This window comes from Muscardinus avellanarius, assembly GCF_963383645.1.
Source record: "Muscardinus avellanarius genome assembly, chromosome: 2".
NCBI lineage: Eukaryota > Metazoa > Chordata > Mammalia > Rodentia > Gliridae > Muscardinus > Muscardinus avellanarius.
In genome coordinates this window covers 138,963,522-139,092,071 of record NC_137787.1, presented here as the reverse complement: position 1 = coordinate 139,092,071, position 128,550 = coordinate 138,963,522, and the positions used below count along the sequence as shown (strand labels likewise).

General features: G+C 44.8%; 2 protein-coding genes and 1 pseudogene across 4 annotated transcripts; 2 read left to right on the top strand and 1 right to left on the bottom strand.

The window, feature by feature from the left end:
• Positions 1 to 15,239: 15,239 nt before the first annotated feature.
• CCDC70 (coiled-coil domain containing 70) lies at positions 15,240 to 18,243 on the top strand (the record flags this gene model as incomplete). Its single annotated transcript, XM_080688945.1, has 2 exons — positions 15,240 to 15,296; positions 17,495 to 18,243. Exon 2 carries the CDS (start codon positions 17,575 to 17,577, stop codon positions 18,241 to 18,243), a length of 669 nt encoding a protein of 222 aa, XP_080545071.1. The 5' UTR covers positions 15,240 to 15,296; positions 17,495 to 17,574.
• Positions 18,244 to 70,757: 52,514 nt separating this feature from the next.
• Positions 70,758 to 127,614, bottom strand: ATP7B (ATPase copper transporting beta; the record flags this gene model as incomplete). 2 transcript variants are annotated; one of them, XM_080689949.1, is made up of 21 exons in its annotated part: positions 70,758 to 71,031; positions 71,804 to 71,906; positions 73,580 to 73,697; positions 73,777 to 73,980; positions 75,406 to 75,548; positions 76,982 to 77,125; positions 78,243 to 78,360; positions 79,441 to 79,623; positions 81,468 to 81,662; positions 85,704 to 85,838; positions 86,053 to 86,207; positions 86,316 to 86,443; positions 90,237 to 90,328; positions 91,059 to 91,292; positions 96,983 to 97,157; positions 98,660 to 98,736; positions 101,086 to 101,247; positions 104,012 to 104,175; positions 105,694 to 105,951; positions 110,586 to 111,801; positions 127,378 to 127,614. In XM_080689949.1, the coding sequence occupies 21 exons, from the start codon at positions 127,612 to 127,614 to the stop codon at positions 70,758 to 70,760; spliced, it is 4,515 nt and encodes a 1,504-aa protein (XP_080546075.1). The 2 variants fall into 2 exon arrangements, with proteins under 2 accessions (XP_080546075.1, XP_080546076.1); XM_080689950.1 differs by having other exon boundaries at positions 76,982 to 77,119.
• Positions 120,096 to 120,677, top strand: LOC308279859 (high mobility group protein B1-like; annotated as a pseudogene). The gene has a single exon. The product of its transcript is annotated as a high mobility group protein B1-like (transcript).
• Positions 127,615 to 128,550: the final 936 nt, after the last annotated feature.

Below are 128,550 nucleotides of genomic sequence, written 5' to 3'. Positions count from 1 at the left end.
AACCAACTTTTGTCCCCCCCCCCACCCCCGCCTCCACTGGAGATTGAGCCCAGGGGCATCTACCTCTGAGCCAGACCCCCAGCCCTATTTTATTTTGAAGCAGGGTCTTTCTAAGTTGCTGAGGTCCTCGCTAAGTTGCTAAAGCTGGCCTCCATCCTATGCTCCTCCTGCCTCAGCCTCCCAATACCGGATTATACACCCAGCTGACCTTAATGGTTTTGTTTGCCCTGAGATGACAGGACATAAACCAACAAGCTGAGCAGAGGGTGGCGAGCCCCCATCCCTTTACCCCAGGCCATCCCAGGTGCCCTTCTGCTCCTCCCACCTACCCGTCTAGAAGCAAATGTGGAGATTGTGTGTGAGTCTCTGGTTCCCTGACATGTAGTAGGTCTTCAATATGTGTGTGTGTGTGTGTGTGTGGTACTGGGGGTGGAACCCAGAGACTTTCTACCTCCAGACTATACTCCCAGACCTATTTCATATTTTTTATTTGGAAACAGGGTCTCACTAAGTTGCTGAGGGCCTCACTAAGTAGCTGAGGCTGGGTTCGAACCTGCGCGATCCTCCTGTCTCAGCCTCCCAAGTGTGGGGATTACAAACGTGCGCCACCACGCCTGGCCCTTCAATGTGTTTAATGAACTATTCTACAAGCCACGGCTCAAATGGCCCTTCTTAAGGCTCTATTTTTTTTTTTTTTTTAACCACAATGTCCGTGAAAACTGGCTCCATGGTGTCCTTAGCCACAGAAAACCAGGGAAGCTAAAGTCCGGAGTGAACGATAGCCTCCTCCTGCATCCTTTTGGCTTCAAGCCCTTTTCTCGGCTTTCTAATGATCAAGTGCGACTGGATCTGTTCACCAGGGAGCATTGTGTTAAGCAAACCAAGCCATGTGCAGAAAGTTCAGGGTTGGCCGGGTGTGGTGGTGCACCTCTGTAGTCCCAGTAATTAGGCAGAGACAGGAGGACCGCAGGTTTGAGAACAGCCTCAGCAACTTAGAGATCCCATTTCCAAATAATATAAAAAAAGTAAAATAAGGCTGGGGGTGTAGCTCATACATAAAATGCTTCTGGGTTCAATTCCCAGTACCCAAAAAAAAAAAAAAGTAAAGGGATGTATGTTTTATTCTTCTGTGGAAGCTAGAGAGACAAAAAAAAAAAAAAAAAAAAAAAAGAAAAGAAAAGAGGGAAAGGGAGACCAGCCAAGTAGAGGAAGGAAAACAGAGATGTAGGGAGGAAAAGGGGAGGTGCTGGGAAATGAAATTGCTTATGTGCATGTGCAAACACATAGCAAGGAATCCCATTGTAATAGCTAATCATAGCACTCCAACAAATGATGTCTTTAAAAAAAGCAATTAGAATAGTTCTCTGGCCTGTCGGGGGTCGGTCCCATGCATGTCCTTCTGTTAAATAGAAGGGGGCCCTAGTCATCGACAGCTGGTTGCTGTATGGATTACAGATTAACCGCTGGGCCCACACTTAGTGCAGTCAATGACCACAGCAGTGCCACATAAACAAAGCACTTGAAATTCTGCACGGAAACAGCTCTTCCCGTACCGAGGACAAGCCCAGCTCCCTAAAGGGGCAGGTGGGTCCGGCTGTCCAGGGTCCTCTTGGTGGTTGCTGGGCTCGCCCTTGGGTGAGGAGGTATCTTAAGTACAGAGGGGGTGCGTCGTGTGTTCCAGCACAGAGATCGTTCCTCTCCATCCTAGGGAGCCTCTGCTCTGTCTGCTGGAAGACCAAAGGGTTTATGGAGAGAAGCCACACATGCTGTGTCCCTGGCTACATTACAAAAAAGCGCCTCTCTCCCTACATCTCAGCCCAGACACGACACACCCCTGCTCTCTTGAAGGGCCCTCACGGCACTGTAGAAGCAGCGGGTTCCACAGCACAGGACGGGGTACCTTGGAGGCAACAGCTAGAAGTGGTGAAACTTTCTTTTCAGGATGGTGTGGAGTTCACATCCTTTGGCTATGGGCTACAACATTATCTTCTCAGATCACAACCAGGAATAACAGGGAGGAGACTCGAGGACTAATTGTATTCATACCATGGACTTGTCACAGGTGTATACACTGCTTTGAAACAGGGTGAATTGTTTCTCTCATAACCTCAACCCAAGACACTTGGTCTTTAAATCCACAGTAGCTTTGTGGAAACCATCTGTCCTTCTCTATGTCGCAATCATGGCGTGCTCTTGCTTCAGCTTCCTGTGAGTCTTGAAGAACTCTATTTTACTACAAAAAGTCACGTGGCAGTGCACACTGGTAATCCCAATACTTGGGAGGCTGAGACAGGAGGATCGCAGGTTCGTGACCAGACTTGGAAACACTGAAGCCCTCAGCGTGGTGGCGCACGCTTGTAATCCCAGCATTCTGGAGGCTGAGATTGAAGGATCGCGGTTCATGGACAGCCTCAGCTACTTAGTGAGGCTCTTTACAACTTAGTGAGACCCTATTTCAAAATAAAGAATAAAAAAAAGAGCAGGGGGTGTAGCTCAGAGGTTGAATGCCCCTGGGTTCCACCCCCAGACCCTCAAAAAAAAGAAGAAGTAGGGCAAGGAGTGTAGCTCAGATATAGACTGCCCCTGGTTTCAATCTCCATTACCAGGGGGGGAAAAAGCCACATAGGGTTGACTATAGACTTTCTGAAATTTAAGTATTTCATATTGATAGATCTCTTTAGCCACTAACTGCAAATAATGATAGAAGCATCAATTTAAAAAAAAAAATCTCCTTATTGGGGATAATGCCAGACCTAATGAGGTGGCAGCCCACAGAACAGGTTATTAGATTCATTTTATAAATGACACTGCTCTGACTCCTGCCAGCTCTTTATTTTCATAAACCAGCAAGATGGATGAGAACTAAGAAAAGAATGATGTGCTGTGAATCCTGCCACGCCTCAAAGAATGTTCCCTAAGAGACAGGCAGCCGGCTGTGACGGGACCGAGCACCGGCTCCCAGCCAGGAAGGGGAGACGGGATTCCCGCCAAGAGTCCCAAACGCTGGCTGGTGACCTCATTATCTTGTGTCCCACCTCACTTACAAGAAATGCAATGTTCACTAAAACAACCATGATGCGTCATTTTCTACCTGGTGTATTGACAAAGATTAAGCCGTGTAGGATTTTTGAGGGAGGAAGGGAACAAGGCAAAGGGTGCATTGTTTATGAGACTGTAACGGTGACACTTCCTTGGAGGGCAAATCAGCACAACCCATCACAATGATTGTAGGTAGGGTGATACATATATATGAAATTGAATATGCATATATGCAATTTGCATATATAACCTATATAAATATGCATATACTATGCAATTTCATTCATGTGACAATGTCTGCATATATATGGAAATGGATAGGAAAAGATCAGAAGAATACTCACCCAACCCGTTAGTAGTCATTCCCTATGGAGACAGGTACAGGGAAATGGGCACAGGGGACGGGGCACGAAGAACAGTGTTAGAGGCAGGCGCACAAAATATTTTCATTTGCTCTTCCTACCCTAGTATTACCTGACTCTCCTCCGCCCCCATGAGCATTACCTTTATAACTTACAGCTTCTTATGTACGGCTGGGCTGTAGCTCACCAGAGGAGCGTTAGCCTAGCAAGTGCGGAGCCCTCTTTGATCCCCAGCATCGTGGGAAAACACACGCGTGTAAGTGTATCTGTCTGTGCACTGGGCATGACACTGGGGTCCCCAGAGACACGAGTCCAGAGGTGGCTCTGGGAGACTGGCTGGATCACACGGGCTCTGACCTCTTCAGTGGATTATCCGCTGGGGGCTGAGTGATCGACTGGGAGCTGGGCCCTAGCTGGAGGAAACAGGTCATGGGGGACCGTGGCCGGAAAGGGTGTTTCCTGCCCTCGGCCCCTTTCTCTCTCTCTGCTTCTTGGCTGCCAGGAGATGAGCATCTTTCCTGTACCACCACACCCTTCCACTATGGCGGTTCTCCCTGGAGCCAGCTGACCCTGGACTGAAACCTCTGGAATCTCTCTCAAAATAAAGCCTATTTCCTGTAAGTTGTTTCTGTCAGGTATTTAGTCATAGCCATGAAAAGCGAACACAGCACGCACATACACATTTAGATGCTGCGATCATCAGGCATTCGGCATGTTAAATGAACACTTCACCTTTTAACCTAAGAAGTTTTTTTCTATTACTCTTCATAATTATTATTTTCACAGCTGCACCATATTCCACAGCCTTGGCTATGTCACACTAGCTTGTGGTTGGATATTTACTTGTCATTTTTCACTATTATGATTATAATCCTAAGAGACATATCTTTTTATGAAGATTGCTTTCTTACGTATTATATAGCTCCTTAGAATAATTAGGCATAGGATTCAATAATAATAATAATTAGAACAATGAATAATTTTTAAAATTTTGATATAAAATTGATTTCCAGCTGGGCATAGTGGTGTATGCTTGTAATCCCAGTACCTGGGAGGCTAAGACAGGAGGATCGCAGGTTTGCAACCAGCCTCAGCTACTTAGTGAGGCCGTCCACAACTTAGTGAGACCCTGTATCAAAATAAAGAATAAAAAATATAGGGCTGGGGATGAAGCTTGGCAGTAGAATGCCCCTGGGTTCAATTCCCAGCATCCCAGCAAATAATAATAATAATAATAATAATAATAATAATAATAATTTCCAAAGGGAGTTGTAGCTAGTTACAGTGTCACCAGCTAAGTACAAGAGTGCCAGCCTCATCACACCTTCTTTCCAGAGGGCCCAGCAGTGACTGCCCGTCCCGCGTGTGGCTGTGATCCGACCGCATGTTGCACACTTCCCTCTGTGTCAGTGAGGGAAGTGACAACAGCCCCTGCTCCTTCTTTCCAAGAGGCTCGGTGATAAAGGACAGGAAGGAAATTAACAGGTAATTGCTAAGTGACATTCTCAATATACTTTCTGTGTTCAGACTAACTGATGTATCGGAGGGGCTTTCAACCAGGCGGATCTGCCTCCCTGGGGGACACTGCTAAATGTTCATGGCTTTGGCTGGGGAGGGGGCTGCAGACACTAGGGACTGGAGGTGCTGTTAGAAGTCCAACAAGGACCAGCAACTTAGTGATGCTCAAAGCAGCCCAGTGAGACACTGTTTCCAAATCAAATATCAAATAGAGCTGGGGTGTATCTCGGAGGTAGAGTCCTTCTGGGTTCAATCCCCAGCACCAGAAAACAATAAAAATAAAATTTAGAAAATCCCACAAGGAACAAGGTAGCCCCCACCACAGAGAATTATGCAGTCCAAAATAGCAGTAGCACTGAATTTGAGAAATTCTTTCTAGTATCTGTCTAACATTCCTAGTTTTAGTGTTCAAATCTGTAGAATATTACTTTCTTAGACCTTAAAATGCATCATGGAAATCAACACTGAGCTTGAATGGGAGAGTTCAGCTTTCACACTTAGCATCTCCTCAGTATTAAGCACTAGTGATTTTTCACCCAAAGCTCTAACCTGAAGCAAGAACACCTCTTTGCCCCGGTGATTGTGTTCTGAGTGACTGGCTTGGTAAATCAAATTATTAAATTAATTAATTAACTTAATTAAATTAGATGTGAGGGGCCCACCTCTTTGCTTGATGTTGAATGACAGTGAGTTTGTCCACCATTAGCTGTCTCCATACTTGTTCCTCCAAAGGCAGGTGCTAACAGGCCTCAGTGCTGGGTGCTCAGGACACAGTCTGTTCTTTCCTGGAGCTCTCTAGGTATCCTGTGCGGTTTCCTCTTCTAAGTATTTCCTTAGCAGACTTCAGTTAAGGTTACTGCATACCTACTATGCACCAGAGTGATTCTACCACCCCCCTAGGATCCCCTCACTGTTTTGTTTCTATGAAGTGAAAAACGCCCCTCCTTTGAGCTCTACCGCACTTTTGATTTTTGGTGCTGTTATGAGAGATTGAACCCAGAGGCATCTTATCTCTGAGCTACACCTCTAACCTTTAAAAACAATTTTTTGTTGTTGTTTTGCAAAAGGGTCAGGTTATGGTGCTAAGGCTGTTCTTGAACCTGTGATCCTCCTATCTCAGTCTCCCAAGTACCACACTTTTAAAATAACCAAGTCGCTGGGCGAGGTGGCGCATGCTTGTAATCCCCACGCTTGGGAGGCTGAGACAGGAGGATCGCATGAGTTCGAAGCCAGCCTCAGCTACTTAGTGAGGCTTTCAGCAACTTAGGGAGACCCTGTTTCCAAATAAAGAAGAAAACACATCTGGGAGTATAGCCCCGAGGTAGAAAATCCCCTGGGTTCCACTCCCAGTACCACAATAAAATAAAATAAAATAACCAAGTCAAAGCCACCTGCACAGAGACCCACCAGGTAAGACCTGGAGGGAATTTCTGCGACCCCCACCTTGCCTCTGTAGTTAGCAAGTGGTTTCCAACCACCCTCAATTTCACCCTGCAGTTCATGGTTTCTTTAGGATGGTTCTCTCCACGAAAAAAACACGCCTCTTGGGCTCCATGAAGATTAAGGTTTTCTTTTCCTGCACACGATTAAGGAAAGCACTTCTACAATTCTGTCGTTTTCTTTCCGGGGAAGCATAAATCGGCACGCTGTCATCTTGCTCTGGACGCATCCCAGAAACCCTGTGCTGGGAGTGTCTCTCCAACTTTAAGGCTGCACGGGGCTGTCCTGACCACTCACCTGTGAGGAGCGCGGAGCCGAATCCCAGCTAGCCCGCAGGCTCTGCCACGCGGGATCCGGCTGGTGCGGGGCCAGATCTGCGGGGCTCCTCTTCCCTGGAGGCTGCCTTCCTTCCCTCCTCTCGCTTTCTTTCTCTTTCTCGCTTCGCGGCTCTCTCCTGCTTTTCCTCCAAGGGGCGGGCTGTCTTTTTGCCCACTCCCACGCGCACTCGCGGAGCGCCGAGCCGCTGCAGCACCTGCCATGGCCGCCAGGGGGCAGCGGAGCCGCCGGGAAGTGGAATCCGGGCTGGAAAGGTTTCCTTTCGGCGTCTGCCGGGAGGCGCCTCTCCCCACTTCTTGCTCTCCGCGTGTGCTCGCGGCACGCGGGGGAGAGAGGACAAACAGGGACCGCTCGGTAAAGAGGGTGAGCGACTCCAAGCGGGGCCAGGAGAGGTGCCTACGCGCTTGGGAACTGCCACGTAGAAGAGGACTTACAGGTGGTAGAATCGTGGCCTGCGGAATAAACTTTCAACAGCTGTCATCTTAGGCCTGGAGCAGACCAATGTATTGCAAGTAAGCATTCCATGGCAGATGTTCTCAGCAGCTAATGTATAAAGTGCCCCCATACCCTTTATTAAAAGGCAGGTTTCTGCCCCACCTCCCGAGTATTCTGAGCCTGTAGGTTTGGGCTTCGGGCCCAGGAATCTGCATTTTAGACCTTGCTAAGTCTCCTGTGGATGTTCCATGAATCACACTTTGAGAAGCGGTGGACTCATATGCCGTTAAAGGCGTTCTCCAGCTGGGCATGGTGGCGCAGGCTTGGAATCCCCGCACTTGGGAGGCTGAGACAGGAGGATCACACAGGTTCGAAGCCTGCCTCAGCTACTTAGTGAGGCTCTCAGCAACTTAGTGAGACCCTGTTTCCAAATAAAGTGTAAAATAGGTCTGAGAGTGTAGCCCGGAGGTAGAAAATGCCTTGGGTTTCAGTTCCATCCCCAGTACCACAATAAATAAATAAATAAATAAATAAATAAATAAATAAGAAAAAAAGGGGGGGGGGCTTCCTCTAACACTGGCATCCTAAGCTATTGTTTTAATGGGAAGGTCCAGTTGAGAGGGGCTGGGCTAGGGTGAGGCACCTGTTACACAAAATGTAAGTAGTTGCTCCTCGGAAGGCCACCTCTGCTCTTAGGGGCCCTGGAGTGAAACCTCCGTAAATCGGGTGCCCTGGGCCCCTCTGGCGCCTCGCTGTAGCCCTGGCCCTGCCAGGCTTGCAGCTCGGAGTCCAAGCTGAGCCCTTCACACCCCGCGGGCTGGGCGGGGCAGGAGGGAGGGGCCTGCTGGAGCACCTGAGGTTTGGGAGGCCCTGAATCTTTACTACACTAGGCCACACCTCACGCTGAGCCAGTCAAAGCGGAGTGGTTGTGAGCCGCCGGGGCAGAGGTCTAAGAATTCCCCACGTCAGCAGTGGGATCTGGAACACAGAAGCCAGGAACCGACCTTCTGAGTGTTTCAGTCCAAGGATCAAGGATCCGTGCTTGGAAGGCTGAGATAGGATCCAGGTTCTTAGCCAGCCTCAGCTATTAAGGCCCTGGGCAACTTAGTGAAAAGGGGATTAAAAACAATAGGGCTGGGGGTGTAGCTCAGAGATAGAATGCCCCTGGGTTCAATCTCCAGTACTGGAAAAAAAAATAATAACAAGAAAGAAAAGAAAGAAAGCAGAGGGGATTATGATATGGGAAATTAGTTACAGAAGCCATAGAGGAGTAAAAAATCAGAGACCATAGAAAGGTGGTGGTGATGGGCAGGGAAGCCAGAGACAGGCAACCAACAGTGAAAACCGCGGATACTCTAGGGGTGAGCAGAGGAGACTGGGGCTGAAAATCCGCTCAGAGCGAGGTAGGTGCTGCTAACGTCTTCACTTCACAGATGAGTAGCATGAGGTATGCGGAGATTAAGTAGTTTAAATTCGTTACTAAACGTGTAACGAATTTAGTTTTTTTTTTTTTTAACGGTCTCACTGAGTTGTGGAGGGCCTCACTAAATAGCTGAGGCTGTCCACGAACAATGATCCTCCAGTCTCAGCCTCCAGAATGCTGGGATTACAAGCGTGCGTCACCACGCCCGGCAAGTGTACTGAATTTAAACCAGACAGTGGGGCCCAGAGTCCCACTCTGGGACCAGAGTCTGGACCATTTCACTTATAGCCTTTATTCATAAAGGTCACCTGAGGGAAATGATGTTAGAATTGAATGAAAGTCGAATTGCAAGGATAGATGGCTCTCAGTCCTGGGGTTGACAGGGCTCAGCCAGCGCTCTCAGTCGGGGCTCTCATGTAAAATGCAGACTGATGAGGCCAGTTTGCAGGCCACCGGACAGTGTCCTCTGAAGAGGCATGTGTATTTGGTGGATCTACCCTTCACGGAGTTCACCTAACTACTGGAGACACATGCTGGCCTGATCTCCCTGTCAACCAGCGGTACATTTCATTAGAGATAAGACCTGGTCTATGTGGCGTTAATGTGGGACAATATAAACATGTAGTTAGTTCTCCATTGACCATGCATCTAGTGCTTTCAAGACCACTGGATCACCTTTTAAATCTATCATTTAGTAGGTATGTCAAATGATTTCTTTTTTGTGTGTCTGTCACTCTTTCTACATACATCAGTCTGGGTTCTCCAGCAAACCTTCCCCACATCACCTGGGACTATTTTGTATTATTCAATTTTCTCCTTAATTTTCAAGTGTTTTTTCAATTTAAAAATTTTCAAGGAAAAAGTTAAATAGCTCTAAGTAGCCAGACATAGTGGTGCATGCCTGTCTCCCAGTACTTTGGAGACTGAGACAAGAGGATCACAGGTTCAAGACCATCCTCAGCAAGTAGTGAGACTTTCATCAACCTAGTGAGACTCTATTTCAAAAAAACAATGTAATTGTCACCTTAAATGGTGACATATGTTTTTTTCTTTCTCTTTTATGATTATGGACTCACAAACTCTTAGATTCCATGGATTTCAAATAGAAATCTATAGACATTCTTTTTTTGGTGCTTAAATTCTCACAATCTATCAAGGCGATTCCATTAAAATAGATGCCTATGTCATATATATATACTGGGGATTGAACCCAGGGTCATTCTACCTCTGAATTACACCCCAGTTCTTTTTTTTATTTTAAAATAAGGTTTCAATGCCGGGTGTGGTGGCACACGCTTGTAATCCCTGTGCTTGGGAGGCAGAGACAGGAGGATTGCACTGGTTCAGAGTCAGCCTCGCTGGCTTAAGAGACCCTGTTTCCAAATAAAAAATAAAAAAATAGGTCTGGGAGTGTAGCCCAGAGGTAGAATGGTTTCCAGGAACCCCAGTACAACCAAAAACAAACAAACAAACAAACAAATTAATTAATTAATTAATTAAATAAGGTTTCACTAAGTTGCTGAGGCTGGTCTTGAACTTGTGATCCTCCTCTAAGCCTTGTAGGTACTGATATTTCAGGCATGTGTCAGCATACTTGGCTCCTGTATTGTTTTGACTAGACGGGAAAGTGCCCCTGCTTTCCAGGTTCACTGTGTACTTTCCATCTTCTGTGCCTAGAAGCAGTCACTTATCAGGGAATCTTGGTTCCTCTTGTGGGAACCAAGTATTAGAGTCTAAGACCTGTGTACAAGAGATATACATTGCTTCAGTGACAATGTTGCTACCAGTCCTTTTCATTATACAGAGCTCTATTGTATATGTTTTCTTTAAATCATGAGTTCAGTGGTGGCTCACACTTCTAATTCCAGCATTTGTGAGGCTGGGATAGCCTCAGCTACTTAGTGAGGCCCTTTGCAACTCTTTGAGACCCTGTTTCAAAATAAAGAAGAAAAAAATAGGGATAGGGCATAGCTCAGAGATAGAATGCCACTGGGTTCAATGCCCAGTACTGCCCCCCCCAAAAATCATGAGTTTATTTTGATATTTTAAATTTAGATTCGGTGTTATAGCATTTTATCATGATCTGTTTAATTTTTATAATTGGATCCCTTTTCTTTTACAATGGAAATCTTGATGATTCTTAATATTATTAATAAATGCTTATATGCTTTATTGTACAATAAAAAGAATATTTCAGAATAATCAGCACTGCTATAAAAATAAAATTACTGAGTTGAAGTTTCAGATTTCTTTGAAGTTATTTTTGTCTTTAAAGTACATCTTGCTAAAGCGGCATGCACATTTCTTGACTTACAATGATTTGATGATTGAAATTTACAGTGCTGTAAAAGTGATATGCATTCAGAAGAAACTACTTTGAATTTTACATTTAGACCTTTTCTCAGACCAGCAACATGTGGTTCAACCCTCTCTCTCAATACTGGGCAGCGGTGGTGATCACAGCGCCTCGTTCAGCTCTACAATCACAAGGAAAAGAACTGAAGCTCTGTGGTGTGCTGTGTTGCTGAGCTTGGATGCTCAGTAGCTGGGTGTGAGGTGGCTTTTCAGCTTGCTGTGGGAGTATCAGAATGTAACCCCATCATAAGTTGAGAACATATATATAGAGTTGGAGCTCTGTGTTCTAAAAATCACTTGAAATGAATCTTTCCTGTCTATGGATATGGTATGTATTTAATGTCTTGTTATGTTTAGGTGAGTTTTTCCCCCAATTTTAAGATGTTTTGAAGTAGGCACTGTATTTACACTATTCAAATACCAAAACTTTCTAGAAAGATGTTCACAGAGAAACTCTTGCCCTTTCAAGAGTTTCTCCTGCTGGGCATGGTGGTGCACGCTTGTAATCCCCACACTTGGGAGGCTGAGACAGGAGGATCACGCAGGTTCGAAGCCAGCCTCAGCTGCTTAGTGAGGCTCTCAGCAACTTAGTGAGACCCTGTTTTCAAGTAAAATATAAAATAGGTCTAGGTCTATTTTATATTTTATACAAAATATAAAATAGCCCAGAGGTAGAAAGCCCCTGGGTTCCACCCCCAGTACCACCAAAAAAAAAAAAAAAAGAGTTTCTCCCATAAATAACCCATTTTTGTTAGTGTTTGCATTCAAGCATTTCTTTATGCAACTATCAGCAAATACATAGAAATGTATTTTCTGCCTTACACAAAGTACAGCACTATTCTATACCTTGTTTTTCTCTTAGTATATTCTGAAAATTTCTCCAAATGAGTATGAGACTTTTACATTTTTTATTTTTTATTTTTTATTTTTTGGTGGTTCTGGGGTTCCTGGAAGCCCTTCTACCTCCGGGCTACACTCCCAGACCTATTTTTTACATTTTTATTTGGAAACAGGGTCTCCTAAGCCAGCGCACGCAGCTGGCTTCGAACCTGCGCGATCCTCCTGTCTCTGCCTCCCAAGCGCGGGGATTACAAGCGTGCGCCACCACGCCCGGCCCTACATTTTTTATTTTACGTGTGTGTGTGTATGTGTATTATTGGGGATCAAACTCAGGGGCATTCTACCACTGAGCTACACCCTCAGCCATAGTTCACGTTTTATTTTGAAGCAGAGTTGTACTACATTGCTGAGGACCTTGCTTGCTAAGTTGCTGAGGCCAGCCTGGAACCTGTGATCCTCCTGTCTCAGCCTCTCAAATTGGGATTACAGGTGTATGCTACCACACCCAGTTAATTTTTTATTTTACATTTTCTTAGATTACATTTTATATTCATATTTTGCAGCTGCATAGTACTCTGCTGTGTGGATGGACTATAGTTTATTCAATTATGTCTTTCCTTGTTACTGCAAAATAGGATTGTGTCCATTCTTTTGGAATACAGACAGTACTACAATGAGTAATCTTTATAGGTGTCATTTTGTACTTAAAGAGCTGTATATGCCAAACATAATCTAGAAATGAAATTGCAGGATCAAAAAGTAAATGCACCTGTCATTTTGTTAGTTACTGACAAATTTCCCTATGTGGGGTTATAAATTTTTGTATCGCTACCAGTGCTGTAGAACATGACCTATTTTCTTACATCTTTGTTCGTAAAATGTATTGTCAAAATTTTCTTTGCCAACCTGACAGGTAAGAAATACAAAATGTACTTTCAACTTCATTTCTCTAATTAAAAGTGTGGCTTGGAATTTTTTCATGAATTTAAGAGCCATTTACATTTGTCTGCAATCAGTTTATTCACTCCCTTGGCTGTTGTCTAAGTTAGTCTTTTTCTGCTGAGTTTCAGCTCCTTCTGTGGGTATTGTGGATAGAACAGTGAACAAGACCAAGTCCCTGCTTTCCCAAGGCCTGCTTCCAGGGGACAATCCCCGTCCGAGGTCGGTGCTGCTGGAAGGAATGCTGTTCTTTCAGTCCAAAGGCTGGGACCACAGGCACGCATGATTGATCATGTTGCCATTGTTTTCATCTGGGAGCAATTTCCTGGCTTGACCTACCCGTCTGGAAAAATAACACATCCCTAATAGAGTAAATTAATTTTCCCAATTAGGGAAATGTGCACTCTTGAATTTATGAAGAATCATGTTCTCCAAAGTATTTAAAGAAATGGAGACATGTTAGTGATGATATTCTTACAGGGAAAAGCAAGTCACAAAGCGGTATACACAGCATAAAACCAACTGTTGAGGATCTATGTGGCCATAAGCACGGGAAAAATGCTAGAAGAATGTTTACAGTGATCGCCCCCGAGTATTGGGATTATGGACGATTTAAATTTTCTTCTTCAGCCTGGCGTGGTGTTGCACACTTGTAATCCTCGTGCTTGGGAGACGGAGACAGGAGGATCGCGCAGGTTCAAAGCTGGCCTCTTTGGCTTAAGAGACCCTGTCTCAAAAAAAAAAAAAAAGTATAAAAATAGGTCTGGGAGTGTAGCCTGGACATAGAAGGGTTTCCAGGAACCTCAGTACCACCAAAAAATAAATAAGCAAATTTTCTTCTTCGTCTTCACTCTTTTTTCTTTACAATGGACACATATTGCTTTAAAAATTGGCAAGAATACAGGGCGTGGTAGCACATGCTTGTAATTCCCGCACTTGGGAGGCGGAGACAGGAGGATTGCAACAGGTTCGAAGCCAGCCTCTTTGGCTTAAGAGACCCTGTTTCCAAATAAAATATATATATAAAAAATAGGTATCTGGAAGTGTAGCCCGGAGGTAGAAGTGTTTCCAGAAATCCCAGTACCACTAAAAAATAAAAACAAAACAAAACAAAAATTGACAAGAATGATAATGTTATTCAAAAAGTAATAACATTGAACAAAATTTAGGCTAAATTTCCTATCTTGAGCGAACATGATTTGGTGCTAAGTGCCTGTGTGCATCTTTTTCAATTCTGTGAGCTCATCAATGTAGAGAATCAATATGCTTTGTCCTCCAACATTCGGCAACAGGAATCTTATTTGCTATGTCCTCCAGAGGTTGTAAGTTTTGCCTAGAATAGGCAATATTTTATGAGTCATGAATCACTGAGGATTTCAAGGTTTCATATAAGATATTTCATCAGCCCATCTAAACTAACTCCATCTCAACCTCAAATTTCTGAATGCATGAATCAGTGTGTGATTACTTTCTAGACTTTTCCCTCCTTTTCCATTGTGTGCTGGAGATGGAACCCAGAGCCTTGTGTTGGAGACCATCGTCCACCATGCCCGCCCCACTTTCCATTTAGGCCAGGCATCTGAGATATAAAAAGAAAAAAGAGTGAAATGCATAGGAATGGAATAGAATAGTGGTTTCTAGGAGGGGTGTAGGACAGGAAAAAAATGGGAAGAAGTAAGTCAAAAGATCCAAAATTGCAGATATGTAGGGTGACTGATTCTAGAAATATAATTGTATTGCCTTGTGGGTGATTGTGGGTGCTCTTGGCATAAGTACACAGAAAAGGTAGCTATGTGAGATGATGGATATATTAATTTGACGGACTGCAGTAAAGATTCCACTATGTGAAAAAAAACCCACAAGTACAAAGTGAAAAACTAAATAAACTAAATAAAGGGGCTCAACAGAAGACTGGACTGACAGAAAAAAGTCCATGACTCAGAAAACAAGTCAATCAAGATTATCCATTCTAAGAAGCAGGAAAAACAAAAGAAGAAAAATGAATAGAGCCTCAGAGAGAGACCTGTAGGACTCCATCAGGCTACACACATAAGCATCATATAAATCCTAGAGGGAGAGAAGAGAGAAGGGAAGAAAAATATTTGAAGATAATGGCCAGTAACTTTCTCAAATTTGATAAAAAATGAAATAAAATTTGTATATCCAAGAATCCCAACCTACTCCAAAAGAAAAACTCAAGAGATCCACACCTAAACACATCATAGTCAAACTACCAAAAGACAGATTCTTAAAAGCAGCAAGAGAAGTAACTCATCACACACAAATCTCCGCCTGGAACTTGGTTCCCGGGAGCAGCTCCCAGAGACTATCCAGATGGAATCTGAGGTGACAATGGTTGCAGAGTCATCAATGGCGCCCCCTATTGGTGAAGTCAAAGATGGAAGATGGCCAAGTCCTTCAAACCTCTCAGGTGCTCTCTCCTTGGGGGCCCCCTCCATCCTATGAGTCAGAACTGAGAGGAGACAAAGGGATCATTGCAAACAGTATTGGGTGGGCCTGTGAGGACGCATCACCAGGGAGCTGACAGGACAATGACTGCCTGCCCTCTGAGGGCTACAGGACATGCCCAGTTGGGAAACAGCTAAACAGTAAGTAACTGTTGGCCTTAGATCGTGTGTCATTTATTCTACACATAAGGTTATATGTAGCATTCTCCTTAAAAACAAGCCCTTGTCTTGAGGTATGATTGTGAAGACCAGACATCTTTTATTATTATTATTATTATTACTATTACTATTACTATTATTATTATTTGTGGTACAAGGGGCATTGTACCTCTGAGCTACATCCCTAACTCTAGTTATTTATTTATTTTTTTTTAGTCTTTATTTTTGAAACAGGGTCTCACTGAGTTGGGAAAGGCCTCGCTAAGTAGCTGAGGCTGTCTGCAAACCGCAGTCCCTTGGTCTCTGCCTCCCAAATGCTGAGATTACAAGCGTGCACCACCACACCCGGCACCTTTTATTTTCGGTTTCATGTCTACCTAGATCTGCATCTACAGGTTTATATTGTACTTTATATCTAAATTTGAATCTGCCTATTTGATGTTCAGGATCTTAACCGTGAGGGGTTGATGGTGGACAAAAAGTATGATGAGGAAGAGGAGGAGGTGAAGGGTGAGCACCAGGTTTCTGGTTAGCGTGACCCTTGGGATGGGGATGGGGATGCCACCAGCTGCCCTTGGTATAGTCATTGGCTCTTTACACACACACACACACACACACACACACACACACACACACACACACCAGCCTCTTCCTCATGCCTTCCTCCCAATCCAGAGATGAAAAATAAAGGGGAAGTCTGGAAAGTCTCCCTGAAAGGCCTCATGCTGCTCCAGTGCGCTCACGTATAGATTTGCCCAGTGGAGTGAGAACCTGACAGCTTTTCTAGAAAGCAAAAAATGGAAGCCACTCTTAGTGTATAGTTCTTATATCTGATACCCAGATAACGGGAATATTTGGAGATTCCTTGTCTCCTCTCTCCCTCCCTTCCCCCTTCCCTTTCCTTCCTTCCTTCCATCCATTAGTGTTTGTTTATTGTGAGCGCATGTGTGTGGGTGGGTGGGTGTGTGTGACTGGGGATTGAGCCAATAGACATTCTACCTCCAAGCTACGCCTCCAGCCCTATTTTATTTTGAAATAGAATCTCACTAAGTTGCCGAGAGCCTTTCTAATTTGCTGAGGCTGGCTTCCAACCTGCCAGGGCTCCGGCGTCAGCCTCCCATGCACTGGGATTACAGGCGTGCACCACCACACCCGGCTGTGGACACATTTTTATAATGACCCATATGCAACCACCACCCAGGCAAAAAAAAGCCAGAATACTGCCAGCTCCTCGGAAGCCCCTCCCCAGTGCTCACCTAAGCACAACTCGCGGACCCCACCTGTCCCTGCACACACAGGTGACCGACTGGGACTTGCTTCATTGCTTTTCTATTTTGTTATCACTCAGGGATGTTTCCCTATCTGCTAGAACTCAGTTTTGCTTGTTTAGGAACTTCAGTCTTTGAAATCGCCTAATCCTGCTCTTGTCTTTCAACACTGTAAGATTCATCCATTCTATTAGATGGAGATATGCTGTCCAATGCATGAATATACCGTTTTTTAAATTCTCATTTTATTGTGATGGTCATTGGGTTGTTTCCAGGGTAGCGCTTATGCATCCTGATCACAATGTCTGAGTTTTCGGTGGGTTCATATCTGGGAGTGGAGCTGCTGGGTCATAAGGGTCTTCTCTATTGTGTGAGAGTTCCTCTTGTTCCACATCCTCACAACATTTTCCATCACTGCACCTTTTTGCTTTAAACCTCTGTTCTCAAAATAGACTGTTCTACTAAAACAGACTCCCCTGGGTCAGTGGGTCTCAGCCTCGGATTCCCAGATGGCTGATGACAAGGACACTCACAAGTGAGCATGCCCATCGGAGAACGGGAGCAATTCCCAAGTGAGACACCAGAACCTTCAATTACTTCTGAGGGCTATAACAAAAGTAAACCCTGTGGGGCTGCTATGCTTTATTACTTAAAAGCGAAACAGAACTATTTGTGATGCACCTCTCTGACTCCCTGGTTTAAAACCACTGTTGCTGTCTGACGTTCTGTTTTTAGCAGGCTTGAACTTGAATACAGTGATTAGTCCAAGGCCATGAACACACAGCATGTTTCTACCAAAATATGTCACTCAAAAACACCACCAGTGGAACAGAGAGCAAAAGTGTGGCCCCTGGTGCCCCCAACCCCCAGCATGTGATAGTCACAGACATGTTCTCTCTGGTGCCTCCACAGGGTCTGACCAGCTGCCTGGGACTTGGCCCGTGGCCCTGTTCTCCATCACAGCCACCTCGCCATCCTGGCTGACTAGGAAGATGTTTTCCTTCAAAGTGAGCAAGTGGATGGGGTTTGCCTGCCTCCGGTCGCTGGTGGTCTCCTCACCCAGTATTCGCCAAAAGAAACTATTCCATAAGCTGCAAGAGGAAAGGGCTTTTCGGGAAGAGATGAAGATTTTCCGTGAAAAAATAGAAGACTTCAGGGAAGAGATGTGGATTTTCCGATGCAAGATCCGTGCCTTTCGGGGCCAGATCTTGGGTTTTTGGGAAGAGGAGAGACGTTTTTGGGAAGAGGAGAAAACTTTCTGGAAAGAGGAAAAAAACTTCTGGGAAATGGAAAAGTCTTTTCGCGAAGAAGAGAAAAGCTTTTGGAAAAAATACCGTACCTTCTGGAAGGAAGATAAGGCCTTCTGGAAAGAGGACAATGCCTTATGGGAACGAGACCGGAACCTTCTTCAGGAGGACAAGGCCCTGTGGGAGGAAGAAAAAGCCCTGTGGGTAGAGGAAAGAGCCCTCCTTGAGGAGGAGAAGGCCCTGTGGGAAGATAAAAAGTCCCTCTGGGAGGAAGAAAATGCCCTTTGGGAGGAAGAGAAAGAATTTTGGATAGAAGGTGGCGGCCATGTTGCTGGGGAGCAGTTGCCGGAAGACGGGCCCTACAACCTCCATGGAGGCCCGCAGTCGCCAGCCTTTCCCCGAGGTCGGGCATAGTGAGCACTGAAGACACAGGGCAATGAGTGCACACTTCCTTGGGTTAGGGCCCAAGTCCAGGGTGATTCCATGTACTAGAGAAATGAGCTCTTATTGTCTCCTTGCTTTGAAAGACCTAATAAAGTCCTCGGGAGAACTTTGAGAAGTCAGCTCTTTGAGGTTTTGTGATTCTCTCAGGCTATATCCTCCAGACTGTCTTGCTGGCCATAGAGCTTTGTCTCAGGCAGCTCACAGTGTTCCCAGGCATGTGGGTATTTCTGAGTACAGTATCTATCACTCTTCAAAAGAGTAGGAATGGAGCCAGGCATGGTGGCACATACCTGTAATCCCAGTACTTGGGAGCCTGAGACATGAGATCACAGGTTGGAGGACAGTCCCAGAAACTTAGTGAGGCCCCCTGCAACTTAGTAAGACCTCGTTTCAAAATTAAAACAAAAATAGAGCTGGGAGTATAGCTGGGAGGTAGAATGCCTTTGGACTCAATCTGCAGTAACACACACACACACACACACACACACACACACACACACACACACACATGGTATCTGGAGGTATAGCTCAGAGGTAGATAGAAAGTCCCTGGGCTCAATCTTCAGTACCAAATAAACAATGAAAAATAAATAAAAGACTAGGCACGGGGGAGGAAAGGCTCAGATAATGCCACCTAAAGACACTAGGGACAGAGAGGGCTGAGATATCCCTACCTCTATCACGCTGTGAGAGCACTCACTTCTCCTTCACTCTGAGCAATCTTGGAGGCCTGCTGTGGGCTGACAGCTTTCCACAAAAGGCCATAAAGTGCTGTAAACAATTCATTTAAGCCTCTTCATCCCCTGGCAGGCCATTTTGAACAAGCAGGCAGAATCTCTTAAAGATCCACTCACCGACAGTTCTGAGTTCTCACCAAACCTCTCAACTAGCCACATTCTGTCAGCATGAGAAAGGGCCCTTGACATTCGGGTTCAGTAGCACCCCTCAAAAGCACTGGTCTTTTCTGCAGATGGGATTAAACTGAACCCACAGGATGATGTGTCAGGAATAGGGAACCCTCCTGTCCTCTGCCCCACATACTCACATAGGTCTCACTGTATTTGCATTTCTGTATTGTGAATTCATGCCTTTGGATTTTCTCCCTTCATTCATTTAAAATTAAAAGCCCTACCTCTATCATCTTGTAACTCATTAAGATGTATGACTACAATGCACCAGTACAAAATATTTTTTAAAACAACCAAACAAAAATATTTTAAAGGTCCCAGGGAGATAAATTCGCTAAATGAATGTACAGAAATGTGGTCAAGTAATTTACGTGCCCAGCTTTTCATCTTGAGGTGGTCTTCACGGGCACTGGTATGTGCTATGGATTGGCTTTGGAATGTCCCCAAAGCCTCATGTGTGCAGAGGTGGCTTTGTGGAAGTGGTTGGATCCTAAGGGCTCTGACCTTAGGATCATTCATCAGTGGCTCAACCCACTGATGAATGAATGGACTATGGGGAGGTGGAAGTTAGCTGGAGAAAGTGGGTCACTGGTAGCATGAGCTGGAAGGATTTATCTTATCTTCAGCCCTTTCCCCTCTTTTCTTTTCTCTGCTTCCTGTGTGCCATGAACGAAATTTCCTCCAACACATCCTGATTTGCTATGATAATCTGCCTCATCTCAGGCCCAGAGCAGTGAAGTCAGCTGACCATGGGCCGGAGCCTTTGTAACCAGGAGCCAAAAAAATCCTTCTTTAAGATGTGCATGTCAGATATTTTGGTCACAAAGATGAAAAGCTGACTAACATAGTATAAAATTGACCAGAACTGGAAGAGTAACAAACGCCAAGGCAAATGTCTGTTTTTCCTTCTCTTAGCTCTGGCCTTTGCCATTATTAACATGCCGATATACCTCACCTTTGTGATTTCCCCGCTCCTCACCAAGCACTTCATACTCTCCCACTCCCATGACTGTGGGCTGTCAGGGAAAGTGAGCACACCCATTGTACAAATGAGGGAACGGAGGCCTAGAGAAGAGATCACACATGGCCAGGCAAGTAACAAATGGGGGGGGGCTGAGATTAGAACCCGTGTCATTTGCCTCTGGGTCTTGTTTGTTTGTTTATTTATTTATTTATTTATTTATTTAGTGGGTCTGGGGATGGGACCCAGGGGCATTTGACCTCCGAGCTACACTCCCCTGCCCTATTTTTTATTCTTTATTTTGAAACCGGGTCTCACTAAGTTGAGGGCCTCACTAGGTAGCTGAGAACTGCGATCCTCCAGGCTCAGCTGGGTCTCATTCTTATCCAACACAGCCCTGGTTCCTGGTATGTGACCTTAGAGTAACTCACCTGATAATGGCTACAACACTGCGTGAGCCTTGAGTTTAGGAAGTTCACTGTGGTTTGGGTTGGTGGTGGAGAGATGGACAGTATAAGAAACTTTACAAAGCCACCTAGATCTGCCGAACATTCTTGGTACCAGGAAAGCTGGCCTGCTCCCAGGAGCAACTCTGTGCCTCTGATCAGTTAGGGAAATGCTGAGTCCCCCACAAGGCCTCGGTTCTCAAAGGAATGAGTGGGAGCAGCTCTTTCCTCCCTTGTGTAACCATTTTCAGCTCCCCGCAGGTCCCTGGTCACTGCTGCAAGTGTGGTGCCATCTAAACCAATCATCAGTTCATCACCTGTTTATCTATTCAACCACCATTGCACCTTCTGACATTGTTCCCTGTCTGGGGATGAGGTGATTCCAGGCTGCATGAAGCTTGGAGCCCAGTGGGGGAAACAGACCATCACATCACCACATGATGTACGTGATTTGACCCATGCTAGGGAACAGGAGGTGCAAGGGCTGCCTCTGAGAGAGCGCTCCAACCGTGCTCCCCACTTGAGTGTTTTAAACACAGGATGAGATATATCGTGATAAATAAACCCAAATTCTAGGGGAAAGATAATTAACCTAAGGGTAAGTAAGTTGTGTATACCTGACAACTGGGAACCACTTGACCTCCACACAGGCTCAAAGATGGACAGTGTACAACAGATCATGCCCATGAAAGCATCTTCTGACCTCTGGGTTACTTAGTTCTACTGTTTACACAAATAAAGATTGATTTCTCTACAACCTCAGTAGCAGTCAAAGCTGTTCTCCCTGTAAAGATGGTGCCCATGACAGCACTGCTAACCTTCTGAGAGATTTCCTGGGGTGTTTTTTTGTTTTGTTTTTTTGTTTTTTTGGGTTTTTTTTTTTTGGTGTGTGTGTGTGTGTGTGTGTGTGTGTGTGTGTGTGTGTTGCCAGGGATCGAATCTAGGGGCATTCTACTTCTGAGCTACACCTCCAGCCCAATTTTTTATTCTTTATTTTGAAATAGGGCTTCACTAAGTTGCAGAGGGCCTCACTAAGTAGCTGAGACTGGCCGTGAACCTGGATCCTTCTGTCTCAGCATCCCAAGTACTGGGATTACAAGCGTGTGCTACCATGCCCAGCTTTTTCCTAGGGTTTTCTTGGGATAAGAAATAGCCAGAGATCTAAGGGGCAGCTGGGATTCTTTGCCTTGATCTCCTGGTAGGGAGTGGCACAGATCTGCAATTCCATCTACTCTGGAGGCTAAGGCAGAAGAATAAGAAAATTGAGGCTGGCCTCAGCAACTTATTGAGACCTTATCTCAAAATAAAAAATTTAAAAGGGTTAGGAGTGTAGCTCAGTGTGCGATGCCCTGGGTTCAATCCCCAGTATTACAAGATGAGAGAGAGAGAGAAGAGAGAGAGAGAGAGAGAGAGAGAGAGAGAGAGAGAGAGAGAGAGAAAGAGAGAAGGGAAGAGAGAGAAGAGAGAGAAGAGAGAGAAGAGAGAGAAGAGGGAGAGGGAGAGAGGAAAGAAGAAAAGAGGGAAGAAAATTTATGTAATACCTAAAGTAATTGACTGTATTAAAAGGAAACAAACACTGCTGGGCAGAGGTTGAGGCTGAATAAGTGGTAAGTAGGGAGACAACTCAGTAACTGGGGTAAAAAACAACAGTTATATATTAATGTAAAACAAAGACTTGTGCAAAAAAGGAAGAATAGCTGTGGCAAACTACAAACACAGCTGTGACTAGCATTTGCATAGTTCTATGAATATGAATACCGAATAGCGATCTAGCCCAAATTAAAATACACAGCATTGGAATGTGAGCAGAGATGGGAAATCTGCTCATTTTTTGATTGTGGGAATCAGTATATCATACTCAACATTGAAAATTCAAAAAGCAGCCATATAGGCATATCATTTAAAGCAATGCTTCTGGAACTTAAGTGTTCTTGGAAATCTTCCAGAGGGCTTGTTAAATCGCCATTTGGTTGGCTCCATCTCCTCTGCTCCAGCCCACAGGCAGGCTCTCCCTGAATGAGTCCCTCTCCCTTGTGAAATTGGATGTTTGAAGGTGTTACTCCTGTTATCCTCAGCCTTCTCCTTCTCCATAAAGAGCCCACCCCCATCCTTCCCATGTCAGCCTTCATATCACCGACACTGGGGAGACTTTCTTGGTGAAAGTGTCATCTGGGTGAGGGATCTCTCTGGGCTCCTCTTCTTGAACTTGTGTTTTCCTGGGACCAGCAGTGGTCACCCTGAGATGTTCTCTGCAGCTTAATTGCCTGAATCCTCTAGCAGACTAGAAAGTTTAAGTGGGTAGAGACAATGCAGAGAATATGTAAAAAGCTTTGCGCTTCCCACAGAAATACCCTGCTTATGTTTGGGGTATTTCCCATTTTATAAGTGAAGGTCCAAAATTTATTTCCCAGCCTCCCTTGCAGCCAGAGCACAGACATGTGACCCAGGCTCCACCAATCACATGTATCCTCAGTGAAGAAAAAGATGTCACATGGAAGTCATTGTGTGAGGGTGGCAGTAAATGAAGCTTTTGGAGGCAGCAGGGCAGAGGCATCCCTGTCTAGTAGTGGTGTAAGTCTTGGAGTCTACTCCTGGCCACAGAGGCAGTAGGGGCTCTTTTGGAATAATTCAGAACTATATTCTGCACAATGTTCCTATTTGTGCAGCTACCTACTCTAACTCCCTTGCTATTGAGGAAATTATTCGAGTTACTTTATATCCTTCAAAAAATACCTCATCTAATAAGTCACTGGAATGATTCAGATATATAATATCCCCTGAGAGCTTATGGAGCATACACAGCTATGTTGGAGGCAAGGCTTGGTTGCTGAGGAATCCCTGGGGATATGTACTTGGGGATTATATGTGGTTTGCCCCTCCAGTCAACACCTCTCTTCTCTCTCTTCTCTCCTCTCTCTCCTCTCTCCTCTCTCCTCTCTCCTCTCTCCTCTCTCCTCTCCCCTCTCCCCTCTCCCCTCTCTCCTCTCTCCTCTCTCCTCTCTCCTCTCTCCTCTCCCCTCTCTCTTCTCTTCTCTTCTCTTCTCTTCTCTTCTCTTCTCTTCTCTTCTCTTCTCTCTCTTCTCTCCTCTCTCTCCTCTCTCTCCTCTCTCCTCTCCCCTCTCCCCTCTCTCTCCTCTCCTCTCCTCTCCTCTCCTCTCCTCTCCTCTCCTCTTCTCTTCTCTTCTCTTCTCTTCTCTTCTCTTCTCTTCTCTTCTCTCTCTCTCTCTCTCTCTCTCTCTCTCTCTCTCTCTCTCTCTCTCCCCCCCTCCCGCCCCCTACCTCGGTCTCCATGATGTGAGAGCAGAGCCTTGCCCTCTTTCTCGCTCTGCTTCCTGATTTCATGCCCTGAGTGCCACAGACCTGGCCTGACATGAAATGAATCTGAAATCTCAAAAAAACCTGTGAGCAAATGAATCTTCCTTCCTCTGGGTTGTGTGTGGTCAGGTTTGTTGGGTCCAACAGTGAGAATGCTGACTGAGATGGCCACCCAGAGACTATTTTTTTTTAACTAATAACCAGGATAGGAAAGAGAGTAAACTGCCTGCTTCCTCCGTGCTTAGCAAATCTTGGGCATATAGTAGATCTTCAGTATACATTTACTGATACAGATGAATGAATGAATGAATGTTTTAGGGAAGACTGGTTTCCCTGAAGTCGTGACTATGAATTCCGAGGAAGGGAGTGCAGGACCAAGGCAAACACTCCCCTCCTGACCCTTCCCAACTTGGACACATATATCCAGATTTGCACCCAGGCCATGCCACACCAGACCCAAACTTAGGTGAAGGCAGATGCACCCTTGGTCCTGGGAGCATACCACTCTGAAGATGTAAGATAATCTCTTTATTCTCAGGGTGGATACTGTGGGTGACTTCTCTCACCCCTGCAGGTGGCTGTGAGCACACATCACTACTTGTTTTCTTAGTGGAGCATCCATTCTTGAGTTCCCGCAGCCTGAAAAGCTGTTCATGCTCGTGCTTTATGACTGTGCTATCTGCGCATGTCTCCCTCCTCCTCCACAATTTGAAATGAGTTTTTAAGTCATATAAAACAGGGCTGAGCAACAGCCCGACTGAGACTCGCTTGCCAGGGGCGATCGCTGTGCACCTCGCTGCACATTTGCAGAATGCAGAGCTGGTTGCTTAGCAACAAAATGAGATGCTGGTTTAACTAGCTCAAGATCCACATTTCCCTAATCAATGCAGTTTTAACCCTTTGGTGCACAGCAGAAACCCCAGCAGATTATTCAGGAGAAAGAACCCTCACTAGTGTTTTTTAAAGACAGACACCACTTTAAGCACTGCTCTGAATGCTGTGCATTCTGTTATAAAGCAGTGGAGCTTCATGGCAACAAGGAAAGTGGCACTAGTATTAGCTCCAGTTACAAATGATGAAACTGAGGTGCAGAGAGCCCAAGGTCACACAGCTAAGAAGAGGTGGAGTGGGGATTTAGATCCAGGTGGAGTGGGGATTTAGATCCAGGTCTGGAACCCAAGTTTTCTTCAACTAAGTTAAAAAATCCCCCTTCAGTATAATCACTCAAACGTCTTTCCCTAAATGCAGCTCAGGTAGAAAACTCATCCAGTGGACATGTGTGTACTTTAGCTGCATAAAACGTTAAGCTATGGTACTCAGGTATGGTGGCACGCTCCTTAATCCCAATACCTGGGAAGCTGAGACAGGAGGTTGGCACAGCCAGCCTCAGAAATTTAGTGAGGCTGTCAATGACTTAGTGAGACTCTGTTTCCAAATAAAATAAAATAAATAAAACCCCAAATAAATAGGTCTGGGTATATAGCCTAGAGGTAGAATGCCCTGGGTTCAACCCCAAGTACAAAAAAAGAAAACGCCTGGGGGTGGAGCTGAGTAGTAGAATGCTTGCTTATTATGTATGAAGTGCTGGTCAAATCCCTAGCAACACACACACACACACACACACACACACACACACACACACACAAGTTAAGCTGTGCTTAACAGTCTTCTTACATTATCTCAAGTATTTTCATCAATAAATGACCTGGTTTTGATGTCAAGGCCTGTGCACAACATGACACTTGACCATGGAAGTATTTTGACAGCTTGGCCCCCTACCCCCTCCTCAAACCTGGAAAAGTGCCAATCAAATTGTGACTTGACCCAGGGGTCATTTCTTGACACCAACATCCCCAGGGGCTGGACCAGCCCCTCATCAGGGGGATGAGTGAGTGGAGCTATGCCAGGGGTCTGACTGAGACAGAGAACTGGGGAGGCAGGAACCTCCTTCTCCAAGCTGCTGACCTGGGCATGAATGCAGCCCTCCCCAGAGCCCATGTGCAGTCGCCTGGTCAGGCTGGGCTCATGGCTTGCCCATCAAACCCTTCCCAGGATGCCCTACACTGCATCCCCAAGTATGAGACTGAGGTTGACAGCCACTGCTTTCTCTCCAGCCACAAAAATCTGGTTAGTCCCTGACACCAAACCAAAGCTTTTTACCTGCTTCCCTCTTGGATCTTTAGCCCATAGCGATTCTGTTGTTTTTTTTACTGTCTGCCTATCGTTAGCAGGGCTGGTGCTTCCTAGAGCTGATCTTTCTTCACTGACCACGTTCTTTTCAGCCTCAGCCCTGAATCCTCTATCTACTTTTTTCTTTGCAGGTCCCCTGGGGATCCACCAGGAAAGAAGGCAGCCAGAGGGTGACCGGGACCTTGGCTTCTGGATCCTGGAACATTGCCCATACCCTCCCTAGATTCTGCTAGCATCTCTTCCCAAATCATGTCCCCTTTTAACAGTCTTTGTTGAATTTCCCTTTGCAAAATGACCTGCATACATCTCCATGCTGCCTCTGCTGGTTGGTCAGGCTGTCAATAGGTCCTTGGGCCGGGGGTTCTGGGAATCTGAAACCATTCCTTTAGTATGCATTACACCAAATTTAATTAATTTTTTTGCAGTGCTGAGGATTGAATCCAGTGCCTCATGCATGCTAGGCAAGTGCTCCATCACTGAACTACACCCTCAGCTCCTGCTGAGTTTTTAATAACCATTCCACATGCCTGGTCTCATGTATGCTGCAAAGATTACTGTTGGCATCTTGGCCAATACATAGTTAACTTCTTTTCACATCATTTGCATTTATGTTTTTATTTACTTTGGTTTAATTTACATGCTCTAATTTTATTATCGTGTAGTCTTATCTTCTTGTTTCTAAAACGGAATTGCTGGCTCCAGAGTGGCTTTTAGATGGAGATGGTGTTTTGGAAAGCAACGGATGCTGAGAAAGCAAGGTATGTGTAAATTTGTTAAGAGGTTTTGTAGAACCATTAAAGGTTTTCCTTTGCTTGATGGTTTTTATAAGTTTTTGCTATTTAAAACCCGTACTAACTCGTAGAAGAAGGGATTCTGTACAATGGAGAGTCCTTGTGTCATGGAACACTCATACGAATTTGACATGCATCCAGCAAATAGAATCAGGGAAAAGAGGAATCTCCCAGGACAGGTAGGGAAAAAAGTCTTTGGAACTCTTAGCTGGTGTTGACTCCAGAATTTCTACACTGTAGGAAGTTGGAGATTTGGTTGGAAGAGAAACCTGGAGCTAAATTCTTTTTTTCCTGCTGAAACTTGATGCCACTGTTGCCATAGACGTGTGAGAGTGAGGAGCAGGGAGTGAGGAGCAGAGAGAGGAGAAGAAAGGGACCAGGCAAGCAGCCCATGGTGTGACCCATCTCTGTTGGCCTCTATCCATTCCAAATGATCGCATGCCGAGCGGCTCAGCACCTCCGAGGATTAAATGTGATGATGTATGCAAAATGCCAAGCACAAGGTAACCTCTTAGTAAATATCTACTCCTGGCACTTTCTCCTTATCCTCCCATAATACGTCCATTGCACTGTAAGGCAGGTGCTACAGTACTTTGGACGTTGAATGTCCCCCAAGGCCCATACATTAAAGGCTTGGTCCCTAGAATGGTGATTGTAGGAGGTGAAACCTTTAAGAGGTTGGGACTAGTGGGAGGTCTTTAGGTCAGTGGGGACATCCCCTTAAAGGGGATTGCAAGGCCTGATTCCCTCCTCTCTCTCTTCTTTGCTTCCTAATCATGATGTAAGCAGGTTTGCGCTGCCATATATCCCTGCCATAATGTGCAGCCTCACCATAGGCCCAAACCAACAGTCAACCACCAAAGCTGTCAGCTGAAATGAACCTTTTCTCCTTATAATTTAATTGTCAGGTGTTTTTTTTTCTTTTTTTCTTTCTTTCTTTATTTTATTGGTGCACTGTATTCATACATCATAATGGGATAAAAATAATACTTTTGTAGACATACATGCACACATCGCCCAGTTAGCCCCTACCCGATCCCCACCCTGTTCCCTACCCATCCCTCCTTCCCATGCTTGGCTTAGTGGTTGACATCTAGTATTATAGCAATTTATCCAATATTAACATTGATAATCTCACACAACAGTTTCATTTGTCTGATACCAAGCTTTTGATGACTTAAAGATAACATTTCAATATTTCTTTTGAATATTTCTTCTGGCTCTCATGACTTGGTTTGGGAAGTCTGGAGTGATTCTAATTGGTTTGCCTCTGAATGTCACTTGGCCCTTTGTTTTTGTTGCCTTTAAGATTCTCTGCTTGGCTTCCACATTGGTCATTTTGACAATTATGTGGCATGAGGATCCTCTTCTCCGATCCTGTCTAAAGGGAGTTCTATAAGTTTCCTGGACCTGTGTATCAACCTCTTGCTCTATGTTTGGAAAATTTTCTGCTATTATTTCTTTGAAGCTATTACTTATCCCTTTGGTTTCACCTTCTTTTCCCTCTTCTATTCCAATTATTCTTAGGTTAGCTCTCTTAAAATGGGCCCATATTTCTTCAATGTCAGATTCCTGCTGTCGGAATTTTTTTCTAAATTAGAAACTATGCGTTCATATTTTGAATGATCTTCTAAGATCAAGTTTCTATTCTCCATGTGGTCTAGTCAGTTGTTTGTACTTTGAATTGAGGCCTTTACTTCATTAATTGCATCCTTTATCTCTTTTTGACTCTCTCTGAATTCTTTTCGAAACACCTCTATTATTTCTACAGTTATTTTCCTGATTTGATCTTCTAGAAATCTCTGAATTTCTGTTTTATCAGGTTCTGATGTTGTGGGGTTGCGGGCATTCATTGCTCCATTGTTATTCCTCTTTCCCATGATTTCGGAAGTTTGTGCCTTCTCTGGGTTCTTCCCTTGGGTCACTACGACTTCACTTAAGGTATTCTGGATCTCGAGTCTGTGGTATCTCGGTCCCCACTACTCCTTTACTGGGTTGTATGGCAGAGTCTCAGACCCAGGGAGTCAATCGAGTCTGCTTTAGACCATGGGGGGTGCCAGGTTGGGCGTTCTCCTATGGTGTGATATCTCTGCCACCGCCACTCCCCTACTGGGTCAAGTCCCTGGGAGTCAGTACTGGGATTTCTCCTCCAGGGCCCGCAATTTAACTCACTGTTGTTGAGTGCGCAGATGTAGCTATAGTGGACTCGGTGAATTCTCTGCTGCCACCGCCGGTGGCAATATGGCACTGCTGCTACGCCCTCAGCCGTGAGGTTGGCGTATTTCTTCTCTGGTTTTGAGTCCCTGCAAGGTGTGCTGAGCCCAGCTCCTGGGAGCTTCAGATGCTCCCTGCGCCGAGAAATCTGCTGAATCCCGCCCGGCTGTTCCGCAACGGCTCACCTCGGCTCACTGTCCACCGCTCCTCTCTGGAGCCTGGTAGGCTGTTGAGTGCTTTGGTCTATAGCCGTCTGGTGAGCTCGCCGCTGCCGCTGCTGGCAGTAAGGCACTGCTGCTGCGTCCTCAGCTGTGAGGCCGGAGTATCTCCTCTATGGCTCTGAGCTCCCTTATGAGTTCCCTTCCTCTCTGGAGCCTGGTGCTGCAAGGGAAAATGGCGCCCGCCGCTTCGCGCCGCGGCTCCGGCTGCAGCACTGCAGTCTGGTTTCTGGTGTCTCGTTTTTCTAGCCCTCTTTTTCTCTGTCCCTTGTAATTACATTTTTTGTTTCTCTGCTGATGGTGTTTTCTGGCTATGAAAGGCGCTGATTTTGTGGTAATAGAGATTGGTTGTTAGCGGGGCTCATAAGCCCCGCTTTCCTCCGTCGCCATCTTCCTGGAAGTCCAGGTGTTTTGTTATAGTGGCAGAAAGCTGACCAACACAGCACTGCAGAGACTTCACTTTGTCCATGGTTTTTTTTTTTTTTTTTTTTTTTTTTGTGGTACTGGGGTTCCTGGAAGCCCTTCTACCTCCGGTCTACACTCCCAGGCCTATTTTATACTTTTTTTTTTTTTTTTTTTAAATTTGGAAACAGGGTCTCTTAAGCCAGCAAGCCTGGCTCCGAACCAATGCGATCCTCCTGTCTCCACCTCCCAAGCGTGGGGATTACAAGCGTGCACCACCACGCCCAGCCACTTAGTCCATTTTTATATAATCAGTTTCTTGCACAGGGCTTGCTGGCTTATCGTAGGTGCTCAACAAATGATTATATGCATAACAGAGTAGGCCAGATTTTACTATGCCATTTACTAATAACTGAACATTGTATCTATTTTAAATTTTCATTCATTATAAACATCACTACAATGAGTTTATTTGTTCTCCTTTTGGATTTTTTCTTTAGTTAAGTGTCAAGAAAGTAGAAAGAGTAAATCAAAGGTAAATTTCCCATTTACTTTCTAATATATCTCAATTGATCATTCTACCAGGATTTTTAGCAATTTCTTACCATTTCATATGAAGTACTTAGATACAAAAGATATCAGTTTGTATAAAGCATTTTGGTACTAAAGACACTATTTCTTATTTGCTGCAAATGATTTTCCTACTCTGCTGTTAATTATGTTAAGTACAATGTATGCTTTTGTTTCAGTCATACAGGGTCACTTATTTTTTTTTAATTAATTTCTATGTGTTTTTGTCCCAGAAAATTTATGCTTAGGAAAGTCTTCTTCATCCACATTTTCAATAAATAGTCAGTTCTATTTCCCTTCCCCTGGTATTTTCAAATATATAATTCTTGAATTTATATGGAATTGAATTTACATTTGGCATATGGAGAGGGATAAGGGCCAGAGGTATATTTTTGAACTGATAAGTAGGAATTATCTTACAAAGTATTAAATAGCTCTTCCTTTCTCTATGCAAAGCCTTCTTTGTAATGTATATGTGATATATTTACATGTCTTATTTCTATTAGTGTTTTATTTTATTAATTTCCAAAGGAGACTATATAAAAATTGCAAACTTGGACTTCTGGGTCTTATTCTCAATCTTAATGACAGGTTGGTGTTTATTTACACAGAAATTCCAGGAATTTAAGCCTTTTGCTGGCAAGAAAAGACCTCACATAACACAAATACCAACACACACACAAAAAAAGGTTTCTGAGTTTTGTGACTTCTTGGGTCAATGGAAATATTAAGAAAGGGACCCGTGAGATGGGTGGGCCTCCCAGAAGAAGATGGCTTTCATGGAAAGAGACCATGACTCAGGAGATCTTGGCAATGAGCAGGCAGCTCCCAGTCACATGAGAATCAGAGAAAACCAGTCTACAGTGGGGAAAGAAAGGAGCGAAACACACCTCAGAGGCAGGTGGAGTGAGAGCCGAGGTCAGCTGTGCTCTCCACGGCAAGCTGGCTTCTGCCCCCAAACCTTCCCAAGCCCAGGTACTCTGTGTATACTCCAGAGTCCTTATCACACGCTCCCTGCTACACTCACGGTAGCTCATGTTATTTCTGTTTCTAGAAAGTAAAATAAATGCTAAGCAACAAAAACTGGCAAGGGTTGGTTGGGAATCTTCCATTGCCTACAGAAGCCATCCATCAAACACAAGGTAGAGTACAATGCTGATGGCCTCGAGGTGTCCCCAGTGCCATCAAAACCTGCCCACAGAGCTTGCAACAACTACAGGTTCCCTACAGTTCAGGGGAGATTTGGAATGTGTGTTGAAGCTGAGTGGAGGTAAAACCAAAGCAAAGGAAAATGTGCTTTTCTCCCCACCCCACCCCATGCACAGGACCTTGGTTTCTCTCCATTAGGGATTTCAGATCACCTGCTTGTGCCAGGCACTAAGCACACCATGGTGACCTGCAAGTGATCATGGGCCTCAAAGACATTAAAATAGAGTGGAAGAATGAGGGTTAATTTTATTAGAACATGGTAGGTGCCCAGAGAGGTTTGCTGAGGGCCATTCAACCCAACCAGGGGATGCTACAGAACAAAAGAGAGAAAACACAAAGTCAAGTCATGGAGGCCTCAAGCTGACAACTTCACTAACAGCAAAGACGTCCTGGATATCTTCTTGTACCAACCAGAATTCATTGTGGGTTTGGTCAACAGAGATGTGGAGTTTTTGCTTTCAGGCTTAAATTTGATTTGAGAACATTAGTACTAGAACAAGAATGGGTAACACATAGCAGAGCCTGTAGTTTTGACGGGAACTTATTTTTGGAAGATAGTGGGTGGCTGCAGAAATTTCTAAGCTTTTACATTCAATTCCTTCTACCCAGAAGAAGTAAAAAGTCTAAGCTCAGCTGCAAACAAAGAAGGACTGAGAAGCAATTGAAACACTTGACAAGAACCTCTGTAATTATGATTCTCCTCCCTGGAGGGTGTTGCTCACAGCATGGGCCTGCGCTATTAAACCACTTGGAAATTAGAATGTTTTTTTTAAAGCTTGATTGGGATGTCCAAAAGATTAAGTAATGATATCTATCAGTATATATAATTTTAATATATATTTATATATACATTATTGTACTAGAGACTAAACTCAGGGACGCTCTATTTCCAAGCTACACCCTAGCCCTTTTTATTTTTTTATTTTGAAACAGGGTACTGCTGGTTTTCTGACAGTATTGCTAAGTTGCTGAGGCAGTCTCAAGACTATGCTCCTCCTGTCTTAGCCTACCAAGTACTGGGATCACAGGTGTGTGCCACCATGTCCAGTTTAAAGTAATTTTGGGAGGGTACTAAAGTAAACAAAAAAACAGTATGAAGGAAAAACTCATACAGTCAGGCATGGTGGCACACTCCTGTAATACCAGTACTTGTAAGGCCGAAACAGAAGGATTGCAGGTTCAAGGACAGCCTCAGCAATTTAGTGAGATCCTGTTTCAACATAAAAATTAGAAGCACTGGGGGTTTATCCCAGAGGTAGAGCACCCCAGTGTTCAGTTCGCAGATATTTTTAAAAAAGCAACTCAATCTCCACTCTTTACTCTCTCACTTTGGTGGGAAAAAAAAAGACAAAGTAAACACATATTAATGATGACAAGAAGAAATCTGCAAGCAGAAATGCTTCTAGACTTTTTTTTTTTCCTGTTGAGATTATATTTTTAAACTTAGGTGACAGCCCTCATAGTCCCACGGTGCCATTATAAAATCATAGGTCCTCTGAGTTTACAGGACCTGTCCTAGCCCAGGTCCTGGAGACAGGTGATAAAAAAGAGGGGCTCGCACTTAAGTTAGAGAAGTGGAGACTGCTTGGCCTGGGGATCAGGAGGCTGTGGAGGCCGGTGAGTGAGTTAAGAACAATCACCAAGCATGCTGGGTGCACCCGGGCGACTGAACAGCATGGCCGGGCAAGGGGTGGAAGCCACAGTAGTGGGCAATCAGGTCACACACAGAGGCACCTAACTGCTGGTTGCTGCAGCCTGGAGAGGATGTTCAATCCCTTCTCTGGGGCTTCAGAAACAGTAGAGAGCCGGGCATGGTGGCACACACTTGCAATCCCAGCATTTGGGAGGCTGAGACAAGAGGATCCGGGTTTGCAGACAGCTTCAGCTACTTAGTGAGGCCCTCTGCAACTCAGTGAGACCCTGTTTCCAAAAAAAGAAAAAAAAAGAATAAGAAATAGGGCTGGAGGGCTGTAGCTCAGAGGTGGAGTGCCCCTGGATTATCCCATCCCCAGTACTGCAAAAAGAAAGAAGAGAGAGAGAGAGAGAGAGAGAGAGAGAGAGAGAGAGAGAGAGAGAGAGAAAGAGAGAAAGAAAGGAGGCGAACTGTCATCCATCGTGGAGGGTTCCAATATCAACTGCCAAGAATTGAAAGTCAGCCCAGTGTGGTGGCGCACACTTGCAATCCCAGCATTCAGAAGGCTGAGACAGGAGGATCGTGGTTTGTGGACAGCCTCAGCTACTTAGTGAAGCCCTCTGCAACTCAGTGAGACCCTGTTTCAAAATAAAGAATAAAAAATCGGGCTGGGGGTGTCGCTCGAAGGTAGAATGCCCCTGGGTTCTGTTCCCAGTTAAAAAAAAAAAAAAGAAAAGAAAAAGAAGATATGAACGTGGTTTTAGAAACAGTCAAGACTATTCCTTCTATAAAAGCATAGATATTGTAAACTTTCGGACTTCCGGGAAGATGGCGACCGAGAAAAGCGGGGCTTAAGAGCCCCACTAACAACCAATCTCCATTACCACAAAATCAGCGCCTTTCATAGCCAGAAAACACCATCACCAGAGAAACAAAATAATCACCAGGCTCCAGAGAGAAAGCGGACTGAGAACAGAGCTCAGAGCCACAGAGGAGATACACCAGCCTCACGCCAGAGGCCGCGGCAGCAGCGCCATACTGCCAGCAGCAGCGGCGACTTCACCAGATGGCTACGGCAAGCCGAGGTGAGCCGCTGCGGAACAGCCAGGTGGGATTTCTCGCCGCAGGTAAAATCTAAAGCTCCCAGTGGCTGAGCTCAGCACACGCTGCAGGGATTCAGAGTGGAAATCAAAACCAAGAAGAAATACGCCAGCCTCATGGCCGAGGGCGGGGCAGCAGCGCCATATTGCCACTGGCAGCAACAGCAGAGAATTCACCGAATCCAGTACAGCTACATCTGCGTACTCAAGAACAGTGAGTCAAATTGCGGGCCACAGCGAAGAAATCCCAGTACTGTACTCACTGGGACTTGACCCAGTGGGAGAGGGGCGGTGGCAGTGATATCACACCATAGGAGAATGTGCAACCTGGCACCCCCCACGGTCTAAAGCAGCCTCTATCGACTCTCTGGGTCGGAGACTCTGTGATACAACCCAGTAAAGGAGTAGTGGGGTCTGAGATACTACTGACTTGAGATCCAGAGCACCTTAAGTGAAGTCATAGTGACCCAAGGGAAGAACCCAGAGAAGGCACAAACTTCCTAAATCATGGGAAAGAGGAATAATACTGGAGCAATGAATGCCCACAACCCCACAACATCAGAACCCGATAAAACAGAAAATCAGAGATTTCTAGAAGATCAAATCAGGAAAATAACTGTAGAAATAATAGAGGTGCTTCGAAAAGAACTCAGAGAGAGCCAAAAAGAGATAAAGGATGCAATTAATGAAGTAAAGGCCTCAATTCAAAGCACAAACAACCGATTAGACCACATGGAGAACAGAATCTCGCTCTTAGAAGATGATCATTCCAAAAATGAACGCATAGTTTCTAATCTAGGAAAAAATATCCAACAGCAGGAATCTGATATTGAAGAAATATGGGCCCATTTTAAGAGAGCTAACCTAAGAATAATTGGAATAGAGGAGGGAAAAGAAAGCGAAACCAAAGGGATCAACAATCTCTTCAAGGAAGTAATAGCAGAAAATTTTCCAAACATAGAGCAAGAGGTTGATACACAGGTCCAGGAAACTTATAAAACTCCCTTTAGACAGGATCGGAGAAGAGGATCCCCACGCCACATAATTGTCAAAATGACCAATGTGGAAGCCAAGCAGAGAATCTTAAAGGCGACAAAAGCAAAGGGCCAAGTGACATTCAGAGGCAAACCAATTAGAATCACTCCAGACTTCCCAAACCAAATCATGAGAGCCAGAAGGGCTTGGAGTAACATATTCCAAACTCTGAAAGAAAACAACTTCCAGCCAAAAATTTCCTACCCAGCAAAACTTTCTATCAAATTAGATGGAGAAATAAGAAGCTTCCTTGACAAACAGAAACTGAAGGAATTTATGTCTTCAAAACCAGCACTAGAGAAAATACTCAAAGAGATTAACTACAAAGAAGAAATAGGTAACACACACCAGAACCAGAGAAACAAGAGTTTTCATCCAACAGACAATTAAGATTGGTTATCTGTGGAGATTCATTACTTATGTTAGTCTTTTACCTATCTCTAAATGGTATTGTTTGCCTTTATTGTTGTTAATTTTTAGGATTTCTAGTTGGAATATTAATGTATCTTCAGATATAGCATTTGGAAATATTTTATCCCATTCTATTAGTAACTGTTAACTCTGTTTACATTGTCTTTGGATATACAATATGTTTTTTATTTTTTAGGGAGTTTGTATACTCTTCTGTTGCCTGTGCCATTGAAATCATAACCAAGAAATCACTGCCAATTTCAATGTTGTGAGGTTTTATGACCCAGATTTTCTCCTAAAAGTTTATAGTCTTAAGATTTATATTTAGGTCTTTTATCTATTTTGAGTTAATATTTGTATATGGGATTAGGTAAGGGTCCAACTTTATTCTTTTCTATGTAATTATTATGTTTCAACAATATTTAGTTAAAAGATTATTATTTCCACCACCAAATGTTCATGAAAACCTTGTCAAAAATAACTTGACAATATAGGGAAGGATTTAGCTCTAGGCTTTTATTTAAATGGTTTATATATCTGCTTTTAGAACAGTACTACAGTGTTTCAATTATTGTAGCTTTATATGGTTTGAAATCAGAAAATATATATCTTCTAGCTTTGTTCTTTTTCAAGATCGTTTTGGGTATCTAGAGTCCATATTCAATATTAGGATAGATTTTTTTTCTGAAAAATAAATATATAAATATATGATAGTTTCACCTAAAAAAAATAGAAAAAAAATATTCTCTGGTAAGAAAGAAAGTAAAAAGAAATATTGAAATGTTATCTTGAAGTCATCAAAAGCTTGGTATCAGACAAATGAAACTATTATGTGAGATTATCATTTTTAATTTTGGATAAATTGCTATCATACTAGATGTCAACCACTAAGCCAAGCATGGGAGGGAGGGATGGGGAGAGAATGGGGTGGGGATCGGGTGGGGGCTGACTGGGCGATGTGTGCATGTATGTCTACAAAAGTTTGTATCCCACTATGATGTATGAATACAGTGCACCAATAAAAAATAAAATAAAATAAATAAGGCTAGGAAAAATAAATAAATAAATAAATAAATTAGGAATGACATGTTTTCTCCTCTGAGTCACTAAAGTAAAAAGAAGATAAGAAGAAGAGAGAATGAGATAGAAAGAGAGAGAAAAGAGGGAAGTGAATTAGAGACAATACCAATATTATGCTAAATCATTCATAATTTCAGTTCATTTTTTCAGATGGAGTGTGATTTATTTACTTTTATTAGTGTGTGTCAATTATATAGAACATTGTTTTATTGTGACATATTCATACACATATTAATAAAACAATCTGATCAGTTATTCTCCCCCAAACCTCCCACATTCCCCTCTTCCCTCTTCACAGTTTGTCCCCCAGCCCTAATGATTTGGGTGTACTTTCATGATGTCCCTTTTTTTCCTTCTTTTTCCCCCCTCTAGTTTCCACATAGGAGAAAATATGTGGTGCTATTTTCTCTGTGTCTGACTTATTTCACTCAAATGAAGGTTCTTTATTCTACTCATTTTTCTGCAAATGATATAATTTTGTTCTTTATAATGGAAATATATATATATATATATATATATATATATATATATAAAATCACTTTTTTATCATTTCATCTACTAACAAACACTAGGATGATTCCATAACAGCCATTGTTAAATGTGCTGTAATAAACATGGATGAGTATGTATTCTAAACTATGCTGACTTTAGTACTGAGTTTAATACAGTAAGACATGGGGGAAGAAGGACATTCCCTAATGTTCATGATGCCCATTCACAAACATGTCAAAGTCAATCAGTAAGCCAAGGAAGGGAGGGAAGGGGAAATGGGGTGGGAATTGTGGAAGGGCTAAATGAGTGATGTGTTCATTTATGACTCTACCATCTTGTACCCCATTAAGATGTATGCCTACAATGCTAGAATAAAAAAAATTAAAAATAAAAAAAGATATTGTAAACTTTCCATAAAAAAAGAAACAACCCCCCCCCAAAAAAAAAAACCAGGAAATTCACAGCAACCAATTGGAAGGGGCCCAGTTTATCTGAGCCAGTGTGACAACAAAGTTCCCTCTATTTGGACTAGCTGATTTTTTATTCCCCCTTTCTGCTTCTTCAGCACTTGTCTGCTTATAAAGTCCAGCCAGCTGCTCAGGTCACGGGAGCACCTTGTCTAATTGTTTGCATGGGCTGCTGGATCTTAAACAAAATTGTGTGACATTTTGTTTTCTTTTATAACTCTTCCGTTGGGGTGAATGGGAGAGACTAGGGAAGGTGTGTATAGATGGGTGTGTTTTGAGGGCGGAGACACGAGACCAGACAGGAGCATAAGGGATGGGCTTGTGTTTGGGCCCCACAGGGAACTTGGCGCTGGCAGCTTAGCCCGGCAATCGCTCAGCCTTTCAGGCCGGAGCCCTCCTGTGAGGCTCCATCATTTCATTTCCCTTGGAAATTTCTGTCAAGGAAGGAAAATTACAAAAGAAAACCTTGATGTTTGCTTAGCGATTCATTTATAAACCATTTTCAAAATTGATTATTTCACTGGATTCTCTCTTATAAAGCCTCATCCCTGGCCTAGGGACCACTGGTCTCATCCGTCAGATTCATATTTGCCGAAGGGCACACAGATAGTAAAATTCCAATCTTTTTATGACAAGCCTAATTTATGTTCTGTCTCCCAGCAGATTTGCTAGGGGTTTTATGTTCTTTTACTGGATTGCTTTGGAGCAGCAGGGGTTTACAAACTGTTTTGAAAAGGCCCATGGATTCTTAAAAAATGTGTTTTGGGGTTCCCGGGGTGGGAGCATGGAGGAGGGAAGTGGAGGAACGAGGCAGCCCTTCCCTCCCCACTTGGTATATTATTATTATTTCTTTGAGGCATTGGGGATTGGACCCAGGAGCATTCTACCACTGTGCTACACCCTCAGCCCTGTTTTTTATTTTGAAACAAGGTCTCACTAAGTTGTGGAGGGTCTTACTAAGTAGCTGAGGTTGGCCATGAACCTGCTATCCTACTGGCTCAGCCTCCCAAGTACTGGGATTACAAGCATGCGCCACCACGCCTGGCCCACTTGGTGTATTATGATGTCTGCAGAAGGATTCTGCAGGGGCAGGTTGGGAAGAGGGATGCCTGCCATGCCAGGAAGACAGAGAGAAGAGGTCGGACTGTACCTTACTCATGTTTCAATTTCCAGCCTCTAGCCCTGAGTGGATGCTCAATTAATGTATTGGGGAGGACTGTTTGGATAGGGAAAACTTGAACTTGATCAGGACTGTTTAGAGCTGAGGCAATAGTTAACAGGATGGAATTGAAAGTCAAATAAAGGCTTTGTAAGGTCAATGATTTGCTGATGAATATTTGTAAACTTGGAATAACTAACTGCATTAAAATGTTATGTAGATTAGCAGTGTGATGCAAAGTCATCTTTAGGAAACTTGCTCTTTCTCAGTGGCAAAGGGTCTTATTTTCATAGCCAGAGGTGGAAAGGGTGGGGGAAATCGGGGCCAGGGCGAGAAGCTGAGAGACTCTTTCCCTGCCTTATCTGAGTCTCCTGCAGCAGCTTTCGGCTGTGGGAAAACCGAGGAAGAGCAGAATGAGTTCCTGCCCCTCTGTGACAGTCTGAGATTCTCGAACCATTGGGAACTTTTCCACATCAACCATATGCAGTATGTGGACCACACTTAAAAAAAAAAAGGACCCCATTATAGCCAAAGAAGGACTTAACTCAGAAAGCACATCTGGGTGTGGTCATACATGATGTGCAGTGTGCAAGCATAACTCTCACAGCACGCACAGGCCTGGCACAACACACCCAGGGCATTGGGGCAGCACACAGGCACCAGGCACAAGAGGTACTGTGCAGGCACAAGACCTGCAGACCAGGAGCACCCTGAGAGCTACTGGAGCCCCTGGCAACCCGAGGACCACAACTGTCAGCACCTGAGACTGAAAACCTGCTGCTTCTTCTACCAAGGAGCCTTGCCACCTCGCCATGCCAACCACCGACGGGGGGCTGGACACTGACCCAGCAGCTGTGCCAGTAGTGTCGGGCAAGTCCTCACCTTCAGCTCTGGTTGAGCACTGGTTAAGGCCAGGCCTGAAGACCCAGAACAGAGTGACAGCTGACTTGGACCTAAGACCGGCACAGCCAGCTGAGCTCCAGGGTAAGTGGACTGCCCGGCCTGCATTCAGGCTGCTCTAGTCTTCCTTCCTTCCTTCCTTCCTTCCTTCCTTCCTTCCTTCCTTCCTTCCTTCCTCCCTTCCTCCCTTCCTCCCTTCCTTCTTTACTTCCTTGCTTTCTTTCTTTCCTCCTCCTCCTCCTCCTCCTCCTTCTCCTCCTCCTTATCTTCTTTCCTCCTCCTCCTCCTCCTTCTCCTCCTCCTTTTTCTTCTCCTTCTCCTTCTCCTCCTCCTCCTCCTCCTCCTCCTCCTCCTCCTCCTCCTCCTCCTCCTCCTCCTTCTTCTTCTTCTTCTTCTTCTTCTTCTTCTTCTTCTTCTTCTTCTTCTTCTTCTTCTTCTTCTTCTCTAGGGGTATTCTGTCTCCAACCTACATCCCTGGCCCTTTTTAGCTTTTTATTTTTTAATTTTTATTTATTTAGTTTATTTGTGGTACTGGGGGTGGAACCCAGGGGGCTTTTCTACTTCCAGACTATACTCCCAGACCTATTTTATATTTTATTTGGAAACAGTCTCACTAAGTTGCTGAGAGGCTCACTATGTAGCTGAAGCTGGCTTCAAACATGTGTGATCCTCCTGTCTCAGCCTCCCAAGCACTGGGATTGCAAGTGTGCGCCACCATGCCTGGCTAGCTTTTTATTTTTGAAACAGGGTCTTGCTAAGTTGCTGAAACTGTCTCAAGCTTGTGATTCTCTTGTCTCAGCCTCTTAAGCACTGTAATTACAGAAACGTGCCACCATCCCTGGCCAGTTTTGGTTTCGATAGTTCTATGCATACGTGTGCACACACAGAGACACACAACACACAATGATTATGGGAACATTTTACACAATTTTTACTTCTTTGTGGGTACCTGTTATGGATGGGTTGGACCTGGAATGCCCTCAGTGTCTGCTGTGTGCAGAGGTGGCTTTGGGGAGGTTGTCGGATCCTGAGGCCTCTCATCTCACCGCTGGATCCACCCACTGATGGCTGAATGGTCTACTGAGATGTGGGAACTAGTCCCTGGAGATGGAAGGGTTAACCTTTTCCCTGTCCCCTTCCCCTCTCCTTCTCTTTCTCTGCTTCCCAGCTGCCATGAGCATCCTCCTCTGCCACATGCTCCTGCAGCCTTGAAGTTCTGCCTCACCTCCAGCCCAAAGCAAGGGTCAGCTGGCTGCGGACTCAAACCTCTGCAACTGTGAGCCCAAATGAACTTGTCCTAAGCCGTTCTTGTCAGGTGTTTTGGCCACAGCAACGAAAGGCTGATTAACCATCTCAGCTTGTGTAAGGAGGAGGCACACGGTGCCACTGCGTTCAGGAGGGGCGGCTAGAAGGTGATGGAGAGGCACTTTATTTATTATTCCCTCTGCCCTGAAAAGTGTTTGCAAATACAAGATGCCTGTACAGATGATAAATGGTAACTAACTACAGCGTCTTCATTACTATTCAAGTCCTGCTTCTTGGTGACCTTCATAGCTCATTCCTAACTGTGAGGTTAAAAGAGTTGGGGAGAGGTGTCACAGGGAGGAGGGGCAGGGAAGAGGGATCCATATGCTTCCTTCATCAGCCACTCTGGGTTTGGTTGGGTTCTCAATTGGACCGGTTGAGAAAACCACCAAAAATAAGGCAAACTTCCCCTAATGTACTCTAGCCCGCAATTTCTAACCCAGTCCCTAGGTGTAGAGGCAGGAAGCCCAGGATGTCTAACTCAGTTAGATGCTAAGTTAAAAGAAGCCGGGCGTGGTGGTACACTCTCGTAATCCCAGCATTTGGGAGGCTGAGATAGGAGGATCTGGGTTCACAGACAATCTCAGCTACTTAGGCCCTTTGCAACTCTGTGAGACCCCGTTTCAAAATAAAGAATAAAAATAGAGCTGGGTGTGTAGCTTGAAGGTAGAATGCCCCTGGGTTCCATCCCCAGTACCGGAAAAAAAAAAAATCACCCAAGAGTACCAGTTTATGGAGCCAAGGGAACCACGTAATTCCCAAACTCCAATGGTAATTGAAAAAGGAAAGATCCTGCATTAGGGGCTGGGGTAGTAAAGGATGCCCCAGGATGCCCACACTTTGGCTTTAGTAAACCCACAGGAGCCACAATGAAGCTGTGGTGGTTGCAGAAAAGAGGAACCCAGTAGGGCTTTTTGCGCTGGTGAAATTACTTCCTTGGAGCAGGCAAAGCTTCTTCACCCACCTGCCTCCTCTCACATGCATATCTAATGCACTCATGATCACCACAGGCTCAGATCCCAATTTATTTAAGCAAAAGTGCATGCAGATTGGACAAAGTCAACCCTAGAGCCAAAACACAGTGTGCTTGGGGATCTCTGGAAGCTCAGGGTGCTCTGCAGCGCTGCTCCCCACTCAGCATCAGCATCAGCATCATCATCAGCAGCAGCAGCAGCAGCAGCAGCAACAGCAACAGCAGCATGACCTTATAGACTGCGTGTTGCCTGGCTCACAAAGATGATATGATGACAATATAATGATGATGACAAGCCCACGGGCTTGTTTTTGTGCTGTGTGTGTGTGTGTGTGTGTGTGTGTGTGTGTGTGTGTGTGTGTGTTTTACTGGGGATTGATCCTGGGAGATTCTACCTCTGATACACCCCTAGTCCTTTTATTTTATTGTTTTATTTTGAAACAGAGTCTTGCTAAAATTCCAAGGGCCTCAATAAGTTGCTGAGGCTGGTTTGGAACCTGAGATCCTCCTGTCTCAGCCTGCAAGTACTGGGATTACAGGTATGTTGTGCTGACTTTGTGTGTGTGTGTGTGTGTGTGTGTGTGTGTGTGTGTGTGTGTGTGGTCCTGGGAATGGGACCCAAGGGCCTCTTCTCTGGGCTACACCCCAACCTATTTTATACTTTATTTGGAAATAGGGTCTCACTAAGTTGCTGAGGACCTCACTGAGTAGCTGAAGCTGGCTTTGAACCTGTGCGATCCTCCTGTCTCAGACTCCCAGGCGCTGGGATTACAAGCGTGCACCACCATGTCTGGCTATGCTGACTATTTTAAAGTTAAGAAATACGTGTTGGCAGGAACTGAATCCAGTAGCCCCAGGCTACTAACAACTGACTGACAACTGCTGATGGCTAGCTTCTATGCAACTCTAATAATGGCTCTGAGTTCATGTTGGAGATGATAAGGATGAAGATGATGATGTGGTAAAGAGGTTGGTCTGGGGAAATGTTGCCTCCAGTAGCTAATGGACAGCGATGGATAGTAGTGATGGTTAATTTCCCCTGGGCTCAAATGGGAATTGCGGCTGTAGGTGGAGAAAGAGGAGGCTCCAGATCAAGGGATAAGACCAGCATGGCGTATTATCGTGAGAGGTGGCCATGCAGAGCCTGAGCACCTTGGGGTTCATGTGGGAGCCAGGGTCACCATCATTGGCAGTGTTTCTCAACCTCATCGCAGTTGATGCCTTGAGGGGCTATCTTGGGCAACATGGGCTCTTTAACAGCATCACTGATGGCCCCTGGATGCCAGTAGCACTATCAAGTATTTACCATTGAAAATATCCCCAGATATTTTGTCCCTGCAGGGAGGTTGAAATCACCTCAGCTGAGATGCACGGAGCTGAGGGAAAGCAGACATCACAGAATGGTGGGCAGAGAAAGGAAGCCAGGAGGCAGCTGCAGGTGCTGGGGAAAATTGTCCTCCTCTGGAGAAAAGCGCAGTGCACAGGCTAGAGCAGACCCAGCACAGGGAAGAGCCCAGACACCCAGGACTTCAGAGCAGTCTCTGCTGGCAGCCTGCCACCACATCAGAAGGTGCCAGGGCCCCTCTCACCTGGTAGGCTGCACCTGCGCCCCTTGCCCCCAGGCAGGGAGATGCCACTGCCCTCTTGTATGTGGACAGCACCTTCTTGAAGGAATCCTAAGGGCAGCCTCAATGTCCATTTGCGGAGCTCTGAGAATTTTTCTGGGCGGCTAATGACCTCTGTTTGCAAAGGATGAGAGCTAGAAAGCAGAGCAGTAGGAGGCAGTCCTGGCGGCAGGAGATCTTGGAGCTGGAAACGGAATCCTGCAGTGCGGCTGTGCCTGCATGGGCCTCCCAGGACCACAGTTTGGGATCTGAGGACCATGCAGTATTTGAAAGATACACACTGGTTTCCAAAGAAACAGGATGTTATCCTGAGAGACTGTCCTCGTTAGCCTCCTCGTTAGCCTCTGTTAATGCCAGCTTGTTCCTCTCCACGGACAACGCCCCGTGGTGCTGCCTCGGAGAGTGACTCAAGCCATGACTCAGCCTTCTTGTCCCAAGGGGATTGAGAGCAAGGTGTTACCTGCTGGGATTCTAAGAAGGCAGCTGTCTGGCGGAGACTCTGAGACTCGGTACAAATGCCTCCCCAGGACGGATCCCCATCACTCACGGCCGAGGGACAGAAACTGCACCCAGGGGTCGGTCCCGGCTGTGAGCGCCAGTTTGGCTTTTCCCAGGCTGTGTGTTCTGGAGGGACTGAAACCTCCCAGCAAATGGCGGACCAGCCTGGGGCCCTTGGAGCACGAGCTGTGTGGAGCAGTGGGCAGGGCTGGGCTGTATCTGGGGATGTCAGAGCTATACCCCTGGCAAAGGTCAACTCTTGGGTACACAAAGGGGTCTCTTGGAGGCACATGATCCCAAAGACTGAGTAAGCTGAGTGCAGCCACACAGAGTGAGCAGAAATGAGGGGCACCGGGCATGGAGCACTGGTATGAAGTGGGGAGGCTTTGTCAGGCTCCCATAGCTTCACTCGTTGGCCCTGGGACAACTCCGAGGCCCCATCTCAATGCAGACCCCAGCGAGTCCCTGAGACCCTGTAGCCTGGGAGTCCTCACATGAGAACTCGCAGCGAGTCCTACCCTGTGGTGATCTCCAGCAGGACAGATGGGAGGGCAGTGAGAAAGGGCTTCCTGGGCCCGAGGCGTGACCTGAATGTGGGTGAGTATTGGCCCAGTTCCACTTCTTTACAAAGCACGCTTGGGAAAGGTTATAGGGTTTCTTTAACAATAATATGTCCATGAGACAGCCTGACTCTAAGGCATTCAGGCGGCTGGGAGCAGGCCTGGGCTCCCTGCCAAGTGCCACAGGCACTTTCCTGGATGCCCAGCTTGAGGGACGGCGACTGGAGCGCTGCCAGCCCTCCCTCCAAGCACACAAAGTCCCAGCCCCTGGGCAGACTCTCAAATGGCCCTCAAGGTTGGGGAGGCTGTGGGAGGGAGGCGCCCTGTCCACACAGGGGGAGGGAAGGCCTGGAGCTCACTTCCTCTGCTCTTCCTGTTGATCCGATCCACCCAGAGAGGAGTTGGTGACACCCTAAACCATACCTCTCCTGATAGACCATTTGTGGAGATGACCACAACAGCCCTTCCTTCCTGCACCGCAGCTGCGAGTCAGGGCCTGGCCGGGCTGAGGCTCTGGAGGCTGAAGCCAGGAGCTGGACGGAGGAGTGCTAATGCTTTGACTTCTAGGACCTTGCTGACCCTAGACAGGCTGCCCCTCCCAGGGCTGACCAGGTCCTAAAGATAGAAAGCTACACGCCCTTCAGCCTGCCTTCCCCACATGAAAACAACCAATGCAGAGCTCTGACCCAGCCACCTCCTTTTTTCCTTCCCTCCTTTCTTCCTTCCTTCTTTCCTTCCTTCTCTTTCTTCCTTTTCTTCTCCTCCTCTCCTTCCTTCTCCTCCCTCTTTCCTCTTCTCTCTCTTCTCTCTCTCTTCTCTCTCCCTCTCTCTCTCTCCCTATGGTTTTACTGGGGATTGAAGCAAGGGGAAATCTACCTCTGAGGTACACCCTAAAACCTTTTTATTTTTTTATTTTGAACCAGGATCTTGCTAAGTTACCATGCACTGGACTTGAACCTGTGATCCTCCTGTCTTAGTCTCCCAAGTACTAGGATCATAAATGTGCACCACCATGCCTGCAAGTGCTTCACCACTGAGCAACCCAGCCCCACCACCTTCTTTATCAGTCTTCTGCTAGTCCCCCCCCCCGCTCTCCACCTGCCCTAATCGCCCCAGGGCTGAAGACCAGACAACTAAGAATAGCCCGAAACCTTTAGAAATTATTCAAAATAGCCAATCCTAAACCTGATCACCTTGCCTTACCCATTCCTCCCCATGGAACTACAAAAAAGGCACCTGCCCATGTCCCCTCCACCCCTCTGCCTCCTGAGCCCCCTGGTGCCTCTGTGTAGTATAGTGGTGAAGCATGGCCTCTCCTCTGGGGATCTGTGGGTAACAAACCATCATTTCAATGGCAGCCATCTCCTGATCTGTTGGCCTCACCATCCCTGAATAATAAGCCTATGTTTTAAAACAATACTTATGAAGGGAAAGGCCTGGTGACCCAGCAGCAAAGCTGTGCCCACCCCAAGCTGAGCTCTGAGCTGAATACTGCCACTCTAGTGACTCCAGGTGAGGCCAGCAGTGGAACCTCCCAACTGATGGAATCATAAAGAATAACAAATCACTGTTTTAAGTAAATATATAAATAAATATATAGTAAATAAATATATAGTAAATAAATATATAGGATTGTTTGTCTCACAGCAGAAGCTAACTGAAGCACCTCCTTCTTGGTTTTGTTGTTGTTTTTGTTGTTGTTTTGGTTTTTTTGGTACTGGGGATGGAACCGGGGGCATTCTACCTCCAAGTGACACCCCCACCCCTATTTTTTATTCTTTATTTTGAAACAGAGTCTCATTGAGTTGCAAAGGGCCTCACTAAGTAGCTGAGGCTGGCTTCGAACCTGCACAATCCTCCTGTCTCAGCCTCCCAAATACTGGGATTACAAGCAAGCGGCACCACGTCCTTCTTGTCACTTTGGTGTTCCAGTGTTTGTGGTCAGGAATGACTGGTTTGGACACTTGACTAAGATTGCTCCCCCATAGTGAATTCTGGTAGGTAGTTTCATAGATAAAATGCAGATTTTTTTATTTATTGAAGAGAATTTTTTTGAGGTACTGGAGATGGAACCCGGGGGCATTGTACCTCCAAGCTAAACCCCCAGCCCTATTTTTTAGTTTTTTTTTAAATTTTTGAAATAGAGTCTCACTGAGTTGCAAAATACCTCCCTAAGTAGCTGAGGCTGTCTGTGAACCAGGATCCTCCGGTCTTCACCTCCCAAATGCTGGGATATCAAGCGTGTGCCACCACACCTGGCTATTGAAGAGATATTTAATGCTCGCAATCCCTGCAATTGGGAGGCTGAGACAGGAATATCACAGTTTACGGACAGCCTCAGCTACTTAGGCCCTTTGCAGCTCAGTGAGATCCTGTTTCAAAATAAAGAATAAAAAATAGGGCTGGGGATGTAGCTCAGAAGTAGAATGCCCCTGGGTTCAATTCCCAGTACCGCAACACACACACACACACACACACACACACACACACACACACACACACACACACACTGAGACAGATTTCTAGGACTCAGCTCTTCCCACATGAGAGATTATGCTTTCCAGCTAAACCCTTCCGGGTGAGGGCAGTATGGCTCCCCTCCACCTTGCAGGATTCTCAGCCACGTGGTGTACAACTGAAATGTGCAGCCCTGTCTTGAGAAGGTCCAAGGCACTCAAAACCTTGTGCCAAGCCCTGCTCTTGCCAGCCATCCACCTCTGCCAGCTCCCTGCAGCACTGTGACTTCTGCTACATGGGTGATGGTGGCAAAGTGCCCCGTGCTGCCCCACCACCTCCTAGGTGTGTTCTTACCCTCTGCCCCTGCAGAGGGCTCATGCCTTCAGGAGAGGAGCTGCCTGTGAAGTGCTGCCCACACCCACTATTCTGCAAATACCTGCTGAATACGTTTCTGCAGCCTTGAGTTTTCTTTGCAAGGCACCAGTCGCTGCTCTGAAGTCTGGGCTTGTTCTGACCTGACTGTGGGCGCTCATATTAAAATTCAACACTACATTCCCCTGCCCAAAGTCTCTCTGCTCATCTGCCCCAGTCAGAACCCCCACCCTCTGTGCTTTGGCCCCAGCAGCCTCCCCCCTCCAGCTCCCTTTTGCTTGGCTCACAGCCTTTTGCTGAATATGGTAAGCATCCCCTCTACCCCCACCCCACCCCGGGGCCTTTACACTCCCCCTTTCCTGTGCTGGGAACCCATTTACTTTGGGTATTCCCATGGCGTACTCCTGCAAGTGTTTGCTCAACTGTCACCATGGTGTAGCTCCCCCTCACCCCACACACTCTCATTTTCTTCCCTTGTCTTTCTCCGTTGCTATCTGAAGTACCGTGGATTTACTCATCTGCTGACTCTTGGCCTGCCACTGCTATTGCATATAGGCCCCAGGGGCAAAATTTCCTGCCCTCACAACTTGCATTCCAGTGCCCATGGGGCAGAGGCCTCCCGCAGCAGCCCCAGGGTGCCCGCACCTCCTCACGGCCAGCACATCCCATGCACCTCAGCACAGCTGCCTGCCATGAAGGACTCTTACGCTGGAGATGGACTTCTCAGTCAACCTGGAAGAGAGATTGGGAAGAGGGCTCACCCGGAACACCACGTGGCTAGACTGTGTGTGTGCTGGAGTTTAACACAGGGACATTTCTACCTCCAAGCTATACCCCTAGTCCTATTTTATTTTGAAACTGGGTTTTGCTAAGTTGCTGAAATGGCCTTGAAACTGTGGCCATTCTGTCTTAGTCTCCCAGTACTGGGATTACAGGTGTGCACCACCACACCTGTCTATACTTTTCAGAAATTTCCTTTTACCACCTCTTGCTTTCTCCAACCTTGCCAACAAGACATCTCCCACTTATTTCTCTAGGACTCACTCTTCCAAGAAGCCTCTTCATCCTCCCAGACCTGACAGGTGCTGCTCTCTGTGCCTCGACCTGAGTTTTCCCCAGAACTCTCTGCTACTCCCCCCACTGCCCGTGAGCAACTCAAGGCAAGGAGTGTGTCCCCAGTGTCCAGTGCTCCTGGCATACAGCTCACAATCAATGCTTGTATGAATAAATGAATGATTGAATATAAGAAAGAAGCAGGATAAGTGCTTTGGAATCTGTAAAGCTAGACTGATGGACAGGACTATTAAAAGGAAGTTCAAAGTATAGAATTCACTCTCCTAAGCCTATGCCTTTTGTACATTCAATGCTAACAGGTGTTCACTAAACCAAGCTTTCCAAGGAAAAGAATCTCACAACTTCCTCTCCTCTTCTTTCTGGCAAAGCCATTTGGTTCAGACAACAAATTAAGAAACTAATGAGTTTCTGTTGTGTGGGGTGGTGCATGACTGTAATCCCAGTACTTGGGAGGCAAAGACAGGAAGATGGCAGGTTTAAGGCCAGCCTTGGCAACTTAGCAAGATCCTGTTTAAAAAAAAAAAAAAAGCAACAGGGCTGGGGGTATAGGCCAGAGGTAGAACACCCCTTGGTTCAATCCCCAATACCACATACGCAAACACAAACAATAATAGATGGGTAGAAAGCCAGATGTAGTGATGCATGCTTGTAATCACAGCATTCAGGAGGCTGAGACCAGAGCATCATGGTTTGCGGACAGTCTCAGCTACTTAGTGAGGTCCTTTGCAATTCAGTGAGACACTATTTCAAAATAAAAAATAGAACTGGGGTTGTAGCTCGGAGGTATAATGCCCCTAGGCTCCATCCCCAGTACCACACACACATACAAAGAACAGATGGGTACACTTTTGCATTTCCAGGGCTCTTCCTGTCCAGGAGCTCATGCCGCACACAGAACACAGCTTAGGTCACCAGGTTTAGGATAAAAGCTCCTACCTTCACTCTCGGACGCCCCCTTCCCCCAAAGGGGCAGAGTCAGATGCTTCGATTGGCTGCAAAAATAATTCTAAGGAGCCACATTAAATCCTAAACAAATAACCAGGGCGCGAAGAGAAGCTGTTTGCTTTTACCCTGTGGCATTTTGAATTTTACCAGAAGGTTTTAAAGAAATGTATTGGCACCAAAGAAATGAGGGGAGGGGCTCTGCAGAAGGACAATTCCCCAGATGCCATCTCCTGGAATGACTGTAACTACACTGTCCTCCTGCTCTCCCAGCAGTGGCGGCTTGTGTTTAGCGAGCTGTTCCCTGGTGAGCAGGTCCTACCTTCCTCTTCTGGATTTGAAGCTGCATTGCAGGGGAGCTTGAAATAACCCAGGCCCAGGCCAGCCTGCCACTGACAGCGGGCCCTGCAGAGGGGGCAGGACCGTCAGAGTCTGTGTTCCGGTGCATGTCCCTCTGGATACACTCGCTCATGAAAGCCCAGAGCGCTGGGACAGCAAGGCAGCAGCCTGCTCCCGTCCATTAGCATTTCCTTCAGGAAACTGTCAGCAGGACAAATATCTGAAGACTCTCAAAAAGCACTGTCACACATGCTGTAAAGATGGCACGATCCCCGCAGCTCACTGTCATCGGGTGGTGGCCGGGGTTTGGGTACCTTCGGGAGGACCGAGGCAGGAAGAGAATGACAGCCAGAGGCTGTCAGCCTGCGGTACAGCTGCAAGCAGGCCGAGAGACAGACCGGCAAAGCTGACATCTGTCAGGGAGTAATTAGCTGCCATCAACCTCGGCCTCGCACAGCCCTCTGCAGGGTTAGCAATGTTTCCGGATGTCTCCGTGTCGCGGTGCAGCTGGAGCACACACACTGAGAAGCGGTGGTCGATTCCCAAGGTCAGTTAGCCCCGGAACAACCCCGACCAGTTCCACGGGGGCTGAGGGCCAGCACGCGCGGGGTCCTGTGACTTATTCACTATGCCTCATTTAATTCCTGAATAACTACGAGATGGATCGTGTTAAGCCCCTGTACTGCGCACTGAAATGGATGCTCAGTGAGGCTAAGAAGCTCTGTCCTCACTGCGGAGAAAGCCAGGCGTGTCTGCCATGTTACAGACACCAGTACCATCCTGATGCAGGGTCCTGAGGCTGCCTGTGGCACCCCAGGTCAACTCCAGGGTGGAGAAGGCCTCTGGGAGCAGGGGAGGCCTCCACCTCAGGCACAGAGGACATTCTCCCTGGACTTGGGGCTGACTCCATTTAGGGTGGGCTAAATGGGGAATACCATACCAGGCATGCTTAGCGAGTTGAGGGGGTGGCTGAGACTGAGTTCAGTAACTGACCCTGTCTCCCTGGGCAAGTCGCACAGCCTCCCTGGATGGCGATGTGCTTGTCTGAAAATTGGGACGTGCCCACTTGCACAGGGGAGTAGGAGGCTTAGTCTACCGGAGCTACTCGGTTGGTCAGAGGTGCTCCATAAGGTGTAGGGGGGAGGTTGGGTAGTGCACAAGCTATCCAAAAACTTTCAGGTATCCATCAACAGAAGAATGAATAAAGAAAATGTGGTTTATGCACACAGTGGAGTTTTGTTCAGCCATAAAGAAGAATAAAATTATGTCATTTGTAGGAACAGGATGGAACTGGAGGACATCATGCTAAGTGAGATCAGCCAGACTCAGCAAATAAAAGGCCCCATATTTTCTGTCAAATGTGGAAGCTAGAAGAAAGAAAATGAAAAAAGGGGATTCCATGAAAATTAGGAGAGAGACCAACAGAGTAGTGGAAGGAAGTCAGGGGAGAGAGGAGAAGAGGGAAAGGGGAGTATGAAGAAGGAAACAGACCAAATATATGGCTGTGCCACTATGAATCTCACTGTCATGTACAAGCACTAGTAAAAAATTAAAAGATAAAAATTTATCTTAAAGACTTCACAATAAATTACAAATATTAAAGACTTGACAAATATCACAAACATCAAATAATCCAGAAAAACAACTAAACAACTTCATGTATATATATACATATATATATAATATATATGTATATATACATATATATAATATATATATTATATATATACATATATATATATTTGGTACTAGGGATTGAACTCAGGGGCATTCTACCTCCGAGCTATATCCCCGGCCCTATTTTTTATCATTTATTTTGAAACAGGGTCTCACTAAGTTGCAGAGGCCTCACTAAGTAGCTGAAGCTGGCTGTGAACCTGGGATCCTCCTGTCTCAGCCTCCCAAGTACTGGGATTATAAGCATGCGCCACCATGCCCGCTCAACTTTATGTTTTTCTTAACTAATACACTTTGGTATATTTCTACCCTATGTTAGGTATCCTGATTTTATCTCACATGATTTCTATAAACAGCAATTTAGTTGTTCCTCTGGCACAATTTGTTGGAAGTGTTTTCCTTACTGACAACTGGAACACATAGAACAAGCAATTCCAGACATAGATATACTCACTACATTTAGTATTGCTATTGATTTGTACCCTAAAAATATAGCCACTGGAACAAATTGATTTCCTTGGAATTGCCATCAAAAAAGACAATGATGTGTGATGTGCTTATAATTATATAGGCTATGATGTTCTGTAGGTTTCTGACAGGAGAGACTTAGGTCAATGAGAACAAACTCCACTAAAAATCTCACCCGTCTGGTAATTGGGCGAATTCCCCGTGGAACAGCTCTGAGCTCGATATGTTTCAGAGCTGGGTCTCCTCCCTATCCATATATCCCATGAAATGCAGCCATGACACTGGGCGAGTCAGAGGGTAGCAGTATGAGTAGCCCTGGAAATCCTGACACAAGCTAGCTTGAACCAACGCAGACAGGATGAAAGCTGTCTTTCATAAAGATATCTTACTGCGTCCACACTGAAGGTATTCCAACTCAACATCCCTGTACCAGCCCCCATCACCGGTCACCTGACATCACTTGACACAAGCGAACGCATGCGCGCTGGAGGGGACATCAGAGTGGAAGGGACGCAAGGCCAAGCCAACTGCACACACACGAGCCCGCGAAGCAGAACCTATGAGACTTGAGACGCCACAAGAGCACACCGCGGGGCCCCTTCCGGGGCTGGCAGGGTCCCGAGCTGCGCAGGGGCCTTGCGGGCCAGGCTTCCTTGGCTTCTCGGTGAACTGCTCTGCACTGTCCAGTTCCTCCTGCATGAAGTGGTGGGGATAATAGTATTCTTTGCGCGGGCTGTGTGAGAAGAGCACATTGGCTTGTAAGGGGCTTGCATACCCTTATTATGGCGCCTGGCATATATTTAAGATCATTATTATCAAGGAGTTCTTTCCTTGTTGAACATGTCTTGTTTCAGTCTGCATTTTAGTTTGGAGAAAGAAGGCCCATGATGCCAAGCCTGGTTCAGGTTGGGCTCTTCTGGCCACCTGTACAGGGAACAAGTCGGCCACTCACCCCGGCCCTGCATCCAGCCAGGTCTTGTTCTCTGAGGTACCAGTGGCCAAGAGTCCCCTAGGGTGACTCAGGTCAGGTTCCCAAGGCAACTTTAGGTGTGTGTGTGTGTGTGTGTGTGTGTGTGTGTGTGTGTGTGTGAAATTGAAACCAGGGGCATTCTACCTTCAAATGACACCCCCAGTCTTTTTTTAATTTTTGTTTTTTGAAACAAGGAAGGTCTCACTGCATTGCTGAGGCTGTCCTCAAATCTGCAATCCTCCTTTCCCAGCCTCCCAAGTACTGGGATTACAGGCATGCGACATCACGCACAGCCTGTTTGGTCTTTTAGTCATATACTTGAAATTTCTCTTTCAGGTCGGTATGGTGGCATACACCTATAAGCCCAGTTCTTGGGTGGTGGAGTCAGGAAGATCAAAGTTTAGCAAGACCCTCAGAGATCTAGTGAGGCCCTGTTTCAAAATTAAAAAATGAAAAAAAAGGGCTGAGAGTATAGTTTAGACAAAGACTGTCCCTAGGTTTTGTTCCCAGTACCCCCACCAAAAATAAAAAATAAAAAAATTCTCTTTCACCGTGGGACTTTTCCTCTGGGAGCCTTATCAAACACACTCATTTTCACTCCAATCAAATCCAGCAAGCGCTGATTGACAGCTCGCTACATTCCACCCCTTCCCTCCTCCACTCGATCACAGACATCACTTTCACGCAGCACTGCTATTTTATCCTCAGGTTCTGGGAAGCTGAGTGACTCACCCAGGTGGTCCAAACTCAGGTCTCAGTCTCACTCCAAATCCCGTGCGTCACTCACTCGATTATTCTGAGCAGGCTACGTCATGGCCCTTTCACACTTACCTGCCATCTTGAGCCCTTCTTGCCCGCCTGCTGGCTAGCAAAGACATTTCTTCAGGTCGTGACTGCGATGCATGATCTCAGGCTACCCACCTCCTAGCCCCCTCTAAAACCCACCTGCTCCATTATTTACTCCCCAAAGAGGTAAGCATCACCTAGAACTCAGTGGGGCAACTGCGCCTTCCTTTTCTAAGAGGCTTTACTCCAGAGAGAATGCTCAGGGCAAGAAGGAGAGGGAGAGCGTGGAGAAAAGGGCCAGAAACTCCAGAGACAATAGAAGGGCAGCCCTGGGCTCCTGAGTCCCCAGCGCTCCCCCACCTGTGCCCTGCCCAGGGATCCAGGTACTTACATACCCGGGCCAATCCACTGGAGGTTTTAGGGAAATCCTTGCTCTACTGAGGACTGCAGTTTGATGGCGGATCCTCAGTATTAAGTACTAAGCATGTTGCTTAGTACTTAGTTGCAGCACTAAGCATGTCGGGCAAGACACTTTACATCTGAGTCCACCTTCCTGAGCCGCCAAGTGTGTCCATGAGGCTTCAGTGAGATACAGGAAGCCTGGCCTACGGCAGGCGCTCCATGAATCCCAGTTGCACCACAACACTGGGCTGACCCTCCTGGTCTCTTTGCTAGAGAGAGTCCCAGATTCTCATGTCCCACTTGCAAAGTCAGGGTCCTTTGAGAATGTCGCTCTTCCCTTCCCCCATTTCTAGATGTTTCAGTAACTTTATTCCTGTGTATTGTAGAACTAGCTTCTCTGCACTTGTTCTGTTCCTCACTCCTGCCTCTCTGAGGATTCGCTCCATCGATTTGATTTTCTTTTTCAAACCTATCATCTCCATCCTGAAAATATCTTTCTCATCCTGGCCCCATTCAAATACCATCCCTCTCCTCTTCTTTTTTTTTTTTTATCATGAAACTTCTCAAAATGATGAGCTACTTTTCTTGAAGCTGGTTCTCTCAAAGGCCCCCTCTGACCTACTGCCAGTCCAGCAATGCCCAGGGAGCAGCAGCTCCTCCTGCCACCTCTGCGGCCTCAGGCAGGCTCTGTTCTAGGTTGCTCACGGCAGCCCCTTGCCCTCAGCTTTCTCAAGTCATCAGCGACGTGTCACACTGCAGACTTGGCCTTCCTTAGAAATCCCTGTCCATGTGCAGTGGTGCTCCCAGAACTCCAAAAGAGGAAAGGAAAGATGGCTTGAGCGTAGGAGGCCAGCCTGAGCAATAAAGAGTCAAAGAGCCTCTCTCTCTCTCTCTCTCTCTCTCTCTCTCTATCTCTATCTCTATCTCTATCTCTATCTCTCTCTCTCTCGTGCCGGGGACTGAACCTTGTGGCTAGGTAAGTGCCCTAGCCACTGAGCTACATCTCCAGCCCACAACCACAACTCCTGCTCTTAAGAAAATAAATAAGTTTCTTGGTAATAAAATTTATTTAAAAAAATCTTTCTCAATGTCTGGATATTTTAGAAATGCACACTGCAGGATATCGGGGTAGAAAAATGAGTTGCAGAATTTAATTTACATTACCTCAGCAAGTAAAAAAGAAATTAAAAAACAAAGAAGGAAAGGAAGGAAAGAAGAAAGAGGAAAAATAGAAGAAGCAAATATGATATGGTAAAATCTTGATAGTTAAGAAATTCAGGGAGAGGTTCAGGATGGTCTTAGTCTCTGTATTTCTATTTATAGAACAGTTGATATTTTTCATGACGATTAAAAATTTTTCTTTTTCCTGAAGCCCCTCTCCACACATCCCCCTCCCAACTCTGCTTCCTCTCTGAGCCCTCCTTTTATCACTTTCTCCACCTCCCTCCTTTCATGACAGTGCCCAGGCCCCTCGAGCACCCGGAGCTGCCGCCTGAGCTCACTGTGAGGGGAGCCCTCTCTACAGCCGTAGTCCCGGCCAGTCTCTGAACTTAAGACCCACATGTATTTTTAAAAATAGACACACAATACAATATATATTTGATATGTATATATGATACACATAAGACAATATGGAAAACAATAAGAGAAAATTCATAGGCGTACCACCCAGATTTAACCAGTGCTGACATTATGGCACATGTGATTCATATTTATAGAAATAACATGCTACAAATATAGTTAAGTACCTTGCCCAGACCCACACTCCCTCCTTTTCTCTCCCAAGGAGAGTATTTTGTTATATGACACACACACGATGTCTGTCCGTTTGCCTAATGATGGACCTGTGGCTGCTTCCTGTCTGAACAGTGCTGCAAACACTATCCTCGGCAGGTACCCGCATGAAGGTGCGTGTCATTCCCCTCTGTGTGTCTCCTACCCAGGGCCCTGCAATGCTCACTGTACACCTGATTTTCTGATTTTCCTACCCAGTCCTACACAGAGAGAGCATTCATTTCAACTTTAACCTCTGTACTGTTGGTGTTTAGTTAGCTTTTCATTGCTGTGACCAAATTATCTAATAAAAACAACTTAGAGGAGAAAAAGGTTATTCTGGCTTATAATTTCAGAGGATTCAGTTCCTGGTCAGCAGCCTTCAAGGCAAAAGCATCATGGTGGAAGGGCTTGAATGGAAAGCTGCTCAGCTCATGACTGTTGGGAGAGAGAGAGAGAGAGAGAGAGAGAGAGAGAGAGAGAGAGAGAGAACGAGAGAGGGAGGAAAGAAGAAGAAGAAGAAGAAGAAGAAGAAGAAGAAGAAGAAGAAGAAGAAGAAGAGGAGGAGGAGGAGGAGGAGGAGGAGGAGGAGGAGGAGGAGGAGGAGGAGGAGGAGCTGGAGAAAAAAGCCAACCTAGTGCACAGCTCCAGTGACTACTTCTTCTAACTAGGTCCTAATTCCCAGTAGCCCATTCAGCTATCAGATGATTAATCTGTCAAATGGACGAATCCACCGATGAAGTCAAGTCCTTATGATCTAATTCATGTCTCCAAGCTCCATCTCTGAACCTTGCTCACTGGGGATCATGTTTTCAGCACCAGACTTTGGGGAGGGGCATTGCAGACTCAACCCTTAACATTATTGGTGCATCATGTCTAGCTCACAGTGGATAAATACGAAGAGAAAGTAAGACTTCCCATCACCAGGGTCGGGAGCAAGGACAGGCAGCAAGTGGGATTATTTTGTGGAAATACAGATACTAGAAGCTGGTAGTGAGAGATCCAAGAAGCATTTAGCAGTAACCTATGCCTTTCACCAAAGAATATACCCAGCATGCTTTTCATATCTTAGCAGAAAAATGAGCACTGCAGCCTGGATTTGGCATTAGTATTAAAACAGGCACTTGAGAAAAATTAGTTATAGATAATTTGGAATTGTTTTCAACTGAAGAGAAGTGATATTGTGTTAAGCCAGCTAAGCTAGATAACAGATAAGACTTTGATGGTATTGGGCTATGTGTATGGAGCTTCTGCCCCGGGAAGCCCAGCTGAGCTCTGAGGAGGGTCTGGGCTAAGGTAAGTCCTCTTTATTCCCCTAAAGTCTACTCAGTGTGCAGCAGTCAGAGTAGTCTTTTTTTTTTTTTTTTAATTTGGGTTTTGTGGTCTCCCTCACTAGGAGAATTGGACCCAGGGGTGATCTACCACTGAGGCAAATCCCCAGCGCTTTTTATTTATTATTATTATTATTATTATTATTATTATTATTATTATTTGTGTGTGTGTGTGTGTGTGTGTGTGTGTGTGTGTGTGTGTTACTGGAGATGGAACCCAGGGAACTTCTACCTCCGGGCTACACTCCCAGACCTATTTTATATTTTATTTGGAAACAGGGTCTCTTAAACCAGGAGAGGCAAGCTTTGAACCTACGCAATCCTCCTGTCTCAGCCTCCCAAGCGCTGGGATTACAAGCATGCGCCACCACAGCTGGCTTTTTTTAAATTATTATTTTTAAAGAGGATCTTGCTAAGGTTGCTCAAGCTGGCCTCAAACTTGAGATCCTTCTGCCTCGGCTTCCCAAGTAGCTGGTATGTACTACTCTGCCTGTCCAGAAGTGGTATCTTTAAAACATGAATCTTTGTCACCACCCTCCTTAAAACCCTCCAGCGTCTTCTATAGTCTTAGAGTTTCTTGCTCTGGCTGGTGTGCACATTTGAGATCCCTGCCCTCCTGCCCAAGGAGCACCGGTACTGGCCCCCCACCCCCTGCAGGGCACTCTAGGCTGAGCCCCCCCTCCCAGGCAGGGCCACCTCTCTGGGCTGCCTTCCCCTCACAGTGCAGGCACCTCTGCTCCCAGTGGCTACAGGGCACTCCCCCCCAGGGGGCTTCACAAGAGGTGTTTGCCTATTGTCTCTCTGTTCCACTGGAATTTAAGCTCCTGAAGAACAGGCACCATGTCTGTGATGTCCTCTAGCTGCTGCCTCAGCACCTACAATTGCAATGGGAGCCCAGGAAATACTGGCTGCAGGTGGACTGAGTGGTCCGGCAGCCTTTAGATTCCCAGCCCTGTCTTCCCCGAGGCCCAACTCTGTTCCTGCAAGGCTCCTACATCCCTGCTTTAATTCACCTTTGGTGCCACATTGTTTGATTTGGTTGGCTTTATTTGATCTGGCTTCTGATAGTTGGCAGTGCACAGTTCTAGAGGTAGGGTAGGTCTAGAGGTAGGGTAGCTGGGCAGAGGTCTTGGATGGGGATGGAGTGGAGATGGGGATAGGGATGAGGATGGGCACAGGAACGGGATGGAGATGGGGATGGGGACATCCTGTAAGGAGTGCTGCTCCTGGTCAACACTTGATCCATAACTGAGAAGTGGCTGAGGATTTCTTGGCCCATCTAATGTCTGTGGTGACTGTCAGTCAAGGGATGGAGCCAAGCCTGGTATCTCCTTCAGGACCTGCTGCAGAGAAGGCATCCGGTGTCTCACTGCCCATAATCTTGAATCTCTAGTTAATTGCTAGTCCAACTCCTAAATCCATGGGCAGGATGGAGGGAGGGCAAGACCAGAGCTCGAGTTGATTGCTAGTCCAACTCCTGAATTCATTGAGCTGGAAATTACCTGTCAATGTTACCAGGCTCCTGGGAGCTCCCCAGGTCTTCCAGGAGCCATCAATGGCCCAGTGCCTGAGAAATCTCTCCTTCCCAGCATAGCAGGTTGCAACTCAGTCTTCAATGTTTAAGCGAGAGCAGTTCCTGGAAGTATACTTCCAGGCAAGGGATTTGCTGAGGTTGGCACCTGGGATCGATCTGCACCTCCCCGAGGCACACTGTACGGCTCTCCTTGCAGGCCTTCCCTCTTAAGCCCACCTGACCACAGATCCAGGCAGCACCTGTCCTCTAATTGACAGACCCCGGAAGTGGCTCTGGACCATGATGGGAGGGCCGCTCCCTCTCTCAGGGCATCATGCAGCATGGAGGACCAGCCATCAGGATTTTTTTTTTTTCTTTTTTGGTGGTACTGGGGGTGGAACCCAGAGGCTTTCTACCTCCGGACTATACTCCCAGACCTATTTTATATTTTATTTGGAAACAGGGTCTCACTAAGTTGCTGAGAGCCTCACTAAGTAGCTGAGGCTGGCTTCGAACCTGTACGATCCTCCTGTCTCAGCCTCCCAAGCACGGGGATTACAAGCGTGTGCCACCATGCCCGGCTAGCCATCAGGATTTAAGGGCATTTTTTTTCAAGCATTTTTCTCCCACAAATACATGTCCTCTTCTCTTCCCACTGTCTCGTACTGGGGTGGGAGGGTGTCTAAAGCATTTGTTCAGGGACTCAACCTGATGCAAGCTTTCTCATTCTCTCTCCCTCACCAGTGTGCCTGCATGGTGCGTGGATGTGTTGAGGACAGTGCTGTTGCTTCAGCCTGATCACACATTCTTTTCACTCTTTCATTCACACACCCAGGCTGTGCCTTGTTAAAACGTCGGGACACTAAGTTGCTGATAGTCTCCACGAAATTGCTGAGGTTGGCCTCGATCCTCCTGTCTCAACCTCCCAAGCACTGGGATTACAGGTGCGCGCCACCTAAATGTAACATGGTTAACCTGGACACTCTCTATTGGGAGGGAGGAAGGGAAATGGAGGGGGAAGGGCAGGAAGCACAATCTAAATGTACACCACTTTCAATATGTTCCACTTATAAAAAAAAAGAAGTAGAAAAAAAATGATACTGATAGAAATAAAAAGGAAAGCGTATTGGAAAAAATAAGATGTAAAAGGTATGCATCTTAGAATTCTTGAAATATTTTTTATAATATTTATTTTATAATATATTTATATAATTAGATGTATGTATGGGTTCTGCTTTGTCAGGATTTTATTTTAAAAACTTTGCAAAAAGTTCTAATTTTTCTAGTTCATGTTATCACTACTTTTAAATAAACTTTTATGATCAAAATTAAAAAAAAAACAAAAATCAAAAAACAAAAACATCAGGACACAAGCCTCGTGTCCTCTTTGTCTTCTGGTTCCACCATCGGGCCTCTCTCCAACAACGCTGGCTCCCTGGGCTGGAGACAGCAGGCCTGGGAGAGGTGGATGGCAACTCAGCTAATCCTGTACACACCACTGGACCACAAGCAGCATCACTTGAGAAAGGAGCATCATGGCCCAAGGAGAGGAAGATTCACTAGGCCGTCCGTGACTTCCGTGTCCTCTGCCCTTCTCCATGGCTATGATAAGAAGAGCAGCTGCCATCCTCACTCAGCCTGGGCAAATCCCACAGTCCCTGCTCAGTCACTTCTAAGTCACCAGGGGGAGGTCAGGCCCACTTGAATCCCTTGGGGAGATCTGCTTCTTGGAGCAAGGGACACAACTTGCTGATCCTTTCATACCGCCACTGCAGAGACACAAGAGAAAAGCAATTGATGTCACAGGTGAAAGCACTGTCCTCTGTCCCCACTGATGGGAGGAAAGACGGCCAGACAAAATCAGGACCTTCCGTGTGTGTGTGGGGGCAGGCAGGGAGCAGGAGCGGGGTGACCTGCGTGGATGTCCAGAGGAGGAACAGGGGAGCTAGGGAAAGAGACAGTGAAGGCACAGACATTAAAACATCACCGGGAGATGGGTGGAGCTCCAAGAAGAAAACAGTCTAGGCCAGAGGTCTAGTATTTTTCATACTTTACAGGAAACCCTACTAGATCTCTTTAGTTTGTTCAAAGTCAGAGGCTGGCAGTACATGATCCTTTTAGATTTCCAGAGTAATAAATATGGGTATTTAACTGGATTATGTGGATATTAGACTTAATTCTGAGCATGGAACAGGAAAGAGAAACTGGAAGTTTATAAAACACTTATATTCTCCCCATAAAATACTCTCCCCCCACTATTAAAGGTAGGTTACTTTGTGACTTAAATTACCATGATGTCACGGCCCACTCGCTTCTGCACTGTGATGGGGGTTATATTTAGCCTTGAAAGCTGGGTCATCAGAAATAGCAGAGCAAGTTGTGCTATTTTAATACTAAAAATTAGTACGTTCTTTAGGAAAAGCATACCCCAAAGTGATATAATTCTATCCTGGAGAAAGGGGAAAGACAGCAAAAAAAGGTGAGTGAAAAAGATCGAATTTCTAAATATAACACAGGCGGATTGAATGAGACAAGATCCCGCCTCCGAAACCCAGACTGGAATGACACTAAAAAGACATCACTTTCTTTTTGTGGCATCTTGTGTTCACGCTCATCCTTCATACTCATCTTCTCAATTCCCACTGTGCACTGGCACTGTCCAGCCAATAAATAATAAAAAAAAAAGCCTGCATCCCGTTCCAATACTTTCCAGCTCCTTCCCAGCATCTTAGCCCTGCAGTCCTTGCTCAGGGACACCATGTCAGTGTCATTCTCTCAATGGCTGCCTTTGGGGGTACCTACTATGTGCCAGGCACGGTGCTAGACATTTTATGTACATAACTCCATAGGATTTGATTCATTTCACACCTATTTGGAAGCTCAGACAAGCAGAGTGACTTCCTCAAGGGGTCAAGTCAGGTTTTTTTATTGTTGTTGTTTTTTGTTTTTGGTGGTACTGGGGTTCCTGGAAACCCTTCTACCTTTGGGCTACACTCCCAGACCTATCTTTTATATTTTTTTATTTGGAAACAGGGTCTCCTAAGCCAGTGAGGCTGGCTTCGAACCTGCACAATCCTATCTCTGTCTCCCAAGCACGGAGATTACAAGCATGCGCCACCACGCCCGGCTCAAGTCAGGTTTTGAACTCGGGTCTGCCCAGCTCCAAGGCAGTGCTTTTAAATTTCCATTACATAACTTCCCTCTAGCAGGTCCTTCCTTGAATGTGTTGCATGCCATGCTGGCGACAACATGCTAGGGCTACCAGGAAATAAGAGAAACAGGGCTCTGGCCTGATGTACATCAAATGGCCAAGATGGGCAAGGTGGCCCATGCTTGTAATCCCAGCATTAGGGAGGCTGAGACTGGATGATTGCAGTTTGTGGCCAGCCTCTGCTACTTAGTGAGGCCCTCTGCAACTCAGTGAGACCCTGTTTCAAAATAAAGAATATAAAATAGGCCAGGGGGTGTAGCTTGGAGGTTGAATGCCCCTAGGTTTCATCCCCAGACCAGAAAAAAAAAAAAAAAGGTCAAAAGCTTTAATAGTCCTCTCAGGCTTAGAAGATGACCTTGATCTAGAAGCAGGGGGTGTAGCTCAGTGGTAGAGTGCTTGCCTAGCAAGTGTCAGGCCCTGGCTCCCATCCCTAGCACCGCAGACCTATAAATGGGCATTCCCCTGTCCATTCAGGGAGCATACAAAGATGGCTTTTGCATGCTCGGGGCAGGAAGGCTGAGTTGTGCTGCTTTCCTAGAACACAGACTCAACAATCCTGACAAGAGCCGCTGGCATCTGCTGAGCACTCAGGATGTGCTAGGTGCCATTCCGAGTGCTCTCCCCAGATGACCTCACCCCCCAACACACACTGCCACCTGTGAGACAGGGACTATTGTCAACCCTAATCTATAGACAAGAAGCAAGGTGCTAGATCATGCTTTGCTATTTTTTTTCCAATTACAATGAAAAAGGATGATTCAAAGGGAACAGGACAACACATTCATGGTCTACTGGGACTTTGTGGGTCTACTGGCCACCCTGCGCTTGGCTGGGCTTCCCTAAGCACTGCCCTCTCCACCCTGTATCTCATACCGCTGGGGCAAGTCCTCAGCTCAGGAACTCAGGATCTGCAGGGTCCTTGGCTAATGTGACAAAAATGAATTTCAGCACGTGCCAGTTAGAGACATGGACAGAGGTTTATTTGAGGAAAAGGGAAGAAATACACATTCAAGAGGGAATGCAGGCCACCTCAAGATGAGGAAGGCATACTGGGGAGGGCAGGGCTCTTTTCTTATTGGGGACTTTCGTGAGGCGTGGGCTAGAGGAGGTATGTGAGGATGATCTCAGTCTGGTAGTGCTGAGGCAGTCTCTGATGATCTGGTCAACTTTAGGGTCCTTAGGTTAATTGGGATCTTCATTATCTCACTGACAGATAAGCCAGAGAGTGTCATAAATTATAGGTTTTTAAAAAAATATTGTAAGATAGGAGGATCACAGTTCATGGACAGCCTCAGCTACTTAGTGAGGCCCTTTGCAACTCAGTGAGGCCCTGTTTCAAAATAAAGAACAAAAAATAGAGCTGGGGGTGAAGCTCGGAGGTAGAATGCCTGTGGGTTCCGTCTTCAGTACTACCCAAAAAAAAAAAAAAATATATATATATATATGTATATGTATATGTATATATCTCCTGCCTTGTTATCAATGCGCAGGACAATTATAATTTTTTTTTTAGTTAATTCTAGGATCTATAGATCAACTAGGAATTTGAGAGAGTTAGGCCTGAGAAAGAGAACTGGTTTTGGGAGTAAATGATAAAGCACTTCAGCTCCAGGTTCATATATATATATATATCTGGCACGTGTGTGTATGTGTGTAAGTTCCATGATTAAACCCCTGAGTCCTCCCCTATTCTTTATTTTGAAACAGGGTCTAAGTTGTTGAGGTTGAACTCGAGCCTTCAATCCACCTACTTTTTTTTTTGCAGTACTGGGGATAGAACTCAGGGGCATTCTATTTCAGAGCTACACCGTCAGCTCTATTTTTATTCTTTTTTTTTGAAACAGGATCTCACTGAGTTGCAAAGGGCCTCACTAAGTAGCTGAGGCTGTTTGTGAACCCACATCCTCCTATCTCAGTCTCCCAAGTACTGGGATTACAAGCATGTGCCACCACGCCCGACATCCAGGTTCTTATACTAAAGTTATATTTTACTTTTCTTTCCTGTCTCCTTTCTACCTATTTATTTCTCCTATCCTACATCGTACCTTGTGACAGTAGAGTGTGATTCTCATTGAATAGATGGGGGAAAAAAGAGGTTCAAAGCAGGTTAAGTCCTCGGGGACAGGTGGCTCTGGGGGCTTGGTGAGGACCTACCATCAGGCCACCCGGGTACCATCTCCACAATGGATACTGCTTTTGCCCAGGGCCTCTGGTGGCAAACTCAGGAGTTTTAGAAGTTTTAGAACCTGGGTTTAGAGCCACCTCAATGGCTGAGCTCTTTGAAAGCATTTCCTTTCTTTTTAAATGCTCAGCCCCCACCCCAATCTAAATTTCTAAACTTGCAAGAATGTGCTGTTCAGACACACATGATAATAGAGAACTACACTGACTGTTGAGTCATTGCAACCTGTGCTCTGCAAAGCTAAATCCCAGTCGTGAGGCTCCAAACCCCTGGCTGTTAAATGCAGCCTAGAGCCACAGAGGCACCAGCCTCACACGCTTCCCCTCTCTCCTGTGTTTTCATTACAATGAATTTCCAAATGCATAAAAAGTGATAACGAGAATGTGGGTTCCTGTGAGACTAGGAGGTTGTTTTGGTCACAGAGACACCTGGTGGCTCTTGTGATAAACCATACTGTCCCGTCAAAGGACACCTCTTTTGCCCCCCAAGAGAGCAAGGCACTGGCCCTTGAGAGGAGGTGGCTTTTCACCAGGAGCATAATGGATGGTGGATTTGGGGGCCAGAGCCAAGTGGGTTTGGGTTCCCAAGCTGTCAGTGGGAATGGGAAGTGGTGCAAACAGCTTTTGAGGCTTGTGAGGTAGAAACCCTCCCACCTCGACACAGCTTGCCTGGAGATGCCTTTCCATGCCTTGACCTTCCAGGGATCTGGATCAATTCTCAGCAGGTCCATCCTGGGCTCAAGGCCACATCTGTGTGTGCAGGTGGCTGCGACTGGGTCAAGATTTTGCAAGATGAGAGGCAGGATGGCATTGTTTCCTCCGTGGCCCAATGTAGTTCCACCCACAGGGACAAAGGACCCTCTACACAAAATCACGTTCTGAGCCAGCGTGGGTTATTATGCTGATCTTTCCCACCTACTTCCTATATTCCTACATATTTAAATTTTTCCTGTGAGCATTTTTGCGGGATAGGGATGAAACCCAGGGGCATTTTACCTCCGAGCTACACTCTCAGTCTTATTTTTTAATTCTTTATTTTGAAACAAGGTCTCACTAAATTTAGTGAGAGGGCCTAAGTAGCTGAGGCTGGCCAGGAACCCACGATCCTCCTGTCTCAGCCTCCCAAGTACTGGAATTACACATGCGCCACCACGCTGTGCTGTGTGTTTTTCTACTGCTGGGATTAGAATCCAGGGCCTCACACAAGCTAGGCATTTTGTTATGTGGAGATAGAAATGCCCTTACCCAATTCCCACCCCATTCCCTCCCCCCCCCCTTCTCATGTTTGGCTTGTTGATTGATATGTATGTGAATGTACATTATGAACATTGGGTAAGGGCTAACTGGATGATGTGTGCATGCATGACTGTACCATCTTGTACTCCATTAAGATGTATGACTACAATGCACCAATAAAAAACTTAAAAAAATATAAATGCCATTTACATTTCAGAGGAAAAAATGTTAAATTTTCACCAATTCTTGTTTTTATTTTAGCCTCTGGGTGGTGTGTGTGTGAAACAGGGTCACACCAAATCGCCAAGAGCCTCATTAAGTAGCGGAGGTTGGCTGCAAACCGGGATCCTCCTCTCTCAAGCCTCCCAAGTACTGGGATTATAAGCATGTGCCACCACGCCTGGCTTGCCTTTGGGTGATTTTACATTTCTGTTTATTCATGTTTTTGAATGGAATAAAGGCAACCCTGGGATTTCAAGCATTACTTAACAGCCTCACTCTGTATCCTGTAATTTCAGCTGTTGTCTTTGTCTTCACACAAAGAAGAAAGGCGGACAGTAGACATCTCCCCTTGGAAGGAGCCCACAGGGCGGTGCTTACAGCCCCACCCCAGGGGAGTGTGGGAATGAAGAAAGAAGAGCAGGTTCCTCCCACCAGCCCCACAGGGGCAGTTTCTTGCTGTATTTCTCTGTCTATGTGTGCCAAAAAGGGTGTAAATAAGAGAAGGGTTAGAAAATAAGACTTTTCTAACCCAACAGGGAATTTGTCTAATGGAATATTGACTTTTCTTTCCTTTTTTAATTCTTGAAGTGCTGGGGGTCAAACCGAGAACCTCATCCATCCTAGGCAAGTGCTGTACCACTGAATTACATTCCCAGCCCCTGACACAAATTTTAAAGCAAAGAGAGAAAGCAAGAAAAAGCAAAAGAGAGGAAAATCCTCATGTAATTCAAGTAATCTTTTTCCAATTAGACTATATGATTGTATGATTTGGGTTTGCACTAGATTTTCTTAAAATAAAGCCATTTTTTGGTTCCTTAGTAAACTAGCAGAATAATTTGGGATTTTCTTTTTGTGTGTGGTGGTTCTGGGGATTGAGTTGAGCAATATTCTTGCTAAATTGCTAGGGCTGGCTTCATAACTGTAATCCTCCTGTCTCAGCCTTCTAAGTACCAGCCTTCTATGTGCCACCATACCCGGCTGGGGATCTACTTCTGTTTTGATATTGGGGATTGAACCCAGAGGCATTCTACCTGCAAGCTACATCCCCAGGCCAATTTTATTTCTTATTTGGAAACAGGGTCTCACTAAATTGTTGAGACCCTTACTAAATTGCCAAGGCTGGCTTTGAACCTGAAATCTTCCTGTCTCAGCCTTTCAAGTACTGGGATTATGCACCATGATGCCTGGCTTAGATCTACTTTTTGACATGTCAATTTCCAGATACTATTAAAAAGTGTAATAATAATAATTATTATTATTTTTGTTTTTCTGTGGTGCTAGGTATCCCATGATGCTTCCTCACTAAGGTCTTCACGCCTGAAAATTGATCAGGAATGGACAGATGCTGTGATTTATATGGTACCTGGGGAATCATATCAAGGAAGTTTGCTCAAGTGTTAGAAAGCATCTACTAAAGTAGAATCCTTAAGGTGGCACTGACATTCCCTTTCCATAGTGGAGCACACATACAATGTGAAATTTCCATCCACAAAACCCATCTAGCAGCCGGGCGTGGTGGTGCACACTTGTAATCCCTGTGCTTGGGAGGCTGAGACAGGAGAATCGCGCAGGTTCGAAGCCAGCCTCAGCTGGCTTAAGAGACCCTGTTTCCAAATAAAAATATAAAATAGGTCTGGGAGTGTAGCCCGGAGGTAGAAGGCCCCTGGGTTCCATCTCCAGTACCACCAAAAAAACATAAAACACACATCTAGCAAGTGTAGCAGGAAGTCAGGGTGCTAAAGGGCATTGAATCAGCACAGGGGCACACCCCTGCCCTCACCCATCTAGCTATAAGGTCGCACTGCACCACAAGAGTCACCTCAGTGACTCAACAGAGGACTGTCATAGTCCCTGCTCCACTGGCGACACAGGCCTTATCCCTTTCATACAGTTCTTTACTTCAGCGTCTTCATCTCTAAAGCCTTTTCTCAAACACATGCACGATTATGTTTGGGTATGTATGTTATGCATGGATATGTTTGGGAAGAAACATGAAATCTGCTTAAGGATCATGTTATCAGTCTGTCTCCAGAACCTACAGTTGAGCCAAAGTTCTAAAGTAAGCAGTCTGTGTCTATGGTGACTTCACAATGTCCATTTCCCTCCGGGGAAGGTAACCAACCATACGTCCCAGTTTGCCCAGAGAGTACAGGTTCTGCCTAGTGGTCCTGGTATAATTACTAATGATGCATTGTTCTAGCTGGCATGGTGGTACATACCTGTAGTCCCAGTACTTGTGAGGCTGAGACAGAGGATCACAGATTTGAAACCAGCCTCAGCAACTTAGTAAGACTGTTGTTTCAAAACAAAAAATAAAAAGCTCTGGGGCATAGCTTAGAGATAGAGTGCCCCTGGATTTAATCCCCAGCATCACCAAAACAAAAAATCCAATTCAAACCAAAACACAAAAATCAACTAAAACAAAAGCCCCAAGAAAACAGTACATCCTTCTGTTCTTGAGTGTCCTGGTTTGTATGACAAATTGCACTGTCACCTAACTTTAGGTCTAACTGGCGTAGGGCCGTGGGCTACCCCAGGATGCCCACAAAGCTTATCCAGCAGAGTACCTCCATCCAGCTTTTTCTATTCCCCTTCCCATCATACTCCTTCAGGGCCAAAGTACCCAAATATATCTGTGCATAAAATACATACCCAAACAAACAATGCATGTGGTAGAGAAAGGCCTTTTGAAAACAATGGTCTTGAAGCAGAGAACTGTGTATGAAAGATATAAAGCCTGTTTCGCCAATGGAGTGGGGACCTCTAACAGCTGTCCCCCACCACTACCAAGGGCTCAGACCAGTGCTGGACAGATCAACAGGGTTTGGGTCACCCTTGTGTCCCCACTATTAAAATCTCATGCTCCTCTATCCCTCACAAGTCATCAGGCCAAGCCAGCGCCCGGCCGATGTCCTCACTGGAGACGGCCACGGCATCCCGGAAGGGCTTCCCACGCACACAAAGCCAGCCACAGGCAGATTTTGGATGAATAAAGCGAAACTTTATTTTTATAATGCATGGAAAGTTGTTGAAGTAGAAACTTTTATCTGACCAAAACTATTCCTTTGCACACATAAAAGGTTATTTTCTGTACAATTACATAAATATTTTCATGTCTACATATGCACACAATGCTTGTGGTCCTAGAAATTTTTAAAAAATCAACACAATTAGATTCTTTAGAAGTTGATTAGCCTAGTTCCAAAACAAAAAATATTCCCCAAGTAAAAACACAAAGAGGATAGTATGGGAGAGAAGAAAGGGGCTGGTAGAGAAGAGAAGACTGAAAACAACAAAACACAACTAAATCCTGAACTTGGGTTTTAGAAGATAAAACCCAACAATAACTAAATTATATGCAAAAATTGAAACCAACCATCCAAAGTAAAGGTGAGATGACCTCGTGACCAGCTGCATTCGTTGATACAACTAACACTCTACCTGGCTGATCTGCTTTTCCAGGAACAAGGACCCTCTTCTACTTTATTCTTATCAAACAAACTGGTGGGTAAGGATGCAGAACTAGAAAAGAGCACTCAGAGCCAACAAACGTGGCCATGTATACTGGCCACCTGATCCTAGGCAAGCTGCCTGCCCTCTCAGAGGCTATTTCCTTACCTGTAGAGTGTGGAGAATAATAGCTATCTTGCTACTTTGTTGGGGAAACAGAGGTAACCTACCAAAAGTACTAACACTGCCCTGGAAAATAACTGACACACATAAATAACATTATTTTGCATGAGACCAGGGTTTTACCTTAATCTGATTCTGCCAGGCTGTTCCCAGGTAGTTCTGACAATCACCACTGATTTTTTTTTTCAGTACTGGGGAGCCATTCAAGCTATATTCCTATTTTTAATTCTTTATTTTAAAACAGGGTCTCACTAAATTTCCAAGGGCCTCACAACTTGTTGAGGCTGGCCACAAACCTGTGATCCTCTTGTCTCAGCCTCCCAAGTACTGAGATTACAAGCATGTGCCTTCATGCCCGGTGTTTTGATATGAGTTTTTAAAACTAGGTGCATCCCTGTTTCTCTGATGTCACATGATCACAAACAGCCACTGACAGGAAAAAGTAGATTTTCCCCTGTAGAGCTGTGGCTGTCCCCTCTGCAGGTGCCTGTTTGGTATGCAGAAGGCTCCTGGAGAATGTGCTCCCTTCTAATCCAGAGGCAGCCAGGGGCCCAGTGACCTGAATGATCGACTGCACTGGGAGATCCTGGTGTGCACACGCCTCCCACAGGGCACCTGTTTCAAGCACCACAGGCTGCAGCAGACACTTAAGGATGCTTGAGGCATGAGCATCGAACCCCACTGGAAGCTGAATCTGGATTCCGGTTAGGCCCTGAGACCTCACCTCTGCTAGACAGCAGGAGCGTGCAAGACTTCAGAGAAGCAGTTCTTGGCAAGAAACAACTCTCTTCAGCACAAATTGGGAGAGCAGCCAGCTCCTGGGCTGCGGTGTAGGCCAGAGTACTCGGAGATGCCCAAGGGTGGCAGTCCTGCCCTAGGAAGATGGGTAGGTACATCCCAGTGTCAAGAACACCAAGCACACAGAAGGGGAGAAGACATTGTGCCAGCAGGAAACAGCAGGTGCGTTGGAGGTAAGCTGTGGTTTTGGACCCATGAGGCACATGGACATCATCAATAAGAGCCTGTGGTGAGTTTTATTGGTGTTGTCTGGAAAGGCCCAGCAAGGTTTCTGGTCCTGATGAGTGCGTTCCTCATTCCACAAGTCGCCAACACATATATCACAAGCAGAGGTATGTGAAGAGTGCTACCTTCCTTCCCTCTTCCGGAGTCCAAGTGAGGTTCTGATGGCACAGTGGGGCCAGGCTCTCCACCTGCACCTGGAGGTCCAGGCAGCGCAACCCCGCCCAGGCCAGGCCATGGGCTACAGGGGCCACTGAGAGAAGCGGCCAGGGGCAGCAAGTCCAAGGCCATGGTGGGCTTTGTTCCCCGCTGCTGACTGCTGGGGCTTCACATGCTCCGCCACAGCGAGTGGACACAAGGCCCCCCTTGCAAGGAGCTGGCCCCAGCCTGGCCCGGGTCTGCCCGCCAGGAGCTTTCAAATGTACTGCTCCTCATCCCTGTCATTCAGGAGCAGAGACCACTTGTCCCCACTGTCATCCATAGCGGCGCTGTGCCGAGAGAGCCTGTCAGATGTCAGGGAGGACAGAGACACCTGGCTGACGTAGCTGACTTGGTCCCACGGGGTGGCCCTGGGGGAGTCCCATCGCCGGTCATCCATGCCCACGTGCACACTGACCTGGGACGCGCTCAAGGGCTTCATGCGGCCGTGGGCCTGTGCCTCGTACCTCTCCAGGTCAGGTTTCCTATAGCTGGAAAGCAAGAACCCAAGAGCATCTGAGCCGCTCTAAACATAAGGGTCTTATCTCTTTGACACCTGGTGAAGCCCTCTCATTCATAACATGGAGTATCAAAACCTCATGGGTTTTAAAGGAAAAGGACACTGAACTCCACAAATAAAAGTTTACTGGATTTAGAAACCTCCCATACAAATACCTTGCACAGAGCAGGTAGACACCACTAACTTTTGTTAAGCAAATGTATGAATAAGTAAAATATCTGGTGTTGTTTGTTTCTGTGGTACTGGGGATGGAAGCCAGGGGCATTCTACTTCTAAGCTATACCCCTAGCCCTATTTTTTTTTCTTTATTTTGAAACAGAGTCTCACTGAGTTGCAAAGGCCTAAGTAGCTGAGGCTGGCCAAAAACTGAAATCCTCCCGTCTCAGCTTCCTAAATGCTGAGATTACAAACATGTGCCACCACACCCAGCTTAAACATTTGTTTTAACAAGGAAAAATAAGAGCACACAGGGATACCCATGTCTACATGATATTCACATGAACAGCTTATGGGCAGAAGAGTAAGAGCAGCTCAGCATGTGACGACTGGAAAGTGGTAAATTCCTGGCTCAGGGTGCTGACGAACCACTATCTGAACCCACTCAGACCTCCCTTCAGTGTTGGTAACAAGGTGCACGCCCATTCTCACCCAAGGGAGGCATGCTGGCACACTCCAGACTGCCATGAGCTCGCAGGAAAGGGCCCTGGTGACTCCTTGGCAAGTGCTCCTAACCCAGGACTTACCACTTGAGCTGCAGAGAAGAGAGCACCACAGACACGGAGGAGGCTGCCATAGCTGCGGAGCCCATCCAGGGCTGCAGCACGATGCCAGCGGGCATGAAGACACCTGCCATGGGAAGGGAGGTACGCACTCACCCTGATGCCCACAGAGGCCTCTGAGCCCTCCTAGAAGCTGGGCAGTGGGGTGCTGTAAAGGGCCTGGTCTCTGCCTGCCCTTCCCTGGCCTGGTACAAGTGGCATCCCTGCATCCGGGGAGAAGGAACCACAGTGATGGGGAGATGCAGGCAGGGGCTGGAGGGAAAGCACGGAGGTCCAGGAGTCAGCTGTCCTGGAAACTTGTTCCCACAGGGACAGGCTGCTGATGGCCACAGTGGTTGTCTACACAGTATCTGGCCTCCAGGGCTTCCTAACACCTTTAAAAGTGAAAAGAGCACCAGGTCCCAGCCAGCTGGGAGGCTCAGGGCAGCCGCGGTATGGCCACCTATTGGCGGCAGGGGCACAGATGCAGAAAAGGATTACACTCCTGGGGGCAGGAAGGCTAGCCAACAGGGGAAGTGGGGTAAGAACACAGTATTTAAGAACAGGTCCCGCTGGGTGTGGTGGCGCACGCTTGTAATCCCAGTGCTTGGGAGGCTGAGATAGGAGGATTGTGTAGGTTCAAAGCCAGCCTCAGCTACTTAGTGAGGCTCTCAGCAACTTAGTGAGACCTTGTTTCCAAATAAAATAGAAAATAGGTCTGGGAGTGTAGCCTAGGGGCAGAAAGCCCCTGGATCCCATCTTCAGTACTAAAAAAAAAAAAAAAAATAGGTCCCTTCATCCCACACAGGAGCACTGCCTTGCACAAAGGTTGGGAACATTCCCCGCCTAGTTCCTCAGGATACAAGGGGGAGTTACAAAGCACAAAAAACAATTCCCTCTATGGTCATTTGTGTGAGTCACAGTAAAACATGAATAGAATTCTTATTTTTGTCTTTTTTTTTTTTTGGTACTTTGGATGAAACCCAGGGGCTTTCTACCTCTGGGCTACACTCCCAGACCTATTTTATATTTTATTTGGAAACAGGGTCTCACTAAGTTGCTGGGAGCCTCACAAAGTAGCTGAGGCTGGCTTCAAACCTGCCCTATCCTCCTGTGTCAGCCTCCCAAGTAGTGGGATTAAAAGTGTGTGACACCATGCCCGGCTTGTTTTTGTCTTTTATTTATTTATTTTTTTGTACTAAGGATTGAAGTCAGGGACATTCAACCTCCAAGTTATGCCCCTAGCCCTTCTTATTTTAAAACAAAATCTTGCTAGATTTTTGAGAGTCTTGCTAAATTGCTGAGGCTATTCTTAAACCTATAATCCTCCTGTCTCAGCCTCCCAAGTATTGGGATTACAGGTGTGCACCACCACACCCGGCAGAAATTGTTTTTAAGGCAAGATTTTGAGACACCAGTCATTGTGGCCAGCATATAGCAGGCACCTCATAATGGTTATTTTTCAAATTACATGTTGTAATAGATGGTTCAGAAAACAGGGCCACAATAAATAAGTGGATGAGCATCTTGACCACCTTGTTAAAGAGGAGCAGAGTGAGTGAAACTTTGGGGTCCTCTTGGCAGCATCTCATGCACCTTCAGAGAGATATGAAGCAGGAACAAACACCTTTCTACAGCATGTCTAGCCTGCCAGCCAGCAAGGTGGGCAACCTCTAAGCTGAGCAGGAGCCTGGCAGGGAGACCTTCCAGCTGTGGGAGGGGCCAGTGGTGACATGGCAGCTGGGGAGCCGCGCTACCCACCTGCTGCGATGGGTATTCCAACCATGTTATAGATGAGCGCCAGTACCAGGTTGACTCGGATCCTCCGGACAGTCCTCTTGGAAAGGTGAATGCTAGCCACCACATCCAGCAAGTCATTCTGCAGGGGAGGAGCATGCTGAGTAAGGGTCTGTCCCACCACCCTCGCCACCTCCTCCACCTGGACATAGCAAGCTCACTCTGATGAGGACCACGTCGGCTGCCTCGATGGCGACGTCTGTGCCAGTCCCGATGGCGATACCCACGTCAGCCTGGGCCAGGGCTGGGGAGTCGTTCACCCCATCTCCCACCATGGCCACTTTCTTCCCTTCATTCTGGAGCTCCTGGACCTTGGCCACCTTATGGGAAGGCAGCACCTCTGCAAAGACCTTGTTGATGCCAACCTACATGAGGAGGAGATCGAGAGCCAGTGTCAGCAAGAGGTATCAAACAGTAGCAGGAATCTGCACATCACCCCTGCCCCCACCCCCAACCCTTCAGGTCAGTCACATCACCCAACCAAGCCCTGCAGGCTCAAGGTCACAGGGCAAGCAGATCCCCAGGAACCCTCAACCTTGACGACTGCCTGTCCCAGCTTGGCCCAACTCTTCTCTGAACGCTACCCCAGATGTCGGTTAGAATGGCAACAATTTGGCTGTGTCATTCCTCCTGTGGATTCCACCCAGTGAGGAGTGTCTAAGCCCCTTAGATTTCTGCTTCCTGGCTGGCAGCTGGTGCTACACCCAAGAGTGCACCAGTCAGCAACCATGGCATCTACAAATCATTGCACCACTCTGCACCCCTGTGGGATGCAGAGGATGCCTGCTATGTCTCCTTCCTCTTCATCCCAGTTTCTCATTGGACTGAAACATCCCCTCCCTCCCCTGGGAAGCCACATCCAGCCCCTGCCAGGATGGGGGTAGCTCCCAAAGGGTCCCCTGCAGACTTCTGCTGGAGCACTGAGCACTCAGAGCTATACTGGGTCACTGGCCCAGCCTCTCTGCAGGACCATGAACCCCTGGAGAGAGGGCCACTCTTTTTCCTCTCTGTAGCCCCAGTGCCTGTCATAGCGTTTACGAAGTGTGTGCTGAATGGATAAACAAATTTTTAACCAGGAAGTGGAGGACACTTGGCAAGCCAGCATGCAACTTTGCACACATCTGAGAGGATTTTCAGGAACTCATACCAGAGCCTTTGCTGTGTGAGGGTCAGACACAAATTCAGCAGTGCTGTCTCGTGGCCCAAAATCAGAATTAAGGGCTGCTGGAGAACTGCCCAAGATCAGGCCATCATCTGGGGACACAAGTGAGCTGGGCCAACAACATATTCCCCTAACATAAAGGTTAGAGCATTTATATTTTAGCCCTTATACCACGATCTTCTTGAGAGATGGTCAGAGACATTGGAATTGCTTTATCCCTTTATCCATAATTGCTTTATGCATATAGGGAGAAAGAGCAAAACAAAACTGAGCACGGATGTACAGGTGCTTATTTTTTCTGTTTCTGTGAACTCATGCAGTTTTGTAAATTAATTAATTAATAATTTATTAATAATTTATGCATTTATTATTTAATAATTTATGTGCTTATTTATCTTAGTGCTTGAGATTTACCCAGGGGCTTTACTCTGAGCTATACCAGCCCTATTTTTAAAATTTTTTATTTGGAAAAATAAAAAATTTTTTATTTGGGTCTTGCTAAGTTGCTGAGGCTAGCTTGATCCTCCTGTCTTAGCCTTCCATATATTGAGATTACAGGCATGCACCACCACACCTGGCTCAGCTTGTAATTGTAAAGGAGAAGAACTGTAAAGGTCTCTGGCTGTACCTGGGTAGCAATGGCTCTGGCTGTCTTCCGGTTGTCCCCTGTGATCAGAACCACGTCCACACCCATGCTTTTCAGCGTGTGCACAGCTAGGGCGGCCTCTGACTTGACAGCATCTGCAATGGCGATCATCCCGCAGAGCACACCTGGAGCAGAACATCATGATCAGTGACAGTGGGGACTCCACGGTCCTCACGCAAGCAAGATTCTAGGACTGGCAATGGTTTTCATCATATAATGTTACCCACAAAAACAAAACATCAGTGCATATAGTATAATATGGCTAAGGTTCTGGTTTTTTTTTTAAATTGTACACATTTACAAATGCATACAGAAGTCTGGAAGGAATACCAAAATATTCACATAGTGTTTCGCTAAGGGTAGGGCTGCGAATGATTCTATTTTCTTCTTACAACTCTCTGAACTTTTCACATTTTTCTGCCAGGTGCATGCATCATTCCTTTGCAAAGTGTCCATCCCATATTAAAAACTCAATACATATTTGATATTAAAATATGAGAAATATCACAGATGTTACTATGATTACTTAGAGCAATGGACATCAAAACTCGAAAATCATTCCTTTTTTCCTACAAAATTTTCCAAAATAACTTTTGAGGTGAATCTTTAGATATAAAAGCAGGGGGTCCTGGGCTGAGGTGTGAATGGGAACAGACTGAGGGAGTCACAGCAGGGGCCACTCCTAGACTTGAGCTGAGGGAACTGAGGGCTTATGAGGATGTAGGAGCAGGGAAGAAAAGAAAAGAGAATAAGAGAGGAAGACACATCTGGCTGGAGGACTCAGAAGCCATCACCAAGTGGTACTTATTTGCATGTAGTTTTACTTCTATAGAAACTAACATGAAGAAAGTGAGGATCTGATCTCTCTGAGGCGGATAGCCCAAGGTATACTCTGAAAACTTGACATAGACAGAAGAAGCTCTCACACTGGTAAGTAAGAGCCAGAGTGGGAGGCCACAGGGCCTTGGTATTGCATGCATCCCAGAGAGACCTTTGAGCAACTCATTCCTGTTTTGTCTGAGACGGGAGGGAAAGAAATGACTTTGAACTCCAACTCAGAGAGAAGCAAAGATGATGGTGAATACGGTTTGGAACTGTAAGGAGGCTGATGAAAAAGCAGGCTGGCTCTGGGCTGTGACAGCGATAGTGGGGAGAAAGCGCCTCAGGCTGGGGAGGAAGTGATTCCTCTTGACAAGACAGCAAGATAACTTTGGGAAAGAGACTGAAGTTAACAGAAAGTAAGACTTATTTAAAAAAAGAGAAGCCAGGTATGGTGGCATGCACATGTAATCCCAGTATTTGGGAGGCTGAAACTGGAGGATTGCAGGTTTGCGGCCAGCCTCAACTACTTAGTGAGGCCCGCTGCAAATTAGTGAGATCTTGTTTCAAAATAAAGAATAAAAATAGGGCTGGGGGTGTAGCTCTGAGGCAGAATGTCCCTGGGTTCAACCCCCAGAGGAAAAAAAAGAAAGAGAGGAAAAGAGAGGAGGACAGAGAGATAAAAGAAAAAAAGGAGGCCTCTTTTTGCCTGAACAGAAGAGGCTTGGCAGGGAAGTACCATCGATAGCCACTAGGATGGCCGTCTGTCCCTTCATCTCATGATCTGTCATAGCACCGCTGATGTCGCTGGAAATGGTCAGGCCATTGCGCCTCATCCACTCACGGTTTCCAATCAGCACAGAGAAGGTCTGGGGTGCTGCATCTATTCAAAAAAGACCAGTTATTCCTAAATAGTCCAACTTCACAATGAACTAAACCCAGGGAATCCTTTTAGCAGCAGCAAAGTCTAACTGTTCTGAAAAACTATAACCTGGCAAGCACCTCCAGTAACACCGTCCTTAAAGGATCAGAGAAAAAGTACAAGCAACGTGAAGAATAAGTGAGGTAAATTAAAATGGAGCATTAATATTATATGCTATGTGTGAAAATGCTACAAATATATTAAACCTCATGTAATAACCTTATCTGCCTTCAGAGGTATCTGCTGTCTCTTTCTACAGGAATCGGAGGCAGCCAAGTATTTGCTCAGACCATAGCATGTGCCGACTAGACTCATTAGTGCTTGGTTTAGATGACTCAAGGGGAATCAACAAATAATCAGATACGTATTTCTACAATATATTTTAAAACTATGCCTCCAGCAAGGACAATCAGACCTTTCACCTGTCACCTTCTAACAACATCATCCAAATCAAGATTTTACTATCAACACACTTGAGAAAAAACACTAGACATGGTTTTGTGGAGTTTGGGATGTTTTCCACTTGCTCAGGGTGACAGTGCTGTCTTTAGACTAAAAAAGGCCACTTCAAGTAATGTCCCTTCTTGGCTTAGGCAGACCATTTCTCTCTGTTTCTCTGACTTTCTTTCAGCTCTGCAAATACTGCACACCCCACTGGTTCACCCATGGGGGAAGGAAGCAGGAAAAACAAAAGCAGGTCTCATCTGTCCACCTTGTAACTTATAAGAAGCAAGATTGATTTGGACTAAGAAAGAGGAGACTCAAGATTATAGACCAGTGAAACAATCCCCCGTGAATCTAAGGACCAGAACATCAAAATGTAGGTGCATCAAGCATGCAGCAGGGATAGCAGCTTCTCTGGGGCAGGTGTGGGTGCCTAGCCATGAGCTGCCTGGCTCCCCAGCAGGGGAAATCCCTGCAGGCAGGCCAGGCACAAGGGTCTCTCTCTGTGATTTAGCTTGTTTTCATTTGATCCAGCATGGCCAGCTATAGACAGACCCAGCAGCAGAGTCAGAGGTCAGGGATAACTCTTCCTGCAGGAAGGCCACCAACCTCCCTCAGGTTCCTGGGCACTCACTCAGCGGACGCTCGCCCTGGGCCAGGATGCCTTCCACGTTGCTGACTTTGCAGCCAATTCCACAGCCTGGCACTGCCTGGAAGTCTGTGCAGTATCCCAAGGTCTCTGTTCCAAGCTCCTGTGAGAGACCAGGACAGAGAGAGGTGCAGGAGACAGGCCAGGGTGAGGGTGGGGAGAGGAACGGGGTGAAGGGGAGAGGGTGGAAGACGAGTTAGAAATGGATAATCAACTTGGCAATTACTTTTCTCTCCTCTATTGGACATTAGTTATTCAACTGAACAAGATTAAACTGCCTTTTCCCTCCCTAGGCAGATGTGGTGGACAGGCTGCAAAACAGAAAGAGGTAAATCAGATGCCTCAAATGAAAGCAAAGTATTTCTATGTTGCAAATAATTTCACAAGAATGATGGAGTGAGTAAGTGGTGGGTAACAACACTGTTCTGAGGCTCTCAAGGAAACTCCCCGCATGGTGTGCCAGGCCCTGAAGAGGAGGCTGTGAGGTGGCCAGGGAAGGGTGTGGGCCCAAAGCAAGCAAAGGAGGCCAAGGGCACGGCCTTCCTCCTGAGCACCACCTGAGGGGCAGCTGTGAACAGCAAAGCCGAGCCTGCATGCAGAACGCAGTGTGAGTGAGGCTTCTGGAAGCTCCCTGTCTAGGAAGCGCTGTCAGCTTTTCTTCAAGGCATCCATACCACCCACCCCTGGTAACAGAATTTGCTCAGGCTGTTTAACGGTACAATATTCTGGCACATTCTATTGCCTCTGTATGCAACTAAAAACAGAAAACAGAACCTTTCCTAAAGAGAGAAAGAAGTAGTGCAACGCTTCTCCATGAGCTGTGCGGAGAATCCTTGGTCCATGTGGAGCACCTCTGTGGCCTCCCTCCCCTCTCCCACCTCAATACCTTCATTTCATGTTTGTGTCCCAATGCATCAAGCCTCACACCCAACCTTTCCCCAGCCTCAGAGTATAACTCCCAGAGGGCAGCGGTCACATCTTGCTCCTTTAGAACTGAGCCCAGTGACAAGCGGATGCTCAGTAAATGAGCGCGACTGTGAATCCCTCTGCAGTGAGCAGAGCTGTGACTGCCCGCCTGCGAGCATGGATCTCAGAAGACCTCGCTCAACAGCTGGGAGAGGTGCGTGGTAAGGAGGGGAACGAGGCTGGGAGGTAGGGTAGAGCCATACCGTGGTCCACGTACCTCTTTACAGTATTTGGTGACTGCCACGCCCAAGGGGTGCTCGCTGCTGGCCTCTGCAGTGCCCACTACAGCCAGAACCTTCCTGAGGGGCAGCGCAGCCATGTCCACCAGCAGCAGGACCCGCATGACTCTGGGGACTCCATGGGTAATGGTGCCAGTTTTGTCAAACATCACAGTCTTTATCTGCCAGAAATGACCACATCTCAGTGAAACCACACCGATAGGAGAAGCTTTCCCAGTGCACAGTCTGAGGGCAGAGCATGGCCAAACTGACCTTGGGCAGGTCAGCACTCATTCATGACTTCCTAACCTGATTCTCTGTAGGCAACCCCGGGCTCAACAACTACTACTGCAAAGAAAGCGAAGCCATCGGCCAAGTCAAAATGTCTACGCTGCAGCTCACCCCTGGTCTGGCCGAGCCTAACACCCACAGCTGTGCAGGATACATATGGTCTCTGGGGCTTATTCTCTTGTCAGCTCAGGAACCAGGCCCAGCGGTTCCCCTGTGTCCTGTCCACTGCAGTCTCCTAAGCCCAGCCACTGTTTTCTCTTGCCTGCCTAAATGCAAGAGTCTGCCTATAATAAATACTGAAAGGATAGTACTATGGCTTCAACAAGTAACCACAGAGCCACCTGTAAACACACCCCACTTTGCCCCAGTTGCCACGTATCTAGCCTCAGTCTGCAGCAGCTGCTCTGGGTAGAGCCCAAGCCCCACCTCCCAGAGTCCAGTCCGTGGACTGGCATTTCCACAACGCTGAGCCAGCAGGATGCTCCTTCAGGCTGTCCCCACAGCTGAGTCCTCCCTGGCTAGCAAGATGTCCCTCTGGGATTCCAAGGCTGAGTGGTGGCTTCTCCCTTCAATGTTATCAAGTGATCTCCTCCACAATTCCTGCCTCCTGCAGTCCATCCTTCACTCTGTGGCCAGAAGGACCTTCCCAACATGAAAATCAGTGGCCCAGAGGTGGGTTTGGCCCCTCCCTGGCTCCCACTGTTCTCAGGGCAGAGCTCAGAATCCCCTACCAAATCTTCCAGGCCACCGTAATCTGGCCGCCTCAACTGTCTCATCTACACACACATTCATGTTCTCATGCGCTCTGTCTCTCTGGTTTTAGTCTAGCTGCTCACGTATTTATTCAGTAAATATCCTATGTATGTGTTCAGTGTGTCGGGTCCTGAGCTGGAAACTGAGAACACAAAGGTGAAAGTTCAGTCGCTGGTCGCTGGTCTCAAAGAGCTTGTGATAGGGCAGCGCGGCCTCCTGGGTCCTGTCCACTTGCTGTTTCCACTGAGACTCTCGCTCAACTATGAGGCCTCAGATTCACCCTCACTGACCATGGTACCACCTGCTCACCCTAGAGCAAGGCGGCCCTGTCACTGTGTCCTCAGGACATCTCACTCGTAACACTCGGCATGTGTTATCTACTTATTTGGTGTCTGTCCTTACCACTACACTGTAATAAGCTCCTGGGAAGCTGGGGATCTGGTGCACTGCCAGAACCCAACACAGAGCCCATATGCAGTAAGTGATCAATAAACACTGGCTAAATAAATGGGGGCGTGGAAGGTCAGGGCTGGCATGCTGGGCAAAAGGAAAATTCTTCATAGGCATTGCCACTCACTGTCTGCCCTGGGGTCACAGGACCCTGTGAGCTGGGGTGTTCTCCTGGAGCCTCACCACTGGGATGATCCTCGCTCGGAGACTTGAGGGCTGCAGGCCTGGAAGCTCCCTCTAAGACAGGTTCCTCAACTGTAAAATGGGACTACCCAGCGCCTACCTCAGAGCCATGCGTGACATGGAGTCAGTGTATGCTCACAAGGCATTTAAGTATTGTTACCAGCGGCCACTTCTGCTACTATTATGTTATTTCCAGTTCTAGCTTCCTATCCTACTTATTGTCACAGCCTTTAAGTTGCTCTCAGGCTTTTGCTTAATATGAAATTGTAAATGGATACTACTTTTATTAGGATCTCTTTATTTTTATGAGCCCAGCCGGGCCCCCAGTGGAGGGGCAGGGAGAGCCTACCTTGTGCGCCATCTCCAGAGGCTTGCCTCCCTTGATAAGGATGCCGTGCTGGGCGGCCACTCCGGTGCCCACCATGACTGCGGTGGGCGTGGCCAGCCCCAGGGAGCAGGGGCAGGCGATGCAGAGCACGGTGATGGAGGTCTGGAAGGCGAACCGGATGATCACCTCTGTCTGTGAGATGTGCTTGCTGGGGTTCTGGAGAGGAAAGAGGCCAAGCCGTGGAAAGTTCAGCAAGGAGTTGCCTCTGGGGATCCACACCACCTAAGAATGTCTTGGTGGGGCGCTGGGTCTACCCAGTGAGCTGCCCTCGGTGAGCTGGGTCTGGGAAGCAGGACCCTGTCTATGTGTTCTGTGGATTCTGTGCTGCCTGGCTATTAATGCTCGCATCTGGTGCCACAGCCCAGCTCCCAGCTCTATCCCACACACTTCTGTCCCTCCAGGAGGTGGGGGCACTGAAGCAGAGTCCAAATCCCTGATGGGGCCACACTGCGGACTCAGTAGGCAGACCTCATGGTTCACATTCTGGCTCTGACACTAACTTTGTCTCTCTGGTGCCTCAGTTTCCCTACATACAAAATGGAGATAAAAACGCTCAGCTCACAGGTTGTTTCAAGGATTGAAAATATACATCTAAACACAAATATCTGCATATACGTAGTACAACACTAGCCTAAGAAATCATAACTGTTATGTTATCAGTATTATTATGAAGACTTTAAAATGACAGGTCTCCAAAGAATCTTTCCTAAGATGATAAGCACACAAATGGGAAAATATATAGGGATATTTATCACTGTACTTTTTTTTTTAATGGCAAAAAGGCAAAACAACCAATGGGGGATTAGTTAACTGCTGACATTACGGAATATTAGTAAATTGCTAGAATTGTTGCTATGAAAGGATATTAGTAACAGCAGAATTTTAAAAAGCAAATATAAAAAGATAAGCCCTATACTTTTATTTGTGCAAAGTTCTCTACCTATATCTGCCTTTCAATAATATTGGAAAGATGTTTACCAAAGGGCAAAAAATTTACTTCTAGGTACAGGATTTGAGGCCAAATGGGGATTTCTGGCTCCAAATGGGATTGGAATTTCTTGTCCATATTTTTCACTAGTGTTTCCTTTGTTACCCAAAAACAAACAAAATATGAGTCTGCTTTGTAGTTGGCATTATTATTTACACTCTGAGATCTTGAATTAGCTGTTTTTTAAAAATGGCTGACAGCTATAAGATAGCTAAGAGTTACAATATTTACTTAACTATAACAAAATATAAAGCCCGTTTTCTTTCTTTCTTTCTTTCTTTCTTTCTTTCTTTCTTTCTTTCTTTCTTTCTTTCTTTCTTTCTTTTTTTTTTTGGTGGTACTGGGGATGGAACCCAGAGGCTTTCTACCTCCGGGCTATACTCCCAGACCTATTTTTTATATTTTATTTGGAAACAGGGTCTCACTAAGTTGCTGAGAGCCTCACTAAGTAGCTGAGGCTGGCTTTGAACCTTCGTGATCCTCTTGTCTCAGCCTCCCAAGCGCGGGGATTACAAGCGTGCGCCACCACGCCCGGCTCATAATGCCCGTTTTCTAAATCAAAGGTACAGATAACAATCTCTACTTTCCACCTACATTTTATTCTTTGGTTTTGAAAGGTAGGATTCTGTACTTTATCAGGGTCATTTAACTTTTAATGGCAACAGGTATAATTTAGGTACAGGGACACACTAAGATATGATGTAATTTTTAGAGATAAAGATGATGTGATATTTTTTGAAAATCCAGTTAATTTTTATCAAAATAACACCTGGCATTCTGGTGACATTGGTTGGACTCCTGGAAGTGCACCTGAACCCTTCCCTACAAATAATGATTGTACAGCAGAGGGAAGAGAGTATCTTAAAGGAACATGCAGTACCTCATATGCCAGCATCCTCCCTGATTTTGCAGATAAAAACAAAAGAAGCCAAAGTAAGGTGGAAAAGCATGGAACAGCAGAAAGCCACACATTCCAACTTGTTTAGGACTGAGTCCTCCCCCAGCCACATGCCAATAAGCTGTTTTCCAAAAAAAGCAGAAATTTTAGGCAGTTGGGTACCTAAATAGCCACTGGCAAATTCTAGGCATACATTCACTGGTCTTTCTTTCTTTCTTTCTTCCTTCCTTCCTTTCTTCCTTCCTTCCTTCCTTTCTTTCTTCTCTTTCTTCTCTCTCTTTCTTTTTAGTGGTGTTAGGGATTGAACCCAGGGGCATTCTATCTTCAAGCTATACCCCAGCCCTTTTTAATTTTTTTTGTTTTTAAACAGGGTTTCACTATGTTGTTAAAGCTGTCCTCAAAACTGCAGCCCTCCTGTGTCAGCCTCCCAAGTGCTGGGATCACAGGCATGTGACACCACGCCCAGCTCACAGGTTACTCTTAAAAGCACCAAGGTCTCCTCAGCAATGTTTTCCTTGGGCATTTTTCAATTTAAGAGAGAAAATTAGAGGGAGAAAATGATGTCTTAGTAAATGGCATGTACCTAAGAATATATGATATACTTTCAATTATGGGTAGAATTTTTTTAAAAATAAAAAAATCCACTCCATATTTGTAGTTTCTTCTCTTATGGCTTTGAGGTAAAATCAGCATTAGACTGGGCTAGGTAAGAGACAAGGAAAAACACTGTTCCACTCTTTGGGCTGTATGTGGGTCATAAGGTTCTTATGTTTATCAAGCTTTCCCAGTCCCAGCTCTGCTGACATCTTTGTTGCAGAGGTCTGCCCTGACTCCTTAGCACCCTCCTGCCCTTTACGTACTAGATGCAAGTCCCATTCACCTCATTCATGAAAACCAAGAAAGGTGTTCAGATATTGTGAAACATCCCTCAGAACCACTGAGATATGGTTTTTGATTCTCAGGCAAGTAAGTTTTGCAAGGGGTAGAATGTATTTTCCAATGAGTCCCCCCCCCCTTTTTGGAAGTCTGATAGAAAAACATTATTCCTCCTTTTTTTTTTTTTTTTTTTTTTTTTTTTGCAGATCTGGGGATGGAACCCAGGTGCATTCTACCTCTGAGCTACAATCCCTGCCCTATTTTTTATTCTTTATTTTGAAACAGGGTCTCACTGAGTTGCAGAGGGCCTCACTAAGTAGCTGAGGCTATCCACGAACCACGATCCCCCAGTCTCAGCCTCCCAAATGCTGGGATTACAAGCGTGCAGTGCGCCACCATGCCCGGCTACATTATTACTTTTGGATATGGGGAATTGAACTTAGGGGAGTTCTACCTTTTAGACACACCCCCAGCCAGATTTTTTTTTTTTTATTTGAAACAAGGTCTTACTAGGTTGCTGAGTCTCACTATGTTGTCGAGGCTGTCCTCAAACCCAGATACTCCTATCTCAGCCTCTCGGGTGCTGGGGTTACAAGTGTGTACCATCATTCCCAGCTATGAAAAATTATTTCTTAAGGCAGTGTTCTTCATCACTTTTAAAATTAAAAATATATATCCCATTGCCTTACATACAATGTTAAGCAAATATTTATTATTAAAAAGCTCTTCTTAGCGCCAGGCGTGGTGGCACACACTTGTAATCCCCGCGCTTGGGAGGCAGAGACAGGAGGATCGTGCAGCTTCTAAGCCAGCTGTGCTGGCTTAAGAGACCCTGTTTCAAATTAAAAAAATATAAAAAAATAGGACTGGGAGTGTAGCCCGGAGGTAGAAGGGCTTCCAGGAACTGCAGTTCCACCAAAAAAAAAAAAAAAAAAAAAAAAAAAAAAAAAAAAAAAGCTCTGCTTAGCCTTTAAAAAACACTGCAAAGTATTATTGCTTTGGAAGGTGGGAATCTGAAAATAGTTTCAGAGGATATAAATGGCAAAAAAATTCTTTTTTCTTAAAATCTATTAAGTAATATTATCAAGACATCAACTCTGTGAAGTGACTTATGATGTATGTCTCATACTCTCAGAATTGGATGATACTGCATATTAGAAATGCTTTAAACATTACAACTGAGAGCCGACTGGTGATATCTGAGAAATTAACAGAGTAGACAGCAAAGGCTGTCTTTCGCCTCTGTAATAAAACCTGCAGAAGCAGAGGCTTATCTGTCTCACCCTAACCTAGATTCCTTAGTTAGTAAGTGAAGGAAGAAAATAAAATGAAATGAATAAATACAGCTCGGCGAATCTAAGACACAGAAGAACAGAAATATGGAAGGAGATTATTTAAAACACAACAATCATGCTGCCCAAGGCATTCAACTTACGGGAAAGTATTTCTGAACAACACCAAAATCGATAAAACCGATTACAATCCATACCACCAACGTCAAAGTTGAAATGATGATGATAAATGGGACAAAATATCCACTAAACCGGTCGGCCAGTTGCTGAATGGGTGCCTATAGAAATAAAACAAAGAGCAGGGGAAATCACAACCTCTAAGGACAAAGCACCACAAACATGGGTAATGATCTGATCTAGCTCCCTAATCGCCTACCATTGCTAATCGGTCACCATTCCATAATTAACTGCTGATTCTATAGACCTCTGTCTGGAGGTAATTTCTAAAATGAGGGAGCTGAAGTTATGCCGCGTTCTCAGTATTTTCATTACCTTCGACATCTGAGCCTCTTCCACCAATTTCACAATCTGGGCTAAAGTGGTGTCACTGCCCACGTGGGTGGCCCTAATGAGCACGGAGCCATGTGCGTTTATAGACCCAGCAATCACCACACTCCCAGGTTTTTTAGTGACAGGCATGGCTTCTCCTAGAGGTGGAGAAGAGACAACTGTCACTGTCTCAGCCCCATGCCACGCCACGTGGCCTGACAACTGCCGTGATAACTGTGGAGGGAACAAGAAACCCGTCACCTGACCTGTGATGAGGGACTCGTCAGCCATTGTATTGCCTTCTAGGACTTTCCCATCCACCGGGAATTTTCCTCCAGGAACGACCTTGATTATATCACCCCGCTGCACCAGCTCCATGGGCACTTGCTCCTCTCTGTAACAAATGCCACCCAGGTCACACACAGCTGCTCGCAGCAGCACCCCCTCTTGGTCTGTTATTAGGCCACATTTAAGACCCATTGCGGGAAAGTCACTTTATACAGCCTGCCCTCTGCACCAGCATGTTCTGCACCCATAGACTCAACCAACTTTGCATAAAAAATATTCAGGAAAAATAAAATTTTTTTCCTGTCATCATTCCCTAAACCATACAGTACAACAACTATTTATACAGCATTGACCTTATTTTGGGTATCATAAGTAATCTAGAGATGAGGTTTAAGGGAAGACACAAGTAAGAGACAAATATTGCTTTGTCCCACATAAACAGCTTGGCCATCAGCAGACCTGGGTATCTGCGGGGGTTCTGGACCCAATCCCCACAGACACCAAGGGACAACTATACTTGTTCTACAATGAGAAACAGATGGGGGCTATACTTGCTCTACACTGAGCTCGAGGAGTGTGGGGCAGACCCTGAGTCTCACTGCCATGTTGCAGGGCCAGGCCTTTCTCCTCAGACAACAGGAGTCACTGAAGGACTGTGTGCTAGAGTAACAGCATCAGGTCACGCCTCAGAAGATCACTGCATGAAGGTGATGGGCTGGGAGAGGGGACTGCTGCAGAGCTTGGGGGGTGACCTGGACATGTGTGGTGGCAGTATGGGGACTGTGATGATGGCCCTGGAGATGGAGGAGTGAGGAGCAAGAGGCCTCAAGCACAGAAGGAGGAAGAAAGGGCTCTGTATGGAGGCCGGGCTCTGCCCGGGGGCGGTGTGGGCACTGGGAATAGGAAGCTCTGGAGGGCAGCAGAGAGAAGGACAGAGAGGCTGGGCTGGCAGCCTAGTGAGTCACACAAGAGAAAGCTCCACCCAGCAGGAGGTCCTGGGTCTGTGGTAGGTTTGAGGATGAGTTCCACATGGACCAGGAAGATGACCTTTCCCAGGAGTGTGTAACACAGTTAAGAGGGTGAGGAGGGTGAAGAAGGCCCACAAAGGAGACTGAGCAACAGCAGCAGCAAAGAAGACACTAAGAAGGTGCCAGATAGTCATACATGTAAAGGATCCCTCAAAGACTTGGAGTAGAGAAAGGACAGGTGTCCCTGGCAGAGGGATGAAGGAAAGGAGAGGCCAGGGTCTCACTGAAAGGAGCCAGCTGATGCAGGAGACTGGGGGCCTTCAGGAGGCACCAAGAACCTGTCCGCACAGGCTGAGGCCCAGAGACAGGAGGGCCCTGAGGAGACACAGGGTGCTGGGGACCTGGCACCCAGCATACCTTGTACTACAGCAGTCAGTTCCTCAGGAGGGGCCTGCACTGTCTCAGTACAGGTGGCAGAGGGAGCAGCTGAGGGGTGGTCAATCCTACCCTCCCAGACCATGCTACAGCAGTGTTAGTGGGCATTCGTGGAGGACGTGGCCCATCTTAGACAAAGCCAGAATTCATCTAGTCTTTTGGCTGCCACCTTAAAAAATAACTCCACTCCACTGTGATGGTAGTTATTAGGCACACAGTATGCCCACAGCCAAAAAGTGAATTACCATCCTCAGAGCAGAACCAAGCTTTCAGCAAGAGTAGCCCACATTCCTTCAGTGTCTCAGCTGGCTTGTACCTCCAGGCAAAGATGTCCATATTCCCAGATCACTAAAGCAAGCACTAAAGCACTAAAGCCCCAAGCACTAAAGCAGATCCCACTGGAAGTACTTCAAGCACAAAGCAGAGGCTAGCAGAGTGGGTGGGGGCAAGGCGAGCTGAAAGAAAGGCAGCTATGGCAGCTTTGCTCCCCCCAGACATTTTCACTTCTCAAAACTTTCATGTTGTTACTTTATAAGAAAAAAGAAAGAAGCCAAGGTGCATGGACAACAGAGCTACCATGGTGGCCAAGCGTGTGTAGGAGCACAGAAGTGTCAAATGCTCATCATATAGGATGCCCCCGACTGGGACACAGTAGCATGGGGGCCCACAGGGTGGCTCCGTGCCTCCGGGGGCTTGATCTTGGCGCTGCCACGCATCTGCCATGGATTCTGGGCAACCTATTTTATCTCGAAGCTTTACCTTCTTCCTGTTGAAAATGAGGATCGTAACTATACCCACCTCATGAGAGGGCCATGGGGATCATGTTAGATAATTTGTGTTAAGAATGTAATTAGTTGCCAGGCGTGGTGGTGCACACTTGTAATCCCAGCATTGGGAGGCTGAGACTGGAGGATCGCAGTTCGCGGACAGCCTTAGTGAGGCCCTCCGCAACTCAGTGAGACCCTGTTTCAAAATAAAGAATAAAAATTGGGCAGGGGGTGTGGCTCGGAGGTCATATGCCTCTGGGTTCCATCCCCAGACCTAAAAAAAAAAAAAAAAAAAAAAGAATGTAATTGGTGCTGAGTAGTACACTTGGTACACAGTGTGTACCAAATCTCAGCTATCACTACATAATTATGATGATTAGTTAAAAGCCAACCTCCAGGGCTGAGGTGTGGCTCAGTGGTAGAGCATGTGCTTAGAGTGTGCTTAGCATGTTCTAGGTCATGGGTTCAATCCCTAGCAGCCACCATCCTCCAAATGAAGGCCATCTTCTAGAACAAAGCTAGTGCTGCAGGGCTTCAGTCCTGGGCACCTCCCTGACTTCTCACTTATCAGTTCCTCTGTCCCAAAGGCTCACTGATGGCCCCTCTGCACCAATCCAGAAAAACCCATGAAGTGGCAAGGGTGGCAAGGGTCTCAGCCCTCACTGGGGACAGTGGGATGAGTGGGAAGTGCTTGGTGGGCAAGGGCTATGGAGGCTTGTCTCCTTTAATAGTTTTAATAAGAAACAGTACGGCATGTGTCATCCTGAGTGCTAAGGACCAGCAAAGATAGAGACACTGTAGACCACAGAGAAAGTTGGTAGGGAGTCCCGAGGAGATGCCCCTCTGCCATGGGTGCCATGGAGAAGCCTGGCTGTGCAGGGTTAAGGACAGGGAAGCGACCCCCCCGCCCCCAGACATCCAGTGTTTTCAGCAGTCAGAAGTGAGATCACTAAAGGTAAGCATGAGGGCAAGAGAGACTTCAGGACTGTAGAATGCCTGGAACAACCACTGCCCAAAATACATAAAAAGGGTAATCGAGGAAACATGGAGGCATTAATTTGTAAAAATTTCCATGTTATTAAATATGTTTTAGGAGTTTGTGTGCAAAAGAGATTCTGCAACCAACAGACAAGGTTATATTTTAATTCTACTATTTAATTCTGGTGTGACCTTGAGCTAGTTTTTTAGCCTGAGTCTCAATTTCTTCATCTTTAAAATAAATAAATAAAATATGAAGTAAAATAACATAAAGACAAACATAGAGTTTGTTTTCTTGAGGGGGTGGGTTTGGATTAAATACAAAGAGGTCAAAATAATGTCTGGCATACAATAGATGCAGCCTAAGTTTCCAGCCATAATGATGATAATTATTTTCAATATCAGGCAACCTTATAAGAAAGATAAACACTACTCCTATTTTATTCTTTAGCAAGATGAAGCCCTTCTTCTCTGCCTCCCTGAATTCTCCAGATCTTGCAAAAAAGGCCCAGTTCAATTCTCTGTGAAGTCTTCCTTGACTACTATTAACCTTCCTCGTCTAACTCAGAATCTGTACCTCTGATGTGCTATTTAGTACACACACACTGCCTCCAACTCTGTTCGTTCTTTAAATGCCTTGTTTACATAACAGCTTGAGCATGTCTTTGCCCATCCTCTGGAGCTTAGCACAATACTGCTACAGATGGGTGATAGAAGCTGATCTCGACCTCTACTGAGGACCATAACCCACCTGATGATTAAGTTGTCCTCACCAAGGGTCACCACTGTGGCTTCTGTGGCTTGGAGAGACATGAGTTTGGCCAGGGCTTCTGAAGTTTTGCTCTAGGAAATAACCAGAATATAAAATGAGGGCTATGGTAAATGGGCTGTAGAACCCAGTTACACTCTTAAGCCCATGTGAGAGACAACTGGTATGAAAGGCCCTGTAGAAAGGCTGCTAGAGAGCAGCATTTACTGTACACAGCCATACTGTACCAGCTCTTCAGGGAAAGGCCTAACTCAGGCAGCCATGCCTACCACCACCACACTGGGTGTGTAATCGCTGTGCCCCTGATGTTGTTCTAGGAATTCTACTTCAGACTAAAGCAATACCAATCTACCTAATGCCCATGTTCTTTCAGGTTTAATCTAATTTCTTTTTTAGCCTGAGCCCCACTGTTTCTTTCTTTCTGTCTGTTTGTCTTTCGATATAGGATCTGTTACAATGCTGGGTCCAGTGCAGGATGTAAAAAATGACATGACCCTGTGGTGGAAGCATTGATTTCACCACTAATAAACTCTATGCTCAGGCACTAAGGGACCTTACGAGGCCTGACCTGAAGGTCAGGATTCTTTCCATTGCACAATACACCTGAACAAAGGTTTTAATAATTAACCAGATTAGCTGGGATTTCACAAGTAGCAACCAATTTGGAGATTAGTGACTGCAGCAACCTAGTTATATGGAGGTTTCAGATTTCTTTAAGTCTTTCCCTATTCTGTGTAATTAGTAATTCTCAACACAGTGTTCAGATGGATTGAGATTTCTTAACCTGAAGCTGTAGCTAGCTACCTTTGCCACATGCTCCAGCCACCGCCCTAGGGCAATGAACACAAAGAGCATGGGGGGCGTGTCGAAGAATGTCACGGGGCTCTTCTCAGCCTTCTCAGCAATGGCAACCACCAGGATGACCAGGGAGTAGACGTAGGCGATGCTCGTGGCCAGAACAATGAGCACGTCCATATTGGCTGACTTGTGTCTCAGAGATTTGTATGCCTGGACGTAGAAGTACCATCCACCAAAGAACTGCAAGACAAGGAGACAGAAGGCTGCCAACATGTGGGCAGAAAGTTCAGTGAAACTGTAGGTCTGTAGGTCTGTAGATCCCCTGAGACAGAAAATTCACCAGGCATACACACAAACTGACATTGCTTTTTCCTCGGTGACATATTTATGAAATATACTTTCTGACTCAGAGGACTACAGACTACCAAAATGGATGATCAAGGCAAGTGAGACCTTTAAAACCAAGAGAACACAAGTAAATATAAATGTCCATCAACAGGAGGATGGTAAATATGTATAAAAAATTATAGTTCATTTACACTGTAGACAGTCTCTAAAGAAAAAGATAAACCACTGGCATGAAAGATGGCCATGATTCCTACTTAAGTGAAAGTGCTAAGTTTCCCAGCAAATTCAAAAAATGTAATAACAATTCCCTGCATCTTCTCAAATCACAATGGAATGAAAGTAGAAATCAACAGGAAGAACAGAAAAAATTACATAAATACACAGGGACAGAATGATACACTCTTGCATGAGGACTAGATCAGAGAAGAAATAGGGGGAAATAAAAAGATGCCTAGAATTAAAGGAAAATAGAGATGCAACATACCAAAATATAGGGACATTCTGAAGGAGGTCCTAAGAGGAAATTAATAGCACTGAGTACCCACATAAGAAAAACAGAAAGTTGCCAAATAAAAATCCTAATGACACACCTCAAGGATCTAGAAAAACAGGAACAGTCTAATTCCAAAGCCAGTAGAAGGCAGATAATTCAAATTGGAGCAGAAATCAATGAAATACTGAACAAAAAATAATACAAAGAATCAACAAAACCAAAAGCTGGTTCTTTGAAAATACTAACAAGATTGACAAACCCTTAGCCAACCTAACTAAAAGAGAATCAACCCAAATTATTAATAATAGAAATAAAAAAGGAGACATCACCACTGACAGTGGGGAAATCCAGAGGATCATCAGAAACTATTTTGAAAATTTATATTCCAATAAACTGGAAAACATGAAAGAATTGACAGATTTGTAGATACATACAACCTACCTAAATTGAACCAAGGAGATATAGAAAACCTAAACCCATCAACAGCAGCAAAGAAATAGAAATAGCAATAAAAAGCCTTCCATCAAAGGAAATCCCAGGTCCAGACAGAGTCCTTGCTGAATTCTACAAAACCTTTACAGAAGAACTAGATTCAATACTTCACAAGTTATTCTGTGAAATTGAAAGAGATGGAATTCTTCCAAACTCCTATGAGGCCAGTATCATCTTAATACCAAAACCAAATAAAGATCCCCTGAAAAAAGAAAATTACAGGCCAATATCATTGATGAACAGAGATGCAAAAATTCTAAATAAAATGCTAGCCATGTACATTCAAAACCACATAAAAAAATTGTATACCATGACCAACTTGGTTTTATTTTAGGAATACAAGGCTGGTTCAACATATGCAAATCAATACATGTTATTCACAACATAAATTGAACTAAGGACAAAAATCACATAATCATCTCAATAGATGCTAAAAAGTATTTGACAAAATATAACACCCATTCATGTTAAAAATACTGAAAAAATTCAGAATAGAAGGAACATACCTCAACATCGTTAAGGCAATATACATTAAACCCAAAGTCAACATCATACTGAAGGGGAAAAACTGAAAATTCCCTTTCAAATCAGGAACAAGAAAAAAATGTCCACTATCACCACTTCTTTCAATATAGTCCTTGAGACTCTTGCCAGAGCAATACGACAAGAGAAGGATATCAAAGGAATTGAAATAGAAAAAGAATTAAAATTATCTCTATTTGCAGATGACATGATCCTCTATTTAGAAGACCAAAAAACTCAGCCAACACTAAAGAAAGAAATTGAAGAAGATCTTAAAAGATAGAAAAATCCCCCTTGCTCTTGAATAGGCAGAATAAATATTATCAAAATGGTCATTCTACCAAAGTTATCTATAGATTCAATGCAATCCCTATCAAAATACCAATGTCATTCTTCATAGACGTAGAAAAGCAGTCATAAATTTCATATGGAGAAACAAAAGACCCAGAACAGCCAAAGCAATTTTTCAGCAATAAGGACCATGCAGGAGGCATCACAATTCCTGATTTCAAATTATACTACAGAGCCATAGTAATAAAAACAGCATGCTATCGGCACAAAAATAGACATATAGACCAATGAAACAGAATAGAAGATACAGAAACAAATCCACACACTTATAGCCAATTGATTTTTGACAAAGGTGCCAAACACATACATTGGAGAAAGACAGCCTTTTCAACAAGTGGTATTGGGAAAACTAGTTATCCAGTTGTAGAAAAATGGAACTAAATCCTTACCTCTCACCCTGCATAGGAGTCAACTTGAGATGAATCAAAGACCTGGAAATCAGACCAGAGACTTTGAAGCTACTGGAGGAAGGCATAAATCCAACACTCCAACATAGGCACAAGTAGAAACTTCCTCAACAAACCCCATAGCTCAGGAAATTAAAAAAGAATTAATAAATGGATGACACTAAACTAAAAAGTTTCTGCTCATCAAAGGAAATCATCAAGAGTCTAAAGAGAAAGTCTACAGAATGTGAGAAGATCTTTTCTAGCTATCCCTCTGAGAGAGGACTAATATCTAAAATATACAAAGAATTTAAAAGATTTTACTCTAAAAAAAAAAAAAATCAAGAAATGGGCAACTGAAGCCAGGTGTGGTGGCACACGCTTGTAATCCCAGCATTTGGGAAGCTGACACAGGAGGATCATGATTCGCAGATAGCCTCAGCTACTACTTAGTGAGGCCTTTTGCAACTCAGTGAGACCCTGTTTCAAAATAAAGAATAAAAAATAGGGCCGGGGGTGTAGCTCAGAGGTAGAATACCCCTGGGTTTCATCCCCAGTACCACAAAAAAAAAAAGAAAAGAAAAAGAAATGGGCAATTGAACTAAATACACTTCATAAAAGAAGAGATACAAATGGTTAATAAGTGAAAAAGCCAGGCATGGTAGCACAGGCTTATAATCCCAACGTTCAGGAGGCTGAGACCGGAGGATCGCAGTTTGCAGACAGCCTCGGCTATTTAGTGAGGCCCTCTGCATCTCAGTGAGACCCGGTTTCAAAATAAAGAATTAAAAAAAATAGGGCAGGGGGTGTAGCTCGGAGGTTGAATGCCCCCGGGGTTCCATCCCCAGACTCCCCCCCACCACACACAAAAAAAAGTGAAAAAATGTTCAACATCATTAATAAGCAGAAAGATGTAAATCAAAACTGCATTGAGATTGCATCTAACCCCAATCAGAATGACAATCATCAAGAAGTCAAAAGATAATAAATGTTGGCAAGGATATGGGGAAATTGGAACTCTTCTACACTGTGGGTAGGAATGCAAATTAGTTCAGCCACTATGGAGATGAATGTGGAGATTCCTCAGAAAACTGAGAATGGATCTACCATATGATCTGGCTATACTATCTTTCCAAAGGGGCCGAAATCAGAGAACTACAGTAATGCATGCATACCCATGTTCATAGCAGCACAACTGACAATAGCCAAATTATGCAACCAACCTAGATGTCCATCAACAGATAAATGAATTATAAAATTATGGGATATCCACACAACAGAATTCTACTCAGCAATAAAGAAGAACAAAATTATGTCATTTGCAAGAAAATGGAAAGACTTGAAAACATAATTTTAAGTGAGATTAGCCAGTCCCAGAAAGTGAAGGGTCATATGTTTTCTCTAAAATGGGGAAGCTGTGGAGTCACTGGAACACCAGAGAGACTCCAGATAATGGAGGAGAAACCTCAGAGGAGCCAGGGAGGTGGCCTAGGGAAAGGGGAAGGGGAAGAGGAAGGATCACTAAAGACTATCATTGGTTTTGTATACATATGTAAAAATACCCATGTCAATCTCAGTACTCTGTTATGGAAAAGGGAGTGAGGGAAGAGAGGAAATGGGGTCAGGGGCTACCAAGTACTATGTGCATGTATGTCACTATCAACATGGTTTACATTATGATGTGAAACTATAATGCACAAATAAAAGCATATCTTTAAAAAGAGAAAGTGCTGCCCACATCCACGCTTCTCATACCATCCTAACACTAACAGGGCATGTCTGTATTATGTGAACATGCACATTCACATATACACACACACAAGTGTGTGTTTTATACACAGTTGAGAACTGGAAATATATATGCCAACTCCCAGTGACAGGTGGGTGTGATCAGTGAAAGGCCATCTTTCCCTTTGCTTCTAAAACTTCAGTATGGCCGGGCGTGGTGGCGCACACTTGTAATTCCTGCGCTTGGGAGGCAGAGGCAGGAGGATCGAGGCCAGCCGCTCTGGTTTAAGAGACCCTGTTTCAAAAATACAGAAAATAGGTCTGGGAGTGTAGCCCAGAGGTAGAAGGGCTTCCAGGAACCCCAGTACCACCAAAAAAAATAAAAATAAAAATAAAAAATAAAATAAAACTTCAGTATGACTAGAGTTGTTTATGGTAAGTATACATTACATTTGCAATTAAAAAGAAAATATAAAGCTGGGTGCAATGGTATGCCTATCATCCCAGTACTCAGTCTCCTGGAATGATAGGCATACCAGTACTCAGGCATACCAGTACTTAGGAGACTGAGACAAGAGGATTGCAGGTTCAGTCCAAGGCACGGTAGCTTAGCAAGACTGTTTCAAAATAAAAAATAAAATAGGGCTGGGGTATAGCTCAGAGGCAGAACACCCCTAGGTTCAAACACTAGTACTACAAAAGAAAAAAATTTAAAATGCTTTTTCCCTTAAAGAGTTCTCAGCATTCTAATATTAATTCAGAGGTTTAGTTTCATATCCCAATATATATGCATAGGAGTATACTTTCTACCAGAAACATGGCTGGTTTCTTAATATCACCACACTAGACATTCTATGAGGCCTGCCTCTGTTTGGTTATAATTTGCCCATGGATAAGGACCATATCTTTGATTTCAAGATAAAACAGTCAAGAGAAGCATGAGCTCTCGGAGCATTAGATGCTGCTTCTAACAACACAGGTAAATTAGGCTAAACTGTAGACACAGCTGGGACACACAGGTCCACTGATCTTGCAGGAAGAAAGCTGTTAATCTATGGAGTTCCGGTCACCTTCAATCAACTATGAAACTACGATTGAAACCAGGCCCTTCTTAGTTTCCCACATTGCAGTGCCCCTCCCTGCTGGTCAGAGGTGGAAATAGAAGAGCAACCCTCTGGATACACGGCTGGAAAGCTGCAGCAAAGTGCAGCTTTGAGGCGGATTCCCAGCTTCCGGGCCTTGGTTGCAGCACTTTGGTTGTGTGAAGGCTGGGCAGGCCTGAACATCTCTAAAGGTGCTTGTTGTGACGTTTAGACCTTTAGAATGCTCCTCGAATGGCGCCCCAACTTCTGCCCAATCCAGCTCCCCAGTGTTACTGCAGTATCATTAGGAATTGGGCACATATCTTTCCAGGTGTCATCTATGTAGACAACACACACTTGTGTATGTATCTGCATGTTCACATAAAACACACATATTGTTAATGGCAAAGGGCTTATACAAAATGCACTGAATCCAAGCTAAAGAGTGATGCTCATCCTAAAGGGCAGAGTATCTGAGGGGTACAACTGGTTGTGAGACAGAAGTGTGCCTGGCTTGCTAATACACACCTGGACAAAAGTACACAAGATGAAGAAGATGAGGTTTAGAATGGACAGCCCTGGAATGATGGTGTGGTCCAGGACCATAGCCTCATGGGGCCCGTTGCTGGGGACTAACATATAGATCATCAAACCCATGACAGGGATGCCGAACACCAGGCTGCACAGGAAAGACTTCTTCCACCTGGAAGCAACACAGGGACACAAACACATTAGACTCCATTTGCCACTTGGATTTTAGGCTGGCCCCCTCCTGAGAACTCAGTTTAAGGCTTGCCTTTGTCATGTGTCTAGGACAGAACACCAAGAATTAAAACAAAAGTAAGACTCCCACAACACTGCCTCACAATCTAAAGTCCTAAACATCACAGCAGGGACATTTGGGAGACGACTAGGTCCTGCCCCCCTCCCTTCACACAACTGATTTGTGACTTCCAGTTTACAGGTGCAGCAACTGAGGCCTGGAAGCTGAGAATCTAGCCCCAACGAGGTTAAGGTCCTTAGTCTGCTGTTGCCTACAGCCATTTTTCAAAATGTAATCTTATACAGATCCCCAAAGGGGGGAAAATAGGTAAAAGCACTAATTTATTAGTACAAGCTTATACATGCAATTTAAAAACTAGAGTCCATGAGAGTAGTTTTTAAATACAAAGATCTGAGATCAGGGATCAGGGAACAGCTGTGGCTTCATGTGAGCTGTAACAAACATGAAATTCCAACCAGACAGTTGTGGAGCCTTAAGGTACCTCTAGGTTAATGTCCTTTGAAAAAAGCCTGAAACCACTGGCCTGTGGGGCCCAAGTCCTGTGCACTCTCCTGCCCATGGCCCCGGGAGCCTGGGCCCCTGGCTTCCCAGATGCCGTGTCTACCATCCCTCCCACACCCAGGCATGCCAATCAATCAGATGAAGACACAGGTGTCCCTGAAGGCCCCCACACCCCGGAATCCCCGCCGATTCCTTTAGCCTTCTGTTCATTCTCTGAGGCTCAGATCCTGGGTCTCCTGCTCAGAAGTTTCCTAGACCTCCCATAACCCACCTAAACCATTACTGTCACAGGTCATTTACTCTTTCCTGGCCAGACCCATTGCAGTGCCCTGCACACAAAAGCAGCCTTCAAGTTTACTGAAATTAGAATAAACGGACTATCTGAAACAACAAATGAATGTAGGTATTCTGTTTCCCTGGCCATTTTATTTCTACTTTGCAAAAATTCCTGTCCTTAGATCCTAGTTTTAGAAAAAATAAATATATAAATAAAGCCTGGAAATATAATAAAAGAAAAAACTGGCTCTCCCTCACTCCTTCCCTCCCATCCAATCTAAGCATTATCCAATCTGTTAGCCACCAGCCACCAGGTAGCTATTTAAAATTATGTAAAACCTAAAAATTTTGTTCCACAATCACACTAGTTACATTTTGAGCACTCACTGGCCACAAGTGACTACTGGCCGCCATACTGAGCAGTGCAGATACAGCACACTGCCATCATCGCAGAGACTTGTGTAGACAGCATTGCTTCAGGTCAACATCAGGAGGGTAAAGGTGCGCAGCCCGGGCGGAGGGCACCATGGAAGCCAGCAGGGCTGGCGGGGACACTGACAGCACGGCAGTAAGTGCGCCATCCACAGGGAGGGGAAGACAGACCTTAGCCAAGAGCTACAGTTTATCCTTCATGTTCTACCTACTGCTTTATTTCCATCTTGTGGTCCAGGTGGTGAGCGTTGGGCTTTTTCTGAGCCAGCGAAGCGTGAAAGCCAATTTCCTTGTTATTAAAAAGAGAGGGGTGGGGAACAACGGGGGAAAAGTACTTGGTTAAAATATGCACTGGCAGAAAGCACTTCACAGCTCTGCAAATTAGAAATGTGTCTAAAGGCCCTTGCGGAGACTCAAGGCACTCTAGTGCTCTAGGAGACCCCTTTAACCAGCCTCATGCAGAGGCTCAGCACTGTGTACGCTGAGAGCCACGCCATCTGCAGGGAGATGATGACTCCTGTCCCTTCTGTGGGCAAAGGCTGGGGGATTCTGGGTAGCTAACCTGGCCAGACTCCAAAACTACCAGGACTGACTTATAAACTCAGCCTTTTGAGCTAAGTAATCCCAAATACCTTCCATGGTCTGGTACTTCCACTCCATGCAAAAGGAAAGTGAGGGTCAGATAGGGTCAAGACTTTGCCCACAGCCACGGAGCTACTCAGAAGAGCGGGGCCCTGAGCTCAGGCCTCCCGGCATCCAGTCCAGGCTGACCTCAGCTCTGCTCAGTACCTGGAAGCATGGCTGCCACTGTGGCCCCACAGAGGCTGTGCCTCAACCTGTGATATTCTCCCGGATTACCTCAAACACTTCTGCCACCACCCTGATCTGGTCATGTAGTTGTTGACATTCCTTATGAATTTACTCAGGGAAAATTACCAAGAAATATCTAGTGCTGGGACTTTTTTTTTTTTTTTGGCACTAAAGATCAAACCCAGGCTTTCATGCATGCTAGGCAAGCATTCTACCAGTGAGTTATATACCTCTAGCCTGGTGCTAGGATGTTGGGATATTTACAGAAAAGTTAAAAAGTATAATGGGAGAAAGAGCATCTAAAACTACCTAAGACAAATGCTTTTACAACTAAGACCAGTCTAACTATATTAGAAAAATGTGTCCCAGAGATGCAAGTTTGGAGACTGGCCGATATTCTAATATTTTTCAAATAAGACCAGTGAGGATGGTGCACCAAACAATGTGGGCTGGGCGGGGGCAGGCCAGGGCACGTGAGAACGCGTACTGAGACGTGACCGAAGTGCCGCCTGGGGCTCTCCTTCCCATTTACTGCATTGGTCTGACTCCTTAGCCTCACCGATGCCATTTACTGTTCTTTAAGATTTGTAGCATAATAAAGACAGGAAGGCTGCTGAGGTTGGAAATGGATTTGAGTGCCCTTCTACCACCTATGAGCGGAGTGCCAGTGAGCAGAGCCCTCAACCTCCCTGAGGATCTTTCCTCATTTCACGAAGCAGCTGTTCCGCCTGCCCCTGAGGGTGAGGTGTCTTCAGCAGTAGCAGCGTATTTATTTCCAGGTAAACAAAAAAACTCTGCTGGGCCTTACAACAACATCACTCTTTAAACATACACGTACAATGAAAATTATGGACAACATGGCATTCAACATGCTATAAGAGGTTTCTTTTCATAAGCAATTTCATAAGTAGTTGTTTTTGCTACACCAAATTTTTCCTTACCACTAGTTGTTACAAATTAACTTCATTAGTTCTGACTGTCTTAACTCACTCTACTACTGATCCTTACTCTGTCTCTCATGGTCTGGTATAACAGACCTTACAGAGAAAATGGTAGGTCTGTGGGTAAACTGAAGGGGGAAAGGAGGCAGAATGGACATAAGGATTCTGATTTTCCAGGGAAAAAAATAAGCAAATTATCCTATTTAGAACAGATCTAGCAGAGGGGCAAAATTGGGTATAATTGTGTTCAGTGGCTACATATCGCTGGTCTGTATATATTGGTATAGACATCAATAATACATATATATATATATATTTACACACAACACACACACACACACACACACACGGGTGTACAGTGTACTAGGGATTGAACCCAGGGGCATTCTATCGCTGAACTGCACCCTTAGCCCTTTTTTTTCTTTGTTTTGAAACTGGGTCTCACTAGGTTGCTATGTCTTACTGTGCTGCCGAGGCTGTACTTGAACCTATAATCCTCCCTTCTCAGCCTCTCAAGTACTGGGATTACAAGTGTGTGCCATCACACCTGGCCTGTAAGTAATAATTTTTAAACTGCAGTTAGGCAATTTAACCCTAAATACCAGGTAAGTTGTAACAATATTGATGTTTCTTAGAGGATGTCTGAAACTAAAAACAATAATAATGTCTTGTTCCCTCATGTCTTCCTTGGCCATTCACTCATATTCTTCCTGAGAGTATTTGATGTTTAACTTATCTTCCCAGATCAGCCTTATTTTCATGAAAAAGTTCCTGGATTTTAGATGGTTTTCATTTTTTTTCTTTCCACATAACTATATTTTCTCCACTGATTATATATATTACTGTCTTTAAAGAAATGGATATAATTTTTTTCACGAGTAAATTACCTCAATAAGTTTGACAATATCCCGTGGACCAATGACTTCAGGATCAAACTTCACATGGGCTTTACTGGTGGCGAGGGCCACAGAGGCGTAGGTGATGCCATTGGTCCTGGTAAGCCTGGACTCTATGTTGTGAACACAGGAAGCGCAGGTCATTCCCGTGATCTGCAAGACAGGAGGACAAAATCCCACTGGCCCAGGGCTAAGAAGAACCTGTCCAAGGCCTTTCAGGGGTTTTGGATGACAGGTAGCCACCAGCGTTTCCCTGTCCGGCACCTTCCCAAGACACTGGACTCTCACCTCCAAACCCTGCGCACAGGACACCCCTCCATAACATTCCCCAGTGACCGCAGGCTATCCCCAACTCAGGTGCAGGAGGCAGCAATCATTAAGCAGATGACAACAGATGGAAGTTTGACCCCCGGTTCTGCTGAGGATGGGCTTTTGGACGCTGCTCTGTGTTTTCTCAGATTTCTCACCAGCAACATTGGGATAGTAACTGCCTCTCCTGAGTGACGATGTCATCACTGCAAAACCCTCCAGACTCCTGAAAGACTGTGACTGTGGATGTCACTGATATCATTCTAGCCTACAGCCCCGGCTGGGCCAGTGCTCTGCTGTGCTAAGGGGGCTGATGGCCCTGCCTCATTATCAACAGGAGAAAAGACCTAGAAGTGACCAATGGAGAAGACAGGATTCAAGTTGGTCCCAAAGTACGGGCAGGGCATTGTCAGGATGTGGGTAAAGTAACAGCAGAGGGAAAGACAAAAGGCAGGATGACACGAGGTATTCTGGAACCATCAACAGCTAGGCTTGGGGGGCACAGGATATGTGAGTTGGAGGAGGATACAGAGGAGGAGGATCCTCCACAGTGCTGGCTGGGTCCACAGCACGAGGCTACTGAGTGCCCAGCTGAAAGTGTCACTAAGCTAGTGCTTGATGCAAAGCCACTGTGGGGTGATGAGCATCAGAATAATGTGACTGGAAATGCACTTTGAATTTGTACCAGTAACCCTAGAGACAAGTGAGTCCCACTGGAGTAGGGGAGAAGCGGGGGGCTCATCTGTCACTGGAGCACAGTCAATGTGGCATGGGATCCAAGAAAAGGCTGGAAAGGGAGATCATCAGGCAAATAGGAGCTCACCAGCACAAACAGGATCTTACCAACTTTACAAATATTGCAGTGGTGTGTCTAAACTTTTATTTTTGCAATGATAATAATAATAATAATAATAATAATAATAATAATTACCATTTAATACATATTTGCAATGTGCCAGCTATTCTCCTGGCATTGTACTGCTCCCACCAACCCTATGAGGCAGGTCTCAAAACCACAGTACTCAACAGGCTTAGTAACTCAACCAAGGTCATACAACCAGTGGTGGAGCCTGTCCCCAAAGGGCCTGGCTCCAGGGTCAGCTCCGAGCTACTGCTGACTACATCATGGGGGAGGTCCCCACAGACTAGGTTAACAAATGTCCCTGAATCAACAGGGACAGAATTCACACCCACCCAAAGTCCATAGTCCTACTATGCCACGCTGTGTATCCTAACATGAGGAAAATGAGTTTGAAGGGTGATGTGCCACTCCTGGAATATGAATTAGGCAAGTTAAAATCAGTGTTTCCTAGAATACCAATACAGAAACCCACATAAAATGTCTGATCATGTGATGACCATAACTACTGATTCTCAATATTTTTTTTTAAATTGCAAAAAAGTTTCAAAGAACATTTTAACCTTTTCCAATTTAGACTTTTTAATTTAGACTTTGCAAACAGTGGTCTGAGTGGGAACTCTCCCCTCCCACGGGGCTGATGTATTAACTCTGCCCCTCGGTACCAAGGCAAAGGGGGTGCTCTATAGAACCCTGCTTATCAGGAGCTCAACGCGCCACTTATGTCCTTGACACATTTTCTACATTTATTTATCACTAATGGCTGTGACTAGACACATAAAGAAGTAAATGGCCCTTTAACCTCAGGAAAAGAGAATTATTTAATTTCTGGGGGATTTCTTTTTTGTCCTTTTGAACAGAGCAAGTTGTAACTATCAGAATTACCTGTTTTAAGTGACTCCACATACAGGGGACATGGACAGAAGGAAACAATAACTCCTCACCCCAAACCCTGAAAACAACCACCTTAGACATTCACCTCAGACCAAGTGTTTTGAGCTACTTTGGTCAATAATTACTCTCTTTCTACCTCCAGGCTATACTCCCAGACCTTTTTTTGATATTTTATTTGGAAACAGGGTCTCACTAAGTAGCTGAGGCTGGCTTCGAACCTGTGCGATCCTCCTGTCTCAGCCTCCCAAGCGCGAGGATTACAAGCGTGCGCCACCACGCCCGGTTTGGTCACTAATTACTCTCTAAACATCCTTGTGCCTATAAGCCCTCCCATCCTTGGGTTTTGTTTTTGTGGTTCTAGGGATCAAGCCCAGAACCCTGCACATGCTAGGCAATCAGTCTACTTCTGAGCCACACCCCAGCCCTCTCTCCACCTTCGATGGCACTTGCTACCTCAAGGACTCACACTGTCTGTCTAGAGACACCTGCAGGAGGTAGAGTTTCTCTTTAGGCTTGAAGGACTGTGTTTACACTCAAACTTTCCCAAACCGCCATGCTCAGGACAGCCCCCATTGGTGAGCCCTCTTCCTCCCAAACTCCAGTGCCTCACCACCTCTTCCTCTGAACATTCTGAGTGTACTCAATGGATGGCCTCCTATGACTCTTTGACATAAGCAACCTTCCTTCACAAAATGAACAGGTCACTGTTGTTGGTTTTAAAAGTAAATAAACTCCAACTACAACCACAAACAGGGCATATCCAAGAAGGGGGAAACTTATTGGTCACAGGATGACTACTATCAGAAATTCATTTGGGAACCCTCTGAAGTCCTCTAAGGCAGCGGCCATACTTACAATTAGCTCGATGTCACCATCTGTACCTGCGATGTCTTCCATGACTGCTGCCTCAAAACCCAGGTCCTGGATGAGCTGAGCTATCTTGGGTGGCTGGATGACCTCAGGATTATACTTGACCTCTGCCTTTCCCGACATCAAGGCAACCAACACGGAGAGAACACCTGGAACCATCAGGTCACAGCTGTGATACTCTGGGAGGACATCTGAATGACACAGTCAACACAGTCTAACAAAGTCCAATGTCTCCCCAGGCACCCGTAGAGCAGCAGTTCTTAAACCTCACTGCACATGAGAATCACCTGGAGAGCTCTGAACAACCACAGTGCCTGGCCCCTGACCCAGACCAAACAAATCAGAATCTCTCAGGTTGGACACCACCTATCATTATGATGTGATTCTAATGTACAGTCAAGTTTGAAAACCACGATTCTGAACAATGCTTCTCAAACTTTAATGGACACACAAGTCATATAGGAACCTTTAAAAAAGAGACTCTAACTCAGTGGTCTAAGATGGGGTCAGAGGTTCTGCATGTCTACCCAGCTCTTGAGTGATGCAGATGCTGCTGGCCGAGGACCATACCAATTCGGGCTTTCACAGAGCCCAGTGTTACATGTACATCAAAGCAAGCAGTACTAACTGCTGTTATAGAAAGGCTATGCTTTTTTTTCTCCAGACACATTGATACAAGGAAAAAAATAAAACATTCTCAAAACTGGTTTTCCTTACTGTTTTTTCCAGTTACTAACAACTTTCAGGAATGAAAAAGAAACCCCATAGGTTATTTTGCTAACACTATTGTGTTAGTTTAAGGGAGAAAAAAGGACCACATTCAAATAAATGAAAAGAATGATGTGCTTTAGAAAGAATACCATAAGGGATAAAAAGGGATTCAAGCAGGTACAGAAACAAGAGGCACTCTGAAATTATAAGTAATATTATAAGCAGCCAGCCCATGGATGACAAAGGAATACCTACAACAACTCAGTTCTAAAATGGCCATTCTAGAGGTCCAGGAAACTATGAAGCACAGTGAACTAGAGGCTGGAAAAACACGTCATCCTAACTTAGGGTTGATGTGAAGGCCCAGGAATTGGAGCAGAAAGACACATGGGGCCACAGGGGTGAGGAAAGAGAGAGATGCATACTGGTGGTGAGGTAGAGTCATGGCTACTTCCAGACAAAAGAGGGGGCAGGATTTTTGTTTTTCTTTCAGGTTCCAGCATTAGATATGCATTAGAAATGCAGTTTGGAGGACAAAACTTGGGCATTTCCACAAAACTCCATAGTTTATAGGAACAGGACAGAACACCAGAAACTGGAACTTCTACAAAAAAATGTAGGCCTTTCATTTTATAGAAAGGGGTTGATGCGATGGCAAGGGAAAATACTGAATACTACTAGGACAAACTAATTGAGAAGTGTAGCCATAGAACGTACCATAACCTTTAAATTGGCTTTTCATGGCTAATTTACTCAGAGATATACTTTACCTCAAACTAAATAAAGAGAATGCCAACTGCACAAGAACGTTAGACAAACATATATACTGTCCTACAATAAACTTGCTGCCAGATTATACGAGCTACTGATAAATGTCGTCAACGCAGATCCTAGAGGGCGAATGTGCAGTTTGTCCACAGCGTTTCCAAGGTCCACCTGGGTGTAAGTAAACTTACCAGCTTCTTTCTGAAGATTCCTTTCTATGTTAGATACACAGGACGCACAGGTCATGCCTTTGATCTGTAAAAAGCACTTCTGTGGTGCAACTGTTCCAGTGAACGGTGGGGAATTTGACACGTGGCCAGGGTCGTGGATTTTAGGGAGCCTCTCCTCACGGGAAGCCACTTCCCGCACAGGCCTAGGTGTGCTGCCCAGACTTTGCAGCACAGAACTCTCAGCACTATGGTTTCCAACATGGTTGGGAGAAGGGTTTTCTAGAAAAAGTGTTACAAATAATTCAAATTAGAAAAACAAATGGTAATTTTTTCCAGAATAGGAATTTTAAGCCGGATATTATTTATTTTAAAGGTCCCAGTAATTCTATCTGGGAAATACCAAGAAATATCAAGACTGATATTTCTTTCTCTGTCTCTCCCTCCCCACAACCAGGTCAGAGACACAATTACAGACACATGAAAACATGTCAACACATCAGGGATGAACATCCTGGGCAGGCAAATGTTCCTAATTAGATGATGATGATAGTAATAACTCTCCAAGCACTCTGCAAAGCACTCTACATGTATAACCTTCTTTAATCCTTAAACTCGTCCTGTGTTATATATCCCATTTATATGTGCCATTTATAGGTGGGAAAATGAGTTACAGGAAATTAAATGTGTCTCAAAGTAGTAGAGCATGTATTCAACAGGAGTGTTTTACTCCAGACTCTGTACCTTTAACTAGTAATTCACTCTTGTGGGCAGAGGCTTGGCTCCCTCCCCATGAGAATTCCACTTTGTTGAGCTGCTGGTCATTTTCTTATTGTTTGTTCAAGTTCTATATATTCTAGACATGAACCCTTTGTTATTGTATGCATTGCAAATATTTCCTGCCAGTCTGTGGTTTGTGTTTTCACCCTTCTAGTGGCATCTTTTTATAAACCAAGTTTTTAAAGTTAATAAAACTCAATAGCAATCTATTTTTAAAGTGTTGGTATTTTTGCATTCTCTTAATAGATGTTTGTCGCAACATGGCAAAAATATTCATGACATTTCCTTCTAGAAGCTCTATTGTTTTAATAAACTTTCACATTCAAGTCTATGATACATTATCAGTTATTTTTGTATAGGGTGTGATGTGACAGTCAATAATACTTTTTTCACTTATGATCCAGCTCCACAGACTGAAAAGACCATCCTTTCCCCAGTGAGCTCCAGGGCCATCTTTGCCATAAATTAGGCCACACAGGCATGTCTATCCTTGGACCAGTACTACACTGTCTTTTTTTTCTCTTTTCTTTTGAAAGGTATAATTTACAAATCAGAAGAGTTCCATCAAACTTTTCTGAATGTTGAATTAATTTCCTCTGTTACTGTAACAAATTACCACAAACTTGGTGGCTTAAAGACCACAAATGTATTATCTTATAGTCCTGATATCACATCACATGACTTGAGGAGGCTCTTCCTTGCCTTTCTCAGTACCTAAAGGCCACCTGCATTCCCAGGTTCATGGCCCCACTGCCCCATCTTCAGTTAGAATCTCCCTCAGATGTCCCTTCTTTCTAACCCAGCCAGAAAAGACTCATTTGCAGTGAATGGTGGGACTTGATTTGACTCATGTAGTTAATTCAGCTTCTTCCCACCTCAAGGTCCACTCCTTGCATCACACCTGTAAGGTCCCTTTTGTTATGTTAAGGTTACATGCTCATTGTGCATTATTCTGCTTACCCTTAAAGTATACACCTAGGTAACTACCATCCAGGTCAGTACAGAGGACATTTTCACCATTCTGGAAGGTTACATTATAATAACTCAAAATACCTTTCAGAACATGCCAAAAAAACCCATCTTATCATTTAATGATGGACTGTCATTATTCTAAAACCACATCTGCAGAAGACAGGCTGGCAGGGATCTGTACTGACTGCAGCCCATGGCTTTAACATTTTTCTTATGAATGAATCTCACATACTGGGATGCTTCCCTCATTTTCTGGAAAGGGGGACTGCTTCTGCTGACCTGAGTGGTATAGCTGAAAGACACCATGGGACACTGTCAGGTGCTTAGGCGAGGACCTTTCCTGCCAACTCAATCTCCGGGTCTCTTTCCATCGTCTGTGTGGCTTCTGGCTCTCTTAAAACCTCTGTGATTAGTTCCTTGTAATTCCCTCCATGGAGCTACCCTAGGAATCAGCTTGTCACGGCCCATTTCCTTCACAAATGTCCATGAATGCTGGTGCTAATGAGCCCAAGAAGAAAAAAGTCACAATGGTCTGAAGACTGTGTAGGGACCCATCAAAACCAAACACCTTTTTAGCATTTAAGTGGTTATAAAAGATAGTCACCAGTGCATTAATAGTTTATCTTAAGTTGCCAGACAAAATATAGGATATCCAATTAATTTCAATTTCAGAGAAACAATTTTTTGTTTAAATATATACACAATGTTCATATACTAAAAACAAAACACTGTTTATCTGAAGTTCAAATTCAACCAGGTGTTCTAAATTTTTATTTGCTAAGTCTGATACCCTAAAGACCCTAAATATAATTCTCATAATCCTGTGCTAAATATAATTCTCATAATTCTGCCCAATAAAAAAAAAACACTTCTTTCTAGGCTTACTCAGCCAAATCCAATTATTTTGTATGATGCAGTTCAGTGCTCGTTTCTTTTTTCCTGCCAATAACCTGATCGTACTGTTGAAAGGTTTTAAATCTCACAGAAAAACAGGAGATGTTGACCCTCTATTTCTTACCTTTTGACTATAGGATTTACTGTTCTTCTATGCTTTCCTTAATGATTTTCTTAAAACTACTTCCCAGTGGAGTAGCAAAGGTAATGAGAAGAAAAAAGAAAATAAAAAAACCCAAGAAAAACAAAAAATTCCTTCCTGCAATGTGGTGCACAGGACAAAGAGTGTGGCTGAGCCAATAACTGATTTCCCCAGCCCTGTCAGAGGCAATGTGCTGTGTACAGAGGAGAGGCAGGAGAGTATCACAACAGATCACACTTTTCAAGGGTACACACTCTATCTTGGTGGCTAGAGGAAATGGGACATGGGAAACCAAAGTCCTGCCAACTGGGGCGCTGCCAGGGCTCTCTGCCTGTTGTGCATGGCCACCTCCCCTGTGGGCGGCAAGCTCCAGCCAGGAGGCTCTGCAGCTGGCACCTTCTAGGGCAGTTACAGGGCACAGGGCCCAGATCTGGGATCTAGGCGGTTAAAACACTGCCACCTGTTGCTATCCCCAAATGGGCCCCTTCGGCCTGTAGTCCCACTACTTGCCCAACTACTCAGCTTCTTGGGAGGCTGAGCCAGAGTTCAAGGCCAGCCTGGGTAACACAGTAAGACACCATCAAAAAACAAAACAAAGCCAGGTATGGCAATGCGTGCTTGTAATCCCAGCACTTGGGAGGATGAGACAGGAGGATCGCAGGTTCTCGGCCAGCAACTTAGTGAGACCTTGTCTTAAAAAAAAAATAGGTAGGGCTGGGGTGTAGCTCAGAGGTACACACACACACACACACACACACACACACACACACACACACACACACCGTGCTCCTTCCCTCCTGATCCCAAATGGAAGCTTCCCACCTCACCTCTGTGGCCTCTCTCCACCCTCTTCTCCAATCACTGGGGGCTGCTTCTTTTTGGTGCCCCCCCCTCTTCCTGGGTCTCTGTCTCTGCCCTGCAGACCCACACTGCACTCAGTACATGGAGGGTTCACCCTGGGTGCTGCCTCTCCTCCACCCCCACCCCAGCCCTATTCAGACACCAAGCGTGGTGGCTCTGATCTCAGAGGACTAGCCGGTTGTCTTTCCACTCTGGGCCACTCTGCTTTCCTTGCAACTTCCCCAGAGCCCAGCCTCCCAGGGCTGGGACCACCCCCAAGCTCTGCTCCCAACATTCTTGGTCCTCCCTTCCCCTCCCACATCTCTCAGTCCAACCAGCCCCCCAAGGCAAAGCCAAGGCCCAGACTCACATGGGCTACATCACCCTTAGCTCCTAGGACAGACTGCCTTCCTCACTCAGTGGCCCCAGAGGTAGGACAAGCCCTGGCACACAGTACACAGAAGGGGTTAAAAAGATGCTGCAGATGGAGGGCGTGGTGGTGCATGCCTATAATCTTAGTATTTGGGAGGCTGAGACTGCAGGATCTCAGGCCAGTCTAAGCAACTTAGCTGAGACCCTTAGCAACTTAGCAAGACCCTGCTTCAAAATTAAAAAAATAAAAAATAAAAAGACTGGAGGTATAGCATGGGGTAGAATGCCCCTGAGTTCAACCCCCAGCACCCCTCTCTCCCAAATCCTACACTGCAGGGCTTTCAAGTAGGAGAAATGAAAGAAAAAAAAAAAAAACAGGTCACTTGAATGGAAACAAAGAGGGAGTAGGGACAGCTGCCACTCAGGAAATTCTGCCTGGTGATGATGGGATGGGAGCCCTTGCTTTGTGAAGACTGTCACACCCACCCTATAGCCATTAAAGGGAGCACAGGCAATCATGGTAAAACCCCTCCTCAATTCCCACTCTGAAGAGAACGGCCTCTAGATGCTGAGAGTATGATTCTAGTGCTGTTACTGTTTTATTTTACTTAGCAGAGAAATCTTTACGGTAACAATGGTTTCTTTGGTAAAAGAAGAGCCTGAGTTCCCACAGTACTGTGTTTTAAAACACATAATCAGAATTCTCCTCAGAAATGCAGCCCAAATACAAACAGTTTAGCATTTAAGCACCAGAGTCAGCACTGGGGATTCCATTTCCCCTACCCAGACCATTAACACAGGGTGAGGGTGTAGAGCCCTGTTACTTGCTCCCAAGACACTGGAGGCTGGAGGCAGGGTGAGCCCCATTACCCAGCCAGGAACTCTGAGGCACTTCAAATATATACCAACCACCTACCAGTAATCACGGAAGCCTCAAAACCCATGTCTTCTACAGCAGCTCTGAGTTCTTTGGGGCTGATTACTGAGGGTTCATAAAGAACTGTTCCAGTCCCCTCGGCCAAAGAGACTGAGACCCGCTGTACCCCTCCCCGCTGGGATAGCATGCCTTCGATGGACTGGACACAGGATGTGCAGGTCATTCCAGCGATGGAGAGCACCACGGTACTGCATGTGGCCTGCACCTCATTTCTCTGGGGTGACCCAGAGGGGTGGGCATCGGAAGACCTACTTGCTTCTGCTCCATCAGGAAGAAAAACCTTAAAGTTCCCAGGAGGAAGTGCCTCGATGGCCCTCTGCAGAGCCACAGGAGTGATAAGAGAAGTGTCATACTGTACTCGGGCCGTTCTGTTCTCCAAGGACACTTGAATATCGTGAACCCCTGGGAGCTGGCTTATATTTTCTTCAATATTTAAGACGCAAGATGTACAGTGCATCCCATCCACTCCCAGTTGCACAGTGGCCATCTGGTTTCCTTGGTGCCTGGTCTCAGAATTATTGAAATTCTGGTTGGCAGAAGCTGATGGTCCCTTTGGGATAGTGCTTTGTAACCGGCCAATATCGATTGGTCCCAGGCTTAAGGGAGCCATTTTGTTCTTGATGGCAGCTTCGAATCCCATGTCATTTACATGGTCCCTGAGGTCTTCAGGTTGGATGAGATAAGGCTGGTAAGTGACCACAGCCTCTTGGTTGCTGAGTGACACTTTGACCCGCACCACTCCCTGCAGTTTCCGGATCTTGCCTTCAATGGAGCTGACGCAGGACTGGCAAGTCATGCCCTCAACCCGCAGCTTGACCACAGCCTCCTGGGCTGCTAAGGACCTTGAAGGCCAGGAGGCTGCCTTTCCTTCTGCAATGCTGGCCTCAAAACCCATGTCCCCAATTTGACTGCAAACCTGCTGCAGGCTCATGACCGATGGCACGTATTTCACAGTTGCGCTGCCTTGTTCCAGGGAAACCTTAATGCTCACAACACCTTTCAAACTGGAAATTCTGCCCTCGATGGCCTTGACACAGGACTGGCAAGTCATGCCCATGATGCGGATCGTGCTGGTAGTTGTGGGAGAAGCGCACAGGGTGTCCATACCACCTTCGTAGCCAACATTGTCAAAGGCGAAACTCTGCTTCATCTCGGGCTCCCAGGAGCGAGTAGGCAAAGAAAGCTTAGACAAGATCTAAAAGGAAAAGAAATAACATTTTTATGTTTAAAACCAAATATTCCCTATAGTATCTAGCTTGCTTGGCACTGAGAAGATGGAAAACGATATCACTGGTATCAAACCCTCTCAAGGATAGAAGAATATAAAATAGAAAGAAAACAAAATCCTTTACAAAATGAATGAGCTCCTGTGGGTTCCCTTTAGCTGTGACATTCTGTGATTCTGAACCTGGAAGTGGACTGTCTGCACACCTTGGTGCAATGCCTTTCTCACATAACAGACATAAGAGGTTTCTGAAGGAGAGCACAATGTGGCTCTACGTACAGAACAAAGTGTAGGCCAGCCCGCAATGGAGGCAGAGACCAGGAAGGGAAGTGGGTGTCCTCAGAGCTTCCCCACCTCTGCTCGATACCCGACACCCCTTCAGCTCAGATCTTGGGGGTTCCTGCTGAAATGCAAATCCCAGAAGAGGCAACACCTTCATCTGTGTATTTAAGAGTCTGATCTAAGAGTCTCATGTGCTTAACTGCCTCGGGGTGCTGGCGGCAAACATTGACCTCCCGGCCCTGAAGAGGTGGGATGAACAGGTGTACCACAGGCCAGTGAAGAACAGCCTGGAGGGGCACTGAGGGGAAATGAGTACAGGTGCCTGGCCAGGAGGGGCAGGAGGGAAACACAGGGAGAAAAGGAAATTGAGCTCCTAGCCCTGTTTTCATAATGTACCATCGTACAAGCATTATTTCCTGATTTCTATGTATAATGATACAGCCTCATTCATCCTATTACTAAACCAGACAAAATCTTCTTTTCACAAACCCCCAGGCTTCCACTCTCTTAATTAGATACATTTTTATATCAATAGATTACATGCTATAGATATTTGGGAATAGACTTTTATATATGACATATGACAAAAAGTTTCAATTTGTACACAATCCTACTTATCCTCAGATGAATCTCAACTACGTGAATTGATCTCCATATTTCTGCACATAAAACCCAGATCTTTCCAGCTCTAGCTTTTGAGCTGCTTAACCAGATGAAGCTTAAATAACTTTTAAAATGCTCATTTGCAGACTCATAAAGGAAACCATAAACTAGGTTGGGATTAATAAAGAATTGGTTTCTTAAAATATCTACTGTAATATTTCCTACCCAGCAGAGAAAAAAAGGGAATAATTAAATATGTTATGAGACAGCAACTAACAAGAGTTTGCTGAATTCAATCAATAGACTAAAATGATCTGTGGTATAAACATAAAATATAGTATATGATAAAGATGATATGGAATAATTATTAATAGACAACTGATTAGCTGCCTCAGAAACACATTCAGAAAAATAAAAATTTGAAACCTATATGTCAAAAGACATTTTGGATAGATCAAAGATTAAGATACAATCAAAATGAAATAATAAACATACTAGAAGAGGGGCTGGGGATGCAGCTCTGAGGTAGAGCACTTGCTTAGCACATACAAGGCTCTGGCTCCATCCTCAGCACTGGGAAGAAAAAAAAACTAAAAGAACCCCCCCCCCCCCCCCGTAGGAAAATATCTACAATAATCTCTGAGTGGTGAAAGCCTAAGTATAACAAAGAAAATCCAAGAGTTACAAAATTAAAAAATGGATACAACTTGCTGCAAAAGGAAAACAATCCTCAAACCCCATCGAAAGATAAATGAGAAAATGGAAGGAAAAACTATTCTCTTCACAAAATAGCATACTTTAATAGCTAATTTCTTCTTTTTCTCTGAAAGTACCTGGGATCAAGCCCACAGCCTGGTATACTCTGGGCAAACGCTCTGCCCCCAGGCCCAAGAGGGAATTTCTGTAATACATACAAAGTTCCTCCAAAGGAGAAAAAGGCCAACAATTCAAAAGAAGAGGGAAGAGAGTATATCAAGAAGGAAACAGGAATAGCTTTTAAATATAGTAAAAATTGCTAGAGGGGATATGTATCATTCCAACTTCACTGTGGCACAGAGCCCCACCTGTGGGTCCCCCAGAGAATTAGTGGGAGTGAAGCCTCCTAGTGGACATTTGCTTGCTCGCTCTTTCTCTTTCTTTCTTTCTTTCTTTCTTTCTTTCTTTCTTTCTTTCTTTCTTTCTTTCTTTCTTTCTTTCTTTCTACTGGAGATTGAACCCAGACTCTGAGCTGCAGCTCTTTTTTATTTTTTGCTTTGAAATAGGGTCTCACTAGGTTGCTGAGGGTCCCACTAAGTTGCTGACACTTGCCTCAAACCTGTGATCTTCCTGTCTCAACCTCCCAAGTACTTGGATTACTGGCATACATCACTACACCCAGCTTGGTAATATCTGTTAAAGCAACATACTCTTTGACTCAGCAACTCTACTTCTAAGAATTTTTTCCCAATAAATATGTTTGTTCATGTGAAAAGGAACATGCAATAAAGATATCAAATGCTACAAAAGACTGAAAACAAATTGCCATCATCAAGAGTATGACTGAATTACTGTACAGCAATATAGTAGAATACTATGCAGTTCTTAAAATGAATGTGGCAACTCTTAAGTGCTGAAAAAGACTGATCCCTCGTTCATCGTTCTGTGAAAAGCAAGGCACAGAACATTAGCATGTATAATATGTTGCTTTGGTTATCTACTGCTACACAATAGACTGAATTTAGTGGCTTATCATGATGCTCACAGTTTTTCGATCAAGAAGGGCTCAGTATGGAAAACTCATTTCTGCCCCACACAGCATTCCCTGGGGCGGCCTGAACACCCCGAACCCCGCTGGATGGTGGTTCACTCATCACATGGCTGCCAAACTGATGTTCGATGCTGGCTGAGGCTGGAAGCAGGACTTGTTTTCTTCCACATAGCTTCTTGTCATGACTAGGTGAGCATCTCACAGCTGTTAGTTCCTGGGTTCTAAAAAGGAGTGTCATAATAGCTAGAATTCTTAGAGAACAAGTGTCAACCTGTAAGCGCATATCAAAATTCCATTTAGCCACAGCCAGCAACATGGCCAAGCCCAGTTGATATGGAAGGGAATTACATAGGGTTTGAATACAGGTGGGTGCAGTTCGTTGAGAGAGCCACCACAAGTTTATTACAGTATACCAGCACTCTCTGTGTGTAGCAAGAGGCTATTATACAAATGGATTATGTCTGGGACAGTGTGTAAGAAACCAGTATAGAGTTTGAGGAGGATTGGACAGTTGAAGGGATTAGCTAGGATACAAGAAAGAAAAAGTCATTTTTAATATATTAGTATAAAATGTACATGCACTGTCAATTTCTAAAAAATAAATTAAAAATTAAAATAGTCAGGTACAGTGGTACATGTCTGCAATCCAGAATAGTGACCACTTGCTGCTAATTAATGCTTATAATTGGCATTAATTAAATACTGATTTAACTGAAAAGAAATCAAGGATGGAAAAAAACCCTAAGAATATATTTAAGACATTCACTTTCATATAGTATCTTGGTAAGTAGAAACTGCCTCCTTATAATAAGAAAACCCTCAATTATCTAGTCTGTTGGGAAAATGAATCTCTAACGATTTACCACCCAACTTATGCCTCGATGGTTCTAGCTACAGCTCACTAAACCCAAAACCACAGTGCTGGCTCTCAGTCTCTGAGCTGTTGATTTCATGCTGCTGCCAAAAATTTTTGCACAAGTGTTGGAAGCTATTTGTCTGTGGCAAACAGTACTCAGCAGTCCCCCTTTCTAGATGATCAGGTTTCTAAGGACAGGCAGTTACAGATGACAAGCTTTGTAAATAACATGGCTTTATGAAACACTTGAGTATCTGTTGGTTTAAGAACAATCTCTTAACAGTTGTGTGGTGTTTGGATAGTTCGTAGGTGTAGACACTGGTATGTGTATGCTTTTAATTCAGTTCTTCAATTAAGACAGTCTTTGAGAAGAAAAAAAACCTTGAGTTTTATATAAAACAAATACAAGTTTAGCTTCAATGCCTCATCAAACAATCATGGGCTTGGACAGCAGGCCAAAGTTGCAGTTGAGTATCCAGGAAAAGCCTTGTGTAAATTTAACCTCTTTTCCCCAGATTCACACTTCCTGTGAACATTTGGGATTTTTCTGAATATACAATAACACCAGGTTAGGAATAACTTTTGCTAGTCTTTGAATTTTTACTGGGTGTGTGTTGGGGATTGAACCTAAGGATATTCTACCTCTGACCTACACCCCTAGCCCTATTTTATTTTTTTATTTTGAAGTAGGGCCTTGCTATGTTGCTGAGGTTGGCCTTGAACCTGCTATCCTGTCTCAGTCTCCCAAGTACTAGGATTACAGATGTGTGCCACTATGCCCAGCTTAGCCTTTGAATTTTTTAATAAACTATTAATATGCTAGCCATCAGGATGAGAAGAACTATAAACAGGAGATCAAGGAGAAGAATCTGAAAATGATGATTCTTTGCTAAATCTCTAAGCGCCCAAGTCACATGGATTTCCTGAAAGTACCAAGGCTTTTAAAGATATGTTTACACATACACACACACACACACACACACACACACACACACACACAGAGTTGATTCACTGAGACAGAAACTAAAAAGGAAAATGAGATCTCAGGATAGGCCAGACCAGTATAAGGAAACTGGAAACTGTGTATAGTGGGCATATTTTGATGAGAGGTTTCAGGTACAATCTGAAACCAGCAAACCAGAAACAATATGTTAGAAGGTGGCTGTGATCACAAAGCAAAGAATACTAAACAAGTTCTCAAGGAAGGACCACTAGTCTATAGGAAAAAGGTTTCCCTCTAATCTCATACCACAACAACCAACACAGAAAACTCCCCTGACCTCAGAAGGGGAGGTAGCACAGAGGTAGAGGGCCTGCCTAGCATACATGAAACCCTGGGTTCAAAATCCCCAGCATTGCATAAAAAAATTTTATTTTATTTTATTTTATTTTATTGTGGCACTGGGGGTAAAACCCAGGGGCTTTCTATCTCTGGGCTATACTCCTAGACCTATTTTTTAATATTTTATTTGGAAACAGGGTCTCACTAAATTGCAGAGAGCCTCACTAAGTAGCTGAGGCTGGCTTCGAATCTGTGAGATCCTCCTGTCTCAGCCTCCCAAGCGTGGGGATTTCAAGTATGCGCCACCACATCCAGCTAAAAAAAAATTTTTTAAAGGTGTGTGGATTCCCCAACAACAAATAAACAATTCGTTCTATAGTGACACCCAATGAAAAGATGCATAAGGTAAGGTATGGGAGAAGTGGCCCAGACTTCCATGCCATCTCTGGATGCACCACCCTCTGGGAACTTGCTGTGTGTTCAACAAGCCCTCCTATGTTCAGTGATTTGCAAGCTGATCAAAACCTGCCCTTTGGTTTTTATGGTAGTTCCATTACACAGGCACATGACTAATTAAATCACTGGTCCCTGCTGATCAATTTAACTTTCATTCCCCTCTCCTGTCCCCATAGGTTGAGGGAGGGCGGAAAGTCCCAACTGTCATCTGGTCTAGGTCTTTCCCTGTTGAAAGCTGCTACTGAAGCTGCTGAAAGGCTACCAACCATCAGTCAACTCATTAGCACACAGAGACATTTATTGCTTTGACAGTTTTAGGAAATGAGCACTAGGAAGAGAAGACCAAAAGTATAATTCATAATATCACAACTAGTCACTTTTGAGAGCTCTTTGTTATACCTTAATACCCTGGTATCATCCTTAATACCCTGGCTCACTTATCCCCAAAACGGCTTCCACTTTGAAGGACGTGCAACACTCTTAAGAACTTATAAGGCAAAAGCAGTATATACCTATGCAAGTCTCCCAAGATAGAGCCTCCCTCCTCTACAACTCTGTTCATTTGAACTCTGGGAGAATTGAAAATACAATCAAGTCCTGAGTCCTTCGTATACATAGACACAATTGTAGCATGTAATTATTCTGAACATTATTTTATGAGGCTGCATGGAATTTATATCACTCATGCTCAAGATAATTTGAGAAGTAGATCTATTTGCTCTTTCACTGTTGAAACAGCCTCAGAAGTTTATCCAAGTCTATGAATCAATTTAAGCAACAAGCTGGGATTTAAATCTATCTCAAAGGTTCAGCAGGTCCTGTATTTTCATAAAACAAATTTTAAGGCTACCTTTTTTTTTTATCCATATTAAATAGAGGAAGTGAATATAATCCAGAAAGGAAAACAAGGGAAAAAGTATAGGAAGAAAAACAAAAGAAAAATACAAGAAAAAGCAGCCATATCCCACCTGCCAATTAGTTACAAGAGGGCTAACACATTAGCAAGTTGAGCTGCCCAACCCTGAGTCCTGACTTCACTGCTTAGTATCTGTTACCTCAAAAAACTGCCACAAATTATCAGCACTCACCCTGCTTTTCTTACTGTTCCTAACTGCAAACACCCTCAGGGAAACCATGCTTACCCAAAAAGGAAGGACACAAGTGGAGGAACAGAGCTCTGGGACCACAAACACATCCTGAACACACCGTGTGTTAGTCACACACCGCCCGGCTCAGCTTTACCTTAGAACTCTCAGGATGTCAGAGATTCAAGGGGAGGGAGGTAGGAAAGACTACTAGACTCAAGAGAGGATCTCAGCCAGCTATGGAAGTGTGGCCCAGTGACAGAGCACATGCTTAGCACTCACAAAGCCCTGGCTCCAATCCCCAGCACCAAAAAAAAAAAAGAGAATCAAAGATCTCATCCAAACCACCCCGGCATCAGGATGGGCAGATATCAGTCTCTAAACCCCCCACTGAGGAAGAATACATGTTAAACCACTGCACATACAAGGACATAGGAGTATGTACTTATATATTCTAATATTCATAAAACTGAAGTTCTCTTTAGATGAGTTATAAAACATAGTTTTTAAAAATCTGTATATTTTTCCAATTTAAAAATTTAAATTAAAAAAGTGTTATTTTTATAACCTAAAAATAAATGTGATTCTTCAGTTCATCTAAAGCAAGGAAGGAAATGTTTTTGTTCAGCCATACTAATATAAGCAACAGAATTAATAATTGTGATAAAGATAATTGGTGATAACATTTGTACACTGCTTTATATTCTAAAGAACACCTTCACACATACATCTTCAAATTTCTTCTTTCCTCTTCATTATGAATTTCCCAAGGGTATGTCTGGCAGTCTTGGATATGAATTCCAGCCTTGTCTGAGAAAATCCAAGCCTGTTTCTTTATGTGTAAAATGGAATAATGATACTGTTTACCCAGAAGTTCTGCAGAAAGGCCTGAGAACAAAGGGAATAAAAGGTTAATGACCTCCATGTTTGCTAATGAATGACTATGAGGACAAATATTCTCATTGGATCTTCAAACACGGCTCAGGGAAGTTCACAGGACAGTTAATATGTTCCCCCATTTTACTGATAAGGAACCAATCATCAAAACTAATACAGGATATCACCTACCACCCACAAAGGTTCAGAAAGAGCCTTCAATGATAATTATTTAAATTGTATCTATTTCAAAAACTCAGGCATTTATTCAAAGATATAGGGGCTATGTGTGCAGCAAGCTAGTCTCCAAAGGGCAGTCCAGCACTTTCTGGGTCACTCTGTACAAATAAGTATCCAGTGCCTGTTTTCTTCTCTCAACCACAGGAAGGGAAAATATTAACCCTCACTAGGAAACTAGATATAGTGTTTCTGATGTTGGCCTGGAAAAACTGAGTACAATTAACAATAAATTGAAATGAACACACCTAGATACAACATACCATACCATAAGTTGTTTTCAACACACAACAAAATAGAATCCTCAAATTCTAATGGTAACCTCTTCACCGAGCACTTCACATTATCTCAGAAAACACTGGCAATCTCCTGCTTTACAGAATGTCATTGCTTTTTTTTTTTTTTTGGTGGTACTGGGGTTCCTGGAAGCCCTTCTACCTCCAGGCTACACTCCCAGACCTATTTTATATTTTTGAAACAGGGTCTCTTAAGCCAGCACGGCTGGCTTCGAACCTGCACGATCCTCCTGTCTCCGCCTCCCAAGGGCGGGGATTAAAAGCGTGCGCCACCACGCCCAGCTCAGAATGTCATTGCTTTTAACTGATGTCTACTGCAACAACTATTCCATCAGTCTTTTATCAATCTACTGCACCTTTCTGCTTTGGTCTATTCACTGATAGCACTCCATAAGCAGAGTACTTGACTCTTCCAAATAATAAGTTTTAAATGACAGGCCCGATTGCAGTACATTGAGCTCCACAGAGACAGTGCCGGGGCAAGTGAGAGTGGATGGGCATTGGGTGACTCGGTCGGTGCCTCATGGAGGAAAAACAACTAAACATGGGCAAAGGAGATCCTAAGAAGCCGAGAGACAAGATGTCATCATATGCATTCTTTATGCAAACTTGCCAGGAGGAGCACAAGAAGCACCCAGATGCTTCAGTCAACTTCTCAGAGTTTTCTAAGAAGTGCTCAGTGAGGTGGAAGACCATGTCTGTTAAAGAGAAAGGGAAATTTCTGAAGACATGGCAAAGGCGGACAAAGCCCATTATGAAAGAGAAATGAAAACCTATATCCCTCCTAAAGAGGAGACAAAAAAGAAGTCCAAGGATTCCTATGCACCCAAGAGGCCTCCATCGACCTCCTTCTTGTTCTGAGTATCGACCCCAAATTAAAAGAGAACACCCTAGCCTATCCACTGGTGATGTTGCAAAGACACTGGTAGAGATGTAGAATAACACTGCTGCAGATGACAGGAGCCTTAATGAGAAGAAAGCTGCTAAGCTGAAGGAAAAGTATGAAAAGGATATTGCTGCCTACTGAGCTAAAGGAAAACCCGATGCAACAAAAAAGGGAGCTGTCATGGCTGAGAAGAGCAAGAAAAAGGAGGAGGAGGAAGATGAGGATGAAGATGATGAATAAGTTGGTTCTAGCAGGTTTTTTGTCTTGTCTAGAAAGCATTTAACCCCCCCTGTACACAACTCACTTCTTTTAAAGAAAAAAAATTGAAATGTAAGAATGTGTAAGATTTGTTTTTAAACTGTACAGTGTCTTTTTTTGTATAGTTAACACACTACCGAATGTGTCTTTAGATAACCCTGTCCTGGTGGTATTTTCAATAGCCACTAACCTTGCCTGGTACAGTATGGGGGTTGTAAATTGGCATGGAAATTTAAAGCAGGTTCTTGTTGGTGCACAGCGCAAATTAGTTATATATGGGGATGGTAGTTTTTTTCATTTTCAGTTGTCTCTGATGCAGCTTATACGAAATAATTGTTGTTCTGTTAACTGAATACCACTCTGTAATTGAAAAAAAATAGTATTTGTTGACATTTTGAATGTTTCTAAGTAAATACAATTTTTTTATTAGTATTGTCCTTTTCATAAGTCTGAAGTTTTCTTCTTGAGGGGATCTTTTGCTTTTGCCCATTTTGGATAACATGAATATTACAATGTTTATCTTTTTATATAGTTAGCTGACAAAAAGCTTTTGTCAACACACCCTGCATATCATGATGGGGTTCATAAAAGTTAAATTGAGAACATTTTCATCCATAAACTCAAATATTGATCAGTTGATAACAAATTTCACAAAGCCCATTTATATTTCCAAAATGAAGAGTAACCAATTCTATTCACAGCATGGGATTATTAGACTCAAACAATCTGAAAGTCTGTCCTTGAAGGACTAATAGAAAAGTATGTTTTAAACTTTGCATGAAGACTCTGTATTCTATAACTCTCATTACCATGTAATGGCAGTTATGTATTACAGTTCCCACATTAAAGAATAACAGAATGTATTCCCAAAAGCATGAGCTTAAAATACAAGACTGCCATATTAAATTTTTGTTGAGATTAGTCCTAGCAAAGGCTATGAAAGTGCTGGCTATAAATACCTTTTCCTACTTATCTAAATATGAACTGCTCAGAAAACTTTAGACTCTGTTAAAAATTTTTACTTAATTGCGCCACCTTTTAAAAGTATGCCACATCGGGCCGGGCGTGGGGGTGCACGCTTGTAATCCCCGCGCTTGGGAGGCCAAGACAGGAGGATCGCACAGTTCAAAGCCAGCCCCGTGCGCTGGTTTAAGAGACCCTGTTTCCAAATTTTAAAAAGTATAAATATAGGCCTGGGAGTGTAGCCCAGAGGTAGAAGGGTTTCCAGGAACCCCAGTACCACCAAAAAAAAAAAAAAAAAAAATATGCCACATCTAAAGTAGGGTATATTTTCCTATATTGTGGTTTGCCCCTTTATAAATCAAATTGTGAGGAAAAATAAATTTTGCATCTCAATGCAAATTATCCAGTTTACTTGATTTTGATTTTTTGCAAAACCCAAACTCATTCATTAGAGCCATGTTTATCTACTTAGCAGTTTAGGGAACAATTTGGCAATTTTGTGGTTTTTGAGATTATTGTTCTCTTAAAGTGCCAGTGTTAAAATAGCATTCTTGTAATTTTACACACTTTTGTGATGGAGTGCTGTTTTGTTATATAATTTTGACTTGGATTCTTTCCATTTGCATTTGTTTATATAATTTCAGGAGGAATACTGAACATCTTTTGAGTCCTGGATGATATTAATAAACTAATAATTGCAGAGGTTTAAAAAATGGCAGACCCATCACTAGCAAGTAAACCATAAATATTTTGGAGTTTATATTCATGTTTAAATAAGTATCATTCAAAACCACAAGATCATAATTCCCTTATGTCATTTCTCAGAATTAGGGTAAGAATATTACATAAGAGACTTCCATGAGATATGTGAACTATCACCACTGGTTAGAAAAAATAACCACACAAGAAATATTAATTTTTTAATTAATATCTTAATTACCAAAGACATTAATTCAACATTTATACTATATGACAGAAGTCAATAGATTTGGGTTTATTTTTGTTGATAGACTGTATATGATTTGTTCAAACATACAGGATTGACTTTATGAAATAGTACTGTTAGTATTTTAATTTTTACACACAAAAATGTATACCATAATGGCCAAAGAATGTAGTGATTTCTGGGTAGAACTATATAGGTCTGACCAGCTACACATAAAATAAATACATTCCATTAAAAGACTTTCCTATAAGCCAGGTTTGGTGGCACATGCTTGTAATCCCAGCATTTGGGAGGCTGAGACATGAGGATCCTGGTTCACAGACAGCCTTGGCTACTTAGGCCCTCTGCAACTCAGTGAGATCCTGTTTCAAAATAAAAATAAAAATAGGCCTAGATCTGTAGCTTGGAGGTAGATTGCTCCCAGTACTGGGGGAAAAAAAAAAAAAAGACTTACCTATAAATCTAATGTTTATAACAAGATAACAACACTTTTTTTTTTTTCATTGAACCCAGGCTGCCTCTGAGCTATACCCTCAGTCCTATTTTTATTTTTATTTAAAACAGGGTATTGCTAGGTTGATGAGGATCTCACTACTTGCTGAGCTGTCCTTGAACCTGGGATCCTCTTAACCTTCCAAGTAGTGAGATTACAAGTATGTACAGTCCCACCCAGTTTACAACAACACAATTCTATAAATCCACAATGGGAAGTTACTACTAACATAATCCTCAGAAAAAGAAATATAATTGGCTAATAAGCCTTTTTCCAAACATTGATGATAAGACATAAGTTTAAATAAGATACTACTTTTCATTCAACAGTCTGGTAAAAATATTAAAGTTTGATGATACAGAAAGAAAAAGTATAGGGAAAATAATACACAACCACTCTTTGTAGACTGGTAAATTTATACCTTTTTGGAGCCTAATTAGGCAGTATCTATCACAATGTTAAATGAGCATTATCTTTGCCCTAGAGCAGCAGCCAAGCCATCTGTAAAGTCATGATTAAAGAGGCTTAGGCAGTTGTTTCTGGACAGAAGGGAGAATTCTCTATACCCTTGGAACAAATCCCCAGCAACCTCTAGCCACTCCCACTCCCAATGGAAGTAGTGGGGAGGTCAGAAGGGGAAAGAGAGTGGACAGACACCCTCCTCTATCCCTCCCCATTCCACAACTAATGCCAGGGGACTCCAGGCTTAGCTCTGTCCACAGCATGGAAGAGAGTCTAATATGCAAGGGGATGGGAGGAAGCACTCTCAAGGTGTTTTGCTATTCTTGTTCCAACTTTTTTTTTTTAAAAAAGCATTTCCCCCTCTGAAAATTATGGCAAGTTTAAAGTCATAATTTAATTATCATTTGTACAGAATGTACTCTATAATGTATGAGAAATGTGAAATTCAAGCAAACAAATGAACCAATCATAAATAACAAATTTTAAATGTTTTACTCATAGCAGCTACCTGTGTCTTTTTGTGAACAAAGTGCCACAGGAAAGCTAACTTTCCATTCACCATAAATTAGTAGCTCTCTAATATGCAAACATACTTCAAATGCTCTCTCACAGAGGACATTACATAATATTTCAATGTCCCAATGGAAGAGCAAGGGCCTGTCATTAGGCAGACCTGGAATTAAGTCTTTCGGGCTTATTAACCTCTCAGTTTCAGCTTTCAGTCTGTTACAGGCAGACTAAGCCTACCTCCCTGGGCTTTTAAAGAGATTAAATTAAATGACAAGTGACACAGCAAGTTGCCTCCCACAAACCAACTGCTAACTAGTCCTCAAGACTCAAAGTTTGATTTGTAACAGACTTGAGTCAAAACATTTAATAGTGAACAAGTATTCAGATGTAATTGACTTTTAGTCTGGTTTTCAGAATCACAAACCAGCTGTGCAATTATTCCCTATTGGAACATTATTTAAATTTTTCTAAAAGTAATCCTGAAATTAAAAGTGAGACTGCAATTAAAAATGATAATGTAGATGTGTCTACATATTGGTATAGAAAACTGTCCATAAAGTATTAAGTTAAAATGCAACATATATATCATTCTATATAATTGGATCCCACATTTACAAGTAGACACACATTTACACATGTGTGCACACAAAAACACACCCATTTAAAAGTGAGAAAATGATTGCTTTCATTTTCTTATACTTTTCTGTAGTTCCCATGTCCCATTATAAATTTGTTTTTTATAATGAACATGTGTCACTTTTATAATCATGACTTTAGGAAAAACAGACTTGCAGCTGTGCTCAGACTGTGGAGCTAACTCCACCCTCCTCAGACATTCGAATAGCACCAAACACTTTCACAGAGTTGCAAGTTTTTAAAAATATTTATTTACTTGTGGTACTGGGGATTGAGCCCAGGACATCATCATCATCATCATCATCATCATCATTATTATTATTATTATTATTATTATTAATTTTGAAATAGTCTAAGTTGTGGAGGGCCACACTGAGTTGTTGAGGCTGGCCATGAACCTGCGATCCTCCTATCTCAGCCAACTAAACACTGGGATTACAAGTGTATGCAACCATATCTGGCTCAGAGTTGAGAATTCTATGGAAAACCATAATTTTGGCAAAGTGGTACTATACGAAGTGCTTTCATGACCCTATGGGGCAGGGTATCTCACCCTGCTTTGCCAGGGGTATCCCAGACTCAGCTGCTCAGACCTCACAGCCTGCAATTGCCAGATCCTGGGCAGCTTGTCCCACTAAGGCCTCTCCCCACCCTCCTTTCTAAAGGGATCCCCTAGCCAGGTTCCAGTTGCTCTCCTGTCACTGGGAATTAATACTAACCATTAAGAATCACTAGCCAGTGTCACACATTCCAAAACCTCAGAGAGAGGCTGAAATTTGTAAAGTCATGGTTTGGACACCTTGAAGAAATGCTCTCAAGCTTTTTCTCTAGAGAATGATTGATATTTTATTCTCTTAAACATTTAGCTAAAATTATGAATTTTGGTCCTGGATCCTACAAAGGAGCAACATATAAAAAGATAGATGAAATGCTTTGCCAACTCAAGATTCTATATGATCTAACACATATTGGTTCAGCCAATAGTTTAATGTAGTTTAAAGAGTTATAAAATGGAAAGAACACGATTTTGGAGAGCAAAGTAACTAAAATTCATGGAGTTTACTATCACCTCTCCTCCCCCTGAATACCTGTCCCTGTGTGAAAGCAAGCTACCCAAACCAGCAGCCCTGAAGATTCCACACATCCTGTTATTAAAGCTGCCTCCGAAAAAACTTTATTTATTTATTTATTTATTTATTTTTTTTGTGGTACTGGGGTTCCTGGAAGCCCTTCTACCTCCGGGCTACACTCCCAGACCTATTTTATATTTTTGAAACAGGGTCTCTTACGACAGCGCGGCTGGCTTCGAACCTGCGCGATCCTCCTGTCTCTGCCTCCCAAGCGCGGGGATTACAAGCGTGCGCCACCACGCCCGGCATCCGAAGAAACTTTGAAGGAGCCTTTTGGCATCTTCCACAATTTACCATGCCCAGAAACTTTTTCCTTTCCTTTCCTTTCCTTTCCTTTCCTTTCCTTTCCTTTTCTTGCAGTTTTGGAACCAAGGGCCTCATACAAACTAAGCTAAGTCGAACACACACCCTGAGAAATATCTTTAAATTAATCAAAATAAAAACCTCAGAGCATAATTATATCCTAGCTAAAGACCTGACAGCAAAATGTAGAATCTTTGATGAGCATCCCAAAACCACGTAACTTAGATTTATATGAATCTCTTGCACAGTACATTTCTTTTTTTTTTCTTTTCTTTTTTTTTTTTTTTTTTTTTTTTTTTTTGGTGGTACTGGGGTTCCTGGAAGCCCGTCTATCTCTGGGCTACACTCCCAGACCTATTTTATTTTTGGAAACAGGGTCTCCTAAACCAGTGGGGCTGGCTTCGAACCTGCGCGATCCTCCTGTCTCTGCCTCCCAAGCGCGGGGATTACAAGCGTGCGCCACCACACCTGGCTGCATAGTACATTTCTAAGAGCTCTTTTCACAAAATTTCCTTTGGCTTTGGAGAATTTTTAAATAATAAATAATGAATACAAGAAAAAGTAAACACTTATGAAAACTTCTCTTTGCATGTAACTAGTAGAATGCCTTCAACTACTTGTGGTTTTCATCTGAATATTAAAGGAAAAAGACCCCAACTCCATATAGACCACCAGTCTCAATTGCAAATGCTGTTAAAAGGTATCATTTTAATGGAATGTTATAATGTCCTACTTTTAAACATGACTGGCTGTTGGGTTAACAAAATTTACATTTACTGCTTAAGAAAAGCAGCTTTATTTTAATATAACACTTTCAAAGTATTTATTTAGTTGAAACATGGAAGTGAACAAGGTATATACTTTAAAAAATAAGAAGAAAGGGCCTGGGAACATAGCTCAGTGGCAGAGTGATTGCCTAACATGTTCCAGAACCTTAGTTCCATCCCAGCACTGTAAAAAATAAAATTTAAAAATAAAAAGTAAAGACCCATTTTTGTCTGACTTGCATCTTGAAAAAGTTGTGCTTCACAGGAACTTATAAAATAGTATAAATATAGCAAAATATAAAGCAACATGACCCAAACTTCACCCGCCATAAAATCAATCATCTTGCCTTCTGCCTGGCTCATACTCTCATTCCCTACCCAGCCCTCTCACAGATGAGCTATGCAGAGACCTCCATCCGTGAACCAAGTCCCAGACCCATGTAGCTTTTCTGCACAACTACATTTGACTGACCTGATGGGAACTCATTTCCTGAGCTCCATTTGAGGCCCTCTGTGTAAATCCGCTTTCTTCCGACAAAGAAGAGCCATTTTCCTCTGAGATCACTGGCCTGGCCGCACACCTGGTCCCAGGGCTCTTCCTGAAGGACCACCGTTTGTAGATGGACAGCAGGGTCACCTGTGGGTCACCCAGAGTCGCCAGGAAGGACTGCTCAGGGCTCCGGGGCATCTTGCTCTCAGCTTTCTCCATGGCCACATCCACGATCACACCTTCTCTCCCCACTAAAGCAGTTCTACTGCACCAGACTAGCTGGTCATGGTAGAAGGAAATGCTTTCTGTTCCCCTGATTAGCAGGGGGAAGGCAGCCGTTTGCAACAGGGCCGGCAGGGAGAGGCTGTCTTCAGTCTGGTGGCCAGCTATGTACGTGTACAGGCTGCACACTGCCAGCAAACTATTTGCTTTTGTTTATCTACACCCTCTCACCAGCAGGCAGCCTTTCACTCGTCACTGTGAGCAGCACCGTGGGTCTCTGCACACGGCCTGCACACGCCGTACAGAGCTGCCTGCACTCTGGGCCCATGCCCTTGAGCCCAGCACTTCACCATCTTCCAAGCTACACACCTCTTCCCTTTGCCCACATGTACACCTAGAAACCTGGCCTAGAGGCCAGTTATTACCAAACTGCAAGAGTTTTCTTGAAATAACTTCAGCAGCCTCTTCCATAGCTCAAACACTGGCGGGGTGTAGACCATTCGGTGAGAGAAATACTTCCTAGGCAACGTGACTAGCATTTCCAAGAAGGTGTAGAAAATTCCGTTTCCTGCAGCTTTGTCTTCCCTTGACCCAAGAGCCTGACTTCAGTAAGAACTGCAGAGACTCACTGGCTAACAGGGCTCTCACGTCTCTTATCCTTGGCACAACAGCCAGAAACTAATCCATGATTCAGGCTTCTCAGGCTACCTGCTTTTCCACTGAGGATTAACAGGAGACAACCCAGTCGGTGTAGTAATCCAGGCAGTCGCCTGCTCTGTTGGGCTGTGCTGCCTCCCTTCCCACCCCAAAATCCCATCCATTCAAAACAGGGAGAAGGCGACCTTATCCCCCATGGAGGAAACAGCTCTGCCAGCCACTAGTCCTGGAGACACCTATTGCACAAGGATGTATGTAACAGCCACACTGAAGACT